This window comes from Colius striatus, chromosome 4 (genome assembly GCF_028858725.1).
Source record: "Colius striatus isolate bColStr4 chromosome 4, bColStr4.1.hap1, whole genome shotgun sequence".
In the NCBI taxonomy this organism is placed as follows: domain Eukaryota; kingdom Metazoa; phylum Chordata; class Aves; order Coliiformes; family Coliidae; genus Colius; species Colius striatus.
In genome coordinates, this window is record NC_084762.1 from 1,395,227 (window position 1) to 1,534,320 (window position 139,094).

At 48.4% G+C, this 139,094-nt stretch overlaps 7 protein-coding genes across 14 annotated transcripts in view; 5 read left to right on the forward strand and 2 right to left on the reverse strand.

Annotated features, from left to right (window-relative positions):
• The first annotated feature begins 39,436 nt into the window (after window positions 1-39,436).
• On the forward strand, window positions 39,437-61,787 carry KCNG2 (potassium voltage-gated channel modifier subfamily G member 2). Its single transcript, XM_061994824.1, has 5 exons — window positions 39,437-40,192; window positions 55,627-56,330; window positions 59,609-59,710; window positions 60,232-60,282; window positions 61,739-61,787. The coding sequence occupies exons 1-5, from the start codon at window positions 39,437-39,439 to the stop codon at window positions 61,785-61,787; spliced, it is 1,662 nt and encodes a 553-aa protein (XP_061850808.1).
• SLC66A2 (solute carrier family 66 member 2) lies at window positions 60,338-91,948 on the reverse strand. 2 transcript variants are annotated; one of them, XM_061995987.1, is made up of 6 exons: window positions 91,855-91,948; window positions 91,305-91,640; window positions 85,247-85,380; window positions 81,434-81,487; window positions 66,460-66,676; window positions 60,338-62,681 (listed from the first exon to the last, which is right to left on the reverse strand). In XM_061995987.1, exons 2-6 carry the CDS (start codon window positions 91,505-91,507, stop codon window positions 62,474-62,476), a joined length of 816 nt encoding a protein of 271 aa, XP_061851971.1. In that variant the 5' UTR covers window positions 91,508-91,640; window positions 91,855-91,948; the 3' UTR covers window positions 60,338-62,473. The 2 variants fall into 2 exon arrangements, with proteins under 2 accessions (XP_061851971.1, XP_061851972.1); XM_061995988.1 differs by lacking the exon at window positions 81,434-81,487.
• A 4,724-nt stretch (window positions 91,949-96,672) lies between these two features.
• Window positions 96,673-100,335, forward strand: HSBP1L1 (heat shock factor binding protein 1 like 1). The gene is made up of 4 exons (XM_061994800.1): window positions 96,673-96,748; window positions 97,470-97,536; window positions 98,350-98,444; window positions 99,480-100,335. The coding sequence occupies exons 1-4, from the start codon at window positions 96,719-96,721 to the stop codon at window positions 99,483-99,485; spliced, it is 198 nt and encodes a 65-aa protein (XP_061850784.1). The 5' UTR covers window positions 96,673-96,718; the 3' UTR covers window positions 99,486-100,335.
• Window positions 97,662-103,026, reverse strand: TXNL4A (thioredoxin like 4A). Its single transcript, XM_061994799.1, has 4 exons — window positions 102,922-103,026; window positions 102,591-102,769; window positions 100,952-101,055; window positions 97,662-100,370 (listed from the first exon to the last, which is right to left on the reverse strand). Exons 2-4 carry the CDS (start codon window positions 102,741-102,743, stop codon window positions 100,199-100,201), a joined length of 429 nt encoding a protein of 142 aa, XP_061850783.1. The 5' UTR covers window positions 102,744-102,769; window positions 102,922-103,026; the 3' UTR covers window positions 97,662-100,198.
• A 28-nt stretch (window positions 103,027-103,054) lies between these two features.
• Window positions 103,055-110,452, forward strand: LOC104560154 (probable 2-ketogluconate reductase). 5 transcript variants are annotated; one of them, XM_061994797.1, is made up of 7 exons: window positions 103,055-103,129; window positions 103,904-104,251; window positions 106,218-106,602; window positions 107,743-107,914; window positions 108,685-108,863; window positions 109,570-109,666; window positions 110,062-110,395. In XM_061994797.1, exons 3-7 carry the CDS (start codon window positions 106,221-106,223, stop codon window positions 110,216-110,218), a joined length of 987 nt encoding a protein of 328 aa, XP_061850781.1. In that variant the 5' UTR covers window positions 103,055-103,129; window positions 103,904-104,251; window positions 106,218-106,220; the 3' UTR covers window positions 110,219-110,395. The 5 variants fall into 5 exon arrangements, 4 of the variants coding, with proteins under 4 accessions (XP_061850781.1, XP_061850782.1, XP_061850779.1 ...); XR_009818598.1 differs by lacking the exons at window positions 103,055-103,129; window positions 103,904-104,251 and adding exons at window positions 105,085-105,282; window positions 110,417-110,452 and having other exon boundaries at window positions 110,062-110,299; XM_061994798.1 differs by lacking the exon at window positions 103,904-104,251 and having other exon boundaries at window positions 103,059-103,129.
• On the forward strand, window positions 110,443-127,475 carry LOC104549991 (probable 2-ketogluconate reductase). The gene is made up of 14 exons (XM_061994802.1): window positions 110,443-110,510; window positions 111,976-112,360; window positions 113,210-113,381; window positions 113,904-114,082; window positions 114,201-114,297; window positions 115,024-115,191; window positions 116,891-117,168; window positions 117,291-117,376; window positions 120,066-120,124; window positions 120,616-120,973; window positions 121,831-122,009; window positions 122,518-122,614; window positions 125,137-125,238; window positions 127,279-127,475. Exons 1-6 carry the CDS (start codon window positions 110,508-110,510, stop codon window positions 115,178-115,180), a joined length of 993 nt encoding a protein of 330 aa, XP_061850786.1. The 5' UTR covers window positions 110,443-110,507; the 3' UTR covers window positions 115,181-115,191; window positions 116,891-117,168; window positions 117,291-117,376; window positions 120,066-120,124; window positions 120,616-120,973; window positions 121,831-122,009; window positions 122,518-122,614; window positions 125,137-125,238; window positions 127,279-127,475.
• Window positions 127,476-129,657: 2,182 nt separating this feature from the next.
• ADNP2 (ADNP homeobox 2) overlaps window positions 129,658-139,094 on the forward strand; it is a 15,034-nt gene continuing 5,597 nt past the window's right edge. The window contains exons 1-4 of one of the 3 annotated variants that reach the window (XM_061995787.1): window positions 129,658-129,718; window positions 133,536-133,696; window positions 135,223-135,342; window positions 136,979-137,068. In XM_061995787.1, coding sequence (XP_061851771.1) covers window positions 135,235-135,342; window positions 136,979-137,068 — 198 coding nt within the window. In that variant the 5' untranslated portion in view covers window positions 129,658-129,718; window positions 133,536-133,696; window positions 135,223-135,234. Of the gene's footprint in view, window positions 129,719-131,944; window positions 133,697-135,222; window positions 135,343-136,978; window positions 137,069-139,021; window positions 139,072-139,094 lie in introns of those variants that run through there. The other 2 variants (XM_061995788.1, XM_061995789.1) reach the window with 2 other exon arrangements.

Here is a 139,094-nt window from a genome sequence, read left to right on the forward strand (position 1 = left end):
ATAGCAGAGGCAAAGAGCAGCAACCAGTTGCAAAGCATCTGTATCTAGCTGGCATGGAAAAGGACAGGGGAAAATGTTCTCTCAACTGAGGCATTAGCAAGTGATGTATTTCCCAAGTAGGGATCCATCCCTTAGGCACTTACTCTGATTTGGCAATTGTCCTTTGAATGACAATCCCATTACATTGAATACGCTTGTTCTTGCACTTTAGTACTAAAGTTCAAGCAGTCCCTCATGTCAGAAGGAAAAGTAACTAGCACTGGATCTGGCACTGAAGAAGATACAAAAGGCTATGTGAGCTTAAACTGCAACCCAATAGCTGAGATGCTATTCATTGCCTTTGACTTATTGAGTATCCACAGCCAGTCGGGGTTTACCAGATGGAGGTCCTTGCAGTCCTGAGCTTGCCGCACTTTTTCTGTGCCTGTTACAAACCAAACCCAACATTACAGTGTTACCAGAAACACAGAGGCGAGTTTTAAGTGCACACTGGTTTAAGAGGAATGTTTTGTGATCAGTCTCACAGGAAAAAACCCCTTAATAGCCCTTCTCAATCCAACCAAGCAACCCCTACTGACAAAAGCGAGACTAAGCCAGACACCATCATCTCAGCCTCCAGCTGGATGAAGGTATTTGTAACTTCCTGAAGCACTGGCACTTTAGTGGAAGTAGTGCACTAAAACCTCTCTATCTCCATGTTATCTAAGCAAGCAATACAAATGCACTTTTGTATTTCATCTCCATCACTTCTATTTGTCAGAGTCTAAGCAGCAGCCACTCAAAATGCAGTTTTACCAATCATGGTACTTGCTTCAGCATTTATCAGAGATCTATGGATCTATAGATCTACACAGGGACCAGCACAAAACTGTATCCTCTGCCAATAATTCATTAAATATATGTGCAATGGAGAAAAAACCTTCAACGATTCTGATGTGATGCAGCTATGCTTGACACTTACAGGGGGTTATTTTTGTACCCCACAAGCACTGGGGTAGCTAGAACATTATAAAGAGATCCTGATCAATCTGACAGTCTGTCCCATAACCAAAAGGCATCACTTTTCCCTTTTATTATATCTCTATAATGTATAATGTTTCATTATATTTACACACTACCTAAAAACACCACAAACCCCATCATTTGTCCGTGTTCTGTCTCGGTGCAGACATTTAAATGCACTTCATACTGTACTACATCTTTTTGCTTAGAAATGCAAAAGAAAAGATGATCAGTAAGAACTGAAGGCAAGAGTTCAATGAACAACTGAGCCCTCTCTTCTAGGTTAAGAGCAGAGCTGCCAGAACTGACGGGGAGGAATACAGCACTTCAAACACTGCCCACTCCTGCTGAAGCCTGTCAGTTCTGCACAATGACCCTGGGGTTTCTTCCTGCACATGCTGATATAAAAACACAGTAACTCCAGTCTAGTTTGCCTTCAGTTAAAACAACTCTAAAGTAAAGTTTTATAATCCTTAGAAGTGTATTTAAAGTTTGGATTGATGAGCCCTTGTCTTTTTTCACACATGTGCCTTCAGGAATGAAGGCTCCAGAAAAAATAGATCAAATTTCAGAACAATTCTGACAAGGAAGCAAGAACAGTAAATTAATTTGATGGTTTCAACACAGTTCCCTGGGATGTGATCTGCATGGCTGTCACATAACACGGGTTCATTGTTTCAATGCCCACACTTCTCCATGTCACTTCAAAACGAGAGGAAACCGTTAACAACAAACACCTGAAGGCCTGTGTATAACCTGAACTGGAATTCCCTGAGGTAGACAGATCCACTAGGCTGCTCTTGAAGACTGACCTAAGGAGTTAGTTCAGTTTCTAGACCTTGTAAATTCAGAAGACTAAATAAACAGGAAGGTCAGGACATTGCTGAAAGCTGAAAGCTTCCATTTCCCTACTTTTCTCCCCCCCACCCAAGAGAATTCAGGAGAAGGGCTGCCTTTTCTCCTGTCTTTGCACAGAAACACATTTTTTTCCTGGATTTAGGTTATAGAAAAAACCCAAACGTTCTGTGCACAAACACATTTCTCCTCTTTCAGCAGTAAATGCAAGCTGTTCCACAGTCCAGATTTGAAAAGCTGGACAACAAACAAAGCTTTTTTCCACAACAGAATCCAAGATAAACACAACACAAGAATGAGTATTTAAGAACAAAGTCCTTTCCAAACCACCAATTACTTAGAAATGCTGTATTTTAAATTTTCCCATGAAAAAAACCCCAAACCAAACCTCTATCCAACAAAGATTCAATAAAAACCACTTTCGAACCCCAACCACGTTTGTCCCTGCACACCTCCACAGTTCAAGAGGTTTTAACTGGCTACAAAGCAAAAGTCTAAGAAGGGAGCTCAATGCACTTAGATTTCTTATACAAGAAATCTTTTCCAATTAATCATCAGTTACAAACGTAATCAGTGACCCAGAGCACTTTGATGCAGCAGTCACTGGAAGTGAGCCAGTCACAATGCCACACACAGGTTTTATTATCGTCATCATCGTTTGTATAACCTCAGTAGGGACTGTAGAAATACCTGCAGTTAGAAACAGGTATGTATAACACTAACTCACACACAGAGTATGTTTCAGAGGAAGGAAAGCACAGGTTCTGAAGGATAACCAGATCTGGGGGGGGGGGGGGGGGGGGAGGGTGGAAAAAGGATTGAAAAAAGGTAAAAGGCTTGGAAAAAGTTTTCTTTCGAGAATAAGGAAGAGCAACAGCAACATAATAAGAACAAAGAGGTCAGAAGACAGCTGGTCTAAAGATGATGCTGAAATTGGGTTCACAGGAGTTTCAGGGGAAAAAGCAACAAGAGACAGAAGTCCAGTGAAAAGATACTGTATTGTAATACAAGCTGATGAAACAAAGCTGCTTCTGAGGTACTGAAAGATTACACAAACAAGAAAAGATAATCCAGAGGTGTACTTCTTTGCTTACAACACTTAAATATCACAGAATCACTGAGGCTGGAAAAGCCCTTTAAGCTGGAGTCTAACTGTTGCCCCAGCTGTTCTAGGAAGAATCTTCCCTTTCATTTCAATTCTCATCTCAGTTACGTTTAAGCTTGGGGTTTTTTTAAGCTTAATCCAGATTTAATTTTCTTTTTCCTTAAACACACAGTTTAGACTTCACCATGTTTAGAAGTGCCCAAAGGCAAGAACAAAGAAAACTCTGCAGGAACAAACATTAGAACGTTTTGGTCATAACTTTCACAGTTTCTGTTGATGAATCGCCCAAAGCCAATTATCAGAGGTTCAATACATTATCTCTATGTAAACAGCACAAAGACATAAGACCAGTTTTTAAAGAGCAAGTTCTTATAAGTATTAGTACTTTTAGTTTCTTTTGCCTCAATTTAAGAATTTTATCATGCGGGAGGAGGTGGCAGCAAGAGAAGAAAAAAGTTTCTCATTTTCTATGGGCAGATGGGGAGGGGGCAATCATTTTTATCTAGCTTTATGAAGTGCTAAACATATCTGTCTTAACAAAAAAATATCTTGGCTTTATACTCTGAAAAAGATCAGAACCTGAATTTAGACTAGAACGTGGAACACCAGAGAAAAGCAGCTGCTATCTGTATATCTGAAACCCAGAATACTAAATACTCAAATACGAATTAACCTCAGACTTGGAATTTGGATTAAAAACCCCACAACATACAACAAGCCATTATAAAAGATCATGAGCCATAAAAATGGTTATGTTATGGAAATATGGTTAAGTTATCACAAGAACAAAAAGCGTAAGTGAAAATGTGATGCCACGGCTTCACATCACAGAACACATTACGCAGGTGAAGTGCTGCTGAAAGCCTCTGTTTTACTGAGGTGCTGTGATACATGAGGTAGATAAAGAAGGACTGTAAGAACAGAGGGAGTAATTTTTATTGTATTCAGCATATTCTGTCAGTGCTGTCCTCTTTTGTTCAACGCAGAAGACCCGTGCACATACCTAAGATTCCCAGTCTTAGAAAACGGATCGATACACTCGTCCCTTGACAATATCCGATGGGAAAAAAGCTTCTTCTCAGGGTCCAGAAATCCTTTGGAAAGAAGAAATTACAAAGTTAATGTTCCAGATGTTTACTCCCTGTTTGCACTCTATACAACTCAGCTACTGCCGTGTGTGCAACAGTAACAGCTACGGTAAGAGATAGGACACGGGGAAAGGGTAACAGTGGATCAAGGATTTGTAACTAATGCACTGGGATTGATTTTTAAAATCCCACTTCAATTTCTTTCACCATGGCAACAAAATTCAAATGAAACCAAGTGAATTTGTGACAGCCGAATGAACGAGGCTGAAAGTGATACAGGACGTGATAGAGACACACGGCTTCGGCAGCTTACACTTCTCTCTCTACAGGTGGTTCCTTAAAGCTAAATGCTCTCCTTAGCTCATTATGCCTAGGGACTGCAGACAAGTCTCACAAGAGTCGGCCATGTGCTGCCAGACTTAAGCACAATGGGCACGTTAAGGGATGCTTTCAGCCGGAGCTCTTGCATTTGTAGGTTTTAAGTTGTACCTCTAACAGCTACTTTCACAGGTTAACCTATAATGAATATATCCTGGGACTCCTACGAATGTTTAGTCCCAGTTGCAGTAACTTTTCTGACTGCACTCTAAAAAAAGCCCCACAAACCAAAAACAAAGCAGGGGAAGCTGTGCTAGCTGATCTTCAAGCAAGATAAAATGCCATTCTTTAGGAAAACGGTGACGTGGGTGTACAGACACACATGCACATGCTTCTGACCCTAGCCTCCAACGCTAAAGGGCATCTTCATCAGCAGATCACAGCCACGTAGTTGCTTCACAAGAACCTGGCATTTACGTGCTCATCTGAATGTTTCATTTCCCTGGATTTTTGCTGAAGTTAGCATCAACTTCTCATTATCCTTAGGAAGGTGGTCGATCCTCCTCTGGGAACAACTGTTAAAGTTCTCCTTGATTTTAGTTTCAAGGCCGGCCACCTTACAGCCAGAACCAGAGTTCAAAATGACTGTGGACTCTAAGGGACCAGCTTCAGTTTGCTTTCAAGGAGCTCTGAGATTTGCACAGGACAAAGGTTTGACTTGTTTTCGCAGCCCAGCTCCCAGGAGCACATTATGGTGGGTCTTCAAAAACAGAGAGTATAAACTAAGAAAAAATAATTCAGCCATCACTTCTGAAAAGTTGATCCTCTATGCATTTAATATTACTGTGGAATTGGAATAACTTAAAACCCATAAAAGCAAGAAAATTCCGAGTTAAGGACAGAGGTCCAACCTTAACTCACCCGACTATGCTTAAGAATTGCTGCAAACTCGTAGAATCATCCCCTGTAGTGAGACCCTTGCAGTACCTAGGCATAACGAATTGAGAGAATTAGCTACAGAGATTTATTGCTGGACACACAGATACTTTGACAAACTGCATAAGCTATCACACAAGTTGCTGTTCTCCCCTACCAAGCTCTCTACTGCTAGTTATCACAGCATACAGAGACTCTCTACGCTAAGTGGGGCAGGAGTGCACTGATTGAATGGTACAACCACAACAGGGCACTCAGTTGCAGTTGTCCATCTGAAACTGTAAGAGAAGGGAAGCTGAACTAAGAAAGCCCAAGCACACAAACCCTGGCTGCCAGGGACTGAGGATGAGGTAATGGTCTGGAGCTTTTCAATAATGCTTTGAGGAAGACTATTCATCGTAATACCTTCTTCCCCTTGACAATTCACTAAAAACACACTGAAGATACAGCACTTGAAAGGACAAAAGCCCACCTTAAAAAAGTGAGGTTTTTCAAAGCAAAGCTACTTGAACAGATACACTAGAACTACACCAGCAGTCTTTAGATGTTTGAAACTGTTTCATTTCTTTTGGATGCTGCCTAGCCAGTTGAATGAACACCACAGACATAATTCTGATGTATTCACGTTTCAGGGACTAACTCCTCCTGGGGAGTTACCTTAGCAGCACCCTGACTGGTTTTTAAAGGCAAGCTGCTAAAGCTGTTCCCAACCTCTCCTCCCAGCCACCCTCCTTTGGGTGTCAGCACCCACAGTGTTCTCTGCACAGCCTAACTCTCCCTTTCTTTGAAGTCCCTAACTGCCAGAGCTCTGAGCTGACACGGTGTGTCTTCTGCTGCCTGATCCATCCCTGTCCTCAGCCGTTCCCAGCGCTCCATGTGCAGGTATAGGAGGAGGCAAGTGTCGCTGTGAAGAACTCACAAACAGCCCCACTGGCTCTTCAGAAGCCTCCTGAAGCCCCGAAGGGAACTGTGCCTTAGGTGGGTATCTGTTTTCCCCTCACTCTTAATTGCTATGTCGAGAGCAAAGGCACGCTTGCCGAAGCCCACGGTTGTCTTGAATCCAGGCTGCAAGCTGCTGGAACAGAACGGTAGGTCTTGTTTTCTTGTGAAAAGGTGCCCCTCGTACCAGCCACGTGACATAATCATTCACCTGAGTCTTGTCTTTTGTAAGGGGACTGGAGGCCAGAAGATGGTCCTCACAGCAGTGTGTGTAGCTGACAACTGCTGTGTACCACGCTCGCTTCTCGCTGAAGTCAAGAAGAGCAAGTCCCTTCCCAAACATCTGACACTGTTTCAAAAGCTCTACAATAACTTCAGCTGAAAGTGTTACCAATAATATAAAGTCTTTAAAAAGACCCAGCCATATTCATTAAGGCCCCCACTGGCCTCTTGCTTAGTGAGCCCTGCGAGGTGCTTGCTCTGGACGTACAGGAGTCTCAGCATTTCCATTGAACTTACAGTTGTGGTGGCAGTCTGGGGGAAGAAAAGCTTCAGGGCCAGCTCTCAATGCAGTCTCCATAATGTAGTTTTCCTAACAGAGTGCTGTGCGTGTTCTGAACAGAGACTCTCTTACTTGTGCATGGAGCCCCGGGCATCAAGATGAGGAGAGCTCTTCCGCTCCCTTTCTTCTAGCAGACAGAAGCGACCGACCTGTGTGCTGACCCAGGTAGTCCCGCAGCCCCTCTGGCCCAGCTCTGGCATCTCCCAAAGACACAGACTGCTGAAAAGCCTCCTGAGACACACAGACTGTGAGTGCTGGGGCTCGGCACCGCTGTGCTCCCGATGCAGCTGGCGGCATGGCGCGCCGCTTGCGCTCCCCTCCACCCTGTAGCCCGGTGTGCAGGGCAACGCTGGGCAGCACCGGGCTGCCTGTCTGCTCACAGCTGAGCCAGGGGACTGCAGAATGACTGCTCCCTCACCCTTCCTCTGCCCCACTCCTCCTGGTAGTTTACTCTTCCCTGAAAATGGCAGCTTCTCCTTCCACGAGGGTTTAAAAGCTACTCCCCAGCACACCGGGTTTGCTGTGCTCATAAGCTTGCAGCTGACGGGAATGCCAAGGAGTGAAATATGAACCTGAAGCAACTTTCAGAGTGGTTTTGTTAAACTGTTTTAAGTTTCTGCATATTGGCATCCAGAATGAAAGGGGATGTACCTCATTCCCAGAATGAGCTACAGTTGACCGTGGAAACCTGAGTTCTGAACAGGAGAGTCGATGTAGGAGCTGAGCTCAGCTCAGTTTAATGATCCATGTCAAAAAGCTGAAGCTAGTCAATCTGCATTCATTCTTTTCCTGAGCACCACAGTGTAGATAAAGCCCACAGATATCATCTGTGATGTTATTCTTCTCCCATTGTCCCTGGTTTCCAGCCAAATGGCTCGGGAGAGCCCTTCGGACCGCAGAGCCTGTCATGCAGCAAACACAATACTTTTAGGTTTGATGTTGAATGTACACAATCAATTGTATCAAAGAAGCATTAATCTCTGAGGCTGAGCTTTTGCCCAAAGCAGGACAGGATCAAGGTTAACACTGCTGCATTCTTTTCCATTTATTTGGCTGCCTGGTCGTGCTTTGTTCGGTAGCTAAGGCTTAATCTCAAAGCCTCAGGTGCTTGTGTTTGGTTTGAGAGACGAAGCCTAATTTCCAAATTGCTCACAGTTTGTGGTCTGTGTTTCTTCCCATTTATAGAATGTTTTCTGCCTTGGCAATTTGAGTGGGCAAATCCCAACACTAGCAAAATATCTGTTCAGCCTGAGCACGGCTGCTGGGATTTGTTACACCGACACGGGGGAGGACATTTGTTGACTTTGACATCCAAAGCCTTTGTAGACAAGCAATCTGTGCAGATGTGTGACCAGGACAGTACAGCTGCCCAGGGGGGAACAATGCTGCCAGGGTCCCATCTGCACACAGGGACAGTTTACAGGGTAAGTTTGGATCTGCTCTGGAAAAAAGTAGTTGAAATCTAGGTGTCCATACGTGTCGTTCTCATGCGGTTCCTGTTTGATAAATGCTGTTAATATGTATACCTGGGTCTCCTTTCCAAGTCAAAGAGCCAAGCAGCTAACAGTTTCATGCTTGGCAGAGTTCCTCTCCCCTGTACCACCCCCATGACTCTGGAGATAAGCTCAAGAAGAAGAAAATAAAAGCTTTTGTACATAACCAGCTTAATGAGGTTTCTGGTTCAGGATAGATTCGTGTGTGCTACCTTAAAATTGAGTTCAGCTTTAATTGCAAGGTGGCTTGGATGCTGTTTGTTAGGACTGTGCTTTCGCAACTGGATGCAACAGATTGTAGAGACCCGAATCCATTGCTGTGACTTTCAGCAAAGCTGCAGTAGCATAACCTGATAACAGGGGACATACCAGAGCTGTAACTCACAGCAGTATTGTTCCCACACAGAAAGGATCCGGAGTGTTTATAAGGCATCGCCAGAGCACCTCCATCGTGTCTTCTGTGACTGACTTAACTGCTTCTGTTTATTTAACTCTTGTGGTTTTCCAACCCAGGTAATTTTCCCTGAAATAATTTCAAAGGTTGGCTTTAATATAAAAAGTACATCCCGCTTGCAGCAGGTTATATCATTTCCATACATAGTTTGCAGAAAACTCTCAACTCTCCTTCTACTAGAGAAGATGAATACACAGCAAACGTTACGTTGATGTACTATGTACACACAGCCACTGTTGTAACAGGTCGATAATATTCTGCACACTCACAGGATCACTCCCAAATAACTTGAGGGGGAAACTGCTGCCCTCTGTCCACAGCTGTTGCTGACACAGGCACCTTGCATTGCTACTGCAGTGTCATTTCTTAGCCCTGAGAACTGTGTTTGCATCGGCTGCACTCACGCAGACACCAGTTCAGCCTAATTATGTTCCTGTTTGGAAGGAGCTGCTGGTACCTGCAGCAAGCCATGCTTCATTTCCCTTCTTTGTTTTCCCCCCTCCTTTCCCTCCCCACAGCTATAGAAATCATTATCTCCGTGACAGCTACCAAAATGTTGCTGCCTGCCTCTGTCTCTCCCTCAAAAGCACACTCAGCAATACTTTGTGACAGCCGATGAAAACCAGGACAACAGCATTTTTCAACCCAGTCTTCCCAGACATGCTCATGGCCCCATCTCTGAGGTTTCTGTCTGCCCCGAGGCTGGGTCCTTTCTGCCTACAGCCATGTCCTGTTTCTTTGGTGCCCAGTGAAGTAATTTAACGGTGGGGGCTCAGTTTCTAACAGCTCTAACACACATGTGCTAACACATACACAAACCCTGATCCCTCTTACCTCAAAGGAGTCCCAAGAAGCTGAATGTGTTTGAAGGATGCTTTTTGACACTCAGCTGAAACATTTTATTGGCTTGTAAACTCCTTTCTGGATTAGATGATACAGATCCTAAACCAAATCCATCACGGCAGTAACAGCAACGGAGATGATAAAGTAATGCAAGGAAATCAGCAGGAAGAGCGATGCCAAGAGTGAGTCTGAGGTGACAGTCCAGCTCTTTGCAGCTTTCAAGTTCAGCTGTCAAATTCCTGGTTGGGAGTTAGAGGGTAAAAAAAACAGAAGTAACATGAGTATAGGTCAGTGTACTTTAAGAGAGAAGGTTTTGAGGAAATGCAAACTGCACACAGGTGAAGCAGCGTGGGTAAACAAACCAGCCAGGCTCAGAAGAGCAAAGGCATGGAAACCTCATGCTGGTGGGAATGTGTCCCAGGCTTTGTGCGCTGTCAGGCAGCAAACAGCGATACAAAAAGATCTCACTGTATGAGAAAGGCAAGCGGCTTCAAATAGCTCTTTAGTATTGGTAAGAACAGGGTGAGCTGTCATGCTGCTTGTCTGGCTTCCACAGACTCCAGGGGGGTGATGCAAGGAGAGTGGTGGCAGCACGGAGCGGGCAAGGACACGAGCAAGGCTGGGTGGGTGCTCCCGCTTGTCTTTCCTACTGCAAGACATACAGATTATGAAATGAAATCACAAAGCAATGTATTTAATTTGACAATGGCTTCTTCAGTGCTACCTTGAAAATCAAATACTTCACTGAAGCGTTCCCTTGCAACTCGGCAGATGTTGTAGTGAATGTCAGCAGCGATCAGGAGAGGCCTGCGAGCACGAGGCGCAGCTCCCCAGGTCCTGCAGCCAGCACTGGTACAAACACTGGCTGCTCTCTCCCCACCAGCTTTTGTCACCTCTGACCTGACCTGAGGAAAGCCACTCATTAGCTCCTAACCTTTGCTTCACACTGGAGAGGCCGAAAGCATGACAGATGCCAGAACTAGACAGAAGTTTCCCCAAAGGGGTGGGATGGGAGACGGGACGGGGAGAGAAAATAATGGAATGAGCGCTGGAACACACAGTCAGCACACCGAAGGATGTAACGACGGACAGACCGCTGTGCTGCTGCGCTCAGCCCACGGCGCGATGCCGGACCGACGGACGAACCTGACACCCCTGCCGCCCGGGCCGCGCCTTCGCTGTGGGAGTTATGGCTTAGAAATGAGCTTTTTGGGCAGCTCGTGCTAGCTGCTTGCGGGAATGAGGACGGGAGGGGGAGCGGGGGAGGGGGAGGTAAGCGACCAGCCCCCGGGACGGGGTGGAGGGTGGAGCGGGGTGGAAAGGACACCAGCGCCGCTAACTGCCGCGGCGCGCAGCAGCGGCACGCGCCCGGATCGGGCCCCAAGCCTCGAGCCCCCCCTCAGCCTCGCTCTGACCCCCTCAGCCTCGCGCTGCCCCCCTCAGCCTCGCGCTGCCCCCCTCAGCCTCGCTCTGACCCCCTCAGCCTCGCTCTGACCCCCTCAGCCTCGCGCTGTCCCCCTTCAGTCTCGCGCTGCCCCCTCTCAGCCTCGCGCTGCCCCTCCTCAGCCTCGCGCTGCCCCCCTTCAGCCTCTCGCTGCCCCCCTCAGTCTCACGCCCCCCCCCAACCTCGCGCTGCCCCCCCCTCAGCCTCGCGCCCCTTCCCCATCCTCAGTCTCGCGCCCCATCCTCAGCCTCGCGCTGCCCCCTCTTCAGTCTCGCGCTGCACCCCGCTCAGCCTCGAGCTGCTCCCCCCAGTCTCGCGCCCCCTCCTCAGTCTCGCGCTGCCCCCCCTCAGTCTCGCGCCCCCTCCTCAGCCTCGCGCTGCCCCCCGCTTAGCTTCGCGCCCCCTCCTCATCCTAGCGCTGCCCCCCGCTCATCCTCGCTCCCGCCCCTCAGCCTCGCGCTGCCCCCCGCTCAGCCCCGCGCTGCCCCCTCATCCTCGAGCTGCCCTCTCATCCTCGCGCCCCCCTCCTCATCCTCGCGCTGCCCCCCGCTCATCCTCGCGCCCGCCCCTCAGCCCCGCGCTGCGCCCCGCTCAGCCCCGCGCTGCGCCCCGCTCAGCCCCGCGCTGCCTCCTCCCCATCCTCGCGCTGCCCCCTCAGCCCCGCGCTGCGCCCCGCTCAGCCCCGCGCCCGCCCCTGAGCCGCGTGCCCCGGCGGGAGGCGGCGCTGGGCGGCCGGCGCTGGGGGGCTGTGGCCGCGGCGGGGCTGCGCAGAGCCGGGGCGAGTCGGGAGCGCGGCGGCAGCGATGGAGAGGGGAGCAGCCGGCGACGATCCCGGCGGACGGGGAGGCAGCGCCTGAAGTGAGAGGGGGCTGCGGGACCGGACGGGGCGACGCGCTGTGCGAGAGGCTGCGGGCGGTGGGGGGGGTGACGGCAACTTTTCTCGTTCTCGCTCGCAGGCGGCACCTGCCGCCGAGTCGCCGGCTCCCTGCCCCGAGCCGTGCCGCGGAGCCCTCCCCGCAGCTCGCTTGCTGCCGCCGGTCCCGGCCGCGCTGCCGGCGGGCGGCCGTTGGGCTCGGGATGCGCCGTGGCCGCTGCCGAGCAGCCTCTCCCGGGTCCGGCGGGTCCGCCGTTGGAGCGGGGCTCTGGGGCTCTGGAGGAGCTGGCCGGCGGCTGCTGCCTGAACCGACCGAGGAGACTTTCGTGTTTGCTTGCTGGGGGGTTTTAGGGTGGCGTTTCGGGTTTGATGCAGAAAAGCGGTGCACCGAGCTGAACTGGTGGCGATGTTGCCCTGGCACGTAACCCACTGCACGGGAGCCCCAGACCCTGTAGTTTCTGCTTAGGCAGAGCTCCTGCCGCTTTCCCGAGTCTCTTAAGGCTGACACAAAATTAAGTCTTTAGTCCGGTTGCAACATCTGCTAAATGATGTGAGTGATCGTTAATTTCAGTTGGCATCCTGTGCAGAATTTGCTCTGAGCAGTCATGTCATAGTTAATGTTTGCTAAGCGCACGACTGGAAATTTCAGTGCGTGTTCTTGGTACGATCAGACCATGAGTTGTGAAGGAGAACCGAGGGTTTGCCTCTATTAAGAACCACACCGTACGGGTTTAATACACCAGCTTCAGAATCGGCTCTGAAAACAGGGGTTAAGGTTTGTCCTGCAGAGGAAGCCTCTTGTCCATCAGAGCCTTGAGAACTTTGATCCCCTTTCCTGGACTCTTTCTGAAGAGACGAGTTCTCCTTTCTGTGTAGCACTTGTGCTGGAGTTACTTTTGCAAGAAGTTGTGCTTTCCACACCTTTCTCCCTGAGGGAAGGTTGTCTGCAGCCATAAAAGTAGCAAACCTCCACCCGAGGGCATGTTTTTAGTTCAGCCTGCAGCACCCAAGTTATTTCAGAAGGAAGAGTGTCTTTCCAGACCACTTATCCGCCCTTTTGCCTATTTCCATGGTTCTGAAATGACTTGATGACCTTAAGAGAAGGAAGTCAACTTTGCTCACGGGATTTCAAACCTCTTTTGTTTTTTATTAAGGCTTCCCTAATTGAAGGAAACCTATGATTGAATATTTGGCCCTTGCTTTCCCTTGGGTAAAAAAAGCTGATAGATGTTCCCACTTGTTTTGGAAAGGTTTCTAGCCAAGCATGAGAGATCAGATTTGACACTGATAAAGTAAAACGTGAGGCGAGGCAAAGGAGGAGAGTCTTTTTATATATATATACATCACCCCTTCTGTGGGGAAACTGGGTTAAAAGCCAGCCTAACCATCCCGGGCTTTTTCCAGGACACTTTTATTTTGTTGGGTTAATTGGTGTGTCAGTTTCTGTAAACACTCAAGACCTTTTAAAAAATATGTGCAGTATCACCAGCTATTTTCCAGCAGCGTGTGTCTGAGGCACCGCTGTGCTCAGTCAGAAAGGAACAGCGCTTGGCCCTGCGCCCCTGGTCCTGTGCCTAATAATACATCCTGGGAGACTGCATTAACTATCAATAAACGTCTGTCATCTCTTTGGGCTCAATTACAGAGTGGTTTTAAAACAGCACACAGAGAAAAGTTTCATCTCAGCTTTTATGTATGATACAGCCCTGTGCGTGAGCAACTCTCGTGGCACTGTCCCCATTAATAAAGCCCTGCTTTGTTGATGTGGCTTTGGTTTTGGAGCCCTAAAATGGATGAGTTCATTATTTAATTTTCCTTTAGTGGCTTTGTGTTTCTGAAATGGACGAGAGATGTGTTTCTTTGCTGAACAGGATGCTTAGGCAGGAGCTTTCGTGCTTGTCTTTCCCTTTTCTTTGTTATTGTCGTTTTTCACTCTGGGAGAAACCCTTTTAAACGCCTGGCTGTAGTCTCAGGACAATCTAAGAAATTGCTCCCAGGTAATCAGATTGTGCCATGCACTGAACCCAGTCCTGCCTGCACTCAGACATGATCAGTAGTGAAGCTGCTGTTCTGTAGCATGAGACTTGTCTGATAGGAGAGGCTGGAGCCAGAAAAGCTGGTGGGAACTGTAGCTAACAGTTGGCTAACCCATGCTAACATTGCACATGGGTGATGTTGATACAGGTTTAGAGTACCCAGATGGTGAATTATTGCAGAGTATTGTCTGCTGGATGCCCAGGATAGTTTTTAGCTTGTGAGCTTGCATGCAGACTGCTGTTTGATTGCTTGTTTCCAGTCATTTGAGGGGGGGAAAGACTGAAAGACTGGCTGTGATCACTCGGGTTATTTGCAAGGCAGAAAGAGAAGCAGCATTTTAAGAATGAAGAGGTGATAAAAAGAGATGTTTGATTTGAATGGTGTGAAGGGAACAGAAAACCAGAGGTAGTGAAAACTCCCAAGCTTTTTCTAAAGGTCTGAGTGCCTGAGGAGCCTTTCTCCTGTTTCAAAACTAATATAGGCAGTCAAGGACCGGAGAGTTAAATTTGCAGTACAGATGGGTCTTGGAAAGAGGTTCCAAAACTTTCTCAGAGGTATAGAAGTGAGGAACACTGTTTCTTTTAAAAATTTTTGGAGCTCTACTAAAGAATTGAAGAAGTCATGTCAGCTCTGGCCAGCTGCTTCTTTAAAAGTTGAGTGTGCCTTCCATTGCCTCGAGTAGCATATTTGCCTGGTGAAGACATCAGTTCTGCATTATGCAACTTGCACGCTTCCCTGCTCAGATTAATGTCTTCATCAGGTTCATCATGACAGCTTCTATAATCAATGGAACTTAGTGCTTTGTTTGCATTGGGTGTTTTCAAGTACCTGTTCATCAAACATGACAACCTGAAGGTACTTTGCACTGGCTTTCCAGGTGTATTGTTACCCTGCATCTCGGCTGCGTCTACATCTCATGTCAGGAGGCAGCTTGGCCATACGCTCTGCTGCTTCTGTTCCTCTTGTCTCTAGCGTCTTACATGAGGAAGACCTTTCCCATGCTCTCTGAGAATGATTTGTTTTCAATGGGACTAAGATACCAAGGTTCTCTGCAGTGTGATTAAATGGTGAGCAGAGTTGAAAAGTCACATTTTGAAGGCTCTGGTGCTGGTCATATAGGCTGATGCGAGACGAGTGACTTTCCCCTGACTTCACAGCAGAGTGAGCAGATGCTTCCCGTGTTACCCAAGATGAGAGAGGAGCTAGAGTTCCTCCACGTTCTTCACAGTGTCCTTCTGCCCTTAGCAACTCAGAAACTGTGATGTCTTACTAAAAGCTGATGTGCTTTAGGATGAGTGCTTTACATTTTAAAGCTTCCAGTGCTTTCGCTCACCTTAGGTGCCCGAATTCCACTGAAGGGCAAATTCAGGAGCACTTGTTCTTATTAAATATTTAAGATCTCTTTATGTTTTTTTTTCACCCTGGAAAAAGGTGAGAAGTGTACCGTCTCCCAGCTTCCTAACATGAACTGTCATTTCTGATAGTCATTCAGGTGATACCAACAGATTTGCCGTTTCACAACCATCTGGTGATAAAATCCCAGACCTTAGAGCAAATCAGAGATTTGTGGCATCTTTTCCAAATGACAGACATCTAAAAGAAGAGTTTAAATTACCGTGATTGAATCAAATCACTTTAATGTGTTCCTATTCCTGAACTGTAAAGGTCCCAAACAAGCTCTTTCTTGCTGTTTTTCAAGATTCTAAATGATTATGTTGGAAATAAGACCGTGAGCTGTGATGACAGCTATTGGTAAAAATAAACGTAGTGCCACTGTGTTTACAGGATAGCCACACGAATTATGTTTCTCCACGCTCTGTGCTGCTTGGCTAACCATTGCCTTTCATTTTCTGAGCTCTCTCGGTAGCATTCATGATGTTTTTTGAAAACAAGGGATCCAACTGAAGTGTATTAAATTACCGGCACAACTGGCTGGAGGTAAATCAATGTTAGACAAATGGGAAAGAACACGAGCATTGGAAAGGAAAAATGTTGTACTCGAGATTCTAGGAATATTAAAGCAACTGAGATGAAGCAAAAATAAAGCATTAAAATGATATCCTTTCAATGTTGCTTCAAAAGGTGGAGTCTTGCACATGCTGGAGATCATGGAGATCATCTTCTTTTTCTGAGCCTTGTGCTTCTTGAGAAACCAAATCATGTTTAGACTGAGACGGTACCTACAAGAAGCACCTATTAGTATTGTGGGGTGTTTTTTGACAATCAAGTTAACCTTCTCTAAATAGCTCTGTTAGCAGAATAAGTAGGCTGCTGTCAGCTGGGCAGGGAATAGTGGGTAAGGTCGAGCACTGTCTGGGTGCAGGGCTGTCTTCTGCCAGGATGCCCACTGCTCACCCTTCAGTGAATGGGAGCCCTGTGGGAGGAGCCATGTCTGTGTTGGCAATACCTTTCTCCCTCAGAATTCCATCATTCCCCAAGTGGAAATGGCTGCTGACACATAATAGAATCGTAGAACCATTTAGGTAGGAAAAGACCCACAAGATTGTTGAGTCCAACTGTTAACCTGACACTGTCAAGTTCACCACTGTGTTGGCTTTGCTTGGTACACCTGGGATTTGAGCATGGTCCCCTGGGAACCTTGGAGAGGAGAGATAAACATGTTGATTTTCCAAGAAGAGCCATTCTGAGTGTCTGTGTCTCTTGCCATCCTGTGGTTTCTATTTTTTTGTTGACAGAAATGGTCTGAATGTCTGTGATTTTAAACTGTGTAAGGAGAGACTGGGCAGACAAAGGAAAAAGAAGTAAATTAGTGAAATTTAGGATAAACTGCCCTCTAGGGACTTGACACAGCTGTGAGAATAAATTTTTGTGCCAAGGCTTGTACCCCTGAAAAATATACCTGATTTCTTCAAGTCCAGCTCACTTCTGCTTTGGGAATGAGATAGAAACAATTGCTAGAGGAAGCACATTGTCAACACTGTAAATCACCAGGCAAAATAATGGGATAAAGCACAGACTGAGCCTGAGGGGAGATGAGGGGGTTTTAAACTTCTCAGAGAGGATCCAAGGTACTCTGTGCTGAACAGATTGTGATGGACAGCAGGAGAAACAGTTGTTTTTCTTCAGATTATAGCTGCAGTCTCTTTAACTGATAGAGCCAGGAAGACAGAGCCCCCATGGAGACTGTGTGATCACAAGATGAATTCTTTCAGTAAAACTCTGAGCAAAACCCAAGTATCTTTAGTTTAGAGCTTTTCAACTATTATTCCAAAGCTAAAGGCTGTATGGGTTAGGATTCTGCTTTATTCTGACGTGCCAGGATGGGATTTTGACTTGGTTCTTGAGAATGAATTCTCTTCCTCACAAGCTGCCTTTGATAAAGTTATTGAGTTAAGGAGGAAATACTTCAAAAAGCAAGTATTTCACAGGATGGGGAGCACTGCCTCAGAAATGTTAGTTTCTAATACTGACATCAGAAATGAGTGCTTTTGGAGATCACTGTGACACGCTTCTGTTTAATGACGATGATGGTAGACCACCAGAACTGATACTGTCTTTCCTTACTTTGTGCTTCCTTTCCCCCTTTGTTTTGTTTTCGTAGTGAATTTGCACTTAAATTTTGGTGGCAGGCACTTGCTGTGTCCCCAGAGACAGGGTAGTACCACTTTGTTACCATTACTGGACCTTTTGCCATCTCTTCAGGCTGCAGGACGTTGTTCAGCTGAGCTCTTAAATGTGTTTACTTTCACACACATTGACCTAGTTCTGAGCTTGCCCCCATGCTCAGAATGATGACTGGTCTTACCTGCCAGACCTAAGCAATCAGTGGAGCCACAAGAGGCTTTTTTGTGGTTGCCATCAATGTGTATGGGTATGCTCACTTTGAGTGATACTGTTTGTGTGATGTCTTTCCATATCCAAAAGCACACAGTAAAGCCTTGACCCTGTCAAGTTCAATTGTGGAGACAGTTCCTGTGACAGTACTTGTATTAATATGTTCAGCCTTAGTTCCCAGCTAAGCTTTTCCAGCTTGTCATTCAGTTGAACTTGTGTTTGTTGATGAAAGGAAAACTGTGGTACCACATGTCTTGGGGACATCTGCACTCCTCAGCCTACAAGAAGGCAGGAACAATTCCAGGCATGTCAGTTCTAGTTGAGATACAGTGGATTTGCTCTAATTCTATACCTGGAATAATTATCTTCTGTATCCTTGTCTATCATGTTTTTCCAGGTCATTTATTCAGGTTTGCCTTTGAGCTGTAGTTTTCAACATTATCAGGTGTCTTTAAAGTCATCAAAGGTGTTTCAGGAAGGACTTTTCTGAGTATAACTGGAAAAATCTGTGCAAACCTTTGAAAATACATATGGATTAGGGAAGCTGATCAGAGTCACGTATGAAAGAGACAAACAAGGGAAACTTTAAAAGTTGTTTCATGGACAAGTGGAATCACAGAATCACAGAATGATAGGGTTGGAAGAGACCTTTAGAGATCATCTAGTCCAACCCCCCCTGCAGAAGCAGGTCAACCTAGATCAGGGCTTAAAGCTGGCAGAACACTCTATTTTATACCTACTGATTTAGAAACAAAAGGTTGAGTCCTTTGAGGCTTGGAAATGCACGGTGTGCACAACCTTTTCTTTATCCACCGAGAGCAGGAGCAGCATACCCTCCCCGCTTGTGAGAGTCCGGCATTTGGTAATTGCAGACTGTGAATCTCCCCTTCTGTGTGTGTGTTCTTCAGTGTAAATGTCATTAAAACACTTCCTGGGTTAAGCATTAAATGTAGTGTTTCCCTAAAACCCTTATTCTGAAGTTCAGCCTCTCCTGGTGGTTTCACGAGGCTTTGTGCTGTGAAGGCTTCGGGCTGCAGAAGGATCTGAGTTTGTTCTGCAGGCTGCTGTTAGGGGCTCTGCAATGGGAGCAGTTCCTGGCTAGATGGCAAGGAAATGTTCTGGGCTGTGCTGAGGTAAATCAAAGGAGCCTGTTCAGATCTACCTTGGTATATAAATGAGAGCACAGTTCAGTCCTAGGTGTTCTTGTGTTTCTTTGTACTTGTACTGAGGTCTGGAGTTAGAACCCTCAGAGCGATGAATTAATAATGTGTTGCCCTTGGGCTAGGCAAGAGTACAACTTCTGATTTTATTTCTTTTCTAACTTTAAACATTTGTGAAAAGAGCTTACATTCAATGCCAAATCCTGCCAGACTTTACCCTTTATGAGTAATTCCTGTTCACACAGACAGACCTACTGAATCGACATCCTGAATCTGATGGACTGGCGTAAGGGAGAGTGAGGGCATTGAAAATTGTATTTATCAAATCTGATACATTTTGATTACTAATTCACAGTCAGGATGCGTTGTCATGTCAGTAAGTGTGGTGAATCATGTGGAATTGCAGTGGTGTTTCTCTATGAGCTCTGATAGCATCTGTGGTAGGCTGTGACAAATGCCACCAGTTCAAATGCTGTAGGTGTGTATGTGCATGCTTTGTGTTTCATATCAAACATAGCCCCTTATACAACAACCTACTACGATTCTAGATCCCAGAATGACACTTTTTGTAAGACTGTCTAGAATTAATTCACCTTTATCTTCAGTGTGAGAAGGACCAGTTTGTGACCTGAGACTCATATGAACTGGATTAAAACACTTATAACAAAGTGGAGGCACGTTGCGTGAAAAAACAAAGTCAGATGAGGATTTACTATGTCTAACAGCAGCATTCTGATTCTTTTCTGAAGCCTCTGAAGTCAGCATTCCCTTGCCTCCTTCTTGAGTAAGAAGATTTTTCAAGCATAATGTAAAGATCGAAGAGGGTTGGTGGCACGATTCTCTTCCCCTGTTTTTGCTGCTTTAGCATCCTCTGTTCTGACTATTCAGGCTTGAATATCTTTGCAAAAAGGATAGTGTTTATTTGTTCTTCTCTTACCCTTGGAAGTACAGGGAATCAAACAATTATGGCTATGAGCTCAAGGTACTGTTTGTTGTAGAAGGCTAACAAGCAAGTGAGATAAACAGTAGGCTCACTGGTGGCTTGTGCAGTCAGTGAGTGTTGTGGATTAATTCCCATTTAAACTCCAATTGCATCTCCCTGGAAGAAGGAAAGAAGGCTGTTACCACTGTCCTGGCCTTAATGGTGTTAGCAGTAGCTTAGACTGGATGGAATTCATCTTTCTCTCCAGCACCCTTTGTCACCATCACTCCAGAGATCTCTGCAGGGTCCTGGCACCATATGCTGCAGTCATTGCCTTGAACTTTGTCACAAGCACTATATGAGGCCCATAATGACCTACTTAACAGGATTTTGATAGTGCTTTGCTTCTCAATAACCTAGTTATTGCCTGTGTGCCTTCCTGGGTTCAACCAACCTCAATTGCAGGCGGAACTGTTGAGGAGACAGAGTACAGGTCTCAGAGGAATTCACAGAGATAATTTGCAATCCTGACACAAAAGAATATTTTCTTAATTATCCTTTTCCCTGAATCTGGAGAATCCACTGCAGTATGTCAGTTTGTACCACTCTTGGCATTCTTAAAAGTGGACCATTATTAAAAAGTAAGAGGAAGAAGCAATTGTACCACAGAAAGATCCCACGCTACAATTTTTAAGTTATTCTGTGCATCACTGGAGATTTCAGTGCAAAATAATGAAGCACTAGCCACAGCTGCAGTTATGTTAACTAGCATACAAAGGTATAAATGAAATCAGAGCATTTCTTAGCAGAACTTAAATGAAAATGCAGAGTTTGGGTTGGGGAGCCAACTGCTGCTAAGAGCAGGATGTGTCATCACTGTGCACTGGGAGGCTGAACCTTCCAGTGAAGGGTGTTGTGTTACTACTGATGTTTTCAGCCCTGTTTCCATTTGGGAGTGGTAGTAGAGGCTTGGCTTTGGGCCACTGGAATTTCAGCTGGCTGTTAGATGTATTCAGATAGGCATAATAGATGTGCAACGATCCACTTTCACTTATAAGAAGTTAGTGTAACGTTGCACAGACTGGTATTTTGACTTGACATGGTACCAAGTCAAAGCAGAACAGTGTTCAGGCTGGTTATCTGCACATCTGGCATTATTTTCTGTTGTTCTCTGTCACGAGCATGTGTTTTGTCCCCGTTTGTTTTGTGCACTCACTCACAATTCACTGGGAGAGCAGGTGTCCCAAAGAGCCACCTAAAGTGATTTCATAGTCAGCAAGGGCAGGTTGGATGGGACTTTGAGCACCCTGGTCTAGAAGAAGGTGTTGCTGCCCATGGCAGGGGGATTGGAACAAGATGATCTTTCAGGTCCCTTCCAGCCCAAACTGGTCTGTGATTCTGTGATTCATAGGGCTGTCTCTGAATAAAAGCATTGGTCCCTACAAGCTAGGCTCAGCAATGCCTGACTTCAGGTTCCTGAACAAACTCTCACATCCCAGGTTTGGTTTCTGTGCTGCTCATGCTACAGGCAAGTCCCTGAACAGATCTGGTCTGTAACACCCTCCCATCCTGCTCCCCAGTTCCTTAAGGGCTGTGTGACGTGAGCCAAAGCTTTTCTGCAGCTTGTGCAGCTGAGCTTCCATTCTCTGGTAACCAGAGTACTAGCAAGTGTGGGAACAGGCAGGAAAGTAGGCATCTATATATCTTTAGCATAGATTCAGGGTACAGCCAGGTTTTGTACCTGTTTTCAGAAGGCAGAGAGCGTTCCAGACTAGACATCATCATTACAATTTGGGGTTTTCTCTCTGCTGCAGTGTTTCCAAACTGCCACCACGTAGCCAGCGCTGAGCCAAAGCAGTGGGCAGGGACCTCCCTCGGTCCCAATGAGATAGTCTGCAGGGGTAGTTGCCTTCAGTCCTTTGAAAGGACAGAGCTGAGGCTGCTGTTTTCTCTGGAAGGGCAATGAGGCAGGAAAACAGTGTCCTTGAGGTGGAGCCACACGACTGGGCACTAAGTTGCCCTCTGGGGTGAAAACCTTTGATTGTGAGTGCGTGGGGCTGTGCTCTGACTTGCTGCCTGGACATTCCCTTCAACTGCCACGCTCAGGCTGTGCCACACGTGCCCTGGGCTGAGAAGGTACATGATACTGTACCCTGTGTTGGTGGTGGTCTGTAGCTTGTCTCTCAGACAGCGAGAGCCAGGCTGAAGGATAAGGCGTGAATGTGACAATGGAACGGGTATCCCTCTGCCACTTCCCAGCCAGCTGGTGAGTGTTGGGAGTGCCAGGAAACAACCTGTGAGTTTCCAGGGGTTTAAAAACATCATTCTGTCGCTTATTCATCCACGTCACATCTCTGCTAGAGCTGTGAGCTCTCAACAGCACAGCACTAAGCACAGGTGTGGTGTTGGTGACGGTGTAAAAGCCGTTCCATTTATCAGCTTTTATTTCCTACCTGTGTTTTTTACTGTGTGTTCTGAGGTACCGCAACCTGCCTCTGAAACAAACAACATGGTTGCAGTAGAGGTTGTTAAATCCATAGCCCTAAAGGAAAGTAAACATTTTTAACAGGAAACGAGACAGAGCTCGTTAATGAAATGCGTGCTTGTGTCAGACTGAGTCAGCCTTGCAGTTGTGCTCACTGACTGTGGCGTGGCTCTGGCTGCTGCCAGTGCCTGCCTTTCCCTGGAGGGATAGCTCCTCTGCTTCTTGGGGGAAGAGAGGGAGGAAGTGGGAGACCCAACTCCTGACTTCCATCCTTTTATCATTCTTTTCCTGAGTGGAGTGCCAGCCATGGGTGTGAGAGTGAGATTCAAGGCCCTTGGAGCTTTGTGGAGGCAAGATGTGTGCCAAGTGATGCCCTTTGGAAGGGAGGACGAGGCAAGCAGTGGGAGGTGATGTTAGGAGTGCCTTCTATGACCTGGCCTGAGGATGTGGCATGAGGGAAGGCTTAGGTGAGGTTGCAAGAGGAAGGTCTTGGCTGGAGCTTCCATTTCAGAGCTTTTTGAGGGCAATAGGTTTACTGCTCCTGGGAAGGGCTGGAAAGCCAGCAGCTGGGTGCATACATGGCTAGAGAAGGTAGGGACCAGGCTGTAAGGGCTTTGAGTGTATTACACTAGAGAGTTTTACTCCTTATGAGCTTTGGTCTTGTGGAGCATTTTGAAGAGTCTGTCTTTACACACAAGGTACAGCTTGGCCTTAATCACATACAGTGACCCTGTTTTGTTATAACATATTATAGGGATGGATTTAGGCTGGTCTAGCAGAGCTTTAGCTCTTCTCCCACTGCCTCTCTCCCTTGATCCCTTGATGCAGTGGGAGGGAGTCAGAATAGTAGTGTGGCTTCCCCCCACCTGCTAAACCCCATGTGCTACTACTCAGAAGGAATTGGAGGCAAAAGGACAGTGTCGCACATAGAGTGAGAGACCGTCACTTTTGCCTGTTGACCACGTAGTGTCTGTGACTCAGCCTGCCGTGGACCCTTGAAGGAGCTCGTGTCCCTGTTGCATCACCTGGTGCAACACGTGTGGAAAAGATGTGTCTGCTCCTTTCAAGGGTGCCTAGAATGCTGAAAACATATTTCAGCACCTGGGGGTGGGGTGAGAAGACATTAGCCTGCAACCAGATAGCAGCTGTAAAGTATATCCAAATTGAAGGAAGACTGAGCTGATGGACTGAGGTACACAGAGCTGATTTCCTCCAGAGAGGATGCAAGTGAAGGAGGGGTAGACAGCAGCATATGGCAGTTCAGCTCTGAAAAGGCACTGTGGAAAATGGCACCTCCTTATTTAGCAAATCAGCTTCCTCTGTGGCTGCCCTAACCTGATTCTGTAGAAGACCTAATTCTTTCCTTGATAACTGAATGGATTAGGTCTGGAAATAGAGAATCTCATGGTTCCTCTGACTGAAGTTTTTCCCAAAGTGAAAAGACACTATCAGCTTCAAGGCAAATAACATATGTTGGAGGAGAATTTTAGGATGCAGCATACCAAGATTTTAGGCCAAACCCTGAGAAAACATTTGGAAAGCATTTCAGAAGTAACTGAATGCAGAAGAAAGAATCACGAAAAAAGTAATCTACTGACTCTCATGTGCTCCTGGACTGGGTAAAACCAAAGGAAAACCTTTGCTTAACCGTGCAGCTGCCTTGGAAACATCTGCAGGCTGATGCTTCAAATAACCTCCTTGCTCATGCTCTGCAAGATGCGCAGGCTGGGAGTGCAGGCACAGGTAGGAGGAGGCTGGGGATCGATAGGAGGGGAAGACAAGTCGTGTTTGGTCTGGCAAGTTACATATTTTATTGTGAAGGTCGATCTTGTGCTCTGTGAATCACCTTGAAGCCGTGAGGCGTTCAGAGTGTTTGTTTACATCTTGACTTTCCAGAATGTTGTTAGTCTGGTGTAAAACTTCTGGCCTCGCCTTTCTGAATAAAAAAAAGAAGATGTTAAAATAATCTGTCTCCATCTGCCTTAGGGAAAGCAGTCAGATGGTGTGCTTGCACTCAAAGGACTTGAGGTATTGTAAAAAGTGATGAGGAGCAGGAAAACTTGGAAAGGTTTGTTTATTCATTGATCAGCAAAGGGAAGGAATGCACTTCTGGTTTTATGGTTTGTGTAGTATGCCCCAGTTATACTTCTAGGCATTGAATGGCAGGTGAAATAACTACTAGTTATAGACTAGTCAGGGCCAACTACAGAGATGTGCTTGAATTTTATCTCTTGTCAACATTCTAGCCTCTTCTTATGTCATCTTGAACTTCAGCAGATCACGTTGTGAAAGGTTCTAGAGCTGCCAAGGTTAATTGAGATAAATCTGTGGAGGGAGAAGAAGGAAGAGGAAAAGTACTGACGGTTAGTTAGTTTAGTCAACCGCAAGCCTAAGGGTTACACGTGCCATGTAGCAGTAAGGAAGAAGCCTAACAAAAAGTAACTAAAACAGTCTGTCCTAGAAGGTAGACAATTATAGGAGGAAGAGGGGCTTAGGGCAGAGTAGATGCAAGTGTGGCAGATCCTTACTGCAAGTTTCAAGCAACAGAGTTTGCAGAATTAAACAAAAAGAAACTGGAGCATTTAAAATAACATTATTAGAGCATAAAATAATTAACAGGAGAAAGTTTTAAGAGCAAAGTCAATAAAACAGAACGAGACACATTGAGGATGCACCCGTTATACAGATAGGCTTGTTCTGTTTGTGGCAGCTTCTGCACATTCTGCATTTCATAATCGTCTCTGACCAGATTTATTTTCAACTGTAAATGTATGAAAGGATGCCAAAACAATAATTTACAGTATTAAAACTTAGACTACGTTACTTAATATGCATATCCTCTAGATTAAATAGCCAAATCTTTGTTGGGCCTCTGGTTTGTGTGTTTGCAGCCATTCAGATGTGAAAGATGTACATTTGAGCATACACAGCTGCACTTGAAAAGGCACTGGAACAGCTGCAGAGTCGGTTAGCTGACACAATTATGTGGGCATATTTTATACATACAAATAAGGAGGCAGTGAAAATGGAACCTTAAATAACGTTTGGTTTTGTCACTGTTTTGTGATTTTAAAAGCTATTAGTCATTGCTTATTGAAAGTGTCAGGAAAATGTCAGCTGTTGCCCACGTGTTCCCTGTGTGGGAACAGCAGCTCCCCAGCCCTGTTGTGTTCCAGCACACAGTGGTGAGCGAGGACAGGGAGCAGATGACATCAGTGCTCAGGCACAGGGGATGTCAGCTTCTGAACCAAGTACCAAAGAAAAGTTTGCCAGATGAGAAGGTGATTTGAGCATTGTTTCAAAAATCCATTTTCAGGGACTATGGACATGAGATCACAATAGCTTTTAAAGTAGGACTTGGGTAAATAGGTGAGAAATTGCTGTTTCCAAAACCCAGCTTCAGTAATCCGTGTGCAGCCAGCATTTGCATTTGTGTCCTGGAGTTGGTGGCTAGAAGTAATTGGGATGAAGTTCTGTGGTGAGTAACAGTGCAGGTCAATTTTTTAGAGTATCTGACCACATGACAGGTGATTTATATGTGCGGTTTAAATGTAATTATGCATGTCTCTGGGGAAGAGAAGAGGGAACTGGTAATGAGAAGCTGGGACTGAGGCATGGCGAGCTGACACTGTGAGACATTTATCTGGGGGGAAAGCGTCCATATAAAGAGGAAAAGTATTGTCTACTAGAGCAACATAACTTGGAGAGAGAGTAAAGAAACTACTTAAAAGAAGAGGCTTGCTAGATTAAGAAAAGATGCCATAAGTGACTCCTTTGCCTTTTCATTGTGAGGAAAGTAGCAGAAAGCAGGCTGATAGATGCAGGTGTATTATTCATGCTCAAGAGGGACAGAGAACTTCTGGAGAGAGTCCAGTGCAGGGCCACCAAGATGATCAGGGGACTGGAACATCTTTGGCAACAGGACAAGGGGTGATGGGCTGAAGCTGAAACACAAAAAGTTCCACTTAAACATAAGAAGAAGCTCTTTCCCTGTTCAGGTGAGGGAGCCCTGGCACAGGCTGCCCAGAGGGGTTGTGGAGGCTCCTTCCTTGGAGGGCTTCAAGACCCATCTGGACATGTTCCTATGTGACCTGATCTAGGTGAACCTGCTTCTGCAGGGGGGTTGATCTCTAAAGGTCACTTCCAACACCTACCATTCTGTGATTCTGTGATCAGTAAAAGTGGAGCTCAACATTTGGTTGTGAGGAGCGAGCGTTGAGCTCTGGCAGGGGTATAAGAGCGGATATCCGTAAAGGAGATTCTCAGCAACAACTATGACACATGCAGGAAAAGCTGGAATGAGAATGACTGTAACATGTAGAAAGTCCTCCTGGGACAGCTTGGCTGGGGGGAGTGGAACTCTTGCTGCTTCTGTATTTCTCAGGTGGAAATAAATGTGTTTAGGAGTGCAAGGTGGGGTGGAAATGAGGATACATGTTTGTTCTCTCACCCTGTCCCTATCTTGTCCCTACGGTGTTGGACTCAGTGCTCAGGGAGGCTCCTTTGCAGTGGTTTCTAGTTTTCTGCTTTCTCTTCTTCCTCTCATTTGATGGGACCACACAGGATCGAGGAGGTGTGCTGGTGCTGAAAAAGTGCTGATTCTCTGCGTGCAAAATAACCATCAGTCTGAAAATCTTAACAGGTTCACATGCAGAAAGAGTGAGGATGTTCTACGCTGTTCTGTATCCAGAATTAAAATGAGCTTTCTTAATTTAGATGGCAGTAGGCTGTCCATATTGCAAGACTGCATCTACAGTTTGAGCATCTTTATTAGCTGTGTATTTATAACATTTTATGACAGGGTGACAAACACAATATCCAGGCTTTCTAAAATAGCTCCCAATTAATGCTCATATGATGCCTGCCCATACGTTATGAAAAGCAGCTTTCTTCACTGTCACGGGCTGGTGAATTCAATGACCCTGCTTTTCCTTTCACTGCAAAAAAATTTCCAGTTGTCTTCAGTCAGTGGGAATGCAGGGCACACAAAAAACAGGGGCAAGAGGCCAGAAGCACGAGATCCTAGCATATGTGTTACAAAAAGGGGTATCTAGGTGATTTGCATTGCTTTTTTATTCCTTATAGCTGGGCTTTGGCTTTGTGCAAACACAGGGAACAACAGGATTTCTAGTTTGTGTTGGGACTCCTGGAGAATGCAGTTTTGTTTAAAATCCTTCTGTCTCATTTTACCAGTCCAGGATCAGGAAGGCTGTTTACTGGCTTTAGCCAATAATATTTATCCAGCAGCAGCAGGAGTAACACGGGCTGACATTGTTTGACCCTTTCACTGGCTTCTCTTTTGCCCTTTGGCTTTCCTGCATGTGTGTGTGCCTCAGAAGGGACTTGCCAGTACTCTGAAAGGAAAAAACAGCACCCTTCTGTTTCAGGTTTGGCTTAGTGCCAATGTGTGACCAAGGTATCTCCTCTCCAAACATACAGGGTAATGTGCTCTGCTCTTCAGCCTAGATGCACATTCATAGGTGTAAATATGCACGTACATATTTCCAGCTGGTTCCCATCCTGAGTACCTTTGTGCAAGCAGACACCTGATCAAGCTATGGGTGTGAGACATTTCCATGCAGAGGCTGCGTATGTGCCAAACCAGTATCTGCCGTGGTAACAACCTGAGAACTAAGGAGCTGTGCTCCATAATACAAATTGTTGAATGTGTTCAGCCTGGATCAAACAGGAAACACTTAGTAATAAATATAGCTGCCTAATGTGAGTCTTTTGGAAAGCACCTTCCAGAATAGCTCATCCCTTTGGCTATGGAACATTTGAGGTCTAAGTTCAGCACATCACTTCACTGATTTTTCTTTATGACAGCACTTCTGCTGTTTCAGTGGGTATCTTATCTCCAAGGAGAGATCAGTTGATGCACAATGCTGACTTTTGATGTAATCATACCATACTTCAAAAAGTTATGAATATGGAGGATCTTTTATGGCTGCCAAGGCACTAAAAATAAATCCCCAAGGCTCTGTGTGCAGAGGTTTTCAAAGGACCTGAAGGACCCTGTTTACCTAGGGCAGGTTTGGATGCCCAAAGATGGGCATCTAGGAGTCTTTCAGATGTCCTAGCACATCTTGTTTGGTATCTGGGTGTTGCTGTGTCACATCTACCACTCTCAGACACCTCAGGGTGTCTCAGATTGTGCAGACACCAGATGGGAGCGCCTGGTTCCCACTGGCAGCTGGGGAGAGCTGATGGGCAGTTTGACCCTTGGTGCTTCTTGGACCTGCACTGCTGAGGGCTGCTCTTGGACACCCAGGAGCATGGCATGTTTCAGACATGAGGTCTGTCCTTTCCCTGACTGTCCATGGAAATATATGTATGTATGTATACAGACACACACATATATGTATGGAATATTTACAGAGGGAAGACACAGAATTGTGTAGGGAAGTGTTTACACATAAGTGTATGTTTAAGCAGGAGATTAGTGCCAGTTATGCATATTCTTGGGAATGATTTTCTTAGGTGATATAGCTGATGAGGGTCCTGATTCTGAGAGAGACAGAGACTTCTTACAATCTGCTTGGCAGTTGCTAACTTAGATGAAAAGTGGAGGGATTCAGCATATGCTTGGATTAGGCTCTAAAATAATGAAGTATCTATTTGATACAGTATCTGTCTCTATTCAAAGCTTTTTATCCCTCACTCCTCTTCCTTCACAGTGTTTCAGGAAATCACATATTTCTTTAGTGATTTATTAGTTGTTGTAAGCATAAAACCACCAAGTGGTCTTGGTTCATTATCATATTTTATCGGGAAACAGTACAATTTACATTTCTGAGCTGACCACAAGAGGTTTAGCTGAGTGCTTTGTCTCTCTCATTCCCTTTCTCTAAACCCATCTGGTTTTGCTCGCATCTCGTATTTCTTCCACCCTTTTTCCCTTCTGGATCAGGAAGCTATCCTTTAGAGCCACAAAAACATCCCCATGGCGACTACAGAGGTACAGAAATTGAGATTATGAACTAGACTCACTGTATAACATTGGTAGGATCTTTCCTGCTGACCAGTCCTGTCCAGCAAGCCTTCCCAGGGGACCTTCTGCTCCATCCCCTCCAAAGCCTGAGGACTGACCTCTCAAGGAGCTGGATTCCATAGCTCCCTCAATTCCTGTTGACTCAGTTGAAGCCAGGGTTTGTGGAGTACGATGTTATACCTCAGCTCAGGGTATCTGACACCAAATGGGACCGCAGGCTCCTGTTAGGGTACAGAAATCTTCAGCAGCCAAATACATGTTTCATTTAGTTGTATGGAATTGAGTCTGGAGAAGAACAATTCTCATTGGGAAGGGGACTGAGTGGACTGGAGGGCAGCTGCTTGGTCAGAGCCTGAGCTAAAGGGTTCTGTGTCAGAGCGAGCTACTGAGAATGAATTCCATAAAAAGAGGTCATCTGAAGTGTAAAATAAATAATACAAAAAGAGTTATGCAGTACAAATCAGATTACATGCTTTGCTTTCAAGCAGCCTCATTAAGTAGCTGTTAGCCACTTATTTACAATCTTTATTCAGATTTTTTGATGCTGATGTCCATGTTTAGTTTTTACTTGACGAACAAGCAAATGGAGTATGAATTTGTATTTTATGAGATGTTAGTTATTGAAAATCTCCAGGAGAGAGAATGGAAGTTATTTTGTGCATATTTCTTCAATGGCTCTTCTGTGTTAACAGTAGAGGTTGGTTGTTAGCAAGAAAGCAGGAATGAGCTAATGGGGGTTTTTATGGAAGCCATGCCCTAGGATAAGTAAAACGGAGGCAGCTGAACCTGAGGTGTTCTGTTGTATTGCTGATACAAACATCACAGGGCTGTGGAGCACATAAGCCTTGTGCCTTAGAAACAGTGCTGGGGAGAGGAAAGAGACCAGGCTGCAGATCGTTTAGTGGACAACATGTACCAACTATATACTGGAAACTGAGCTGAAGCCTAGCTCTTTGTTAGCACCCAGGAAACTAACTTTCTCACTTAGTCAGACATCAAGGCTTTCTTCCCCGCCTGTGCCAGTAATGCAGTGTTCCAGCAACAGTGACCTGATGAGTTACATCAGCTTATTCCACCGCAGAGCACCTTCCAGGGAGCCTCCTTTGGCAGTCAGGAAGCGTGGTCTGAAAGAAAAAGAGGTGCAAAGTCATTCCTACACTTGGCAGTCTCCAGCTTCTTTGAGAGCCTGTTGGAGCTTCTGGCAGCAGCAGAAAATGAGAGCAGTTTTCTCTTGCTGCAAGTCAAACAGCCACACATGCATATCCTCTTAGCTGCAGAATGACCTGGCTAACTGCTGTGCTGGCCTGTCAGGTAAAGGTGGAATGAAGCAGCAGCATGCATCCTGGACTTGCAGAGTGGAGACAGGAACTTAGAGGCAACTTCTTCAACTCTGCTGGCTCAGACCACTGTCTTGGTCACCTTCCTCTTTTCCACTGACAAGGGGGTTGCCACAGGCCTGTGGCCCTTTGTAGATCTAGTTGTGAGCAAAGTCATCAGGGCAGGCTCTCGGAGTGACAGCGCTGCACAGACACCTGGCTCACCCAGGTGCAGGGTAAATGGGCTGTGTGCTTACACTGCTTTGCTCACCTCTTTGCCTCTTTGTGTGTCTGTGTAGCGCCAGATAATCAGCCTACCTGAAGAGTTGTGTGAACAGTGCGGTGGGAAGTTAGAACCAAGTGGAAAAGCTGCTCTAGTGGCAGCCCTATATAAACCCTAGATGCTGTAGTGCAGCATCAGGATGCACACATCCTGAACAAAGCATTTGGGTTAATTACCTCTTCATTTTCTGGTTTCGACTCACGAGCACCAGACAGTGCAGCTCGTGGAGCCTTCCTCACAGAAGGGGAAGCCTGAGTGTCAGTGGGCTGAAGTAGCTTGACATTCCTGATCATCTTCCTGATTGTGGTAAAATGTAAAGCATGACAACACAGGGGGGGGAAACAATATCAGTCTCAGAGTGTGCCACAGGTACTGGGATCTGGCAGAGTGATTTATCATTTGTAGCACTTGCACAATAATGTATTCTTTACAAGTAACACATCCCTTTGCAGCATGAACATAACTGCTCGGAAACAAAACAGTGTCTGGGGTAGTAGTGCTGTGAAGTGAACTCCATAGCTGTGTTTCATCTCTGTGTATTTGCTAGTTTTGCAAGTAGAATGATGGAGAGCAATGTGGCAGAGCTGAAGGAGCTCTGAACACAGGAGTTTTCTCATGGGAGAGCGTGAATTGTTCACTTGCTAGCCCAATTACAAAAACAATTAGTGAATAAATAACCACTCTGAGTATCAGTCAAAGGCCTGGATCGTTTTCATAGTGTTGATGTTGTTCACTTACTGCTTTTATTGCCCAAGAGAGGCTGTTGTGAGAATTGAGCTTCTCACATTTCTGTTGCTGGAGCAGGTCTCTGGAAATGTTCTGTCAGTGTGTTCGTGACTTCTGGTCTGCCAGTATTCTCCAGCAAGATGTCAGGGACATGTTTTCATCTGTTGCACACGTGATTAATTAGCCTGTTCTTATGTTTTTGAAAGGGGAGGTGGTTTTGGGGTTATTGAAGATAGTGCACATAACTGGATCAGTTGTATTTTACATGATTTTAAAGCCATCATCTTCACAGTGGAATCCATTTGTTCTCACTGCATTGTGTAGATAAGTCCATCGGAAGTACCAGTTTATAGAGAGCAAGGTCTTAATGCTGCTAACACTCTTGCCCTGTGAGCTGAAACAATTGCATTAGAGAAAGTGCAAAGTTTTCTAATCCCTTCCTTTCATTATTAAACATTAAAACTGGATTCCGATAACGTTATCAGATGATCCTTTAAGTGAGCAAATGTGTTTATTGAATGTAAGTGTTTCTCTACTGAATACAGTACTGGCAGTTCAGAGCATTAAGCATCTGGAGGGAAGCTGCTAAGTATGGAATTGCAAAAATCAGTAGGGTAGATCAGAAATAACACCGGTGCCAGCGTTAGTGAGGGAACAGAGCTCATGGCAAAAGCTGTTCTTCCCCTCTGCAGTGATATGCAGATCCACTGGGGCACCTGACTCGTAATTCTGTGGTTTGCAAAGACACCAGAACTCCTTTGGCTTTTCACACTTCCAGAGTTTTGGCAACAGAAATGAGACAATCTGTTTCATTTCCTGGGTGAGAGGAGTAAACAATGCTGTTTGAACATACCACACAGTCTGTCACTTTTGCATTTGGTAGTGCCATTCACACTGTACCTTAGGCCAGCTGTGGGGACATAATTGGGTCTGGAGCAGGTGTTTTTAAAACTGGATTTTGATCGTTGGCTCTTCTGAAATACAGCAATCCTAAGGAGAGAGAAAGAACTGTTTCAGATTGGCAGCTAACATTGTCACAAGTAGCAAAGTACCTCGAGTCTCTTAGAATGGTTGATTAAACAGGATACTAAATGGATTCATTATTAAGGCTCCTGAAATGAATGTGTGCAGAAACTTCACCATGTTGTGGCTGCCAGTCAGAGCCAAAGGTACCCAGTTACCAGGGTTCAATCACTGACCAAGCAAGTGCACACAGAACACGTTTTAATTTCAGGCTCTCAAGACTGTACACTTAATGAATGGTTGCAGTTAGCAGGAACTGCATCAAACAAATCTCCACATGTGTTTTAATCTCCCCAGACACTGGTTAAAGTATAGCTCCTGCTCTGAAGTCTCTCACTTTAGCCCATCACTCGCTTTGTGCACAGCCTCTGTGCAGATATCAACCCAGAATGAAACCACAGCTTAGAAACATTTGTTTTTCCTGTCAGCGAATCAGGATCAATACACCTAAGCAAGTGAAGCAGGTTTTATTGGGTGTGGTAATTCTGTAGGGGGAAACTTTCCTGCCCAATTCTTGTGGGATGTCCCTGCACCTTGCAGGCTCTGCTAGCTTTTTATTGCCCTGGACAGTTCCATTCAGTGAAACACACCACGGCAGCACTCTGTGTTTTAGGATGTTTGTGAAACCTGGAAGCTCTCTAGCCTGAACAGAATTCTGTAATTCTGGGGAGAGTGCAAAGGCAAGCAGGGCTTCCTCTGTGTGTCCTTGATTCAGCATAGCTGCTTTTGTTTGCTGCACCACTGAGGCGTGCAGATAGTGTCACAGAAACAACAGTTACATCCTGGTGAGGGCACAAAGATAAGTGGGCACTGAAAACTTGTGGAAGTGAAGGATAGATGTTGTTCCGTGTGATGAAGATACAGGTACGGACCCTATTCCCTCAGGTATAGGTGGACCAAGGCTCTGATGTTCACTATACAGCTCTGGCAAGTGCAGTAACATTAGATAACTCATAGTCTGTCTAATGGAGACAAATAGCTATGGACACGTCAGGATAATTAGTGTTGAGTCAAGTTAATTTGTTCGTTTAACAAATTGAGTTGTTTCAGCTAATTACGTAGCGTGGCATAAATGCAGTGAGGGACGCTCAGAGGAGAAAACTATTCCTTTTTCCCTCCACTAAATTAATGAGACTGTGAAGGGAAATGTACACTCAAAGTGTGCAAACACTGTCCAGCTTCACACGCTGGACATTTTCAGCTCCATTATGGCATGACTCTGCCTGGGCTTCTGGTTGGACTGACAGACACAGTGTCCTCCTCATAGCCCCAGACAGCTCTCTGGAGAAGCCCACCTTAGCTATTCTGCTCCCTTGACACATGGGGAGCCTGCCTTTCTCTTAACAGAGAGGGACATCTCAGCTACGTGTGCAAGGTTGTGTCCATGCCTCCTGCAACTCTGATGAAGAAATGGACAAAATGAAGGACTGTTCCACGTCCTAGTCACTGTTAAACTTCTTGGACTATTGCCTTTTCTAAGCAGGAATGATGGTGGCTTTGGAGGTTAGAGATATTCCAGTGTACTGGTAATAAATACAGAAACATGTACAATTCGGGTCTTGGGGCTACACAGAAAATACTTTGTGTAAAATCAACCTGCCTTCTCTTTATCCTTTGCAGTGCATCCTTTTATAGATTATAGCACTGTTACTCTCTTCTGTTTTTCTCTTTTTTACTTCTTGAATAGTTTGAGAATGAAGCTGGCACTGTGTATAGCAGACAAGTTGGGTTTGCTCATCTTCATGTGGGGGCCAGCCTCTGCTCCCAAGTAACAAGTGGCAGGACAGGAGGAAATGGATCAAGTTGCCCCAGGGGAGGTTTAGATTGGAGATGAGGAACAATTGCTTCCCCAAAGGACTGTGCAGCCCTGGAGCTGTGGGGCTGAGGGACGTGGGTTAGTGATAGCTGTGGCACTGCTGGGAAACAGGTGGACTCCATCAGCTTAAAGGGCTTTCCAGGCTCAATGACTGTATAATCCTGTGCTGATGAGTATGTAGGGAGCCGTATGGGTGTCCAGTGTGGACAAACCCAGAAGCTAATTCCCCCCAGCCAGGTGAAGAGTCTGCCTTCTTGCCAAGCTGTGTTTCCATATCCTCCCTGTCTCATGTTCTTTCTTTTCTGTTGTTTTTTTAAATCTGTGTAGTGATTGCCCCTCCTCTGTTCCATATCTTGTAAGCCTCGGTGCCTTCCTCTCTTCATGTTTCCACAGTGCCTGTGGGAGTCCAGGTTCTACTGAAATGTCCTAAGAGTGACCTGGATCTCCTGAACCTCTTTTTCAGCAGTGTTAGCTGCAGTACTGCCAAATATATGGTCAATTGCATGTGGAAGCTTTACAATGACAATAATTGTGTACATTGTAAATTATAAATCGTGTCGCAGTAAGATGTGGGAGTTGCTTTGGTCCCAGGCAGCAGTGCCAGGTTCCAGCACATCTCTGGCTGGAAATGGCTGAGCTTTGCAGCATGGATTCACTGACTCAACTCCCGTTGGACTTGAGAGAAAACATCTTGTGGTCACCCTAATCTATGTTTCATGTCTGTGGCTTTAATTATGACACAGTAACGTGTTCTCTGTCAAAGTGTCTTTCATTTCACAAGGAAAATCTTAAAACATTAATTGCTAAAAAGCCTGATGGCTTCCTCTTGCTACCACGGTACAAGTGTAAACCCTCAGTGCTTTGTAACTTACAGCAGCAGTTAAAAAGAGACTGTTCACAAAACCAGAGTAGTTAAGGTAGGAAGGGACTTTCCAAGTTCACCTAGTTTAACCTCCACTGCTCAAAGCAGCATCAGCTAGAGCAAGCTACTGAGGACTGTGTCCAAATGGAGGTTGAATATCCTCAAGGCTGGAGACTCCGTGACCTCTCCTGGCATCCTGTTCCAGTGCCTGACCACCTTTATAGCACCCGTTTGTTGTGTGCGACCGCACACAGACCTCTGAATTCTCTGTCTGCTTCCCTGGCTGCAGGCAGCAGTATGCAGGCACTTCACAGGCACCTGGCCATCAGGATTTCCCAGGAAAGCTGTGAGGGCTCTGCCCATGATGCTTCCCTGTAGGTGTACCCTCATTTCTGTGCGTACTCTTGCTGTGGTCACCCTTCAGCCCTGCACTGATCTCAAGTTCTCTTCCGGCCGTGTCACCACACACTTTCTTCCACTTCCTCCTCATTGTCACTGTTTTAAAGCTCTCGTCACCAGGCTGGCCAGCCTAACGCCAGGGATGCTTCCACTCCATGTTTCATTCTTATTCAAAGTAACTTGAGATGAGTGGAGCCACACACCAAACCATATATGACTTAAGTCTAACGGCACCGAGCAAATGGGACAACAAAGAATGTTTGTGTGAAGAACGGCAAGGGGAGCAGGCAAGGTGAAAAGGCAGCAAGGAGGGAAATAGGCTCCAGAAAGGGGGATATGAAGCCATTTATTTAGTCTTTAAAATCTCTGACAAAGTAACTGTGTTTTAAAGATCTTAACTGGCTGCTGTGTGTAGGATTCAGCTGAGGTTGTGTGTGTACAGACACACACATGTGCGTGTGTCGGGGGCCAAATTCCTTCTTAGTGAGCAAAAATCATTGGACTTGACTTAAAAAAAGAAAAGAACCCACAATATGTGTGACCTGCCCTGTGTATGATCACCAAACTGAAACATTGCTGCAGCGTTTCCTTTACAGTGATGAACAACAAATATAGAGTCAAATTCTGTCCTGGCAGCTTATTACAGACTGTGTTTTAATAGGCTTTCACCCATGTGTCAGAGTAAATGGTAGAAATGCCAACTGGATGATAATGTAGTATCATTTCTGGAAGTATTGGCTTTTAAAGTTAATCTTCAGTGGGATGCCTTTCTGTAGGCATGTGCATACATTAGATAACCTCGGCATGCAGAGAGTATTTTAAGACCCACATAATTTTGAAACACCTTTTAATATTCAGTGAAGGCCATGATACATTCCATGCACATAAGATCAGAAACAGACCTTCCAGGCTTATTTTACTTCTCTGGGTAGATGCCAAATTGGGAGCCCATGGTGATGTATTCTGGTTTTCTGTAGGACAGCTAGAGCTTTCCCATGCAGTTCTATTGACATTTGAGCCCTGCTGTAGGGCAACCACCTCACAGAGGTGCCAAGGAGAATAATAGGTACAACTCTTGTCACATGTTTATGTTTTTAGCTGAGATTTCAAAAACTAATGCTATCTGCTCATAATGTGTACTATTATGTATTCTGGGGTCTTGAAACATGAGGTCAGAAAATTCACTTCAGTAACTAAACTGCAGCATCTGATGCTGTTGAGAATCAACCTGTTAAACCTCAGGCAGTACTGTCTGCAACCACTTCTGTTATCATTTGCTAATTGTCCATTGATCATACAAAAACCAGAACAGCTGCTTCCTTAAGTTTTGCATTTAATCCACATGGTTTTATATCCCCAAAATAAAAGGCTAACCCTCTGTCATTCAGAGGTCTTGCAATAAACAGCGTGCTTCCAGATTTTCACTGTGAGTTAGCTGCTTCTTGGAAGAAGGAAGAAGAACACGTGAGATTAGATTCAAAATAATTCTGTGAAATGTGTGTGGCCCCTGTGTGCAGCAACCTGCTACGTGGGGGCGAGGAGAGAGGCAAATCCTGGCCCTGATGTCAACACAATGTAAACTGCTTTTTGTATGTTGGCTTGTGTAACAAGTGAGGCATAAAAACAGAAGTGTAGTGCCCTGGGTAGCAGCAGTGAATACTTTATCTTGCCAACGAAAAGCAACAAGAGACAGAATCCTCGGAGCGTGTGCGGTGCTGACAGCGCGCTCTCGTTGCGGCAGCAATGGTCTTTGCAGTCCCAGCCGCACGCAAGCCTGTGCTGGAACAGCCCCCGCCTCTCAGCACGCGTGCTGCTGCCCTCAGCCAGGGGAAGGAGCTTTTCTCTCGCTATGCCTCACATAAAAGGACATTTAAACTGTCTTTTGCTCAAAGTAAAACTGGAGAGATTTTGTCGGAGTTAGTTCTGAAGTTTTCCCAGTGCCGAATAGCATCCTGAGGTGACTTCAGGGGGTTCTGTAGGCAAACCAGCCTGTCTCTGACTTCTTACAAATATCCAATGTGAACGCCTTTCGATCCGCACAGAAATGCTGGAGCAGGAGCGCCGCTGCTATTGATGTTCAGTGGCTTGAGCGTGGTTGGTGGCAATAGTCAGAGGGTGACTCAGGGCTGTGAGTTGTAAGCATTTGCCACTTTCTGTTGGAGGTTGTTTTAACCAAGTCTAATGAACTAGGAGTTAGTGAGTGAAAAGGAAAGTGCTGCTTTGGGAATGTCTTTGAAGGCGTGTGCTGGCATTGTCATCCCCAGCAGTGACTTTTTCAGTGTTCTTTTCAGGCTGAGGCACTGAGGAATGTTGTTTATAAATCATGGAGTTACTGCCTCATCTTTACCATACCATCCTGCCATCAATAACATCAAGCTGTCCTTCACAACTCACCTTCTTCTCCTGTCCTTTGGCAACTTGTAGGATTTCTACAGCCCTTGCTTTTGTTGCCCATCACTACATCAGCTCTGAGTCCACTCTTTTCTGTGGAGTCCCAACAGTCCTGCCCCAATTTCTTGTTTCCTACTCCATATTTAAGCAACTCAGGCAGTTCTGGGTGACTCACTAATGTGGTTATGTAGTAGCATTTCAAAACATCCTGGTACTGCTTTGGACAGATAACTTTGGAGAACCTGAGCTCTAGGGAAAGTGAGGAAGCAAGTGGCAGGTGGAAAAACGTGTTCAGGAGATCTGTGGACTGTGGTGTGGTAAAGGAGGGATCAGCACAAATTAATGTGCACAATTCCTGCTAAATGTGACGGGCTGGGTTCTGTGTTATCCAGAAGTAACAGCTGCAAGCAGGTTGGTTCCAGGTCTCCTTTGTTGTTAGGTTTGCTCTCCCGTTTCAGAGCTGATGCTGGGCTCCCTGTCTAAACAGTGCAGCACAGCCTCCAGCAGCTTCAGGGTCCCATGCGAGCTCTGGTCGCTGCTCTGAGCCAGGATGCACATCCATCTCCCTGCAGAGATGGCACTAGCTCGGACAGCAGGCACCCCAGCACGAGAACAAAAGCTTCTGTGCCTCTTAGAAGTGGCTGGGTATATATGCCCAATATAGCTTTACTCCAGTTAGGTGGGCTGTCAGTGGACTTTATGCACCTACACCTGCATGGTGCTGGCTGCCCACCGGATTCACAGCTCCCACAAATTCACTGGTGAATCTAAACTGGGAGTTACCTGCAGGTATCCATGTTATCCTCGCACTACAGGCATTTTGTCACAGAAACATTACATAGATGGGTCACAACAATCTTTAAAAACTCACACCAAACCATTTGCACTTCAGTTTATTCCATTGCTAACGTGAAGTGCCGTTTATTCAAAAGAACTGTTTTCCCTTCCAGTACCCAGTGGTGTGCAGGATATAGCTCAAGCCTCTAGAAAAGACATTTCTGGAAATGATAACACAGTCATTTTGTTTCCATTCATTCAATAACTAAACCTTCTAAAAGTATCACAGTGGCTTCTGACCTGGTTGCAGCTTCAGTTCTTTTCTCGAGTGACTATCAAGCAAAGAGAGTCCCAAAGTAACAGAGGAAAAAATAATATCCTGGAGAAAAGCTCCTTGGGTTTGAGAGGATAGGATTGCTTTTCACCCAGCAGTGCCCTGGCTTTACTGTAACTTTACCATTCTGTTTTACAGATCGCCCCTCCAGTCAGGCTCCAGGTGAGTTTGTTGGAGTAGCCTCGACCTCCCTAGGGACTGAGCAAATGTATCACGAGATGGCATTGCTCTCTGGGAATGCAGATCCCGAGTTCAGCTCCTACTCCTTCAATAAACTGGAAAACTTGTGTGAAGTACAAACCAAGAAAGGATTCTTCTACAAAAAGGCCAAACTCCTGCACCCCGGGGAAGACCTGTGCTGCTTAGCCCGCCTGGACGACCGGACCAGGTTTGTGATCATCAACGTAGGTGGTATTAAATACAAAGTCCCATGGACCACCTTGGAGAACTGCCCCTTGACCAGGCTGGGCAAGCTCAAGTCGTGCAGCAATTACGACGAGATCATGAATGTCTGCGATGATTACGATGTCAGCTGCAACGAGTATTTTTTTGACCGTAACCCTAGTGCCTTCAGGACCATCATGACCTTCCTGACAGCCGGGAAGCTGCGGCTGCTCAGGGAGATGTGCGCGCTCTCCTTTCAGGAGGAGCTCGTGTACTGGGGCATAGAAGAGGATCACCTGGAGTGGTGCTGCAAAAAGAGACTGCACCAGAAAGAGGAGGAGGCGGCCGAGGCCAGGCTGTACGAAGCGGAGATGGTATTTAGCGAAACTACGCAATGTGCCTTCCAGGACAATAGCCGACTGAATTTGTGCATGAGGAAGCTCAGGGACATGGTGGAGAACCCTCACTCAGGGATCCCAGGAAAGATCTTTGCTTGCATCTCCATCTCTTTTGTTGCCATCACTGCGGTCAGCCTCTGCATCAGCACCATGCCGGACGTCAGAGAGGAGGAAGATCGGGTGAGTGCAGCTTTTCTCACAGTCAAGCGTGTTTTGCATTGTTTTGTCCTTAGGGAAGCCGACGGGCAAAGTCACTCCAGCACCCATCCACATATTGCATTCAGTGTTTGTGATGTGGAGGCAGGGCTGGCTGGGGAGGAGTGTTATGTCACTTAACACTGAGGGAAGATTGGGCCAAGCCCTGCCTTGCCAGTACAGCTTTGCCAGTTCTCACCAGCAGACAGCTTTACAAAACAGATTTGTTTTCTGGCATCGCTGAACAGATGACAAAGTAGCTGTTGTGGGTGTAAAAATCAGTATTGCTTGAGGCTTAATGTTTTGAAGTTTGATTAAGGGCTAACAGATCAATTTTCCTTAAAGATACTTTATCAAGCCATTTTGAATGAACTCTCAGTACCTCACTGTAAAAACCACACCTGAATTATTCTGGTGCTTTAGGTGAGGTAAAGGGCAGAGAAGCTGAAGCAGCAATTTAACAGCAGAAACCAAGTACATGTCCCAGTTCTCAGACATGCTTATATTCTCAAGTGTAAGCCACGAACGCCTCCTGCCCTTGAAAACCAAGTCTTATGGATATTTTGTTTATTCTGTAGTTCAACAAATTTCCTAAGGGTTTAGTCCCTAATTGGTGCAAACAGTTCAGTTTCCTAGGATTAGCTATATGTAGGCCACTGAGAGCTCATCTGTAAGATCAACAGAAGAGGACATTTACATTTTCATTAAATATGTGTTGGAATGGACTGGGGGTGTTCAGCCTGGAGAACAGGAGACTGAGAGGAGACCTTTTTGCTCTCTGACAGGAGGTTGTGGCCAGGTGAGTGTTTGTGTCTGCTCCCGAGCTACCAGGGACAGGACAATAGGAAGTGGCCTCAAGTTGTCCCAGGGGAGGTTTAGATTGGAGGGTTTTGTGGCTTTTAATGATGTGAAGTTTGAGGACAGCAGTTCTGAGCACCAGTTAAAACTATATTGTCCTAATGATTTTTTTTAAAGATAATTTCCAAAGCATGTGCCTTTTACTGAAATTAACCAACTGTGCTCCAACATGCTGGAATTACTGTTGCAATCTGGGATGTATTTAGTGTGTAAGTGTTCCTGGGTTTGAGTGAGGGCTGAACAATTGCTCTCAGAATTACCAGAGTTTAGGCATCTTTTTCCTAATGATGTGAACATAAATAGCGACTCATAATAACAGGCTAATAATATTTGTTGGGTGAAGCAGGATAATCATGAGGACAGAGCAAGCACATGAGACATGCCTGGATTTCTTGCTGAGCTGAGGCCATTAAAAGGAGCACGTTTTCCTAGTCCAATGCAAAATTGTGCAATACAGATGAATGCAGACTGGCTTGTGCAAAAGCAGAGGGTTTGATTCCCAGAACGAGACTGTAAATAGGACTGAAGGAACAAGAGACTGAATGTATGTTCCTATTGCAGCATAAAGGCAGAATGGTTGATGTGATCCTTGTCTATCTGTGCTGGGGAGGGGTGACTAGAAGCTGGAGGATGATTTTGTGCCTGTATGCAGCATTGGTGAGACTGGCACTGGGAAATACTGCAGTCGAGTCTCAGGGTCATGTTTTACATAAGTCTGTTGAAAAATTGGAGAGGGTGGAAAAAACTGATAAATATGAGACTCCTGGAGAAATGCCATTCAATAAGAAACACAAACATTTCCATTTATTTAGGTTATCAAAATGAAAGGTGAGTGGATTAAGCAAATGTTTTTTAGGCAGGAGAATGGTGTCATCTGAAAGACCTTTAAATTAAGCAGAGAGAGCATGCAGAGCGAAAAGCTGCATCCTGAGGAATTAATATGGGAAAGCTGGTGACACTATTTGATACCACAGTGATTAATTACTGGAGCAGACAAGGAAAAGAATGAGTGGAGTTTGTATTTTGTGATGGTTCTAGTCCAAAGTCCGGTGCTCTTCTGGAAGGCAGCCTTCAGCTAAACATACTCTTCCCCAGTCTAAAGGAACTACTGATTCCAGTTCAAGTTGCAAAGGTGAAATGCTTGCAAAAGAGAGATCAGGGTAAATGATGTGATGTTTTTCTGTGCCCTTATGTTGTAAAAGCATAGAGCTCCTGCAGGTGGGCTTTGTTCAGCCCTTTGCACAGGGAAGGCGTGTGGACAAAGTGGAAATGGTTGATTTGTTTGGGATAAAGGTGGTTCTCTAGCACAGGCACCCAGTGCAGGATGGCTTCTCATGGAGCTTAGGTCATCCCCGGTGTTCCTCACTTGCTCCTGAACCCGTGCAGGTCAACACTGGGTTTGAGTTGCAATTAGTCATGCCAGGAGTCACACACAGTAACTGATTCTGGTCCGGCACGAGGCTGTAAGTACCCATGGAGATCTTTCCAGCCTCAGTAAGGCTGGGCAAGGAGTCCAGCATTTGCCCATTAACATCAACCACGTTGTCTTGATTCACCAGAGAGGTGATAGGCTTAAGTCCCATGGAGCTCAAGCATTTGCAGTACCAGCGTCAAAGAGGAGAGAGAGATCAGAGAGGAGCATTTCCATCTTCACGGTGCTTTCTGATGGGTTGGGAAAAGCTGGTCTAATTAAAGATGCTGTGATAGGAAGTTACACTTCAGTAACCTTCAGCAGCAAAGAGAGAGAAGCTTATAAAGCTGAAGTTAATAATAGCTCATAAAGAAGCCTGAAACTATTTAACCTTCTCAGCCTAGTTTACACACTGTGCTTCAGCTTTTGTATTGGTGGGGAGGGGGAGGAGAGAAATGGTGAATGTGCATTTTAAACAGTCTTGTAACTAAAGATATCATTTCACAAAGGTACTCACGAAAGCAAGTTCAGACAAGGTGAAGAGGGTGATTGGTTTAGGTCTGTTATCTAAATAGGTATCTGAATGGGAAGGAATATGCATATGCAGGGCCTCAGTGTGACAGAAACAGCAAGCATTTGGTTTAATGAATGATATCACCTTGTCTCAAAACTCTTGCAGTTTGGGGTACTTCTGCAGGGAGAAAACTGTCATTTTTGCTTTAGATCATTTGCTTATTTCACTGGAAAGTACAACCAGCTGCTATTGTTGGTGCTTACTATCCTAAGATGGCACTCTGCTTGAGACTCTGGAGTGAAGCTTTTCATTACTGGAGGGAGAGCTCGTTTTTAGCACTTTCTCCCTTTTGTGACTGTTCAGTTGGTTTTCTGCATGTGGTACTGAGGCCTCCTTGACTTTACCTTAGAGCCTAGATTTTACCTTGTTTCTGTGATGCAGAGATGGTTTGGTTTCATGAATGAAAGTCTTAGTAAAATTGCAGTTTGTGTTTTTCCTTTCTTCTAGAAATGACAACAGAGACGACATGAAAGGTGTACTTAAGCAACCCCCTCCCTGCTGGTATTACAGAGACCTATTTATAGTATACAGGCACCAAGAGGGGCTTGTTATAAAAAGAATCTGGGGGAATTGGACTAACTAATTTCCCTGGGGAACATCAGAGAGACTTCGTTATACTGTTCTGTCAGCTCTGCTGTTTAAATGCGAAACCCATGAGCTGTAACAGTATCACCAGTTATGGCATCTAATCTGCTCTGCTTGGGACTCCTCCCCTGCCTTGTTAGTTTTGTGTTTGCTCTGGCTAGGTCAGGCTACAGCTGGCTGGAGGCCAGGGAAGGATGGATGCCTGGATAAAGATTGTCACCTTCCTTTTCTACAGCACTGTACACAAGGAAGTTCCTGCAGACACGAGATCCGTGTTGGCTTTCACACTCACATGCCCTCACAGCACTGCAGAGCTGTACTTCAACTGAAAGTAAGGTGTGTCTGACTTTTTCCTTTCAGAAGCTAAAAGTGGGTTTTCTGCTCCAACGGTTCTTAAATCAAAATGGTAACGGACAGTCCAAAGTGCAAGCTGTGAGAGCATCTTTCACCCACAGCTTTAGTCAGCAGCAATAAGGAAAACTTTACCTCGGTAATGTGCTCAGTCTGCCTCATGTAGTTCATCCTCTCTTCTGCACTTAGATTGTGAATGCTTTGGGACAGAACATCTTCAACACAACAGCTGTGACCATCATCAGAGCAGAAATAACAGTTAAACCCACACTGCTCTACAGCTTCCTGGGCACATCCTTTGTACCTCAGGCAAGCTGGCTTTCTAAGCAAGGAAATCTTTTTCCTTTCATAAGTGAGTCCCACTTCATTTGTGCAAGATGCAATTACTTAGAGTCCAGCAGTGAGGAGAAACTGCAAAGTTCTGCAGTGCCAGTCTGAGTCATCAGTGTGGTTTCCCGGCTCCTGTCTGACGGTCAGAGAAATTTGCTGTGCGTATTGCCTTTCAGGCAGCTCAGGTTTATCAGGAAGCAAAGTAAGAAAAGCCTTCTCCATTGCATCAGGAGGGCTGGGAGGGATGTTGTGGGGTTTTTTCACTGAGTTGGTGTTGGATTAAGGGGTTGGGATGCGGCACCGGGGAACAGAGAGTCCCACAATGAGCCTGCAGACTCTTACCTCTAAATTCACTGTCTCAGCAGAGTTGCACCTGAGCTGTCCATGCCTGGCTCTCACCAGCTTTGGGTCTCACTCCAGCTTTTTTTCCTCAGAGTTGCATTTCCCAGGAAAGAGAGAAATCCTTGTGCTGCCCTGGAAGATTTTGAAGACAGTAGGTTTTAATAAAGACTTACTTTGGGAACCACCTGAGACTCTGCAGAGCTTAAGATTTGGAAGTTAAAAACTGGAGCGTATTTCTCGGCACTGTCAGCTTGGGGACGAGGCCAGAGTCAGAGAAGATAAAAGGCCTGTTGACTTGTTCATAACTTTATGCAGTGCTAATGACCTCTTCCAGTCTACAGGATGTCTTCTCATGAATAAATAGCAGGCTCAGGTCTGCTTTTAAATATTGTATAGAGATGTTGCAATATAACATTAGTGACAAAGCATTAAACAGCTAAGCCATAAAAGCATTGGTAACTCCCTCACATTGTTAACTGGTTTATGTTTGGTGCATTGTGCTGCACCCAGCAAAATGTGCTCCATATTTAGTTTCTCTTATTATTTCTCTGAACTATCTATACCTACCAGTGGGTTGTTCTCCTGACTTCCAGGTAAGTCATCCAGGGAGTCTCTGAAGCAATCTCACAATCATAGTTGCTTGGCTTCCAGTCACGTGGTGAAATGATCCCAGCTACTCAGTATAGCCTGCTCTGGAACATCCTGAGGGTGCAGTGTAGCTTCTTTACTCCATAGATTGCTCCGCTGCCTTCTGCACGAGAGCTTGTGCTCGGTGGGCTTCAGTACCATCCCAGTGTTCTGAAAGACAGAAACCTTTCATGTGTTTATAGTAAAAGTATCATCTGGAAATTTCACCTCAGAGCTCCAGGATATGTTGCTCTCAATTCTGGAGGTTTGGAGTGACAGAAAGCAACAAGATTTATGCTTGGCTAGACCTCATATAGCTGGGCTGAGGTAATGAACTGATTCATGTGTACAGCACTTAGAAAAATTGCACTAAATCATTTAACATAATAAATGGCTGCATCTTCATTGCTTAAAATCTAGTCATTGAGATGAAATATAGACATTTTTGAAGACTGGGACATTTTGCAGTGTCCATGGAGACATTTTCATTCAAGACAAATGAAGTCAGAAGAGTGCTATACAACTTAAAAACAACAACAACAACACAGCTTAAACCATTTCTTGCAATAGGCTTTTAGCAAAGGCTCAGGAAAGCACCAGGAGAGAACTACAAGGTGGTTGGATTTTCTGACAGTGAGCATGATATTACTTCCAAGTAAAACCATGGAAAAGAAGGTACCGAGTACAATCAGCAACATTTAGGATGACAGCATCATTAATTGTGGTCTGTGTAGAACACTGCTCCTTAGCCAAACAGTTTCATTTCTATGAGGCTAGAAAGCTTTCTGAAAACAGCCCCAAACTTTTGCTGTAGGAACTGATACTTGTGTCAGATGGATGAATTAGTGCCACACAACATCCCCCTCAATAAAAATGCACTTGTCAAACATTTACCTCCCTTATTAAGTGTCAAAAAACCTTCTCTTAGAGGTTGAAGTAGCAGAGAACTCCCATTGCCAAACCATCCCCCAGTGCCAGTGCACACACAGAGGCGTGTGAGTGACTCTGGGCTTGGCCAAGGGCTACCCTGCTGTTCTGCTGGCCACGTGGGAGAAAATCTAAACCAATTGCAAATGATACTTACAGGCAGCGCAGAAATGACGTGCTAGGCAGGGCCTGGAGGTACCTGGCACAGTTAGCTGAGCTGCTTTGAACAGGAGGAGATAACTGTGTGTTCATCAGGAGAGAGCATGACCTGTAAGTGTAGAGAGCAGCAAGGGCCCAGGGCACAAGACTCTTGGAAGGAGTTGACTCAGGATGGAGAGACCCTGGTGAGCTCCTGGCTTGACACAATTCCCCCCTGCCAGGGAGCTGTAGAAAGCATCTCATACAGTTTTTGAATACATTCTGTCAGTCCCTCCGAACACGATGTCTCGGCTCAGCTGAAACCATGCACGTGGTGCAGGAGCCCCGTGGTGGGTGAGACCCTCTGCTCTGCAGGGGATTAGCTCAGGAGCCCTCTGGCCTTACCTGTGGGCGAGCACTCGCCAGCCTGTCGCCGATACGCTTGGGCAGGAGCCCCAGCCCCTAGGCAGGACGTGCCAGCTGTACGTCTGGGGCTTCCTTGGCCCTTCCTCGCGTCTAGTCATGAGTCAGATGAAATGAGCGGTGGCAGTCCATAACTGTGATTAAAGGCAAGGGCAGCCAGGAAGCCCTGGAAGCCTGGAAGCTGTCTGGAGAGGAACACCATGGCGTGAGTGTGGCCCGTGAAGGCAGCGTCCTGACCGAGCTGTCGTCCAGCACCGACTGCGTTTGCAGGGGCTGCTCCAGGGGCTGGGACGTGTTCCTGGCAGGGCTCAGTCCCAGCATGAGCTGCTCCTCAGTCACTCATGAGCAGGCTGCCTCGGCTGGAAAGGGCTGTTCCCCGGCATAGGTGCCAGCCAGCCCTCTGGTCAGTCGCTCCCTCTCTGCTCCAGCTTGTTTTCTGAGCCTGGATACAAATAGGAAATGCAGAGAATAGTGTGAAGGTCCCAGCCATCCAGTACATCCTGAGCCATGCTGGAAACTTGGCACACACTGTCCTGGGCAGAGACCATGACAGAACAGAAATTGCAGCACCCTCCCGAAAGGTCCACACACCAACTGTCTGTGGGCACAAGCTGTGGATATCTCCTCCCAGGCCACAGCTAGCCACCTTCATCCACAGTGGAAATACTGGTTCATTTAAGGGAAGTCCTGCGGTTCTATTCTGCACTGCTGTCATGGAGAACACCACTGCTGTTGCCTTGAGCAGAAAGGCAGAACATGAGAGCCTGCATGACTCCACCTTGCAGAAACTCACTCACTTTGCCAGTGCAGGAGAACAGCGTGCAGCATTCCAGGGCAAGGGCATGGTGCAGCAGCCTGCCAGCTGCCCCTCAGCCTCTGCCAGCTGGAGAGAAAACCTGCCCCAGGCAACACAGGCAAATCCTTCACTTGCTTCCACATAAAAGGAGAAAGAGAAGGGGGGCAAAAAATAGGTTTGGAAAGAAGTGTAAGAGGAATACAGTAAGCTTGACTCAGTCCTCCCTTCCTTCACGAGGAAAAACAGCCAGTCTCAACTTTTATAGCAGGTTACAGGGCTGCAGGAACCAGTAAAACTATGTCAGTGACACAGAACCAGCAAGGAGTGGGAGGCAGGAGGAGGAGAAGAGCTTCTAAAACAGGGCTGGAAAGAAGGGAATTAAGAGGGAAAATATACTTTAAAATGCTGCTAAGAATCAGTTGGGTTTTTTAATATGATTAATGAGAGAGGGGGAACAAAACTGAGATTCTTCTTTACCATGAGACAAGCTTGAGGAGGAAAAGAAGGAAAAAGGACACTGGGTTTAGGGAGACCCCAGTTCTACACCCCAGCTATCTGCATGTACACGGGCACTGCTGCCACAGCGGCAGCGTTTCCCAGGGCCTGGGTAGATGTGGAGGTTTCTTTCATGCAAGAACTGAGTCTGTCTTGTTTTCAGAGCACTAAAACAGAAATACAAGCCAGGAAAGCAGTTCTCCAGAAAGCAGATTTACTAATTTGTAAGGTAACTGGGCTTCTTCAGGTAGAAGCTCAGGATTAAGCATTTGCTTGGGTTTACAGGGAATGGGCCTTTAAATAAAGCATTGTAGTTTCCATGACTGAGGAGATGTGATGCCTCTATCAGAGCTGGAAAAGAGAGTGGGCTGAGGAGGAAGATTTCTAGTTCCTGTGAAATCAGGGGAGGAGCGGGGACACCTGTCAGCAAGGAAGCTTCTGGTGCTTCATTACTCTCGGGGTTTTTTCCCTTTCAATGTCAGTGAAAGTGGGCCAAACCCAAGAGAAACGTTCTGGAAATAGAAAATTCCAAGGTAATTTCTGCTAAGAAGCACCAGAACATCAGTGTTTCTAAAGTGAAGCTGTTCTTTGAAGGACACCATTGCTCGGGGAAATCATGATGCTCCTCCCTCTGTAACTGCCTGTAGCCCCGGCCATGACCCGGGTGAAAACTCCCGTGGGCTGAGCAGCCCCCTGTGGTCAGCTCAGCATGGGAGCTGAGGACTCTCACATGTAATACCTTATTCTCATCTCGTGTAGATGGGTGTCTTCATATCATTCCCAAATGGCACTGAGAAGCTGTAAACTTGCCAGAGCAGACCCCAGACACAAACCCAGTGTTCTGACTCAGAATAAACCTGTTCTGGTACACATGGGTGGTAAAACATTATTAGCCTACTTACCTTAGACACACGCACAGACCAAAGCTGTGGGCCAGCAGGTAGGGATGTCAGGCACAGCGCCAGCAGCATCAAGCACATCCATCTCCGTGTGAGCTGAACGCCATCCTCTGACACGAGACCAGTCCCCTGTTGTCATGGGTACCACAACACACCACCGTTTCCAGAAACTGAGAAGCTGCTTCTTAACAGGTGTCTGGCCTTCTCTGCTCTTTTGGAACCTCACGTGTCTGTTCTGGAGTCCAGACTGCAAAAGCTGGTGTAGCCATCTCTCCTCCCGCCAGCAGGAGCTCCTTTCCATTAGCAGGGGGTTCTCTTTGCAAGCTGAGCACAGTGACTGCCTTTCCTCAGTGGTGCTGCTGTGCTTCCCAGCATTCCCAACCCCTGAGTTATCCTGTTGGACTTTGCGCTGAGAGGATTAAGGAATGATCTTGTGTCCTGTTCCATGGGCTGAGCTGCAGATTGTAAACAGACAGGTAGTAGTCAGAGACAGCAGTGCTTTCAGTGAGTCTAGATAGACCTGAAGGAGAACATTTGGCCATACCATTAAACAGAGCTGCTCTTCATCCCCTTGGTGTATTTATAGACAGCAAACATGTCTCATCTGTGCCTGCCTTTGGTGATGGTAAGCAAGTCACATGCATTTAATTGTCTGTTTTTAAGACAGGTTTTCCATTCCTCGGGTTACCCTCCCAACTCATTCCAGTTCAAATCATCCCCACTGAACAGGGGTGACTCTTGAACAAATCAAATCCTCCACTTACATACTGGGACCTACTGATGAGCTCTGAATACAAGTGCTGGTCGTTCTGTGTGTGTGTGTACTTGGTAAGCAAGAAGGAACTGGTGTCAAAGCTTGTTTCAAGGGTGAGGAGTGCAGGTTGTGAGAAGCTGCGTGTACCTTCTGTTGTGAGGCACATTATAAACACAGGGAAACCAAAGAAATGCGGTGTGAAGGGAATAGCAGCCCATGAGGGGGTTGCTAGGCAGTGAGAGTGCAGCAGGCTCTTAAAAAGTATCCCCAAAGCAAATGTTTCCCAGGGCGCAGCGCTCCTCTGCGAGTGCTAGTCTAGCCTCTCTCTCCCGGTGTGTGGTATGACCAGGCAGGCAGATAGCAGCAGCTGCCTGCTGGAGCACGGGCTGTTCCCTCAAGCTGCTCCCTGCTGCACTGCCGGAGTTGGAGGAGTTTGTTAGATACTTTACATCCCCGCCAGCCTCTCCGGGTGACGCACTGTGCTGTTCCTGATAGGCATCTGAAAGCCAGACAACTTGATGGTGTTCTGTTTCATTGGTATTCATGCTCTGGCTTATTCTTTGTATGTGTCTTGCTTCTTGCAGATTATTTAGCTTTTGGTTGCATAGTCAGACAGCATGCCTTTGCCTCTAACAAGTACTGCTGCTCTTGGAGAAATGTGTACTAAAAGTGGATGCAGGTGTGAGAAAAGGTGGCCGAGAAGAAGATATTAATGACAGGGCAGTTTGTGCATCTGTGGTACTGCTTACCTGCTTTCCCTTCCTCCCAGCAACTCCACTGGGGCCAAAAGCACAGGCCGGCGGACTGAAGAACACGTCTGCATGTGGCAGGGACAGTAACTGAAGGACAGCCTTGGAATCACAGCAGCAGCCTGGTGTGGATCGGATCCCCTGTGTCTGTGTCTGTCTCACAGTTCAGATGTGGATGTCAAATCCATGCAGGCGCAGCACAGCTGGTCAGGCATCTACAGCATCTGAAGGGAAGGAGGTGACAGCGAGATAGGTCTCGAGGCTCACTGTCATGGCTTAGAAACCCAAGCCCTACCTACAGGACCTAATTTTGGCCGTGCAGTTTGGGGCTGAGCAGCAGGCAGCTGGTGGATTGGCAAACTCCAGGAGACAGGGCTGTTTCCCTCCGCAGCCTCCTGGGCCACAGGCACCGTCTGTGCAGTCTGCAGGGCTGGCCACAGGCTGTCATGGGCAGACTCCTCAGACTCTTCCCCCCCACGGACTCCCAGACCCTTTTCTGAGTTTTCCATAAACACAGCTATTTGGCTTCATAGTTGCATATCAGAAGAGCCCTTTGAGACAGGAAGGTACATGCAGGTAGGTATAGCTCAGTAAGCTCTTGGCTACATGACTGCCACTGAATAGCACCACATGTAATTTTACAGGCCAATTAGACTCTGGCTGTGGATTTCAGCACACTCTGAAGGCTCCTTCTAGCAGTTGCCACGGTCTTTTGGCATCTCCCTTGTTCCTGTCAGTGTTCCATGTTTATTCGCAGCTTCACTGGCAGAACAAAGATGACAGGCTGAGAGGGTTTGAAAAGGGGTGATCTGGGGCTGTGCTGTCCTAGGATCAAAGGAAATCCAGAGAGAGAAGTCTAAAGTAGGTATAGCTCCTGCCCACCTGCTTGCCCTTTCTCTTCAACAAAGACAAGGGGTACAGGAACAATTGCACAAGAGCTGTCTTGTGTCTATGATACGACTGCGAACCACTAGCGACAGTCCTTCCCGCTGAAGGCAGGGCTCTGGTTACCTTTTCTAGTAGCTGGGCTCAAGATGAAGCACAAACTAAGCTCTAGTTACAGATCAAAGTGTGTACAGCTAGAAGCAGAAGGCTCTTTCATGGCCCCTTGGTGACTTTAAAAACAGGAGCCATTGCTTTGAATTCACAGCCAGCCAGCTTTGGGGACAGACTGTGCAGCAGCTGAATCATCTCTGCTCGGGGGCACAAAAGTGCTCAGGGCAGGCTGGCTGGGAGCTCAGCCTGACCTGGCCTTTAATGGCAGAGGCACTGAATTCCAGCCCCCAAGGCTGCAGGTGGTGAGTGGCAAGGGCAACAGGGCACAATGCTGCCCTTCCGATGGCAGGTCACACGCAAGCATCATCCTCACTGGGAGAGCCTGGTGTGTGCTTCCATCAGGAAATCACTGCTCATCAGGAAATTGCTGTCCAGCACAAAGTGCCAGTGTGAGCAAAATCTCTGGGCTTTGTTGGGGAGGCACATCTGGGGCATCTTGCCACTTTGCTGGAGGTTTTCTCAGGGAGGGACTGAAGGGGGCAGGGACTCAGCACCCACCCTGCCTGCTCAGGGGGCAGAGCTGGGCCTCTCCTCAGCAGGCAAGTGCTCCAAGAAGAGAGGGGACCCATCCTCTGAATCTGCCTGCAGACACTCACTGAAACGGGCAGCCCCTCCTCACACCCAGATGCAAGGGGAGCACCCAGAGCTGCTGGGCTGGGAACAGCCTGGCTCTCGGCAGCAGCCTGACCAGGCTGAGGGCAGCCCCTGGGCAGCAGCCTCGGGGACTCTGTTTGCAGGTCCCTCAATGCTGAGACCTCAGCCACATCAGAATTTCTAAGCTCCACACTGCAGTTCAAAAAGAGTTTGATCTCATGTGCACAGAGAAACACAAGACCCAAAAGGCTCAAGTGGAAGAGAACAAAGCCATCATTTTAGAAATGTCACGGTTTTAAAGTTTATGTAAGTGGTTTCGTACACAAACGAATATGTTTGACAGGGAGGGAAGGCTTCACTGGGAAGGGCAAGTGGGCAGCATTGAAACTTCTTCCTTTTAAGTACTCTGGAGCTGCTGACCATACAAAAATGTCTGTGCAAAGCCACACAAGAACTGGGGTGGTCAGAGGTGACCTGGCTTTTGACATCTTCTAATGCCAGAGGGTGAAGATGGCGTCAAAGCCTGCAGGAACCCAGAGGAGAGGCAGAATTTCTTCTCAGGAGACCAGAGAAGAAAGGCAGGGTCAGAAGTCACACAACTCACAGGGGGGAAGTTTTCTGAGGTTCATTTCTGGAAGTAGCAGTGAAAGGGAACCCTGCAAGCCAAGCCACAACCTTTCTGAAAAATGCCTGCACTCTTTAGCCAGACCAGTCAGGGCAGCGACTGCTCCTGGAGCCGAACTCCAGTGACACCAGCTTTTCTTTCTGTCGTTCTCCTTTTGCCAAAGGTTCCTTTGGCAAACAAAACGTTTCTCCCAAAGACAGATACTGCAGTTGGCTTTTTGACAGCAAGTTTCGATAAATCCCAGCAAAGGAGACTCACTTTAATTTGACTGCATGGAATTACTCACCGAGACCTTTCTCCTCTTCTCTTGAGCCATGAGTTGCAGTTGGTACGTGGCCCCAGAATCCTGTGCAGCTGCAGGTATTTCCCCATTCTCAAGTGATTTCTGCCCAGAAAAAAGAAAGACTGTAGTTACTATTTGAAAGAAACACACGTGCACAGATAAGCATCTTGTATAGAGCAGCTTTTCCCATGGATATATATTATAGCCTGAGGTAACATTTCCATAGTGGCATGGTTATATGCACTCCAAAGAAAAAGCTTACTCTCTTAGCATTGCAATGGGGGTGTCCTTTGCTATCACCACTCCTGCTGGGTTTTGTTCAGACCCCTAAAAGACATAAAAGAAATCAAATTAGGATGAAAACTTCAATAAAAGAGTCTTCCTGTGGCCCAGTTTCATAAAGCTAGATATGAAAATGCAATCATTAAAACGTGTCTAGTAGCTGACAAGATGAAGAAACCTGGTTAGCTGGCCTGAGAGCTATTTTACTTACACAAAGCCAAAAGCAGTAGGTGGTAGATAACGTACAGGTTTGTGGCCATGGGATGGTATAGCTTGGTCTGGCAGATTTGATAGAGATCTGTTTTGGGCAGGACGCTACCCCATCCTGTTAGGACTCGCCTTTGTCTTATTCCAACGGCTGATTCACTCTTGATTGCTTGTTTCCATCTGTGTATATCTTTCTGCATGGTTTTGTTTTGTTTTCTTGAATGGAAAGAACCTCAAAACCCTAAGCAGAGTTACAGCATCTGTTTGGACCTGAAAATATAGTTAAAAGGTTGAGAAAAAGAGCTCTTTTTTTCCTTTACAATGCTGTAATCAAGGGGAAAAAGCTGCAAGGAAAAGCAGCTGCAGCTGAAAGAAGCAAAGCACAAAGAGCATGAAATGCGTTTTTGCTGCTCCTGTTTTTGATTTCATTTGAGGATAATAATAGGTCATACCTAGATGATACCAAAAATGTGGTCCAGGGGTCAGGAAGACATCTAATTAGTGAAAAAAATGCCTGTGGCCAGTTAATTGACACAGAGGTCTGTTTTCTGAAAGCACGCTCGGACCCTCTCATTCTCCGGACAGCCTTCAGAAAGAGCCTGGCTTGTTCAGACTGCTGGAGGTTAATAACAGGACTCTCTTTGCTGAAGATAATTGTGCATTAGCTGAAAGGGAGGATTGTTTCATCCCACGGAAATGAAGGCTGTGTGTCAGAGCGTCCTGCGTGCAGAGCACTCGGCTCTGGCAGCCACAGACAGAGGAGTTGCTGCGCTGAGTCCAGGCACAGGGAGCACAGCTGGGGATGGGGACCTCCAAAAGACATCTCACCTCCCAGCCCCTTAACGAGGAACAAGTTCCTACAGCAAAACTCACACACAGAAGGCCCTGGGAGAGCTTCGTTCCTCATGCTGGGGGAATTAGGTGCCAAATTAGCTATTACATACCTTAATGTCTTTGTAGGTCCGTTCCCAGGCTGAATTCTCCATAGGCATCACTCTCAGCGTTTTGGGGTGGGTTTTTTTGCTGTAATTTAGCAGAGTTGAGCAAAAAGAGGTTTTACACTGGTACCTGATCCCTGTTGCACCCAGTGGGACGCACACACGCCACTCAGGATGGGCTCCCACGTACTTACAGGAGTTTTCATGAACTGTTCAAGCTGGCTCACCAAATAAACATACACTCGCCTTAAATCAATACACACTTGCCTTCTGCTCAGAGCCCTATAATTGTCCACATCCAAATCTATTTAGAGAAGCCGGTTGTTATCGAGCTGGGGTTAGTCCCAGGGATGGAGCAGAGCCTTGCCAGCCTTCCTGCTGTTGCATTAACGAGCAGCCCTTGCCGTTGTTTGCTGCTGCCCTGTGTGCCAAGCTGGCTGCTTCACGGGCAGCCTCACTACAGGAGCAGTGGAGCAGTGGCCCCTCTGTGCCCCGCTCAGAGCCCCAGGAGACCTCTCCCAGTGCCCACAGACTGCTCCTGGGCATCAGTTGGTAGAGGTGAGGTAGCTGAAAACACCTCTCTCCAGAACCTCCTTCTGTTCTTGCAGTACTTGTGCTTTTAGGATTACCTACTTTACCAGTACTCTCCATAAGCTTTTGACCAGAGGGCTGTTCTGTTAACAGTCTGCATTCTGTGGATATTGCTGACACGCAGCGCATCAGGTGAGAGGCTGTAGGTGTTTATGAGCCATTTCCAAGCACTGTATTATTGATCAGGACTTAGGAAGGGATCACTCCTTTATGACAGTCTGTGAATGCTGCACTAATCCGCTCTAAAGGGTGTTAATGACTTGGTTAGAAACAAGGTGTGAGCCGCTGGCCTTTTGGCAGTGGGCTGTGTGGCCGACAGCTGACACCATCACCCCCGATTCCTAGCACACTCCTGAGCGTCCGAGGCCTGTCCTGCAGCCAAACACGTGGCCAGCAGCCCTGTGTTCTGTGATCTGCTCCAGCTGCTCCGAGTAGCGACGACTCTCCTTCAGTGTCTCACAGTTCCCGGCAGGGCGGCACGCCGCTTTCCTGTAAGAACTTGCCCCTCCGCTCCTTTGGGTCGCCCCCTGGCTAAATCTTTCTCTTCCCCCTTCCCCTGTGTTTCCCACCCCTCCTCTCCCCAGGGCGAGTGCTCACAGAAGTGCTACGACATCTTTGTGCTGGAGACGGTGTGCGTGGCGTGGTTTTCCTTTGAGTTCCTGCTGCGCTCCATCCAGGCAGAGAACAAGTGCGCCTTCCTGAAAACCCCGCTCAACATCATCGACATCCTGGCCATCCTGCCTTTCTACGTCTCGCTCCTCGTGGACACGGTCTCCACGACGAACAGCAGCAAGCCCGGCGGGGGAGCAGGGAACAAGTACCTGGAGCGCGTGGGGCTGGTGCTGCGCTTCCTGCGCGCCCTGCGCATCCTGTACGTGATGAGGCTGGCGCGGCACTCGCTGGGGCTGCAGACGCTGGGGCTCACCGTGCGCCGCTGCACGCGGGAGTTCGGGCTCCTCCTGCTCTTCCTCTGCGTGGCCATGGCCCTCTTCTCGCCGCTCGTGTACTTGGCCGAGAGCGAACTGGGAGCCAAGCAGGAGTTCACCAGCGTCCCCAGCAGTTACTGGTGGGCCGTGATCTCCATGACGACCGTTGGCTACGGGGACATGGTGCCCCGCAGCATCCCCGGACAGGTGGTGGCCCTGAGCAGCATCCTGAGCGGCATCCTGCTGATGGCTTTCCCGGTCACGTCCATCTTTCACACCTTCTCCCGTTCCTACAGCGAGCTGAAGGAGCAGCAGCAGCGGGCAGCGAGCAGGCAGATGCGCCAGCTGGAAGAGAGCAGCAGGCTGCAGAGGGAGGACGGGCTCTGGGGGCCCGGGGCCACGGCCCCACCGCCAGCTGCGGGGCAGGAGGCAGCACAGAGCACTTGACTCCGAACGGCTGACGGCAGCACGAGAAGCAGCGGACGAGGGGGGAGTCAGTCCTGCAAGAAGAACCTCCTGAACTGCCTCAGAGGGGCAGGGACACCCAAGGTTGTCTCTAAAGACCAACTTTGATCTTAATGAGCCTCTGAAAAGTGCCCCTAGAAACCTTACCCAGTACAGCTCTGCTCCATCACTTTCCCAGGGCTTCTCTTTCCCCCTGAACAAGTGTTGTGGGCAGCCCCCAAGGAGCAGCTGCTGCAGGTACACGAGGCTGGAGGCAGGGTGATGTGACACCAGCAGCGACTCCCAGCTCAGCGTACTCATCCTCAGCTGTGGCACCGGCCAGACCCTGGCAAGGCAGTGGGCTGCAGTGTGGCAGCCGTGCTCCACATTAGGAGTAGTAGTCTTTTGTTTTCCCTACTGAGAGAGAGGCAGTCCTGTCATCTAAAACTTAGAATTCATGTTCTGGCTCTTCTTCCTAATCCTCAAAACACTGAAGTCAATTAACAGGGCAAATGAATCCCATGGGGGCACCTGCATGCCTTTTGTTGACTGACACCAACCCCATGAGCTCTCCAGCCCCTTCCCTGGAGGAGCTGGTCCCAGTCAGAGGCTGGGGGGACCTTGAGTGCTCCGACAGACGGGATATGATCACAGACAGAGGCAAAAAGAGAACTGCCTCCTATACCTACATCCCCATCTGTATGAAAGCCATGCAGTGTCGCCCGCCACGCTCTGCTCCTGCCGGGAAGGGAACCAAAGCTGATGTACTAAAGACGGCATTTCTCTGGTTTGAGGTTCTTTTTTGCCTCGGTGTATCTTGTAACACCAGCCCTCCATTAGCAAAGTCCTGTATTAAACCATTCCTCATAGGAATGGGGCGAGGGGAAATAAAGGTGACGCTTTATTTTGATAAGCCGTAGCAGCTCTGTTGCTGAATGCTCGCCCCAAGCAACCCTCTGCAACTGCTCCTCTGCCAAGCCAGCAGGGCCAAGGGCTGGTGGATGTGCCTGGGCTGACTCAGGCTTCCTGGCAAAGCAGTGCCAGCACGGGGCTGCCATGACTCAGGACAGGTTTTAACGTTATTATTTCGTTAATCCCAGTGCGGGCGCTGGTTGCATTAAGGCTCATCAAGGTTTGGCAGCGGGGATGCGGCTTTGCAGCCGGCTAAATGGCAAGTGCCCAAGCAACCAGTGCTCGGGCTCAGGTGCTCTAGGGGGCGGTTTGGCTGCTCTGTCTTCAGGGGGGACCTGACACCTTCCCCAGGGGTGAACAAGTTCACCCGAACCAGTACTTCCCTTCGGCCCATGCTGAGCCCCCTGGCTGTGTGCACAGAGGTGCAGAACACACCTCCCCACAGCACTGAGCCCCATGGCTGTGTGCACAGAGGTGCAGAACACACCTCCCCACAGCACTGAGCCCCCTGGCTGTGTGCACAGAGGTGCAGAACACACCTCCCCACAGCACTGAGCCCCCTGGCTGTGTGCACAGAGGTGCAGAACACACCTCCCCACAGCGCTGAGCCCCATGGCTGTGTGCACAGAGGTGCAGAACACACCTCCCCACAGCGCTGAGCCCCACGGCTGTGTGCACAGAGGTGCAGAACACACCTCCCCACAGCGCTGAGCCCCATGGCTGTGTGCACAGAGGTGCAGAACACACCTCCCCACAGCGCTGAGCCCCATGGCTGTGTGCACAGAGGTGCAGAACACACCTCCCCACAGTGCTGAGCCCCACTGCTGTGTGCACAGAGGTGCAGAACACACCTCCCCACAGCGCTGAGCCCCATGGCTGTGTGCACAGAGGTGCAGAACACACCTCCCCACAGCGCTGAGCCCCATGGCTGTGTGCACAGAGGTGCAGAACACACCTCCCCACAGCGCTGAGCCCCATGGCTGTGTGCACAGAGGTGCAGAACACACCTCCCCACAGCGCTGAGCCCCATGGCTGTGTGCACAGAGGTGCAGAACACACCTCCCCACAGTGCTGAGCCCCATGGCTGTGTGCACAGAGGTGCAGAACACACCTCCCCACAGCGCTGAGCCCCATGGCTGTGTGCACAGAGGTGCAGAACACACCTCCCCACAGTGCTGAGCCCCACTGCTGTGTGCACAGAGGTGCAGAACACACCTCCCCACAGCGCTGAGCCCCATGGCTGTGTGCACAGAGGTGCAGAACACACCTCCCCACAGTGCTGAGCCCCACTGCTGTGTGCACAGAGGTGCAGAACACACCTCCCCACAGCGCTGAGCCCCATGGCTGTGTGCACAGAGGTGCAGAACACACCTCCCCACAGTGCTGAGCCCCATGGCTGTGTGCAGACAGCAGCTCACCTCCCAGAAGAGCCATGTTGGAGCACACATCCTTGCAGAACAGAGAGTTCCACCCTGGAGTGACCAGCGGTGAGTGAATGCCACTTCCATCCCAGCAGCAGGACTGGCGCTGCAGCGGTGTGGCGTGTGAGTGCTGGTGCTGCTGTGCTGCAGCAAGCATTGTCTGCCATTGTCCCTCCTGCTTTTCAAAAGGCACAGAATTAATTCCAGCACACGCAGAGTTCTCATAAAGTGACAAAACCCACTCATAAATAACTGTTGGCCAAGGCTGGCTTCTAATAAAGTTTCATCTATACAGATGACAGGTGAGGAAACAAATATAACCCAGGAACCATTTAAGCAAGCTGGTTTTGGAAGCTGTGTGAAGCTGTGATGTGCACACTGCCAGACGTGAAAGACACCCAGAGGAGGGCCAGAGTCTCACCCGGTGTGGCTGGAGCTGTGAGCGATGCCTACTGCTTCCCACTGGCCACACGTTGGTTTTGCTGGGGGTGGTGGTGGCCAGTTTTCCTTTGCCACAGCACACAGATAATTTCAGGCCGTTCACCCCTCCCTGTGGTGGCACAGCCAGGCCTGCTGGCCTAAGCCACGGACCACAGACATGTTTCACAACCAGCACCTGCAGGACAAACCTCTGCTTTACCCCCCAGTGCTGAAGCTGAGCTTTGCCTTTCGGCTTAGGATGGTTTAATTGCATCTGATGCCACACGTGGATCAGGGCGCCTCAGTCTCCCAGCCCAGCGTGTAGGGGCTGTCCCCGTTAGCATCCCACAGCAGGGCCAGGGCAGGCAGTGCCGCTGCTGGGAAGGATGGGGAGGCTGGGCTGTAACAGGGGCTGCCTGGGCCAGTGCCCTCTGTGCTCCCAGCCACTCCCAGACTGCAAGCAAGAGCAGCAGTTATACTCCCTACTGTCATTTTCCTCCTCCTTTACCCCTGCTTCATGGAATGACCAACCTTTGTCCTTCCAGGTCTTGCTTTTCCTCCATTCCTCCCATTCAGAGTCCCTCCTTTTGGCACCTCACTGGAGCAATCTCTCTCTCTCCCACTTCTCTCCCCTGCCCTTCTCAACCTCTCTGCCACAGCACACCCTCTCCCCACACCAGAGCAGCTGAACTGTCTGTGGCAGCAGCCCCCTCTGGATGGTTTCCTTGCCCTGAATCAACAGGGAGGGAGGCCAAGACTCCTTCCAGTCCAGCAGCTGGCTGTGAAAAGACATGCTTGGGTTCCTCACCATCCGTGCAGAGGCTGGGAAGAGCGTGTGTCTCAGCTGTGTCCCGGCTTTGACGTCATCAGGCAGTTTGCAGGACCCAGAGTGGGCTTGAAAGCAAGATAATAATCTGCTTTTAAGGATTGGTAATTGGTTTGTACTGTGAGCACTGTGAGAGTTCAGTGGTCAGGAGGGTATGTTTAGCCCAGGGTGTGTGCAGGGGCCCAGAGCCACTGTCATCCTTCATGGGCTCCGGACAGCCTCTGCCTCGTGCTCACCCAGCTGCCGGGAGGAAAGAGCCCAGGAGCTGCTCCTGCAGACAGACAAGGTGAGGTACAGTGCATGAGCACAGGGCCCCAGCCTGAACAGACCAGAGCAATGCTGCCACTCATAGATAATCAGTAACTTTTATTTAAAAAACCATTGCAACTGATAGAGAAAATAAACTCCATGAGACGTCTCATACATTCAGTGAGATGCACTTCAAGGGACTGATTCCGTGTTCTCTGAGGTGCTCATCCATACACACACTCCCCCACCAAGAACAAAACCCGAGTTCTGTAACGTTCTGTCCCGAGTACCTTGCAGGGTGGAGTTCAAGAGCTCCTGGCTGAGTCCTACCTTGCGTAGTGCCACCTACAGAAGCTGGCTTCAGTCCACAAGCCAACGGCAACACTTGCCTTCTCCTCACTCACACCTGTAGTTCCAGGCCCAAGAGGTGGACAGAAGCATGCAAGCATGCACTCCTGGGTGAAGCTAGAGCGCAGAGAAGCGTGTTTCCTAAGAGCCGTTTGTGTCCTATAGCCCCATCTCAGAGACTGTTAGAGAAAAACACCACATACAAAAATCTGATCCTTGCAAGTCACTAAAAAACCCTGCAGGCCATTAAAACACACAGCAGTAGAAATACAGTCCTCATTAAAGCAGCATACTGGAGGAGCCAGTGGTTCACTAAGTTCCCAACTGAAGAAGGACAAAAGCCCAGATGTTCCCGTAACACAACCAGAGAAAGGAGGAACGGGACAGTCACTGTCAGCCTTGTAAGGTCACTTCAGGCCTGAGAGAGGCCGGTGGGGAGGGCAGCGTGGGGCTGGGGCACAGCCTCCCGTGCCCAGCCCCAGCACTCACTCTGACACCCCTGGAGACGCTCCAGACTCCAAGCAGCCGGTTCCCAGATGAGACGGCGCAGGGGAAGTATCTGATTCACGCACTGAAGTTCTCAAACCTCAGCCTCGCTGCCACGGGCAAGGAAACACAAAGGTCTGGGGCTGATCACGGAGAAGAAGGGCTGGGCAGGGCTCAGTGCCAGCTCCAACGGCTGGTGGCTGCTGGGGGATGCAGCAGCAGCAACAGCATGGGCCCGGCTGCTCCTGGGACACCGCAGCTCCCTCCAGCCACAGGCCCAGAGCCCTGGCCACAGCCCCGTGGCGCCGCAGCCCTGCAGCTGCTGGCCACGTGCAGAAAGGGCACGGTGACCTACGCTGGCAAACAGCCATCAGAGACACATCAACATGTATAAATACACTCTGCGCTCTTCCTGTCCCTCTAAGTACAGGCTGACAGTGCTTCTGAGAGCCCAAGAGATCTTCAGCAACAGAAAAAGGAACACGTGGGCTCCTTCCTGTTGGGTCAATGCAAGAAATACTCCAAAACATGAACTGGTTCTTGTTTGGCATTAAACAAGATGAACACGAATCTCAGCCCCAACCAATCCAGCTGTGGGGTGCCAGTCCTACCCCACGGGATACAGCTTTGTCTCCACCTCAAACCCTTCCACTTCCCCTTCTAGGCCACAGACACAGAGTTGCTTCTGCCTCTGCGGCTCAGTCGCCATCTAGAACCACTCAGCTGACAGCCGTGGCCAGAGGCATCTGCTGCCCTTTGGTCTGAAAGGCTGCACAGAACAGAGCAGGGCAGCGCTGCCCAGAGGAGCCACACAGCTACTGCCAGCACCCGCTGCCTCCCTGGGCTCCTGTGCCCAGCCCGCAGCTGCCTGTGCCCGCTGGCTGGGCTGGGGGCCCCTCACCTCCTCCCAGTCCTGCCTGGCTCCTCAACACCTCAAAGCTTTGCACCCCTGGCCCTGCTTTGCCCCTGGCTGCTCCCCTCACTGCAGAGCCTCGTCTCCGCTCACAGACACCCTTCTGAAAGAACAGAGCGAGCTCCTGCTGCCATACTTGTTCCTATCCCGTGGAGACACCAACTGCCAGCATACAACACAAACTCCCTGCCAATATACAGACTTCGTGGGATATAAATAGGTAAAAGCTTCAGACAAAATACCCTATTGTTTCTGTGCTGTAACACTTGTAAATAGCATTTAAAACACAACCCGTCCAGCCCTTGTGATTAAACATACAAACGTCTGTGAAGCCCTAAGGCTCGTAGGCACAGATGCCAAGCCAAGCGTCCTGCCCCCGCCCAGGAAGGGTCTGGGACAGGGCGAGCACGGGACGTCGGAGCAAACCGCCCCCTGCTCCCGTCTGCCCACACCTGGGGGCCACGTCCGAGGGCCCTGCCGCGGGCGTCACAGGGCCTTGGCGCTGCCGGGGTGCGCGGCGTGCGGCGCGGCCCTCTGCGGGTACTGGCTGTACAGGTGCACCTGCAGCAGGATGGCCACGTCCACAAACACCTGCAGCAGCCCGCAGATGGAGAACTGGAAAGGGGCCTGGTTCAGGATGAAGTAAACAGTCTTGAAGGTGTCCCCGCTGGTCCACATCAGCACCATCTTGACACTGCGGGACAGAAACGGAGGGAAGGGCGGTTAGTGGGAAGGAGCGGTGCCCAGAGCCAGAGCACGCCAGGGCCTTCAGCGAGGGCTCACTGGGGCTGCCCTCCAGGAGGGGGCGGCGTGCCCGGCCCCTGCAAGGAGCACCAGGCTCTCAGCCCCACAAAGGGAGGATTCTTCCCCCAGCCACGGCGCCAGGAAGGGCCCCAACACCGTAAACACCCATCTGGGATGTGAGCTGCACAAACCAGAGCAACGTGGGACATGGGCAACGAAGGCAGCTCAGCCCCACGGCCCCTTCCCGCGTCGCCAGGGCTGCGTTCACACGGGTGCCGTCCCACACACACGCTTGGGCTCAGACACACACTGCTGGCAGGTACACGGAACCACTCTGACTGCGGGAAATGCCAACCCCAGAAAGACGAGATTGTCCAGCAGCCGAGATGGGGAAATGGCGAGCCTGGGGCTGCTACTGCAACGCTCAACATCACGGGGATTGTGTGAAGGACACAGATCAAGAGCAAGGCTCAGTTCTCTCTCAGCAGCCAGAGCAAGGCTCAGTTCCCTTTCACACTCCTTGCTTTCATCCCACAGTGCTGCTGAGCCATCCCCTGTCCTGCGGGCCAGCTGCTGCTCCCCCACATCAGGAGAGACTCTGGGGAACAGGATCAAGTTCTTCAAATAGACCTAAATTTTTGCAGTGCCCTCAACAAAATGAGAACAACCAGATCCTGCAGGCTGTTCTGAGCTTCAGGCACTGTACTAGGAGAGCTTTGTAAGCAGCTGGGAAAGCAGAAGGGACAAAAGCTCTGCAGCTCCCAGAGCACCGTGTGATTTGCCATCCTTGGGAGCAATAACAGCACTGCCCCTACTCCATCCAGCACAGCAGCAGCGCAGGGCTTTGCTCACTGGACAGGACAGGGAGAGGCAGGACTGGCCCATCCCTTGTGCTAACAGCCCCATCTTCATATGCTAAGCAAAGCAGCAGCATTCACACTGCTCAGGGAACAACTGGCTTCCTTCAGGTTCCTGGTACATCCTGTGGGACTTCTGAGTTGACAGCAACAGAGGCCAAACACAGATGAGCTGTGAGGCCTCCCTCCTCCTTGCTAAGCCAGTCTGCCTTAAGGCTGATGCAGGCAGTGGTCCGCAGCACCCAGCCTCCACACACACAGGGACACCCAGCACTCGCCTCCTCTTTGCACTGGGGAGTCTCTCACAGCCGTGTTATGACTCTGCATGTTTGTAGCTTAACACACAGACCTCAAAATACCCTGTGAGCTGGAAGCCACAGGGGGGAACCAGGCATGAGACAGACACTTCGCCCAGAAATCCTGCAGTGGTGTGACCAGAGCCTGCAGCACAAATAGCAACAGGAGCTGCGTGTTGCCCCGTGTAATTACACCCCACTACAGACACCAGCTCAGTGCTGGTTGTGCTCAGACAAGTAACAAACTCCAAAGTCACAACTTGCTTCCAACAACAGAAAAATGAGTGTCACTTATTGGCCTTTATCTGCTTTGAAGGTTGCTTCTCCTTTTGGTTCCCTTTCTACCCCAGGAAACTGGAACTAAAAAGAGGAGCATTAGCCTGGACATTGACCACAACTTGCCCCACGTCACGGCCAAGTGCTGGACCAAGGCACAGGTGATGCCAGGTTCAAACATCTGGCTTTTTAGGATTGCCAGAGTTTCAGAGATTTCTTCATATATCAACGCGTGGCTGCCAGAGGGTTAAAAACCAGGGACAGTCCTCTCAGGGACTGGGGATATAAAAGCACTGAAGAGGTGACAAGGTAGTATTTCCTCCAGGAACAAGGCCCACATCAAAACAGCCTGTCAGTGTGTATTTTGAACGTTGCTTTGGGTTTGGGAAGCGAGGCAGAGGGTACAGAAGGTACCTCTCCTGCAACCTTTGAAGCTGTTACCTCCCACAAGCCATTTGCACGGGAGTGTCTGGAAGAGAAAGCAGATTCGGCTCTAACATCCTGACTTTGGAAAACTTTCCATTTGAACAGGCTACTTAGAGAAGGCAGGAAGCACCCCTGAGGCTGCCACGGGAGGCTGGCCGGCCCTCAGGAGGGAAGCATAGCAGGAAACACAAAGCTGAACGCTACAGTTCTCACTGCACAAAACACACACAGCAAGGAGCACAGCACTCGCTACAGTTCTCACTGCACAAAACACACACACAGCAAGGAGCACAGCACTTGCTCCTCACCAAAGCCAACTGGCTTCAGGAGGAAGGAGCTCTCCTGGTGCTAACCACATCCCTCAGCCTGCCAAAAGCCATTGCAAGGGAAAAAAAAGAGAGGAGAAGGAAACATTGGGATGAGATATCCAAAGTGCCTTGCTGAAATAGCTTTTGCTGACACCAAGTTTTGTTTCTTTCTACATGCCACTCACAAAGGCTACGAAGCACTTCCCCCATCTCAGCTGTCGGGCAGATCAGCCAACACCTCAGTCACTGCACTTCCCACTCGTGCTTGGCAGCTCCTCCGGGCCTGGGGGCACTGCAGGTACATTTGGCACGGAAAACCTCCCGTCTTTCTGACCACTGTCGAGTCCCTTCCCACCCCACCTTCCACCAACCTCTTTTTCCTGCTGTTCTAGCTCATCTCTTAACCACTTCAATTGCTCGCCACCATGCTCCCTACACAGATCACCGCAGCCAGCATTACCCTGATGGACACTTGCATCTTTGCACCTCAACCTACGTTTCTCCAAACCCCATTTTCCTTCCAGCCTGTATTTCTAATCCCCCTCGGTCCCACTGGCCTGAGGGACACAGCTCAGCAGCCACAAAGCAGGTACCTTATCCCCCTCACACAACTGGCTGCAGTGAACTGGCAAAGCCATTACAGGGGCTGCAAGTTCAAGAACTGAGGCACTTTTGTTCCCAGCTTTGTTCGGTAACAGAAGGAAAAAGACAGGTTTAGAAAACTTTTGTCTCTCAGGTGCCTTGGTTACAAGTTCTGTTCTGACCTTTTGTGACGTGGCAACACCTGACCTTAATCACACCAAATACCTGGTGTGACACCTCCTTGCCAGCAGAAAACAGAGTGTCCCAAACTTAATGGAACGGTTTTGTGGCAGAAGTACAATGAGTTTTCTTTGGTATTTCAAATTTTCAGGGCACAGAGAAAAGCAGCGAGTGAAGAGAGCCCTGATTAGACACACCAGCAGGGCTTTACTCCTGCTACTGTAGAGAAGCCTTGAACTGTCTGAAAAAGATGAATGCTTTTGGTTTGAAGTCATTGGCTTTGAATTTGCTTCTTGAACTGATGGGGGTTTTTTCTCCTTTTGCTAAATAGTATATATAGGCAATTGGAAAGCTGAAACTCAGGTCCCCAGAGAGGAGTCAAGGAAAAGCAAAACACTATGTGGCAGCAGCTATTGGAATATGGCAGCAGGGCATTATGATTCACAGATCCAAACCTATGGGAACAGCCAACCCAGAGCAGAAGGAAGGTTTAGTAGGTAAGGTGCCTTCTGGATATCACAGGTACAGAATTCCCCAAGGCAACGTGTGCACAAAAACCACCCCGATATTTTGGAGGTAAATCCTGACTCACTCTGTGCCAAAGGGGCTCCCAACCAGAAAATGTCTCCAGCATCAAGGGAAAGTCCTGAATGTTCCCTCAATGACATTTTAAGCTAAGAAAGGCCTCAGAGTATCTAGTACAAGCACCTCCAAGCCAGACAAGTAAAGGGAACAATGTCAAGGACAGAATTGCTTTGGATTGGGGGTGATTTGGGATGGTTTTGACCCTCCCAGGCACATACCTCATTCCTTCTGTCGACCTGTTGCGGTGGTTGCGGTAGAGCTGGGGGATGCCCAGCATGGCCTCAGTGAACACTGCCAGGAAGCCCAGTGTCTCCACAAAGAGAGAGGAGTCAAGCCAGAGGTAAGTGATGTAACCCGTCACGCCGGTGAAGGTCAGCACACACTGCACGTAGTCTGTAAACTTGCTCCAGTGCCAAAAGTAGTTCAAGTCAAAATCTGCAACAGAAGAGGAAAGGAGGAAGCATGAAATACCCGTTCCCAACGGGAGGCAAACTTCATCAGGGTGGAATGGAGAACCAGGAAGCATGAGGGTTGGTCTTTGGAGGCAGGCAGAAGGTAGGAAACAAGGGAAAAGCTCTGGCAGGGGGGTTGCTCTGGTTAATCTCAGGTCCCTTCCAACCCTTAAGCGTCTGTGAAAAGAGTACAAAAATGAAACCAAGCCAATAAAACCCCATCAAGCTCCAAGCCAGCAGGGAAAAGAAAACCCAGCAGTCTTATTTCAAAACCATTTCTGGGGGTGTTCAATACAGAAACAATAAAACAGAGACTTGCAAACTACCAAGATATTTACAAAGATGACTTTTAAGGAGGAAGCATTGCCCTTGAGGTACCAGACGTGAGGAACTCTGGGTATGACTCCAGCAGAGCTGACAAAAAATGTTTCAGCAAAAAAAGAAATCCCCTGCCCATCACGTCGAGGTCTGGAAGTCAACTGAGACTCATTTTGCCAAGTGGCTTCTTCTCGAGGGGGTCCAAACACATTAGCTCTGTAACAGGAGCTGTATACTTCCAAAGGAAGAAGCCTTGGTTGTGTACTGTGACAGGTATGTGCAAAAAAGGCTTTCAGATGCTTGAAAACAAAAGGGAGCTGTCCCTTAGGAAAAGACGGCAAAAAAGAGAGTAGTTTTAAAAGCAAAAACAAAGTGAGAGCTGGCCTGGCCCCTGCATCCAGCAGCAGCTGCAGGGGGAGGAGGTGCCCTGGGCTGCCTCAGCCTGGTGCAGAGTGGAACAGGTACAAATGTCATTGCAAACATCACGTAAAGTCAAAGGAAATTCCAAAGAATAAAGGTGATGAGATGTTTGCACACTCCCTCCTCCAGCAAACATCATCCCTTTTAAAAAGACAAACCAAGAAATCCCACTGCACCACCATTTTTATTACCAAACCTCTTCCAGCCTGTCCCAGCTAAAGGTGGGTGCACATCTCTAGCCCCTGCAAGGGGAAGGCAGTGCTGGCACAGCTCAGTGCACTCACCAGCTCCCCATCCTGCCCAGGCACAAACTGAAGGCACAACTCTGTTACCATGCCCAGTGGGTGCAGTTTAAAGAGTAACTCCCAGCCCTGGGCCAACGTGAGCTGGCCTGACTGCAGTCAAAGGTGCTGCCTCTCATTGCCCAGGCCCAAGCACCTTCATCCACCCAGAGAGCTGCATTTTAAACATGTTAATCCACTGACAGATGAGAGATTTCTGCTGGAAAACCTTACTGATGCTGGGGGAAGGAGCAGCTCAGTAGGTTCTTTGTGCACGGACTAGAGAGTAGTCTACGCAGCTTGAGGGTGAAGACAGATGAGATTAAAAGAGCTCCTCTGGGAGGCAAACAGTGTGTCAGGCACGAGAAATGTGAAGCAGGCAGAGCCAGCATTGCAAATAACCGTGGTTAGCACCAGTCAGGCCAAAATGCAGGCAGTAAATTCAAGATTGCGGTGTGGGCCGGATGCCACTGACACAAAGAAGAGTGCACAGGATCAGCTTTCACTTGAGGATGACACAGAAGACCAAACAGTTACAGTATTTTTAGTCAAGAAGCACTTTATACCTAGTCAGCTACCACACTACTTGCTTTTGGGAAAGTGAAGCAAGGACTTTGACATCCTAAAAATTATTTACTGTAGCTCTCCATGTCTCTTGCTAGTTGCATCTTATTTTGTGCCTTGACCTTTCTAATTCTGTACCTGCAATCCTTGCACTACATTCACTCAATCTTGTCTTTAGTCACTGGACACAGTTTCCCCTTCTCTTTGGTTCTTTCCTGCATTTGAGATCCGTGAAGAGCTGGCACTTTACAGTCTTTGTGACGTGTGAGAGTTTGCCTGTGAGCCTTTTGCATGGTTTCACCAAGGAAATAAGCTCTTTCTTCTTATGAAGGCTGATGATTTGGTTTGACTGTGCTCCCTCCCAATGCCTTCAGTTGACAGCCACTCACCCAAGCTGCCTCCCATCACCAAACTCTTGACCTCCTGTAAGAAAACCTCTGCTCACTAACTCATTCTAAGAGCACACTGGGCAGTCTCCACATCCTAAACACTGGGCAGTTAATCCTCCTCTCCCCCAGGCTACAGCTAAGGCTTGTGCTTTGGGAGACTGCAGTGCCTCCCAAAGAACCTGCCATTTCCATCATCCAGCTCTGGACCACAGTGCTGCCACCTGACCTGACCGCTCCTGTCCCAACCCACCACCAAAGGGTCCAGCCTGGACAGCCAGCTGTCCAACACCTCCCTCAGCAACACTGGAATCCAAAGCCTGGGGGCTTAGATGCTGGGAAGGAGGCTGGTAGTGGTGATTCAGCCAAGCTGGAATGGTTACAGAACCCAGTCATGGCTGGGAATTACATCAGGTTAGCACAGAATCTCAGAAGGGCAGGGGCAGGAAGGGCCCTGCAGAGCTCATCCAGTCCAACCCCCTGCTAAAGCAGGTTCCCCTCCATCAGGTTGCAAAGGAAATTATTATCCATGGGTGTGTTTACTGCAAAATACACCCACAGTGGAGGATGCAGGAGCTGGAATCTACAGCTGGCTGCCCTGCCGGAGGGTTTCACGCCGGCTGCAGCACAGCAGCCTCTCCCTCGTGTGCTCTCTAGCTTGTCTCAAGAAGCTTGTGGTCTCTGCTGGAACAGGGCTCCAGCTCTGAGCAGCAGGCAAGCACGATGCCCCCTTCATGCCACTCTTTGGGCAGCTGGAACACACAGACTTGCATCCCCAGGCCAACAAGAGGACATCCAGCAGAGCTCTCAGCCCCGAGGGAGCGCTCAGTGCTACACACAGGCACCCAGCTCAGCAGCACCTCCAAATGAAGAGACGGTGCCACATCCCGTGAGGAGGGGCTGAGGGCCCTGCCACAGCAGGCAGGCCCAGGCAGGGCATTCTGAAGAGGAGACTTTCACACTCGCACTCCTCCCACTGCGGCACTTACACAGGCGTTATCTGTCTGCCTGGCAATCCTGGTCTCAGATCCCCCATCTCCCAACAGCAGCAGGGTCAGAGAGGAGCACACTGGCTGGAACTCCCCCCTGCCTCCTGCTGGGCAGCCCCCAGTGGGTTGCTCTGACACTCCTGCGTACCCCGCGGAGGCCCCAGGAGATAAGTGAGGTGACAAGAGCAGGAAGGCTCTGCATGGCTGTCACCAGGCGACCCATAACTTCTCTCACCAACCCCCTATCCAGCTAGACACGTTTTGCTTTCCTTGCAGGAAAAAGGAAGCAGCATGAGAGGCAGACAGTGAGAACTGATACACTGAGATTTTTAAGGAAGTGCTAGAAAGCCCCAAAACGCTGTCTGAAGCCAGCATCTCTTTTACACTCCCTGGGATTGAAAAGGGACTTGTTATGTTGCACTTGTGCTACAAAAGAGAAGACATGAGAGCTCAGCACCAAAAACTTGTGGCTCTGATCCAAACAGCTCTCCTTTTGAAATAAACCCCACTCCTATGGGATGTGGAATCCACCATCTTGCATAGAATGATGATATTAGCAGCTTTATAGAAACTATCTCCATTCCTTCAGGCTGTCACCCAGCAATTTCTGCATCTCTCCTTCAAGCACCTGCACAGCCCTGGCACCACAGGACCTGAGCATCTCTCCAGGGGCCTTTACCTTACAACATCCTTGTCTACAGCCTGTTGCTATCTGGCCTTGACACCAGGTAGTACCCAAACACTGCCACTTCTTCCTCTCCAGCTTGTCTAAGATAGGAGCAAAATATTTCAAAGGGTCTTGAACCTTCTGAAAATGTCACCCCAGCCTCTACTAAACAAATCACTGTCATTTAGTGATACCCCTTTCTGACATCCTGGCCCATAAGCTGCCTTTCCTTGGCCACACCTACACTGACAGCAGAGTCTCACTGTTTGACTCTCCTTATAGCCCCAGCACAAAGTCCTTCAGTTAACAAAAAGTAACCAGTAGCATTTCACATGAGAGGGGAAGAAATGTCAAATCTCAGTTGCAGAGGTAACGGCTGAGAGCCTGAACCACATAAACCCTGAAGAGTCAGACAAAGAAGGTTTGTTTTTAAAAGCTCATGGGAGGCTTTGATACTTGCTGGAGGACTGCAGAACACCTGAGGTTAGAAGCTCGAGTCTGATGAAACCTCCTCTACACCAACATTACCTCTGTCTCCCTCAGACATCTCATCTAGTTTGAAGGGGAGCATTTGCCTTGTTTTTCCCTGTCATCAGGGTCATCACCCACTCTTCTTCCTCCTTCTCAAACACTTACATATTAACAGGATGAAATCTTCCCAGCAGTCTTGTCTCCTCAGGGTTTCCTCACTCCTTTTCCATGCTGTCCCCCAAACACAATAATACCTCCAAGCAGCAGCAGCTGCTCTGCTCTCCCACTTTAGGTGCTATGAGGTCCCCTGTACCTCCTCACCAAAGGGGATTAGTACTTGCAAGGTTCAGAAACGTGTTACTTACAACTACTCTAAAAAACGAATACATGAAAAGACACACAAATGCCCTGGTACAAATTGGAAACCTCAGACAACCCACACTCTATTTCATAACACCCTGCCTGCCCCATTCATTTGCTGCTTTCTTAACTTTACAGCCTTAGCTTTAAGGGAAAACGTGGAGCACCACTTAGCACAGCCATCTTGACCAGAGATAACGAGCAATAACAGCTTTACTGACTATTCCGTGACCCTTAAAGAACGGCCATTAATAACTTAGGCTTTGGCTGAAAGTTCTGCCCCTGCTGCTACAACTGTGTGTTGCAAGTAACAACTGTGTGGACAAGTGAAAATGAAACCCTGTACAGAATCATTCCATCGCTGGGCATGTCCAGTGCAGCTGACAGCCCTGGCCGTGTGTCTGCCCTGTCATTTGCTCTGCACACAGCTCCCGCTGATGGGAGCCTCACAGTAAAGGGGAAAAACCCCCACTCTAGAGAAAATTGCTGCTGCTATATAAACCCACCAGTTGAGGCTGACTTTTATACTCATCCTTGACATTTCCTGTTGCCTTACAGAAGGATGCTGAGCTGTTCACATCATTTGCACCGCACCCTTACCAGGCCTATCCAAACCTCCCTTGGTGCCTGTGTTTATAGGCACACCTAAGTAAGCCTGTGCACACATACTTGCCTCCCCTCACAGTACATCTGCTCATGTTACAAGTATTACAAAGCCAAATTATAAAAGCAGGCAGGGAACAACAATGGCTTTTTGTTCTAAAAGAGAGGAAGCTTTAGCCAGTGTGGTACCTGCTGGGCACAGACTGCTGGTGAGTGCCAGCTGAGCTGGGCAGCACAGCCCTGCACAACCAGGGCAACCAAACTCCTAGAGCAGGCTGGCATGGTTAGGACAAGAAAAAAACAAGACAGACAGACAGATACCTCCCCATACTGCTACTAGGGCAAGGCCCAGATCTATCCCAATCAATGTCATTACATGACTGCATTTCCTCTGCAAAAACATCCTTGGTACCATCCCTATAAAACCATCTCCTATATCACTGCTACTTTTGCCTGCTTAGTACACAGCAAGTGTCTCCTCTTTCTTTTCCAATGTACTGACCATTCTTGGTCACTGTCTCCAAGAGATTGTCAAAAGAACTATTAGCTGACTTACATAATGAACAGCCCCATAACTAGGCAGAGCAGGGGCTAGGAAAGCACTGGAATGAAGTAGCTGTGGCCCAAAGGAATGAGTATTTGAAAGGTGGAGCAAAAGCAGCACAAAGAGTTTTAGAAGCCACATGAGACAGAGAGCACAGGCTGCAGGAGGAAGCCCTCCTCTCATGGAGGGGCACAGGAGGGAAATGGGAAGCCCAGGCAGGGCCATGGCAGAGGTTCAGTGACACTGGGCGGCCAGGCTTTCCCTACAAACACTCCCGATGCTGCTCACATCAGATATCCAAAAGCCCAAAGCAAGTCAAACTGAAGAGATAAATGCCCTGAGCCTTCACCTGCAGGCACAGCTCTGGAACAAGGCCTTGGCTCCCACCTGCGCCGGTGATGGAGGCGGGAGACTGGAGCCAAGCTCCCTCTTCTTTCGGCTACATACACCTGCCTGGGCTAACTGCAGAGGGAGGCTTCTCCTGACAGCAAGCTAAGCAGGGATGATGAGACTGTCACAGCAAGGAGAATGTGTAGGACCCAGTTACTATTTTTACAATCATTTCAACAATGTTTTACGCTCCCCTCAGCATGGTTTACCTGAGCTATCACCCACAGCCCTACCAGGCAGCACACAAAGGCCTCTAGACACCAGACTTCAGTGCTTAACTGACTCCCTTTTAGAGCAGGCAGTCTTGGCTCCAAATCCTTGTAGCTGGGAGTTATAAACTCTCTACAAAAACAGTTTAATTTATTTTGAATAGCACTGAAACTTATCCTTTGAAGTTTAAGTCTCAGAAGGTAGCAAGACTACCATAATATTAGAAACAATAAGCACTTATCATACTGCTTCTCATTCAAAGACTGCAATTAAAGAGATGAATAAAAGCTCTTCTAAACGCTACAAACTCGAGGTGTGCAGCCCCAATGCAAGCTGCCTCAGACACCACCTGCCAGGGATTACAGTCCTGGTTTACATGTGTAACACAGCAAGCTACTCCCAGAAGTAATTGTCCCGTCCCTTCACTCCCCTTCTGAACTGCAGCTCTCTGGGGAAAATGCTGAATAGCCAGTGACTTGCCTAAAGACAAACAATGTCTCCCTTTTTCAGCCTTCCCTGAGCTTGAGGTACCTGAGACACTGTCTCCTCTGGTGTGAAGGCAGCACAAAAAGAAAGGAGGATCTGAAAAGAGATCACGTTGAGTCAAGTCAAGTGCACGTAGATGTGTGTGTAAGAATGGGTACGACACAAAGCTAACCACTCCTGCAAATATCAACTCCTCTGCTCATTTTGGATGTAAGGGGCGGGGGGAATTTGATCATTGTTTCCTAGGTAATCCATCATCAGCCAGGACAAATTCTAGCCCCCAACCTGGCCCTACTAATTTAGCATCCAAACAGTGCCTACGTGCCTGCAGTGCTCTCACAACTTCTAAACCCAAACTCAGCCTATTTACAACAACTCTGCCTGGATCTAGAGTATGGTACACGGTGACCAAATGGGAGGGACTTCCACACAAATGACCTCATTGCATTGCAGGAAGAATTTATAGAGGGAGAGCCGTTCAGGGTTTCACTTGAGTGCTTGCAGAGCTCTCTGCTGGTTGCAGCAGGTGTAAGCAGAGGAGCTACTCGAGACAAAGCTACCCTGAAAGAGAAATTTCCCCCTTCAGCTGCCCAGCTGTTTCATTTGAGCCCAGACAAATCCCTGCCCTGACATGAGCACTGGCTGTTATGCAAGATGCACTTCTGAATCCCATAGTTTCCAAACACCCCCTGTCTGCAGTTTAATGCTGCAGAGTCAATGTCTTCAAGAGCTGGAAAGAAAGGTAATGGCAGCAGACTTAAGTAAGTTGCTCTGTCATGAGGAGTTTGGTGGTGACACAAGTGTGCACTCACAAGTTGTTCTCATTTCCTAGCAGATGTTTAAGTCCCTCTCATCTTCCTCAAGCTACAGCAGAATGACCGTTTAGCTCCCTGACGTTTCTCACTGAAGCCACAAAATGTGGGCTTCTCTTTTTTTACGATTTTACACATAAAAAAAAAGAACAAGCCTGCACTTTGAGACAGATCTGTTCACTTACTCCCTTCAAAACAATCCCACAAAAAACATTCTGTCAGTACAACTGAGGGGGCAAGGAAGAGTGGGGGGAATAAAGGGATCCGAAACATCTTAGGCTGGCATTGCTGCCAAACCTCCTGGCACCCAGCCACTGCTGGAGGCAAAAGACTCGGGCTCTTGTGTCCCATCATAAACCTAATTAGTTTTTAAAAGCCCAACAAAAATCTCCCCACCAAAAGAGGCAGAAGGCAGTGCCCTGGCACCGTTCACCACAGGCTACAGTCCTGCTCTTTTCCTGGCTGAGTGGTAGAGAGATCTGCCCTCCATTGCCACATCTCCTACACAGCCTGTACTCGGGAGCAGGTGAACCAGAAGCCACGAGCTGCTCAACAATAGTCCTGTCCACAAATTCCTCAGTACATTCCTGTGTTGTTCTGGGAAGAAACGGCACATTTCTTTAGAGACTGTGTGGCTCTGATGTCTGCTGTACGCTGGAATTTATCCGGGAACTCGTGGGCAAGACTCTCCCTAGAAGTTTTGGTATTACGTTTGTTCTGTTCCCCCAGTGCACAGTTACTTGTTCTAATACAACCTACTCCCAACACAGGTGAGGAAGAGCCTGAGGGAGTCAATAGTGTCTCTGAAGACACAGGGAAAAGTTTAAGGCAAAAGCCATTTCCTGGAATAACTACTCAAGACTTTCACATGCTGAAAGGTGAAAGGACAAGAAAGGGCACCAGTGCAAACCCTCGGTGTAAGCAAGGAGTCATTCCAAGTGGACAAAAAAATGGGGGTGAGAGGAAACAGAATGTCAAGACCAGGACCTACTTCTTTTCAAAAGCTACACAAACTGGAGATAAGTAAGGAGGGGGAAATTACCTAGCAACAACTGTACAGTTTGTGATGTTTACAAAGCCATCTACTAAAAAGTCACTGTAGGCAAGGAGGGGATGGCAGCATTTTTATTATCATGAATATAAAGACAGTGTTCAAACTGTAAAGATGAACTACAGACACATGCACATGCAAAAACCACAGCGAGCTTGCAACAGCTACCCAGGGATTAAAGCCCAAAGCAGCCTACGCAGTTTGGAGACGGCAGGATCGGGCCTGATCCTGATAGGGAAAAAGTCTCGAAGCTCATATGCCTTCAGCAAAGAAACAGGGACATTCCAAACACTTAAAATATTGCATATCCTGAGTTCTCATCAGGCTTCTGAGCTGCAATGAGCAACAGTAAAAAAGAGACAGCCTTAAGCAGCTATTAAAAATAAGAACTGTTTCCCAGAATCTGCCTTCCCTTCACTAGTTTCTCTGTCTCCTTGGAACCATCCAGGATGAACAAGACTCATTTAATGTACAATGCAAGTAAAAATAAATGTGCCAGAACTGAACTCTGGGGTTTGGCTTTTTTCCCCTACCCACGGGAGGGCACACAGGCTCCTGATGCAGTAAATGTAATGCATGCTGATGACAGTGCAGAGCAAAGACAAAGTAGGGCAGATGATAAAAGCAGATGAGAGGGGACATTCCTAACTTGGGGAGCAGTGGTGGTATAGCTCCCTGCCCAAGGAAGGGAATGTGCTGGTTACCAGCAGTCTGAGTCTGGAGAGAGACTGCAGACACCCTGCCCGTCCCTGTGAAGTCACGAATCACTGAGAAACTGCCCCTTCTCTGCTCTGGATTCAAGAGGACACGGGAAGCACCTCCTGATGCCCCATAGTTCCATCCTTTCCTGCCCAGCCTCGCTCAGCAGTGCACCATCTCCTCATCTGGACAGAGGCTGCACAGAATTCTTTTGCTAGCAAGATAAAATAACACTTTGAAGTTAAAAGATTCACTAAAGGAGTAAAGCAATTTCCAATTTTCAAAGGTGACTGCACACCCTGCCACTGAGACTTACGTGTGCTCATCTATTAATACCATTTCCATCACTGAGCAGCTACGGCATAGCTTCCACAAGACAAAAACTGACTCTAAAGAATCACTGGTAGATGCCCTGGAAACAGAACTTAGAAAGCTTTGTCTGCAACCTTATCAAATCAGGCCCTTTTCAAGCAGAGAACTGGACCAAATAACCTCAGAGGTCCCTTCCAAGCCAAATGATTCTTTGCCCTTGTTTAAAGAACAAATCTCACCATTCAGATCTAGATGTGACCAAGTACACATCAGCACGTGATGGGCTCAAGAAGTAGACAAGTGCAACAGCTTCTCACCTACCCAGCTGAAGCAGCAGCTTTGCTGCACACACGTTCCCTGACCTGCAGGATGAGCAGACAATCAGCTGTATTTGACTGTTTAGATGTTTCATCACCGATGCTATGGAAGCATCTAATTATTCTGGCTCCCACCACAAAGATCTTCTTTCAAAATCTGTTTATTCGGCGTTTCTACAGATGCCACCGCAGCCCCGACAGCAAGATCTGCCCCTCTCCCAGGCTCCAACCCTGTCGCTCGGCAGCAAGGTTTGGAAGCCCACGAGCACCCTCACGTGGCTACAGGTTCTGGGAGCTTCCCTTCCTCCGGTTCAACTACACCCAGCACAAGCAAACCCCTCATCTATTGACAGGGCTATTTCCCCCTCCACGCCGCCAAGCTGAAGCAGTTGAATTCCCACCGACGGCGGGAGCTAAACGTTAACATATGTGATGCAAAAGATTACAAAGCCAATACGGTGGCAAAACCAAGAACATGGTGTATTTCTGATTATTGTAGAAGCATCCTTCACTAGCTGAGATGGAGAAGTGAGCAGAAGGAACAAAAGGGCTGTATTTTCAAATTGCACGTGGTGCTCTCACAGTAAACCCCCAGCAGAACATTTTATTGACAGTCCCACAGCAGTTGGCTTGGAAGAGCCTTAGTGACCTGTTCACAGCTAAGCTATTAACGTTTAAAAGCAAGGGACATTTCATTTCATCAAGCAGTACTTTGGACCTTCCAGATCAGGAATGGGTAGAATTTTAAACCATGATGATGAGCCAGTTTGACTACAACTTACTGTGTGCACTACAGTAACATACAAGTACAATGTTATTGCCCACATTGTGCACAAGATAAGAACAATCCCTTCAGGCTCTGGAGGTTTCAGTTTAAGAACAAAAGGAGTTGCAGAGCTCCAGCTTCTCAAGCCTTTTGAAAAAACTATTTTTACAATGACCCTTCCAACACAGTCCTCAAAGCCCAGGATGCTACTTGCACATCACTGAATGGCAAACATTTCCTTCAGTGTATCAAATGGCCTGCTGGAAAACGTGTGGCTGACGTGAAACAACCACTACACACCAACTCCTACGCGCAAACTCTAAGGAGAGAACATTACCAGTAACAGAACATTTCCACGGTCAAAGACACCATCTCTGATCTCTGAGTGCAAGCCTCAAGGAAGAGATTTTTTCCTGTCAAGTGACAAGCCTAGCAACTGAAATTCACCAATGGTTATAAAAAATTATAGACATTCTAGAACTGCTGGCTTCACTGCACGCTAAAAACATTTCCTGATATGCAACGCACCCACCCAGCATTCCATGGTTGGTGTTTATTGTCCCACAGGGGACAATGACCTGACAGGTGGCAACTCTGACTCTCACTTAGCCATCCAACTCATAAACAAGTTAAACTTGGAGAGAAGTAGCTTCCAAGCCGAAGGGATTCCTGCGTGCACACAAGCTTAGAGCTGAAAACGGATCTTCCCTCCAGTAGTTTGAAGACATTACTTCTCTGACTACCAGTCTTAGTCTCATGTTAAGGTAAAATAGGACAAAAGAAGAGATGGAAGTGTGAGGTATCTACCTGGCTGTCACAATGACAGTGGAAAACAAGCAGCAGATGACAGCACCTGTGGAATTCACATTACTACTTTTTCTTTGCTATTATGCAGATGCTGTCTCTGTGAAGTTAACCACACACACACGATACTTTTGTCTCCTTGAAAAAGAAAAAAGGTAGTTTAAACCATTTTTGCAATATTTTTGTGTTATTTGATTTGGTGAATTTAAAGTGTTGTCCTTTTTTACTACATTTTAAAACAACGTTGCTTGGATAACCTTGTTTGGGATAAAAACAAAGTTCAGAGTTCGGTAACACTGCGAGTTTTAAAACCAGCTTCAGAGAAGCAAAGGAAACCCTTGTGATCTACCTGAAGTGTCCTTCAAAAATGCCTGGAAAAAGAAAATAAATCCATCCATTCACTGTGAGACTTGTCTGCCACACCAATGAGACCACTCCAAATGACTTCAAAAGATACAGCAGTGCCTTGTGTAGTGTTTTGTCACTTCCACCCCAACCATCTTCAACACCCACTGGGCTCAAAATACATACATAGAGAACTTGTGTTTTAGTGGAACAGATTAAGACATTTCTCTGCATTTATTCCAAAAACATGTCAACATGAAAAACAACCCAAAACCCCTCCAAAAACCAAACATCCCTGCAGCTTTGCTCAGCCTCAGCAATAGCCAGCAGGTGTTAGCAGGCACTAGGGAGAACTATTTACTTAGAGCAGGAGACAAAGGGAATCAAGCATTATTCCTTCAGAACTGGAGCTACTTAAACTTTTTTATTCCTTCTCTTCTCTAGAAAAAGAAGGGAACAGTGTTCTTTCTGTATGAAATCAGGAAACCCTGTACTCTGAGGCCCACCATGCTGTAAATTGTATCTATTTGACTTAAGTCAGTGAAACTGCATGAGCCTTCCCCCAAACCCTCATCTCCCCTAAGCACTGACTGTTGGAAAGTCAGTTATCAGCCATGTGCCAGATAAAGGCTTTTTCAGATAATGTTGAAAAACAGCGTCATTAAGTGTGTTGCTGGATTACTGACAATAAAACATCCATAAAAGCAATCTCAGGGAGCACAGCACAAGTTCGGTTCCTGTTCAAAGAGAGGCATCAAACAAATGCATCAGTGTTTTATCCAGCAAATTCACCTTGAGAGATCAGGACACGTTCAGATGAATGGCACACCACTTTTACAACAGAACAGCCTCAATTGATGGATACCCCATGTTCAGTTACACAGTGTTCACCATGTCACCAGAAAAAGGAAGCAGCGTTGTGCTCTCTAAAAACATACTGAAGAACATGTTTTTACACCACTGAAACAAACAGGGAGACGAAAAGGCCATTTTTTTTTTGTTCTTGAACAAAAGTTTAATCAAAACTCATTAAAAGACATTGTGAGAATGCCCAAAGCATGAAAGCACAGCAGGTAATCCCCTAACCTCCAAGGAGAGTTTCCCCTGAGCTGCAGCAGCACACAGCACTGTAGGACACAGCTTAGGGACGCCTTCTGTACACTGGAGCAATGGTGTGATGTAAAGCACCCTGCACCCCACTCTTTAAACTATCAGGATGTACTTCTGGACGTACACGACACACAGACACCTCGAAACATCTGTGATTTGTCAGCACCAGTAAGAATCAGCACAGCACAACAGACTCGCCCACTCCCGTCCTCAAGCCCGTGAGCAGTGGCATGGGACTGTCCTGTCCTCACTGGTAACTCCATTCATCCCATTTTGATAAGAAACTCCAAAATAAACTTCAAGTAGCACTTTTTAACCAAATGTTTCAGACCTAGATTGGATTCAGAGGTATGGTGCTGTTTTCCACACACCTCCAACTTTAAACTACCAAACTACAAAGCAAATGACTTTTTAACCAGAAAAAAACACAAGGACAAGGAGAGAAAAACCTGAAACAAAGGTCACATTAAGTTACTTATTTCTGTTACATTTTAACCACTTGATGCACTTTTAAATAGTCCACTTAATTGCAAGTGGGAGCACAGACAGCTGTCTCTAAGCTCTGACACTGTCAACAAAGCATCACTGAACAGCAAAAGGCAACAGGAAAATAGGCACAAGGAAGCCAGGACCACTTAAAGTTGATGTTCCGTGGGTTAGTGCTGCAAGCCAGTGAGGATGGCTACAAACCAGAATGGAAGGCAAGCAGGCAACCAAAACTGCTTGATAACAAGTCCAGAAAAAGAAATGTTTTGAGAGCATAAAAGGAAAAGGTGCTTTGCAAAATACAGCTATCAGACCAAAAAAAGGTCAATTTCCCAAAGTGCTCCTGAATCTGAAAGGGGAGATCCAGCAGATGAATCGCTACAAGAGCCTATTTAACCCTGACAGGAACAGTCTTATGGCTTCAAGAAAGCACTCACATTAATCTTGCTCTTTAATAGTGTGCAATATTCTTCTTAACCTTGTACTTTTTCAGCTGTCCCCTTATCAAAAGGAGAATTGCAACAACAGCATTAACTAGTATCAATGTGAGACTCTGAATAGGTTCAATTGAAATCCATCTAAAGGCTGACTCAGGGGAACTTCTGTGTCTCTAGCTGGCATAACTTCCTTAATGCCATATGTTAACTAGCTGAAAACAAAACCACCATGGCTTGGCTAACAAGGTCTACTGGGAGCTGCAAATACTACAAAGCTGGTTTGCACCAAATATTTCCTCTTCCTTTGGCAAAATTAAAGCCCATAGATCCCAATTCTGAACCTGCAGTTTGGAAACTCGCACCTTTGGTGTTACTAATTCCCCAAGTTACAACTTTGCAGCTGCTCTAATGAAAGAGGAACGAGCCAGAACATTTCACAAGGATGGAAGCATTTTGCTTGAACATGGGGTGTTGTGGGAAATTTCTCACCTAGCACTCTCAACTATGCTGACAGGTATGCTCTGTTTTTCAGTCTCCTCCAGAGTCAGAGATGCAAGAGGAGGAACGTGAGTCTGAAGAGATGGATCTCTCTATCATGTAATATTTTTCCCATCTAGCTTGGGGAAGGAAAAAGGCAGATATCACCGGGACACACAATTTGGTGAACTCAACTGTCTTCAAAGACCCAGTCTCTGAAACAGAGCTGAAAGCATCTTTTCCTCTATGAAAGTTAGAAGTGTGGAGGGGAAAACCATGCACTGGGTTTTAGTATGTCAAGAGAAGGGAACGCAAACATCCTCTGTGGAAGCGACCATGCAATCGTTTCCAAGAATGGTTACAGAAAGGAGCCCAGCACGAAACACGGGAGCTGAGAGGACAGCTTCATGCAGAATGGGTTTGTGCAGTACATACCCAGATAGGATCTCTTGGGAGGTGCTTTGATTTCTTCATCCTTACTATCTGCAGCTACATAAAAAACAGTTGAGGGAAATAAAAGAGAGAAGGAAAGACAAAGAGACTTGTATGATTAAATGCAACAGTGGGTCTTTTAGTTACAGTTTAGTCAGTTAGTATATCTTGCTCACAAAAAAAACCAACAGTCAAAACAAAACATGCCAGAAATTTTAGTCTCCATGCTTTCTATAAGCTCCCACCCGTGGTGCTGTAAGACAGAGGAGAGCAGGAGGAAGCCCCAAGACAGTCTCAATGCACAATCCAAAGGCAAAGTACCTAGGGGGAGAAAGTGAGGACTGAAAACCAGTGAAAGAGATAGCTTAACCCTTACTTTATACATGAACAGAGAAACCAAGTTGTTGGCAACACAGGGTGTGTAGATATGTATGATCAGATAATACAGTTGCCTTGTTTCCTGTGGAAAATGTTGTTCTAAATTAGTTTCAGAAAGCCTGATCTTAAGCCAATTGGATCAAGGACAGAGTAGACTCCACCTGCAACCACTTTGCATGCTACATTTTTTCCACTCTAGTCTTGTTCTGCCAGTTAAAAACCACCTATTCTACAAGAGTGCTTTCCACTGCCAAAACTAGAGCTCTTCAAGGGATACAAGAACAAGTTAGAAAGCAGGTTAAGACAATCAGCAGCTGGAAGGATGATAAATCTGGATGAATGACCAGAAGAAATCATTTTCATGTAAAAACACAAGAGCCCACATTCTGCTCAAGGAGCCTGGGCTGTACTGTACAAAGAACAGACAGCTACATGCCCACTTCTAACAAACCCTGGCCACTGGGTTTCAGGATAGCTCATACACTCAGGGTGCTCAAAAGAGAGCTATTGTTACCACAACAGTAGTACCAGGAGATCTGCATTAAAGTAGTCCAGATGCAATTAAAGATGTTAAATTACTGTGCAGGCCTGCTGATTTCATCTCAATACTCCTTCACATAGCTTTCTAAGTATTCATACCCAGGAGACAGAACTGCCCTATCCTTGGGAGGGTTTAAACTAAAGTTGGGGTTTTTTGTTGTTTTGCTTGGTTTGTTTTGGGGGTTTTTTCTTCCCCAATTCAGAACAGTTCAAAATGGGCTATACAGTTTAAAAAAATAACAAGACAGATGGATATATAAACAGGACTCACTCTGTCTTCAATCAGTGCATGTAATTGAAGGATAAAGTTTATGTACGCAGCACAAAAAGTGAGAGAAGGTGGCAGCAGCAGCACAAGATGAGCTTCATCACACTCAACTCACTACAACTAAAAGGGAGGGGGGAAATTCCATAACTGAGAGGCAAAAATAAGACTTTCCACATTATACTATTAAGTTCTCTACACAGACCCTACAGGAAATAATCAAACAGTACTGCAAAGAGTCCGGGGACACTGTATTTTTCATGCTAAGATAGTTGCCCTACACATGAAAGTACAAGCATTCTGACTGAATGGCCTTATGCCTCTGCTCTGAATTGCTATTGATACATATTTTACCCAGTAACACCACAAAACAGGCTGGAGAACACAGAATGAGCTTGGGAGGATTAGGAGAGATTGCTCCTTAATGCTTCGAGAAATTTTAAGTAGATTCTGTCTAAACTAGTTATTAGCTAAAGAGACATAGCTGTGAGAATAACAAAAGCAAAAGAAAAAACAAACAAGGCAACTCCCATGTAATTCAAAGCACACTGGTAAACACATACTGATGTGAGTGACGGGAAACACCACATTTAATAGTAATACCAGAGAGAGCAACCTCCTTTCCACTGAAACATTCTACACTGTTCTACTCACTTCCTAAATGTTTGGACTACTTTGCAGAAACATCCAGAGGAAGGATAGAAATGAAAGAATGAAAATGTTTAAACTGAAGGCCAGCCAGAAATTCATCAACTCCTGTCTGCACCTTCCCCTCAGCATTCTGCAAGGTTAGATCAAACACACTGGCTTCAGACCTCGCTCCTCACTGCCCCAGTGAGCTATGAGGAAAGAAAGTAGGCACACAGATTTATCAGCTTGCCTAGATCACCATAAAACTTAACAGATAAGATTAGATGTAGGATTAGAAAAATGGATCACAGTCCTACTCACGCTGTGCTTGAAATACAAGCCCATCCTTCTGCCTCGCTCAAAAGGAGCTTTGTGTGCACTGATGTGTTCACTCGGGGCCACTGTGTTACAGCTGGCCTTAATGAAAACCAAGCACGGGTAACAAAAAGGTTTCAGCTGTTCTCAGAGTTTGTAGGTGGATGCAAGCCTTTTGATTAAAACAACTGAGGTCCTCAGGTAGGTAAAAATCAATCCCTCGTGTTAATTAAACATCTGACAGCTGAGCATCAGGAAAAAGAAACAAATGGCACAATGAAAGCTTGGGAAGTTTCCATTACCTGGTAGGGGAAAGACCCATCATCCCTTAGGAGCCTCCATGCCCTTCAGGGAGAGTTGTTTACAGAGGGCTATATACTGAACAGAACAGCCTCCCTTTTTGTCCAAAGGTTACTAGAGGAGCCTGCAGGAGTGTGTGTGCAAACGTGCACGAGGGTCACTTCCCCTCAGAAAGGGCAAACAAAGAGAGCTTTCTGCCACTTCACAAAATGCCAGCACAGGGAGCCGAGGCTGGGGGGAAGGCATACATGCCCCTCCCAAATGCTTCATGGGTTTAAACTGCTGCTAGATCTGGCTGAAAGTAGTTTTCAAGTAATTTCTCCTGCCAGACCAACAATCCTCGTGTTAGGTTTGGGAGCTGGAAAGCAGCTCCTCTTCCAGATGAATTCACTTACCTGAATAGTTTCAGGCTGCACTCTGCAGGGAGCAGGAATGGAAGCAGCTCCCTGAGCTATCAGATAACTGACCCTATCACACAGCCAGTAGCTGCGGCATTCTAATGACGGCTGTGAGTATCTGGAACATCACCAGACCCTCAATTATTAGGGAGTGAGAGAAGAGAACAGATGGAGAGAATAAATTATACATCCATATTGGCAAAACAAGTAGCAAAAAGCTGACTGCATTAATCCTGTTCTTGTTGGTAACAAGCTGTAACATAGAATGTCGTAAGTCGAAGTCAACAAGAGGAAACACCAAAACTAACCCTCTCACATTCTTTAGCTTGGGGAAAAGAGAGCAGCAGGCACATTCCACAAAGCTTGAACATTTAATTAAATAAAGAATAATACTGTGTTCCCAACTGAAATTATCAATGTCTAGAAGTTAATAAATAACCAAAACAAAAATTCCCACGAATCCCAACTAACCCCACACTAAAGCCTGTGGAAATGGTATACAAAAAGACACAGGATTGCAACTATGACATGACAGCACCTCCTATTTCCACAGCCAATACCTCAGTAAGTAGAAAATAAGTAATGTACAAAAGCAAGTGTTTGTTTTCTGCAATTGCAATCTCAGATAACAGCATCTGACATACCCAAGATCTCAACAGAAAGTACAGCTCAAGAAAGCAACTCCTTATTCTGGCCAAGACCTTCAAAAAACCACAATCCAGGCTAGCACAATGGCCTGACAGCCAGCTCTATATTCAGTGTGGTGTAAAATACAAAGAAGTCATTTCTAAACTGAAGCAAGACCCATCTGAAATAAAATCACTGCTTTACACTTCTATAGCTGGACAAAAAAAACAAGTTCAGAAAGTACAACACTGAATTACCAAGAAAGGAGACTGGACTGCAGGTCAGACAGAACTTTGGTCCCAAACACAGCCCACCACGCTTTTGAAGAGATTTATCTAGCAAAAGGCAGTTCCCGTCACCAACCTGCAAAGGAGCGGCGCTTGACGTTCAGCTCGTTGGACACACGTACTTCAGTGCACAGCTTCAGCATCAGTAACATGGTGATGATCATGATAATGCTTTGCCACAAGAGAGGGGATTCAAAACGCCTTCCAAACCTAGAAGAAACAAAACCAGAACCCATGTGAAAGCTGACAAGTGTACTCTGTTAGTGTCACGCTTCGGCCCCAGCCAAGCACCTGGAAATCTGAACAGTGACAGGTACGAAGGCTGAGGAAGAGAAGGGCTCCAGTCAAATCTAGGTGCACATGCAGTAGCTCAGAGTCACAACCCTCTTGCAGGACTACCCAAAAACCTTGTTACAACATCCCTGTGGACTGATTCTAGAAATTCTGAGGCCAGAAACTTTGCAGCAAACCTGTTATCTTTGAAAGGAGCAGCAGATTCATTGCACGGTTAAGGCAGAAGAGGGAGACCAGAGTAATGCTGTATCAATACCAGTTGTGCATCCTCTCCACATACACAGCCTGAGGACTTCTGAGCAAAACTTACCTTTCCCGGTTTCTCACTTTTGAGGCTGAGTCATAAAAACAACAGCACTTGGCCCTGTCACATCTGCAGAAACCAAACAGCTGCCCTGGAGACCAACGGGCAGAGCAAACAGGAGATAGCCTACATCAGGCTACCTGGGCAAAACAACTGGAGGCATTACCAGAGTCAAGGACCACTGCTGCGCTCACAAAGCCTTAAAAGTCAAGCCAGAACACTTGAGTTTTCTCAGGATTCTGGAAACAACCAGCACTCCAAGCTGCTTACCCTACTTCACGCTGGTATGTGGGCCTTCCAAAGCAACGCTAATCCAGTCTAAGACTCCTGGAGCCACTCTGAGCTAAGAGCAAGATGCAAGCCCCGCAGGGAGAGCTGCTGTCCCATGCTCAGTTCCTTCTCTGCCTCACAGGCATTATTCCTGCCTTTGCCTAAGCCGGAGCTGGCAGAGGAGGAACATTAAAGCAGATCAGGACAGAAAGATGAAGAGCCTTAAGATGCTCAAAAGAGCTGGTGGAAAAGAACAGCTTTGAAGTGCCAGGGAGGGGGCAGTCATTGTTACTCTGCATTTTCACCCCACAACGATGATGTTATGTGACATTTGCAGTATTGAGGGGACTCAGACTTTGTATGTAACACTACAAAGAGAGAGTTTTTCCCTGTTTACTTAATACCATAAAAACAAAGAAACTCCTCCTTCCAGTACTGGTCAAATATGCACATATTTACATTTTATTAGCATTTCAACAGTCTTAAAAAAGCAATTAATTCATGTTCAGAGTGAGGAAGACAAGAGATGTGAATGTTCAAGCAGTCATTGAGAAAACGACTTCATCCCATCAGTACAACTCACTCCTGTTGCAATAATCCTGCTGTTCCAGTCCAGCCTCCTCCAAACAGCCTGTTGTGCAAAAGAAGCCCCAACTAGGCTGAACACCAAAGGCTTGCCGTCTCTTTTCCCAAGACATCTCTCAAAAGAAACTGCCTGCTGTTGGTGCCAGCAGACGATCACCACCCCAATCACGCTCCTTCCTCCTGCACCCCTGGGTGCTGTTTCAGCTCCCACCTGCAGCTGCTGCCCCAGGCCCCACCGCTCTGGGTCAGATTTTGCAGCTCTTTGGGGAGTTACAGATGTAGACGACATGGGAAGCAGGGGTGATCCTGCCCAGGCTGCCAGGGCAGGTGGTCCCAGGGAGCAGCAGGGCAGCCATCTCCATAACATCACGGGATTTAATCAGCGGAAAGAACGAGAAACAAATCCATTTGATGACAGAATCTCCTGATAGGAGTTCCTCCTTGACACGCAAACTTCCAGGCCTTTATGGAGCACCCAAAACAAGCCTTTCACTCGGGCACACTAAGCCCTCTTTACTTTTTGTGCAAAAGAGCAGTGTGCTCTCTGGCACTCTGTGAAAGGAGGAGGAGTTGCATAACATTGCTGCTCTCAATATCTGAGCAAGATCCCACCAGCAGGCCATATGTAACGCAATCTTCCCAAGCTGTACTCACTCTGTCAGATTGGTTTATGGCATCATCCCACCTTCCCCACATGGTAAAAGCTGCCATGATTCATTTTAGTAACAGAAGTCTTAAAAGCCAAAGTTTCTCCTTCCCACAGCAAGTCCTACAGACAGACACCGCTGGTGCACAATCCAAAGCCAAAGCAACACCGGACAGCAGGGTCCTGGTCCCCAGGCAGCACTGTAGGTGTTACAGCAAAATAAATCCATCTGGAGGAATCTGCTCCAGACAACAGCAAGTCCAACATTTTCCTGCAAACCATCTCCAGCCACATACTTGTCTCAGTCAACCTTTGCTCAAAAGTAACACGCTCCATAGTTTTCCTCTGAATCTTGGGCAACAGTTTGGCGAGAACAGCTCCAGCATGGGACAGGCTTACTTTCTGCTGCTTGGATTTCTGTGGTGTTGCTGCAGGAGGTCTAGTCCACTAAACTGAGTTGTGCCTCAAAAACCTTTGGAAAGAATATTGTCTTCCTGGAAAATACACAAAGCGTATCACACTACTACATAACACATGTTGTCCACTGCAAAACTGAACAAAAAAAGTCCAAAGACCTCTGGGAATGGCAGAGAGCATCAGTACTTTTGGCTGAACTTACTCAGGATACACATAAAAATGCCTACTGCTGACTCCTGAGAAAGCTGCAGTTCCCTTTCCTCTAGCTATTTATTCTGATTTTAGCGTTACAAGAAACCATATTTTATCTCATCAGAAGATCAGAAGCTTCATCATAAGAAAAAGGAGGAAGAGAGGCAGGGGGGAGAGAGGGAGAGCTCACAAGTAAGTTTTTCTGCATCCTCCACCCCCAAGTGATTACACAACTCTCGCCCACCTCCTTGTTCCTGTTCTTGAAGATGACAATGCAGAGCCAGTCAGCCGGCAGGCTGCAGGCCACAGGAACCACAGGGACAGTCCCCTTTGGTCACAGCTGAGTTCAAACGCCACAGTGAGCTCTGCAGCTGGCCCACAATTCAGGACAGCCTGGGACAGCTTAACCAGATGATTAACCACCTCAAAGCTCAAGCATCAGACAGGTATTTTAACAACAAAAAATGGCAATGAAGCATTTCATTAAAGATGCAGAGGGGAAAAATGGTTATTAGACTTTTTGGAACATCCTACACGTCTTCATAGGTACCAGAATCACCAAGGCATTGACTTTTGCATGTGTCTCTACCCACAGCACTGACCTTCTCCAGGCTGAAAGCAAGAAACAATGACCTGGAGGAGGCAGCCAGGAGCAGCAGTGCTGTCAGTGGCAGCAGGGCTAGATCACAGGAGCAGCCAATATCCCCCATAAACTGCGGTCAGCAGCTAGGCTGGCACCCCAAGATAAATGCTGCTTTGAAGCCTTACATGAAACTGTAACAATAGATTATTACTACATATAAAGCTGACTTGCTACCAAGACAAGGCACAGCACAAAACTTCCTTTCCACGCTGGTAAACAGAGACCCCACTGTGTGCTGCTATGAGCACAGACTGCCTGCTTTACAAAATATGGGGCTTTTTGCCCCAGAATCCTCTCTAGGAGGGCCAGACACCTCACATACAGTCAACACATTGAACCACAAGTCTGCACAGTCAAACCTCTACTTTCTTTTCCCTAAACAAAAGCCACGTGTGCATAAACAGAGCACAGTGGAACCATGATCACAGCTTCCCATACGCCCTTCCCATGGCCAGAGCTTTCCTCTCCCACTGCTTTTCCACAAGGTCCTGGCATTGAGCTCGCTGTTAGACAGAGCAAGACCAAACACACAGCACTGAAAGCAGAGATGGCTCTTTAAAGATGGCATTCTGAGACACTGCGAAACAGAAGAGCGTGAAAAATGACTTCATGGATAATGGGTTACTGTCATCACTAGCAAACAGAAGTGCTTTGAGCACACCCTGAAACTAAGGGATTGGGTGGGAGGAAGAGAAGGGGGAGAGGCATTGTACAGAAACCTCTTGACTTTAAAAGATGGCTCATCATCAGAGATAATCTAATTGGAGGAAGGGAAATTGTGAAAACAGCCCACTGGCAACAAGACTGTTATCCCTGGTCTCAGCAGTACTTTGTTCATTGTCTACTGTCACGGTGCAATACGTCAGCTGCAACTCTATTGACATACAAAACATGCCAAGAAGATTAGGAAGTAAATTATTTGGAGGAGAGATGAAAGGTCAAACTTCACCCACCGCAAAACCAGGCATTTAAAAACAAACAAACAAAAAATTGCTCTGTGACAACTAAGTACAGTTCTAGAAACATGTGGAACCTGCCAGTTCACAAACTGGACATGAGGGAACTGCCACCCACAGCTGAGGTAAGCAAAGCGTAGCTAGAGCCACGTGGGAAAGGTGGGACTGGGTCTGTTCTGAGTGACAGAGGTGCAGAAAGACCAGCGCTACTCAGAGTGACGACACAGAGGAAACAACATAAAAGGCAGGAACTGTCTGTTCCTGTGGCCTGTGCCTCTGATATGTGTAATATTCCACTCGTGAGCCTCACTTTCAAGAATATACGAAATCCAGGGAAAACCTGTGAGCAACAACAGAAATCTCTTTGAAGTGTACAAGAACAACCAACACAAACCATGAGCCACCCTGAGGAATAATTCAGGCCTGAAAAGCAGCACTTACAGAACCTGAAAGTTCGTAAGGTCTACCACTTTAAGTACCTATTTTTGAATCAGAGTGGAGGGGATGTCAGGACTTACACACTCAGCAACCAAGGGTAATGAAGAGAAACTAAAACCAATGGGAAGCAGCAGCTACACATCAGCATCTTTTTCGCGGTTCAAATGAAAGATCTTTCGGTCCTTCTGTAGCCCAAGTGTTATTTAAGAGATGCACTCGCCTGGGCTACCCAGGCTCTGCCAGCATCTCCGTGTGCAGGCACAAATCATTCCTGTATTTCAACTGTCTGCAACGAAACAAAAAACCACACCATTTCTATTTCTCAAACTGTCAACAAAGGCTTTGATTTCTCCCCGCCGCCAGTTCCCCTGCTTCCCTTCTGCTCTCTCCTACAGCTGCTCCACACGCATCTCCCCAGGAAAACATGCAACAAGTGTCTTTGATTTAGTGATGACTCCCCAGTTTGGCCTTCAGCTGTGGTCTCAGGAGAGGGTCCCCTGTTTTCTCCATGCCAGCACAGCATTTACATGTTGTGTTTTGCTCCAGAAGAATCCAGGAAGATCCTCATCAGAGGAGCTTTAAAAAGAAACCAGAAACTAACAGAAGGATGTAACCTGCTTCCTATCAGTTCTTCATGGACAAGTATTCTGTAGCCTTAGAATAACTGTTCTTAGTTGCAGCAGTTTCCCAGACAGTTTCAGCTTTGGGTTTTCAGTATTGTAGCATGTCAATTAGAAGAAGTAATGAGAAATAGAAGTTAATGAAATCCATTTATGGAAATCATGCCCTAACAACACTTTATTTGTGTAGCGACAAAAGACCTAAATATGGCAGAAAACTTGCTTTTAAATACTTAAAGTGACATTGAAAATGAACAGAATTTGCTTTGAGAGCTAGCCCACCTTTTGCTTGCTTAACAAATATTTTTACCTGCAGTTGTACATGGAGCTCTGGAAACAAACCCTCTCTGAAGCCACTTGGCTTCTCAGGAAAATACAGGAACATATGGCAAGTGTCCCCGTGACGTTAACACCGACTAGAAGCGAGAATAAGCGTGCAGGGCTGAGAGAGGAGCTAGAGCGAGGGAAACGTCAAATACAATCAGCAAGAAAAGCAATCTGACTTTGGATAAACCTCTTCTCTTTACCAGCAAGTTAAAAAGTTGCATCTTGTACCAGCAGAGCACTGATGATCAGAGCTGGGAAGAGCAACAGACAGCACGGTTCATCTCATCAGTGCAGATTCACTCACTCACAGACCTTTAGGAGGGTTAAAGCATGTAAAACACACTCCCTGCTCAAACATTCCCAACCAAAGCATTACATCTACCAAGCGAGCAAGAACCTTTACAGCCGGGTAGAGCCACACGCACACGCAAAACCAACTTACCAAAAAAGTATCCTCAGGATGTTGGCGACCAGCAGCACCAGACAGACGTAGGAGGAGAAGCCCTCCGCGTTCTGCGTCCGCCGGATGTCTCGGTACTGGGGGATGTAGGGCACCACGCCGCCGAACACCATGGCCCCCGCCGCCCCCCACGACACCAGCTGCTGCATCGGCACCAGCAGCCACTCCAAGCCGGCCTCCTCCATGCCGGGGGGCGGCGGGGAGGCTGCCCGGCGGGCCGGCACGCCGAGGGGACCGCCCGCAGCCGGCTTCAGCCACGGCCGGGCTCCTGGACGGGATGCGGCACAGTGACTGCGCTGCCTGTCGCACGGCCAGCACCTGGCGGAAGGGACGGGACGTCAGAGCCGCCCTGCCCCAGGTGAGCCGCCCCCGCTCCGCCGCCCCACACCCGGCGCGGCGCTCCCGCCCTCAGCGCGGGCTTCCCGCACAGGGCTGCGGCGGCAGCCGCCCCCGGAGACCTCCCGCCAGCGGCCGCTCCCGGGAGGACGCGGGCACAGCGACTTCTCCGAGAGCACCTGTCCCTCCTTCGCACCTGCTGTCCGCGCTGCGGCCGCCGCCATCCCCCTCCGGCGCCTCCGGGGTGTGTGACTGACACTGACTGACTGACGGCCGACAGGCAGCGGCGGGCCCGGCCCGGCCCGTGACGCCGCGGCGACCGGCGGCGCCTCGGCCAATCAGAGACGGGAACCGCCCCGTCGAGCCAGCGCGCGGGACGCGCCGCCGGGTCCTAGCGCCCGGCGTCCGGCAGAGCCCCGCAACGCCCCGAACGGGGCGTTGCGGGGCTCTGCCGGTCGCTGGGCGCTGCCCGAGGGTCGTTTGTTTTCAGGGATTCTGAAACCTTTTTTACTTTCTTTTAGGTAAGGTTAGGACTCACCTTTCCTACAGGGAAGCAGTAGCTCAGCTGCTCGAATGAAGCTCTGCTTCATTCCACAGATCGGAAAGCTTATCAAAGTTAAAAACACACAGTGGAAGTCTTTACTTCTGATACTTGGATGAGAAGCCTGAAGGTCTTGATTTCAGAGCATCCGAGGCATTCAGAGGGAGTGTACCGATCAAGTTATGTATCAAATGCATCATTGACAGCATCATTTATTCTTTGAATGCCTCGTGTTGCACACATCACTCGTGTGTTGTTGTAGCCATGCAGTTACACCAACTTCCTTCCAAACTCATCTCGGCAGCCCTTGCCACATCACTGCTCCTGAAGCACGGAGGTCTAAACAAGCCTCAGGCTGCAAACAGGAGTAACCCAGATTTCTTCATGTCAATACAAGTGTTTTGAGAAAAGGTTGAGAAATTACACCGAGAAAACAGGTGTTTTGAAGTAATAATACATAGGAGAAACTACCCAGTACTCAACTGGGAATGAGGCGACTGCCTTGCCTTAGGTGGTTTACCCTTGCTTGAAATGGTAAAGTGCTGAATCACAGCATGTTGCTGTGGGAATTTACTCCAGTTTTGGTCACTGAGCAACGTCCTATTTGTTTAGGAGTTAATCCAGTGCTGCAAACTAAACCTACTAGTGATGCAGGACACTGGGCATGGAGAGGAATGATGTGTTGGCTGGAACTCCTCGGGATGAGCAGCTGTACAAAAGTTTGTGTCAGCCCCAGGAAAGAACTCTTCAGAGCATCCTAAGCAGGGGATAACTGTCCCTGTGCCCCAGGGGATCACTGCAGGAGAGTTGAACCAGCCTCAGAGCCAGTGCCAGCCATGCCAGGGGTGGGCCACCGGGCCAGAAAAACAGACCCTGCTTCCTTTTCCACTCTGACAAACACCTCCAGCTCCCTCCTGCAGCCTTTCCAGAGAACTGTTCCATGAGTGCTCCTCTACCCTCAGTCTAAAGACAGAATGAATGAGGCTGGAGCAGAAAGCAGCACAGGAAAATAACACCTCTTAACAGGTGCCTGGAAAACATAGCTCAAGGCTTCTGGGTGGCCACAGAATAACTCAGGCCACAGCAGCAAGACGGGTGATTTCACACAGCCACTAATTACAATTCTTCACAGAGCCAAAGGTTGCCACCACACCAGCCTCTGTGGTTGAAATTTTCTGCTGCTCCTGCATTTATCCCCAATGTAGAACACTTACAGGGAAAACTGTACTCTCTTTTCTGGTACAGCTCTTTCACATGTGATACACGATGCCCACGGCACACACAAGGACCATCTGATAAAGAATACCCTTTACCCTGTCCGTTTTCCTTCTGAGTAAACTTGCAGAAAGGAGCTGACTGGACAAGTTTCACAGGAAGGGGATTTGCGAGCAGCAGTCCTCAAAAGCAACACTTTGACTGAAGGCAGAGCAGCAACATCAGGGATCCGGTTTCCTGACCGCTGGAGTTACCCTTGTCAAAGATACAGAGCTTGAAACTCGAGCCATGCACAAACACCCAAGCTTTTAATATTCACCCCAGGTGACTTGCATTCCAGAGAAGCACCACGGTTGTCCCAAATGCCTTTTCCCCATGCCTGAAGCGTTTGCATTTCATTCACCACCTCTTTTCCACACTTTGAAATAACAGCAACTTGTGACTTGTACCGCTGTTACCAGATGAAAGAGAAGCGATGCCTTCACCAGCAAGTTCTGCAGGGGAGCCAGCTTGCAGGGAGCTGCACTGTGCTGAGTCAAGAGAAACAGGCAGATGTTCACAGTTTGTTTGCAAGAAGCCTCGGCACCCTCCCGGCTGTCGGCATATAAAGGCTGATGACCTAGCAAAGCCAGAGGCTTCTTCTGCACGCTGTGTCCCTTGAACAAGGAACGCCAAGTGACACAAGAGAAGCTTCCTGAGAGAAGTGGGAACACAAGCACAGCGTGACTCAAAGACCTGACCCTACAATTTGGCAGCAGAAATACCATGACTGTGCTGCAAGAACTAGCTTGTACCTTTTCTCTTCAGAGAAAGCTTTCACAATTCACCGTGCCTCTGCCAGGAAGAGGAGATGGGAAAAGCAAACCCTTCCAAATGTGCAGGGGTTTTTGCATCCTGACCTCCTGTCAGACAAGCTGCCTTGGTGTCCCAGAAACATTTGCTTTCTTGTTTCCTTCCAAGACTGAATGTCCAGCTTTATCTTACCACATATGTAACGTTGAGGACTTTTTTGAGATGCCCCTCTCTCTGTCCCGATCTCCCTTCCAAAGCATCCCTGAGCCAGACATGCTTGGAATACATGACCAGATATATAAAATCTCAATTGCCAGCAAAGAGGAGAGGAACAGGGCTTTATGTAACACCCCAGCAACAAGAGTAATGCATTTCTGCACACCAGCTCCTTTATCCCTCTACACCACAGGCTTTTACAGCATGGCATCCTATGGAAGTTGTATTGTACCTGGAGATTGGGACTATACATGTTTAAACAGACTTTTCTTTCCTATCCTGCTACGCTGATTTCTTCCAGCGTTGGAGAGACTGGAATTTCCCTAGGAAAGAGCAGAAGGAACACACTTTGGATTCCATGTCAGCACCAAAGCACAAAGTGAAGTTCACAGCCCAGGCCTGCCAGCCTGAAATAGGATGGAAGCAGATGGCTCCCCAGCCTCCAGGTCACCCTGTATTTTATTTTTACTTCATGTGCTTCATACCAAGAGGACATACTTCAACACAAAGTGACTAGAGTCAACGCTTTTTAATGAAAGAAAGTAGCGTTGAGCAGATTTTGGCATGGAAAATCCATTTATATTGTTATTTTTTCTCTTTTGTTCCCCTCTCTAACCCCCTCAAGACCTCTTCTTTACTCATTGCCAATATGAACTTCTTGTTAGCCTCCTAGTAAACAAAGAATTCTTTACTCATTGCAGTAAATACTCTTATGAGCACCACTAGCACTGCATGTTTACTGCTTCTCAGCTAAACCTCTGCTTTTGAAATCAATGACAACAAAAAAAAGCTTTTTGCTCAGCACCCCATGGATGCCCATGAATGCACATCTAACGTGGATGACTGCTTTTAAAACGTGGTTCATCCTACATGCCCACATTTCAGCCCCTGGAAGTGTATGTAACAACTCAACTCAGAAAAACTGAGCCCTCTGAGGAGAGACAGAACAGAGGACATCAGAACAAAGCCAAGGGAACCTGTTCTATTTTGAACTAATTTGTTGTTAGGCAAAGGATTTTTTGTCTTGCTGTTTGTCTTGTCTGTTCTTAGGTTTGCTGAGATTTGGAACTTTTCCACAACCGTTTTTGGCTTTACAGACACTTCTATTTTTAGTCCATAAACCCAGCTGTGGTCTACTGGACAGTTCAAGATTTGAACTAGGGTGGCCATTCAAATCAGCTGTGGAGGCCACAAAGTAGAAGAACCAGACCTTTGGAGAAGGAAACGCATGATGAAATATTTCCTTCAGTCTCTCACTCTTTTCTTTCCTCCACTGTGGTGGTGGCTGGATACCATGGGGGTTTTGCTCTGGCTCCACTTGCAGGATTTTTATTTCTATTAGAAAGGTAAAGAGGAGAATCTGCAAGAGTGGGGAGATAAGGGTGTACAGAGGAGAAACAATGATTATATGAAGCAGGCAGCAAAGTGAAGGTTCACTTTGATGCCAGAATCTCACCACAGTCACATGCCTTCCCAGACGAGGGGAAGGAAGGTCAAGAAGGAAAACAATTAAGTTTATTAAGAAAGATTCTAAGTTATAGAAGATAATCTTTCCAGCATTTGAGGTCACAACTCAGGAGACAAACTTTTTGTGGTTGAAGGCAGTGGTATATGTTTGGCATACCTATAAAAGTAAGAGATTAAGGGAAGCTATTGCCCAACAGTGGCATTCTCCTAACCACAGCGGCACAGTACACTGGAAACATCACCATTTACATGCCGGTGTGCACAAGCAAACACCTCTGCAAGAGCTCTGGATGCACGGGGCAGGCCCACATGGGAGCATGGCTGCCAGAGGCACCCCCACACCTTGCTATGGGCTTTGGGTTCAGCTCTGTGGGCTTCCAAGTGCGAGGCACTCCAACAAGCACCGTACTTCTACTACTCCGTATTACAAAATTAATTACGTGGGGGAAAGGAAACAAACTTTATATACAAAAAAGAAACAAACCCCAAACTTGGGCGTTGGCGGCAGATGAGTATTTTCTCCTTCACTTAATTTGTCACTCCTGCCCGATGAAATCGTAAGGCCTCTGAAGCTCAAACCTCAGCATGCTCACTGCCCTGCAGAAGTACAACCTCTTCGGGAAAAAGAAAGGCACACTCCTCGCAGATGGCATTTCTTGATTGACCCGCTCCCTCCCCGGCGCCGCGGAGCCTCCCCCGCCCGCCCCAGCGCCTCGCCTACCTGCCGGCCCGGGCCTGCGGGCAGCTCCGGGCGGGCGGAGCGCTCCCCTGCCCGCCCCGCCGCGGCCGGGGAAGGCGGGCCGTGGGCCGCGCCTCGGAGCCGGGCACCATGGCGGCCGCCGAAGACCTCTGGCAGCTGGTGAGCGCGGGGCTGGCTCCGGCGGCGGGAGCGGGGGCCGGGCTGAGGGGCTCCGGTGGCGGGAACGGTGCTGAGGGGCTCCGGCCGCGCGGGCGGGACCGATGCTGAGGGGGCTGAGGGGCTCCCATGTCGGGAACGGCGCTGAGGGGCTCCGGCCGCGCGGGCGGGACCGATGCTGAGGGGGCTGAGGGGCTCCGCCTCGGCAGGACCGCGCTGAGGGGCTCCCATGTCGGGAATGGCGCTGAGGAGGCTGAGGGGCTCCGCCGCGGCGGGCGGCACTGCAACTGAGGGCTTCGGTGCGGGGACCGCGGCTGAGGGGCCTGAGGGGCTCCAGTGGCGGGAACGGCACCGAGGGGCTCCGGCGGGGCGGGCAGGACCGACGCTGAGGGGCTCCCGTGTCGGAAACGTCGCTGAGGGGGCTGAGGGGCTCCAATGGGGCGGGCGGCACCGCGCTAGTGGCGGGACCGATGCTGAGTGGCTCCGCCGCGGCGGGCGGGGCCTAATGCTGAGGGGGCTGAGGGGCTCCGCCGGGGCGGCCGGGCCCGAGGCTGAGGGGGCTGTGTGGCTCCGCCGGGGCGGCCGGGACCGCGCCAATGGCGGAGACGGAGCTGAGGGGCCCCGCCGGGGCGGGCGCTCGGCGGCGGAGAAGCGCGGGAAGACGCGGGCCCGAGGGCCAGCCCCGAGGCTCCAGCTTTCTGCTCTGTCTGGTTTTACCCCCCAGGCGGACAATCTGCTGCATGAGCTGCAGGAGAATTTTCAGGCTCTGACCGAAAAGATAACGCTGAGAAATATCCTCTGGGCGAGCCGGGGGACTCGCTGCGCGGGGGCGGTTTCGTGTTCCTTCGGCCGCGGTTTCGGTGCTCTAGGGAGGGGCTTGGCTTTCTTCCCTAAACATCACATTAAGACATAATGATTGACATGGCTAAACGCTGATGGAAAGACTGCAGAGCTGCCCTCTCCACGCCCGTTTATTTTTCCAGGAAATCCTCAAAGCTTTACAAAAAGTAGTGCCAAGGAGCAGGCTCTGTGCAGCACGTCTTGCTTCCAAGTAAAATAAGCAGCAAATTAGGCGTAGAGATGCTGAAGGTACATTAAAAAAAAAAGCAATCATCTCCAAAAACGCCACTTAAATCAGCATATCCCCACGTGGCATTGGTTTAAAAACAACTTCCCTCCAAAACAGAAGACCTGAAGGGGCTCTGACCTTTCTCATTAGCTGTACTTAGAGAAACTACCTCTGAAAGTGTGCATTTATTAAGTTTTCCATTTTTTTCCTCTGTAACTCAACCGTTCAGGAGGCGGCTGCTTTAGCGTAAGACAGTGTTTCAGCAGCACTCCTATCCTGATTGCATGCATTGACTGGTATCACCTGAAACACAAATTGTTTCTTTACAAAGAAAATCCTCCACTCACAGGCACAAGGGCAAGTCACTTCGGATTATTTACAACCTGAATGCTTGTCTGTTGCAAAAGAAATTGGGATTGTCTCATAATAATACAACACTGTGCATGCTTTGTTTTGCTTTTCTCATAGAAAAAAATCCCAAGCCTGTAATATTCCAGCATTCATATTTATCAGTAAGTTATCTTTAACTTCTTACTGGAAGAAATGGGTGAGCGCATCGATGACCTTGAGAAGCATGTCGCTGACTTGATGACAGAGGCTGGGATAGACAACACTGATGAAGAGCTCAGAGTAAAGGAACTTCAGTTTTACTGTACTTTATATCTTTCCACTTAGTTCAGAACACAGGCAGAACCTGGCATGAAAAGATTACTTACAAATTTATCATACCTGCATTGACTTAGACTTTTAAGTATACTGAGATGGATTTAGAGTTACCTGGGGTTTCCCTTTGCCAAGAGCCAGAGAACACTCCCGCTTTTTCCAACCAAAACCATCTGTTCCAGCTGAGTATCACATACAAGTGGGAGCACAAACCAACCCCAAGGACCTCAACTGAGGCTGTACATTTCTGATCAAACGTGGATTAAGGCAGTGCTGCACACCATTCCCGTCCCAGTATGCTGAGCTGGGGGAGGATTCACATTGGTATCAATCACAGAATCACTGAGGTTGGAAAAGCCCTTTAAACTCACAGAGTCCAACCATTTCCCCAGCACCTGGGCAGCCTGGGCCAGCTTTTTTGGGGAAAAAATTGTTTCCAATCTCCAATCTAAACCTCCTCTAGTGCAACCTGAGGCAGTTCTCCCCCTCCCCAAGCTGCACTGCCCAGCTCTGGCCACGCTCCAGACCCTCGGTGTCCCTCTGGCAGTGAGGAGCCTGACACTGAACACAGCACTTGAGCTGCAGCCTCACCAGGGCGCTGCTCCTGCTGCCACAGCAGTGCTGATCCAAGCCAGGATGCTGTTGGCCTCCAAGGCTGCAGTGTTCAGCATTCAGGAGACAGCATTGCTTCTGTGTTTTGGGGAGGAGCAAGCAGTGTCTTTCTCCTGCCGTTTCATGCTTTCCCCATTCAAACGCACACATCAATGACTCTTGTCCTTTAGAGACTGCTTGCCCAGGCAAGACAGGCATGTCTGTAAATAGACTGATGTCATTTAGGCATCTGTTCTGCTGCCTTTTCCATAAACTATGAAATAATCTCCAGAAATACAGAGGCAATCCATGAGGAGGCACTTAAGTGTACAGAGGCCTTCCTGTTTTTATGCTGAGTCACAGTGATGAATAATTAAACTCCTAACCTACTTACCAACTGTTTGTTTGCAGCACTGAACTGAGGATGTGGGCAAGACAGACAAAAGGAGAAGAGCACCACATGGAAGCTGGGAGTGCACAGTGTCACTAGTCATGGAAAGTGTCAGTGAAACAAATGTGCTGGCATCACATCACTTTAGAATCTGTTTCTTTTTCAAGCTATTGCTAGAAAGCTGGGTTTTTTCATCCAAGTGCAACACTGTTTCCTTTTAGTTTCAGGGAAGGCAAAACCTCTCTTTCGCCTAGAAAATGCCCTCAGGAACTTACCCAGTCAGAAACTTTTCCCAATATATGAAAATGTATTTAATTTCTTTAAATAACATTAACATTTTCACTGTGTTTCTGTTTCCTTCTTCACTTAAACGTTCTCAGCATAGCCAGATCCTCTTGTGACAAAACTTTCCTATTTGCACAAAACCAAACCAGCTGAAATGTTTTTTTCCTGCCAACAGGCTTTTTGTGTACAAAACCACAAAATAACAAAGGACCAAGTCTTTAAAAAAATAAACATTTATAAAAGAACCCAAAATGCAGCTCCAGTATTACTGCAGCCAGACAGCTCCAGGCTTCGTGTCTTCTACTTTTCCAATCCTTTTAAAGAATTCAAAATGTGCTCAAAGTTGAAGGATTTGTAGGTGTGTTTTTTTTGTTTAATATATATGTGTACAGGCATACACACGAATAAACTGAAGTGGATGCAGGGTTAAAAAACAGGCAGCCCCAAAGCAGCGTCAGTATCTGTATTTAGTGGAATAATCCTTCGGCGATACCACCAAACCTCGGCCTTTGCGGGCGCCTCTGTAAACAGTTTCTATAATGTCAATCATCTCTTGCTTATCTTCCATTGCCCAGTTGATCTTGTTGTTATTACCCGTACCTAAATCAATCATGATGTGTTTGTTCCTTTAATGGGAGAGAAAAGAAAACCCCAACACCAGATGAGTTAATACGGCATTATAATTCAGAAAGGAACTTTCCATCCCTCGTGAGAATGCTTTGTAGGACTGAAAAGCAGCCCCTATCACATCAGAGGCTTGCAAAACAAGCCTCAAAGAAAAGACTATCCCCTCCTGTCACTCAAGGTGATGTTTCCCCTCCTATTTCTAAAGGTAGGATAGACTGCAAACATGCCCCCAGTGCTGCTACTTGGTGCACTTATGCTTCACGTATTCCTCATGGGTCGTATTTCTCTCTCACTACTGCCTGACACCAGAGGCAATTGCCATTTTCTCCCATGGACATTGATGCCTGAGCTCTAGCAGCCTCACTGCTCTGGGTGCATCTCTAAAGTGAGTCTGCCACACTCCTGCAGCGTTCTGCATGGGGAGTTTCAGATGTAAAACTAAAGCCAATGGATAATAAATCCAGTTCCCTATCACCGATTTGTACCCTGTTACCCAAACACTGTTCCTAGGCTAACTGGAGAACAAGCCATTTTCCTGTTTTCTCTATAGCAAAGAGATTTCTTTGTTTCCATCATGTACCTGAAGAAAAACATGACAGTACAGGGATCGTACAACTCATACATCTTGTTGAAGTCTGGTACTTCAGTGATATCCACAAGATAAATGACAGCAAAGTTTTTTACCTAAACAGAAGAAAAGAGGAAATGTAAAAGCAATCTGTGCAACCCAGCCTTTGGTTATTTGGATCATTGATTAGAAGCCCTAAGCTTTCATTACTGCAACAACTCTCTTCCACAACAGGGAGTCTCACCCTCACAGGAAACAATCTTGCCATTATTTTTAACCATAGTGACCAAAGAACATGGAAAATGTTCTTCAGTACAGCTGAGATGTTTATTTCACATCCAGTATCAGCTGCAAACACACCATGCTACATCAACACTCCGAGGAACAAACACCCTTCCTGTGCAGCTGAGACCTCACAGCCACGTGCCCAGCCCTGAACAAGCAGAGGCACAGCTTTGTGCCACCAAGCCCACACATTTGGTCTCTGTCATCAGCTGCTTATAGGCTTGAGAAAATTCACCATCCAACATGCCCTGATGCCATCCTCCAAGCATTTTTCCCCTCTCATTTGATAAGAGGGCTCATTAAATGAAGATCAAATTGGTAATTTAGTAATAAAAACTGATAGCTTATTCCTACTTCTTTGCCCAAGTTGAGGGGTTTTTTTTTGGAGTAGCTTAAAAATTTAATTGATAATGAAAAAAAAACCCTTGGCCAAAGAAGCTACTCTCTGGGCAGTTGTGGGAACAGGCTTTCCTTCTGCAGCATTAGAGTTCAATGCACAAGAATCCCTCCCTTTAATGTCACAGTGACTGTCTTCACTCCTGAAAGAAAACCGTGTTGTGCCTTTGTTTCCTTGGGGTGCCATGTTTGATCTGCAGTGGAACTGGGGAAAGTTCTATTTTCTAAACCTCATTTCTACTATCCATGAATGAGCTAACACACAGGCATTACAACACAAGTCAGGAGGCATCTAAACTATGCAAACCTGTAGCCAGGAGGTGTACTACCCAGTGCCTGTGCATTATGCAAGACCTTGCCCCCCATCCCTTCTGACATCCAAATACAGTTTTGGTCTTTCCCATCTGACTACACAAGGTGACCGGTCTGGCGTTACAGGTGTGGTTTGAGACGTATGACAAACTTGTTAATCCTGCTACCAAGTGTTGGAAATGCTATGAGGAACATCATTTCTGCTTGGGGTAAAAAGGTTTTATTTTAGTCTGTAAAACAGGATTAGACAGTGCCAGGAAAAAACATTCAATCTGGTGTACCCTGTGCTGAAACATCCTAGGAGGCACTTCAGCTGAGAAAGCTTGGAGAGGTTGGGCTACAAAAAACCCACAGATGTTCTCAGTAAACAAACCGTGATGGACTTCTGCTTCAACACAGTCTCTAAATCGTAAAGAATCATCACACTTCAGAGATGCAAATAAGTTTAGCTCCACGCTTTAGCAGGAGGTTGGGCTGGAGGAACTCTGCAGGGCCCTTCCAACCCCCACGCTTCTAGGATTCTACGAAACCCCTTTCCCGCTGCCTCCTAAAGCTGGAGTACATCCCCAGACACCCAGTCAGAACCTGCCTCAGGCTTTGTGGAAGCCACGTGAAGCGCCGGGCGCAGTGACCGCCTCTCGCCACAGCCTCAGCTTACCTTCTCAGCAATGCTGTACAACACCTCGTCCATCTTCATGCAGGTCGGGTCCCAGTCGTGCCCGAAACGGATCACCACGACTCGGTCCTCTTCCGAGAGGATGGCCTGGTCCACCTGCCAGCCATTGTGCAGGTGCGGGAGCATGTACGACATCCTGGCGGGGCAGCTGGGCGGCGGGCCTGCGGGACACAGCAGCGGCGGCAGCTGACGGGCCGGCCCCGGCGCGAGCCCCCGCCGCCCCCACGGCCCAGGGCCCGGCCCTCAGCGGCCGCGGCGAGGCGCGACGGCGGCCCCCGGAGCCCAGCCCCGTCCCACCCGGTCCCCGCCGTACCCCGCGGGGCCTCCTTCGCTCGGAGAAACGGGGCACCTCAGCCAGCCCCCGGCCTGACCGGAAACGGAAGTGACGGGCTTTCCCGCGCGAATGGAAGGCGCGGGCCGCTGGGACCGTACCAAGTGTAAAGGCGCGGGGGGCAGGGGGTGGAAGCCCTTAGTGCCGTCCGAAGCTGAGGCGGGGAAGGTGTGTGCCCCGCCAGCCGCAGGTATGTCCCAGCCGCCCTCAGGCCCGCAGTCACTACCCCCTCAGGCCCGCAGCTGCCCCCTCAGGCCCGCAGTCACTACCCCCTCAGGCCCGCAGCTGCCCCCTCAGGCCCGCAACCGCCACCCCCTCAGGCCCACAGCTGCCCCCTCAGGCCCACAGCTGCCCCCTCAGGCCCGCAGCTGCCCCCTCAGGCCCGCAACCGCCACCCCCTCAGGCCCGCAGCTGCCCCCTCAGGCCCGCAGTCACTACCCCCTCAGGCCCACAGCTGCCCCCTCAGGCCCGCAGTCACTACCCCCTCAGGCCCGCAGCTGCCCCCTCAGGCCCACAGCTGCCCCCTCAGGCCCACAGCTGCCACCTCAGGCCCTCAGCCTCGCATGGGCTTTCTCGGAATCTGGGACAGTAGGAGCTGTAAGGGCCCGGCAGAACTGCTCCAGCCCCAGCCCCTGCTAAAGCAGGTTCCCCTCGCTCAGGGAATGTGTCCAAGTGGGTTTTGAAATCTCCCGAGAAGGAGCCTCCACATCCTCCCTGGGCAGCCTGGGCCAGGGCTCCCTCACCTTCAGCACCAAAGGGGTTTCTCCTTCTGTGCCAGGGGCACTTGCAGTGTTCCAGCCCGTTAGCCTCAGTCCTGCCACTAGCACCACAGGAAAAAGTAACACCCCGGCCTCCTGACACCCACCGTTTAGTTACTGATAAGTGTTGCTGAGGTTCCTCCTCAGGCTTCTCTTCTCCAGGCTGAACAGCCCCAGGGCCTGCAGCCTTTCCTCCTCACACACAGGTTCCATCCCCTGGTCGTGTTGGTAGCCCTGCCCTGGACTCTCTCCAGCAGTTCCCTGTCCCTCTTGAGCTGGGGAGCCCAGAACTGGACACAGGACTCCAAATGAGGCCTCAGCAGGGCAGAGCAAGAGGGGAGCCTCACCAAGCCTCCACGGTACTGAGCTGCAGGGGTTAAGCCTGGTGACTGTGGAGCTGGCCTGGGGCCAGGAGCAGGAGGGGCACTGGGACACACTGGGCTGTGAAGGACAGCCAAAAGACGGAGAGAAACCAACGCAGCTTAATTCCTTGGTTGTGGCTGTGGTCATTTGTTTTCTTCTATAGGGAAGTCGCAGCGAGGAATTTATTCCAGGTAACACACTCTATTAACTTTAACTTAAAACACAGGTAGGGAAAAATACATAGATTTATTTTGGCGAAGTTCAAAGCGATACAGCAGCACCAGTCAGCAAATCTGATGGAGACAAGTGGGCAAATAAAGAGGACTACACTGAAGTATTAGTTCAGTGCTCACTGAAGCTGGTTTTACTTCTTTTATGGAGCTCAGCTCACTTGCAGATTTGCTGTCTGGGGCTGTTCAGCCTGGAGAAGAGAAGGCTGTGAGGGGACGTTATCAATACTGACAAATACCTAAAGGGTGGATGTGGAGAGGATGGGGCCAGACGTTTTCTGTGGTGGCCAGTGACAGGACAAGGGGTAATGGGGACAAACTGGAACACACAAAGTTCCACTGGCACAGGAGGAGAAACTTTTGGTGCTGAGATGAGGGAGCCCTGGCCCAGGCTGCCCAGGAGGGGTGTGGAGGCTCCTTCTCAGGAGGTTTCCAAACTCCCCTGGACACATTCCTGTGCCCCGTGAGCGCAGGCAACCTGCCTTAGCAGGGGTTGGGGCTGGAGCAGCTCTGGAGAGCCTTTCCCACCCCCATGACTCCGGGATCCTTTGGCACTTTTAAAGCTTTCTCTGCAATGCAAGGACCAGAACTTAGTGCACATATATTATATAGTGTGTTAGATGTGATTATACATGCGTGCTTACAGGGAAGCAGAAAATCTTATGTACATAGAACACGTGGGGAGAGACAGCTCTGAAAAAAAGAGTGAATGATACTGCAGATAGTACTAGTCCCACCCCAAATTGTCATCTCCTTAACAGGTGTTATGTTGGCTGGACAAGACACCTGATAACTGAATAATTATGTTCAGGAGCAAGGCATTCAGTCTGTTCAAATCCATTTCCTTGATGTCTGGCCAGTCGAATTTGGCTTCTAAATGTATTCATCCAGCTCTTGCTTCTCATGGACATCGCTGTCACAGGAGAAGTGTGGATTACAGACAGAGGTACATGGCATGTCCAGGACAAGCAATGAGTGCTCCTCAGACCAAGGTTGGTATCTGAAGAGCCCACTTCCCTCTTCAAGGTTCCTTGGCATAATTTTAGGTTAGTGCTATCAATGTAGTGTGTTAAGGTTGTACCTGGTACTACCCCAGCCTCAGCTCTTGATCCAAAGCTGCTCACGTGTACATCAGACATGGCAGAAGTTGTGGTGGACTTCGCCTGTCCACACTGATGAGAAGATTAAGGGCCTGTGAGCAGCCTGTCTGTTTTGCACCAGTGGGTTGGGTTCAAGCTAAACCACCTCTCCCTGCGCTGCGCTGCACTGCAGCTTCCTCATAGATCAGCTTTCTGCTGGTGGGGTTTTGGAAGTGCCTCCTAAGGTGAATGCTGCCCTTGTGAGTGATATACTGCAGTGGAAGAGGAAGTGGTGATGGAAGCAAGTGGTGTAACACAGTGCTGCTGCCTTACTGGCATCTGCCAGTCCCTTGGTGTATCTGGCACTCAGTTTTCCCTCACCTAGCAGCATTAGGTTGAGGTGCCACCCAGTCTAAGTTGCTGCAGGTTGTGATCAATCAGAAGCTGGACAACACCATCACAATGTGACATCAAATCTTGTCTTTTATTCTGCGCCTCGTTCCTTCTGGAGTCCAGTTAATGCTCCGAAGGTCATGTTGTGTGATCCTCTGGGAAGTGTACAGCTGGGGAAATCTGCACAACTTTCACAACCACAGGGGGCTGGCAGGGTTTACAGTCCTTCAGCTGGGAAGCAATAGATGAGAGAGATTTCAGACCTTTATGGTGTGACTGTGTTGTTCGTGTCATTGCTTTGTTTGCTGCTCCTCAGAACCAGTTGGTGTTATCAGAAATGCTGTTTGTGGTGAACTGTAGGCCATGGAGACTCCACACACAGCAGCCAGGCTGGAACCAAAGCAGAAGTGCAGGTCAAGACCCGCAGGGCTATATCTTCTGTTCCCCTGTTGCAGGTCATGGCAGAAGGAGAGCTGCCGGGCGTGTTGGTGGTGGATGTGGGAGGAGCTCACGGTTTGCTGGAAGACGTTGCAGTGCTTTTGAAGGAACACTTTCACCTTATCACCATGAAGGAATTTCTTCAAAACAAAAGAGAAATGAGCAAAAAAATCCAGTCTGTTTTCGTGTTTGAGCGCAAGCCAACTATTGACAGGGAGCTCCTAGAAAGCCTGCCTCATCTAAAGGTGGTTGCAAACTCTGGAGTTGGAGTCGACCACTTAGACTTGAACATGATCTCTGGCTTCGGTGTAAAAGTGACCAACACCCCCCACGCCGTGGCAGACTCAACAGCAGACATGGGAATGGCCCTGATGCTGGCCTCTGCCAGAAGATTAGTGGAAGGTATGTCTTAAAGTTTCCTGCATCTTTGGCTTATCTCACTTTTACTATGATACAGATGATCTGTCTGAGTCATTATTTGGGATGCTTTTAGAGGGAAAATGTTTTCTGAGGACCTTGTTTTGAGAGGCCTCTGCTTTTCCTGTATCCTGCTGCTTTTTGAGGCAATGCAGCAGAATACGGACACTTTGAAGTCACTTGTGGTATTCTGTTTGGAATAGAGGGCAGTGTACCCAGGGGGCCAAGAAAGCCAAGGGCAGCCTGGCTTGTATCGGCACTGGGGTGGCAGCAGGAGCAGGGCAAGGATTGTCCCCCTGTGCTTGGCCCTGCTGAGGCCGCAACTTGAGGGCTGTGTTCAGTGTTGGGCCCCTCACTCACTGCCAGAGGGACACTGAGGGGCTGCAGCATGGCCAGAGCTGGGCAGCGGAGCTGGGGAAGGGGCTGGAGCACGAGGGTGCTTGGGAGGGGCTGAGGGAATGGGGCTGTTCAGCCTGGAGAAGATGGAGGTGAAGAGAGACAAGCACTCTGCAACTCCCTGACAGGAGGTTTCGGCTGGGAGTGGGTCTGTCTCTGCTCCTGAGCTACAAGTGATGGGACAAGAGGAAATGGCCTCAAGTTGCCCCAGAGGGGTTTTAGGTTGGAGATGGGGAACAATTTCTTTCCCAAAGGCCTGTCCAGCCCTGTCCCAGGCTGCCCAGGGCCGTGGTGGAGTGCCCATCCCCGGAGGAATCCCAAACCTATGGAACTGAGGGATGTGGGTTAGTGGTGGCTGTGGCAGTGCTGGGGGAACAATTTGATTCAAAGAGCTTAAAGGGCTGTTCCAACCTCAACAACTCTGTGATTCTGTGAATAATGTCTGTGGCTTAACTGTCCTCTGGCTGTTCACTGAGTGGGTTGTTTATAGCTGTGGAAACTGAAAACAAAAAGCATCCCAATCAAATGTTATTCACCATTTCTCCTTGGAAGAAGTGTTAGGAGCTACAGGAAGGCAAAAGCATTGATGACCATCTACCCAATCTCTAGAGCAGTAATTAGTACAACTCTGGTTTTTTCCTGCTTCTGTGAAGAGCTTGTCTAAACCAATGGGTTTAGCATCATGTTGTGGTCAGTGTGTGCCCACTAAGCACATGTTCACGCACCCAGGCTGCCAGATTGCAGTTTCCCCAGACACGAGGCAGTTTGCCACAGACTGGCTGGGCGTGGAGGTAACCAGAGCGACGCTCGGGATCATCGGCATGGGCAGCATCGGCTACAAAGTGGCCCAGAGAGCTGCAGCCTTCCACATGAGGATCCTGTACCACAACAGGAACCGGAGGTAAAAGTGGCTGCTTTGGGCATGTCAGTGAGCAGGGGCTAGAGAGGGAAGCACAGCTCTGCCCCGTGTCCCTGCCCTGCCCAGGCACTGCTGGTGGAAGCGGCATGAGGAGCACCCACTGCTGCCGTGTCCTCGCCTTGGCTCCCTGCTGCTCCTCTCACCTCTGTGCTCTGCCCTGCTTAGCTACCAGCAGCTTACAACAGTGACGTGGCACCTTCCCGAAGATGCAGTCCAGGCAAACCAGGCCTCGTGCCCTTGTCCTGCCCCCTGTCCTGCCAGACTCTTCTTCAAGCTTCTGGCAGCCTCCCTGGCCCACCCAGCCTGTCACCCCTCCTCTCAGCCCAACCAGGTCACCTACCTCACCAGCACCAATGCTAAGGCTCTTAACTTCACTTGTCTTTATAGCCCCCTTTCTTCCAGGCTTCTCTCCCCCTTCATTCCTTTTGCATCCTTAGTGCTAGCTCACATGGCAGGCAGGGAAAGACTGGAGGGGTTGGCATAGACACAGGAGAGAAGGGTGTGCTCTGACTACCTGATATCACCTGCATGCTTTGCACTCTCACATCAGTCACTCCTTCATCTGACCTCTTGCTCCTTCTAGCCCACATCCTTCCCACCTCCCTTTGCCATCTGTGCCTATTGATGTCTTTACCTTGGCCTCTAGCCTGTTCCTCTGTGTGCTGTCCCAGCCCTCCTCTTTGGCTGACTGATTGTTAAAGCCACTTAGAAATAGTTGTATCACTTAGAGGACATGTGCATTTTTCCTTCAGAAGAAAGGAGGAGGAAGAGGCAGTTGGTGCCCAGTACTGTGGGAAGATGGAAGACTTGCTGCAGCAATCTGACTTTGTGATGCTGTCTGTGAACCTGACTCCTGAGACTCGCAAACTGATTGGGAAGAGGGAGCTGGGGCTGATGAAACCCACGGCTACTCTTGTAAACATCAGCCGAGGTAGGCCCATCTGAAAGCACTGCAGGGGACTGTGTTTGGCTGATGGTGGTGGTGTTCCCCCCTCCAACCTCAGTCTGCAGTACCTCTGTGTTATTTGAGTCATGAAGTAGCTGGCAGTCTACAAATGAGTGACTTACCAGAGATCAGATGCTATGTGCCCACGGGTGCTATGGAATTTAGGGATGCTCAGCAGATGTTCTGTTCTCTTGAGCCTTATCCTAAAGACAGTGGAAATAACTCTCAGTTTTATCCCCACCGATGATGAATGGAGGATAAGGAAAAACGTAAGTCCCATTTGGAAAGGATATGTAGGAAAGAAACCCCACGTGGGACTGCAAATCTATTGGCACTGAACAAGTACATGAGGGAGGCTGTAGTTTCAGTAAACAAAGCAGAGACTGAAGAGTGGAAAGCTTGAAGAGGTGAAATGATTTGGCCAAAATTACACAGGAAGGCATTGTCAAAATGAGGGAAAGCCTGAAAGCAGTCACATCCCAGGAGAAGCCTTCTGCAGTGGGCTGTAGTCATTAAAGATTAAATAAAATCTTGGCTCTGTTTGGTTAATGGTTATTAGAAAGACAGCCTGCTTTCCAGCAAGGTGAAGATCCTGTCATTTTTCTCACTGGACCCTCGAGCCCTTTCGCCAGTGGGAGGTAAAGCGGCGTTGGTTAACTCCTGACAAGAGCAACGTTTCATTCCAACACAGGCGCAGTTGTCGATCAAGATGCATTGGTGGAAGCTCTGCAGAACAAGGCTATCAGGGCTGCTGCTCTGGATGTCACAGACCCTGAGCCTCTGCCAAGGTAGAGAAGCCTGTTTTCCATTCCATTCCATTCGTGGGATGCATTTTAAACAGTGTGCACAAGTGTGCTTGTAATCTCCTGGGAAGCCTCTCTCACTGGTTGAAGGCAGAACCTCAACCCATCTCCCAGTCATAAACAACTGACAAACCATACACCTTTCCCACATCTCTCAGTTTGGAGCCAGCCTGACTGTAGGCAAGGCACTGAGGCCAAGGGAGAGGAAGGAGAAGTGGGTAAGCAAGCTCCCCACAGCTTGCTGCTGCTTCTGGGCACATGGCCCTTTCATCTCGACGAGCCCTCGCCATCTCCTGAGGTTCAGTTCTGAACAGCTGGCATGGGATAGCTGCAGCATAAATTCCACGTGTAACACATTCTGTTCTTCCTGTTTCTTACAGAGACCATCCCTTGTTAAATGTCAGTAACGTCATCATAACCCCTCACATCGGAACTGCCACAGCCCAAGCGATCTGTCTGATGGCGGAAGAAGCCATAGCAAACATTCTGGCTGTTCTCCATGGCCAACCCATTCCCAGCGAAGTCTTTCCCAAATGACTTGTGCCAGATGCTGGCCTCAAACCTCACATCTCTGGGAAGACACTGTTTCTCACAGCACCACTTGTAGACTGAGGAAAGGTAACCTGCCCCTGCGCTTCTCTCGCTGTGATGCTGCACAGCAGTCGTCTCAGATCTGTGCTGTTCTTACAGTCCTGACAAATAAAGTGGAACTAACAAAACAAATTTGTTTTGAAGATTTTAAACTGAGCAGTTGTGCACTTTGATATCTCCTGTCCCTTATTTCAATGAATACCTGTCTTCTGTTCCCAGTACTTGCTGCTTCATCATGGTAAGTAGACCAAGCGGTTTGGGTAACACTCTCAAACACACTAAAGGTGAATTGAGTGCTGATTCGCTGCAGAAATTTGACTGTATCCTGAAACACTTTTCAGCCAATATTGCAGTGTTGTTTTTGTATCAGAACACTGAAGCCCTTTGAAGTGATTGTAGGCCCAAGGTTTTCTAATGTAAGAACTCTGCTTCATCTACATGTTAAATCAAAGTAAAGTCCATCATTGGAAAAGTAGTTTTGATTTTCCTAGGACATCCTTCAAAACCCAAAGTAAACCCCAAGAGGTTTAGTTCCTCTGTGCAGACAGAGGATGCTTTTGTCTTGGCTGGCCATGAAACAATGGTAGATCCACCACTGAAATCTGAGGGCTGAGGGCACAGCCTGGCACAAAACCAGTGCTTGGTGCCAAGGAGGCCCAGGGCCAAGCTGCTTCTTCCCTTCTCTTTCCTAAGAGCAAGCAACAGAGTCAGAGAATTCTGTAAAATATTTCTCACCTCCACAAAATTGGGAAGCCTGTCCACTACTCTGCAGTATGGTCAGGCTCCTGAAAGGGATGGTAAGGTGAAGTTTTGCACAGGGATTGTAGACAGGCCAAGGGTTAGACATCCTGGTGCACAGAGTGAGATACTACTAAGGAGATCACAGTAAGGATTACAATAGCAAGATGACAGCAAGTATCCACTTTTGGGAGTTTAAGGTCAGCCCTTAAACAGCTCCCCACACAGCTCTTCCCAAGATTCCTGTGGAAAATCAGGGAGCTGTAAATAGTCTGTGCAAAAAGCAGACTATTCACAGGCCCTCTGAGAACCAGAAACTCAGTGATTCCTGCAGAAAAAAACCCCAAAGCTCATGTTTTTATTGGAGAGCACAAGTCCTGCTTGGAGAAGCAGGAGAAACTTGGAGAATGCTTGCCTAAGCATCTATGCTTGTGTTACCTTATGACAGCCTCTGGAGAAGGCACTGCTGTTGCAGAGCCACTGGTGTCACCTCAGGACAGGAGGCTGCACAGATCTCTGCCATCCAGCATTTACAAATTAACCTGGTAGCTCAAAGTTCCTGATGCAGCTATGCAATTTATTTTCACACACTAGACTGGGTGCAACACTTTCCTGAACTTCCTCAGACGTGTCCATTTGTGATTTCAGGGTAGGGATCTGAAATGAAGTGAGTAATGAGAAATCATTGTGTGTTACGAGCCTGGTGGCAGTGGTGTGAAACCTTCCAGGCCATGAGGGACAGAGCTTGTTCAGACTTAATTCTGTGCATTCCTGTGTGTATAACTGGTGGTGTATTTAAAGGAGCTGCTTCCTTGTCTGGTTTATTTCCCTTCCTATCTAGAAATGTGGTTTATAAGGTGCCTTAGATGTGGTGAAGCAGGACGTGAAAGTGGTTATTCTTTGAAACGTCTGGAAATAATAATATGTCTTTCTTCTGACACTTTATGTCTTTATTCTCTCTGCAGATGATGGGAGGAGGAGAGCTACCTGGGCTTCTGGTGCATGAAATTGGTGGTGTCTGTGGGATACTGCACAGCCACGTGGCGTTCCTGAAGAAACACTTCTGCCTCATCACCATGAAGGAGTTTCTTGAAAACCGAAAGCAAATGAGTAAGAAGGTCCAAGCGATCTATTTGTGGTGGCACAGGCCAGCCATTGACCGAGAGCTCCTCCAGAGCCTGCCAAACCTGAAAGTGATTGCCAACTCAGGAGCAGGCATGGATCATCTGGACCTGGAACTCATCGCTAGCTTTGGAGTGAAGATGGCTAATGCTCCACGTGCCGTTTCCAGCAGCACAGCAGATACTGGGATGGCTTTGCTGCTGGCATCTGCTAGAAGACTAGTGGAAGGTAAGATCTCTTTTCATAGAATCCTTCTGGTTGCAAAAGATCTCTGAGATATCATCAAGTCTAACCACTCACCTCACACTGCCACTTTTGTGTCCCGAAGGTCATATGAGATTTACCTACCATTGACTTGACTTTTCCTAGAGTAATCTGTAGTGCACACAGCTCCACATAAGCTGTGAAAATCTAAAGATGTTGGGTTGGCAAATTGCATAACTGGGATCTTCACCTATTTTGTCGCTCATAAATAAAATGATTACATTATTATGTATAACATACATAACCTGTATTCCAAGCAGGTATAAATAAAACAAGGTGAGTTTAGTATTCAGAGGTGTCCAGCCTGGGTTGAAGACACTCCAGCAGAATCTAATCACAATGGATTAAAATGTGACTTTTTGCTCTATGGACTTAGAAGCTGGAATTTACCCTTTTATAATAAATATGGCTGTAGAGTTAGTTTAACAGCCTCAGGTGAGTGACACAGCACAGTATGCTTCCTACACATGAAAACTACCAGTGTCACACCTCCTTCAGCAGGGCATTCTCAGTGACTGTGCCTTTTGGCTGAGGTCAGACACTTGTTGATGTGATGGCCTTGCAGTGCTACTGACCAAAGATGGGGGATGCTATGGTGAGAATAATAATATGGTGAGGGAGGTCACATGCATGTGGCAGGGAAAGATGGAATATTAGGAAGTCACTGGGGACATTACAAAATCCATTGCTGTTCAAACTGGGTGTTTGTAACCGTGCAAAGTGTGCTATAGCAGCACAACAAGCCCAGACCCTTCTGCCTTGTTCCTCTGTTTGGTCCCACTCATTTCCTACACAGGAGTGTTCTTCTTGCAGGCTACCAAATTGCAGTTTCTTCCACTGTGGAGTACTCTAAAGCTGATCTTCTGGGAGTTGAAGTTACTGGAGCCACTCTGGGGATCATTGGCATGGGCAGCATTGGGTATAAGATTGCTCTGAGAGCCAAAGCGTTCAAAATGAACATTTTATACCACAACAGGACACGGAGGTAAGGACGAGTCTTGACTCTAGTTATAGCAGAAACTCCTTTTTAGTCAGTGTGTCCTTGTCAAGGAATTATGTCAGGAATAAATACAGCAAGAAATGAGGGAATGGGGCCAAGATTAGAACAAAAGAAGAATAAAGAAGGGTTGCCTTCAGAGCTGGCACTGATGAGTTCTGGGGAGTGCCACTGCTCTGGTTTGGGCCATTACTGCATCCAGTGAGGTGCATTTTCCCCACGGGGATCCTGCAGCAGGGACTGTGTGCTCCCCCTGCTCAGTGCTTCGCCTTACCCACTTGCAGACTTTAAAAGAAAGCCCTGGGCCATGCCCTGCGTGGCTGTGGGTCAGGCATGCAACCCATCCCCTGTGCAGCCTCAACAGCAGGCTGAGGCCATATTCGCCTTTGTTTGCCAGCTCTTTGCTAGGTGACTGTGATAATCAGACCCTTCAGCTGGTATACCAACGAGCAGCACTGAGGGAAGCCTTTCCACGGCTGCTGCCCTGCCGCCCCGTGTTTCCCCCGCCAGGAAGGCTGAGGAGGAGCACGCTGTGGGTGCCGCTTACTGCCAGGAGATGGAGGACTTGCTGCAGCGGGCAGACTTTGTGCTGGTGGCGGTGAGCCCGACGCCTCAGACACGCAGGCTGCTCGGGGAAAGAGAGCTGGGGCTGATGAAACCCACAGCTACCCTCATCAACATCAGCCGAGGTAGGGCCCAGAGCGCTGAGAGGAGAGGGGTGGCTGGCGGTGTGCCCAGGCAGCCCCGCGCTGCTCTGCGCCCACCCTCTGCCCCTGTGCACTCACAGGCACCCTCACCCCAACCCAGGCGCGGTGCTGGACCAGGAGGCGCTGCTGAGGGCCCTGCAGACCGGGGCCATCCGGGCCGCAGCGCTGGATGTCACCATCCCCGAGCCCCTGCCCAGGTGCCCACCACCCCTGTTCCTGCCATCAATGCCAGCGGGATGCAGCCCAGATGCCGTGTCTGGGAACAGGCCAAAGGGAAGCCTGGGCGCCAGGAAAGGCAGGAGGGGGCTTGTGTGCCCATCACACCCCCTGCACAGAATCACCATATGAAGCCACAGCATTCAAGTGCTTCCCAGCGGCTTTATCTGAAGGCACAACTGGCTGTGAATGGGGGGAAGCTGCTTGAGCCATCTCTTCAGAGATCTGCTGCATTGCCCCGAGGGTTCCCTTCCCCCAGCCTTGTTTCCCACTACAGATCTCTTGGGCCCAAGGGCTTCTGTAAAAGCCACCTCTACCAGAAGGGTGCCCCAAAGAGCTAACTGCTGCATTTGGGTTGGGGGAAGAATTTGGTCTTGTGTCTGTGTGCCAGGAAATTGCTGTCCCTCACACCATTGTGTAGGGTTAATGTGTCAGCAGGGCTTAATCCTTCCTCTGACATAGTTCAAATTGCTGCCTAATGGCAAAAGTCTGATGCTGGATAAGAGAGCAGGGTATAAACTCTGGACATCCCCGTTAATGTCTGAAATTACCTGAAGACAGATGATCAGATCCTGTGGATGTTAAATGGGACTTCTAGTAGATTAACTTTATATTTAAATACAGCACAAAAGCCAAAGTAGGGCTCCTCTTCACTGGTGCAAACAAGGATAGGTTACCTAACAATCTGTTTTCTCCCTTTCTTCCAGGGATCACGGCTTGTTGAAGTTAAAGAACGTCATTGTAACACCTCACCTCGGCTGTAAAACGGAACAGGCTGCCTACATGATAACAGAGGAAGCAGTTGAAAACATCCTGGCAGCACTGAATGGTCTCCCCATGCCCAGTGAAGTGCTCCCTAGCTGATGTGCAAAAAGGTATTGCAGCTCTCTTTTTATTCTTCTCTTTCTCCCCATCAGCTCTAAAGGTTTTTATTATGTTTTCTGCATTAAGAGAAACTTGTTCCAAGTGGGCACCCAAAGCTCTGTCTTGGCCTCACCTGTCATTAAAAGCCAGCTTTTACATTTCAATGCCCTTGCAAATGGAAGGAATACATTACTTTGCACTTCCAACCGCAGGTAGCTGCATGCAGGCCTCAAGTGGCACTAGCAAAACCAAATTCTCATTGCCAGTGCCCATCCCATTAGGCTCCCTAGTCCCATTCACTTTGTTCCCATTCTATTAGCTATTGAAACCAACAAACTAAGTCTCCTGGCTAGAATGTTGCTGCCTTTCCATTTGAAAGTCTCCATTTAAACTGCCTGCTGAGAGACAAAAGTGCCAGTGTTCAGAAGCCTACTTGGGGCCACTTCTTTAAAGCAGGCTGGATTTTAGAAGACAAAGTACTAGCTGAAAGGAAAATTCATCTTGGAGATGAGCATGCTACTGTGTAACACCAAATGGATGTGCAGTCTGCCTCCAGGCTTCCAGCTTTGTGCAAACATTTGGAAGAACACTTGGAGCCCTCTAAGCCTCCAGCACCCTTCTGTGAACTAGTGGGGATGCAAAAGTCTCTGAAAACACACACAGCAATAAAATCCAAATCCACGCCTTTGCCTTGGATCGCTGCTTCTGGACATTCACAGGAATATCTGTATTGGAAGGAAGATAACACAGGGAGCTTCACTGCTGTAAACAGGAAAAAAAGGCTTTGACAAAATGGTTTTGCTAATGAAATTATTGTTATAGAACAAACCAAAAAGTCCCGTGGCTTTCCTCCACAAGAAATAGCACCTGTGTTACAATTAATCATTCCAATCTCACTGGAAAAAGATCTCTGTAGATAGAAGAATGCTCATCCACCTGACCCAAGCTTTGTTTGCTGTCTTCTCAGTTGTTTTTGTGTCCTCTCTGCTACCTTAATACAGGTCCCAAAGACAAATAAACCAATTCACAACTCAAAGTGGCAGTGCTATGCCTTTAACTATGTTGTGTGACTTTCTGAATGGTGTGATTATTTCATCTGTCAGTCAAATTCATAGCAAAGCTGCCATTAAGTGCCACTGGGATTTTGACTGTGGCAAATGCTCCTGCATCTTTACAGAGCCATTTCCACTTCTTTTTTCTTGCAGAAGGTGGGTGTTGGGGCTTGCCAAAAGACACTACCTTTCACCTGTTTAACAGGCTGTGATGACCCTTGTAGCTCAGGGAAACGAGATGTTGCAGTTTTCCAGGAGCAGCATGTAGGCTGCCAAGAGCTGTGAGACTGTTCCAGGCAGCTCCTAGTTGTGTGATGTGCAGGCACACTCAATATGCCTCTCATTGTCACCTCTGTGACCTTGGCAAAAAGAAGTTATGTTGGTTCTTTCAAAATAAAGGCCTAAGCAACAAATGACAGAGCTGAAAACAAAGCTGCAAGAAGGTAAAATAGCAGAGACGAAAAAAAAAACCCTTTTATTAGGTCGATATCCCGCAAAGCTAACTGGCAAAGGCCACACGAGGTTTTGCACCTGCACACTTTTCTCCAGACACAGCTCAGCAGGCACCAAACCAGAACCAGCGCTTCATTTCGCTTCTGCCTGCAACCACAGAACATGCTTGGCACTTGCTTGCAGTTTTTTACTTCTCTTTTTGCAGATATTTCAGGAATCTGAGCTGACCAGTCCCTGCTGTAGCGGTTAAGTGCTCCCTGGCAGTGGGGTGCTTTAGGCAGGAAGACGCAGTGCTAGCCAAGAGGATCCCTGTCAGTCACTGGAGTGATGTGTTGACTGGCACACAACACCTAAGGACTTGGTATTCCATAGACCGGAAGTCCTTAATGCAAGGACAGCTTCCCAAAATACCTGCAGGAAGCAACTGCTTCTCAAATTACACTGCAAAAAACCAGCCCTTTGATTCCTGCCTTTCATTAACCTGTAAGTATTGATTGAATAGTGTGAAGTTAACTGACCTGCAGTTAAGGAAACCTTCCTGTGCTCACTTGATGCTGTTTTCCCACCTCTGCTTTCCTGCTGTGCTTGCAAAAAAATACACCCAGTCTCAGGACCACTGAAAATGGATCACAAAATGCCATGGCCACGGAAGCAAAGAGATGATCCATCACAGTTCACTCCATCGGCTCAGGTTTGTTTGAAACATTTACACAGGCAAACAGCAGAGGCTGTGGAATCAAGTGCTGCTACTGGGAAAGCTGGCCCTGCCTACGGCAAGCAGACAGGGCAGTGATAGCACCTCGTGGTTTAGAGTCAGTGAAACAAGCTGCAGGATCAGAGTGTTGTTTGGGTTGGAAAAGATCTTTAGGATCAGTGAGTCAACAACTATTACAACAACATCAATGTTGTAATAACGATACAAACTCATCAGTTGTTACCCTGCTGGTGGTTGTTGGGTGTCATTTGCTTGTGTGTGTTTCAAGTTCAGGCAGTTAAACTTTAAAGTACAAATTCATTAAGTATCAAGATGGAGTTAGAGATTCTTAGTTAAGTCTGCTTGAACAAACCCTAAAGCAACAAATCCTAAAATGCTTACACATTCCGTTTCATGGAGGCTGCTTCCAAGTTTGATGAGAAGACATAATGGGTGATCTTTTAACTGACTGCTCACCTAAGGACCCCTGGGATCAAAGTACCATCATAAAACCTTTCTCAAAGACACAAATCCTTCTCAGTACAAGGAAGGAGCTCTACCATGTTTTAGCAAGGGTAAAAAACCCACCAAGCTTTGGAAGAACAACACAGTCCATGAAGTCAACAACTGTGAGTGAGCCAAATGATGGAGCAGTTTGCCAGGGGAGCCAAAAAAACCAAAGGAGCATTACCCTTTTTAAGCAAAAATCCAAGGCATGAAGGAAATGGGTGTGTTGTGTGGTTAGATGTGCAGAGAATCTGATGGCTTCAGAGTTTTTATGTGCAACTTGAACGTCTTATTCTGCAGTTAGTGGCCCAGAGCTGGTAGGTCTCTACAGGAGCGTTATCCGTGTGGCGACATACATGCAGCAGGGGTCAGGAAGCCATTTCTGTTTTGAGTGACTGAAGGACTGTTTGAATTGCCTGGATATAGAAAGTCACAGGGTGTGGACAGCAACCAACCAACAGTTGCTGCAAGCTGATGAAGCACATGATCATGCCCCAAGTAGATTTAGTTTGCAGAGTGCCTCAGAGACCTCCATGCAGTGTGTTAAACTGAACTGCATTGTTTTGTGGTGTGCTGTTAGCTTTCTGTTCCAGAAAGGGATCTATGATACAAACATTGTGACAAAATTCCCTGAAACTAATGAAGTCTGTGGGTATGGTTGGACTCATTGACCTCAAAGGTCTTTTGCCAACCAGATTCTGCAAGTATTGAATGGTCTATGAGCATCACTCCCATTGTTAAACCAAGGTGTCCAAGTCATGCTGCAGGGCAAGCTGCTGCCTGCAGTGGTAATAAGGTGCTTGCAGAGTATTCGCTCCTTGGGGTTAGACTTTTGAGGTTGCTGCATTAGCCTAAAAGGCTTTTGTGCAGTGATGTGTGATACATTCCCCAGGTGTGATGTACAGACTATCTTAGGCAGGAAAACAGGTAAGGACATACATTTCCCATGTCTATGTTATGTGCTTTGAAGCAATAGTATATGTGACCAGGATTCGGGGGCAGGGCATCTGGTCTGACAAAGCTGTTGTTTCAGGCAAGGTCACCCCAAGTGATGCCTCCCTGGAGGGGTTCCAAAGCTGCGGGGCTGAGAGCTGTGGGTTAGTGGTGGCCGTGGCAGCGCTGGGGGAACAGGAGGAGCCTAAAGGGCTTTTCCAACATCAACGACTCTGTTACTGTGTGATTTCGGTTGGAAAAGCCCTTCCTGCGTGCCGTGAGATCCGCCTCTGGTGTCTGCCGGTCAGAGACCACAGTAACTCCCGTGCAAACGTGCACCGAGCAGCAGAGCCCCGGTGCTACCGGGGGGCCCCTGCGGCTGTCCCGCGGGGCTGCGGGGCTCACCGCCGCTCCCCGGCACCCCCTCCCGCGGCCCGGCGGGCGGCCAGCGCGGTCTGCGCCGGCTCCACGGGCCGGGGCCGGCTCCGCTCCGCCCCCGCTCCCGCTCCCGGGCCGGGGCAGCGGCGGCAGCGGGGCGGGCGCGGGTAGGTGCCGGGCGGCAGCGGGGCGGGCGCGGGTAGGTGCCGGGCGGCAGCGGGGCGGGCGCGGGTAGGTGCCGGGCGGCGGCAGCGGGGCGGGCGCGGGTAGGTGCCGGGCGGCGGCAGCGGGGCGGGCGCGGGTAGGTGCCGGGCGGCGGCAGCGGGGCGGGCGCGGGTAGGTGCCGGGCGGCGGCAGCGGGGCGGGCGCGGGTAGGTGCCGGGCGGCGGCAGCGGGGCGGGCGCGGGTAGGTGCCGGGCGGCGGCAGCGGGGCGGGCGCGGGTAGGTGCCGGGCGGCGGCAGCGGGGCGGGCGCGGGTAGGTGCCGGGCGGCGGCAGCGGGGCGGGCGCGGGTAGGTGCCGGGCGGCGGCAGCGGGGCGGGCGCGGGTAGGTGCCGGGCGGCGGCAGCGGGGCGGGCGCGGGTAGGTGCCGGGCGGCGGCAGCGGGGCGGGCGCGGGTAGGTGCCGGGCGGCGGCAGCGCTCCGCAGCCCGCCGGCCCCGGCCCGGCGCTCGCTCCCGCCGCGGCTGTCCGGGCTGTCCGTGCCCCCCGCGGGCTCTCAGCCGCTCCTTCGGGGCCGGCGCTCCGCGCCCCCTGTGCGGCACTCAGGCACGGATGAGCCGCGGATGCTGCCCGTGACGAGGGCGCTGGGGGCAGCCTGCGGGACTTTGGCTTTCCCCTGAGCTAACGACGGACTTTGATTCCTTCCAGAGTCGAGGGAGTGAAGAGTCGTCAGGAGACTGAAGGAGACCGAGGGGAAAGAAGACGAGGTAAACTTATGTCTCTCGAGTGCGTAGTTGAGGAATTACAGCTCAGTTATATTAAGCAAGGTTCTCCATGACCTCATTAATAACTTCAATAATGTTGGTTAATTGATTGATATGGTTACAGTTGGTGGCCATCAGAGGCACAGCTGTGTTTAGGGTCGGGCCTCTCGCTGCCAGAGGGACACTGAAGGGCTGGAGCGTGGACAGAGCCGGGCACAGAGCTGGGGAAGGGGCTGGAGCACAAGGGCGCTGGGGAGGGGCTGAGGGAGCTGAAACAATGTTTGCTTGACTTACTAAGAAGACTCTATAAAAACTGAACATCATGGAGAGAGCACCAGAAAAGTTCTGCATGGGAGATTGGGTGTCTTTAGCCATCTCTGTCACAAGTGGGATGGCAGCACGTAGCGGAGACAATCCTGTGGGGTTTTTTAAGAGCAAAAGCTATAGTGGGTCACTGAAGGACACGTCCTTCTGGTTTGTCTTTGCCTGTGTAGGGCGTGGAGGGTCAGGACCTGCCCTACGTGCTCATTGACTGTGTAGGAGGGAAGCACGGAGTGTATGAAGACCAAGAAACATTCCATCTCATCACCATGAAAGAATATCTCCAAAACAAGGGATTCCTCGGTGAAAAGATCACAGATCACATGTGGTATCACAAACCAGTTGTTAACGAAGAGCTGCTCCAGAGCTTGCCTAACTTGAAGACAGTTGCCAGCTCTGGGGTGGGAATAGATCACCTGGACCTGAAGCTCCTGGCCAGCCATGGTGTGAAGGTGTCCAACACTCCCTTTGCCGTCTCCACAGACACGGGCATGGCTTTGATGCTGGCGTCTTCCAGGAGACTGGTGGAAGGTAATCACTGAGCTGGCTTTAGTCTTGTCACAGAACAAGGTACCTGTGTGCTCATGCAAAGGTAAACTCAGGAGTAGGAATGCAGGAAAATACAGGAATGGGGAAAAAGTCAAGACATCTGTCCCATTGACATGAAGTTGCAGGCAGTGCATGCCACTTCCAACAGGCACGTCAGCAAGGCACGTACTTGCCTCCTTTACACAGCCCGACATTCAGCCCTCTTCTCCCTCAGCCCACAGCCACTTGTTCACCCTAGTTGTTCACCAAGGTCTTGCTTTTCAGGGTTTCATAGCAAGAGATGAGGAGCAGGTGTTTTCAAGGGGGCTTGGAAGCAGGCTTTGGCAAGCTGACATGTATGGCAGACAAGTTGTCCAGCAGGTCCTGCAGCGTGGGGTTTCAGTGAGGCAGCACCTTTGCACAGAGCAAGCAGGCCTTCTGAAGGTGTCACCCCTGCCTCCTCTTGGGGAGTTTCCCCAGCTATTTTCAGACAAATTACTTTTCACAGGGAAGGGAATTCATGTCAAACACCAGCCTTGCTTTGAGGTTAGGGAAGAGACTCTTGATACAACCAGAAGCTGTGACACAGATGCATTCATTTAGTTAGCTGTTCAGTGCACTTAGGTGACACTCACTTGTTACTGTACCTCCCCGCAGGTACAGCACTGCAGCTTTGTGTACAGCACACTTGTGTTGTGGGAAACAGCCCCACAGTTTTCTTTAGCAAGTTTCAGTCAGATAACTGGCTGACTGCTTTGCACCACAGGGCAAAGGAAGCAAGGCCCCTTTTCTCTCGTGGTGATTTGAACTTCCTCTTGGTGCTTGCTATTGAAGTTTAATTTTGGCTTTTTCCCTCTCAGAAACAAGGAAGAAGAAAGTGCTGTTGGAGCTGTTTACTGTAAGAAGCTAGATGACTTGCTCCAGCCAGCAGATTTTGTGTTGCTGTCTGTGACCCTAACTCCACAGACCCACAAACTGATTGGGAAGAGGCAGCTGGAGCTGATGAAACCCACGGCTACTCTCATTAATATCAGCAGAGGTAGAGTGCAGAATAAACAAGACTGCTTTGTGGTTTGCTGGGGTAAAATGTCCTGGGAAAACCCAACTCTAATACGGAGTTTGTCATGCTGAAATTGTCAGTAAATTCTCTGATTAGTAGATTAGATGTCTGTGATCATATCTCACCTAAACATTTCGTCACTGCTGTAATTGTGAGCAAGTAGGGCTCTCAAATGTTAGTGAGCTTGGCATGTTGGAGCCTCACCTGTATTTGTATCACCTCCTACCCAAGCTTTGCCCCTGTTCAGAGCAGCGTTGTTGCTGAGGCACATGTGGGCAGCCTGCTCTGAAGCCTGGCCCTGTGCTTTGTTTTATGGGGGGAGGTGCTGCTTTCCCAAGTCCCTGACTGTCCCACTCCCATGTGCCAACCCAGGCTTCCTCCTGCCCCTTCCCCATGCTCTCTGCTGGCCCTGCTGCCTTGTGACCCCTGTGCCCCAAGGGATGGTGAACAGCAAGGGATATGAAAATCAGAGTAACTTTCCTCTCAGGTCTGGTTGTGGATCAGGATGCTCTGGTGGAAGCCCTTCAAAACAAAGTTATTAAGGCAGCTGCTCTGGATGTGACGTATCCCGAGCCTGTGCCAAGGTAGGACATTGTGTTTAAGCAAAATATAAATGAGTGTGTGTCTGTGTTTCAAACCAAGTACAAGTTAGTGAGCGTGTGAGAAGTGCCACAAGGTGTAGAAAGCATCCCCTGGACAAAAGAGCAGGGGCAGCAGCTTTCTAGGTTGAAAAAGAAAATACCCAAGAATGCTCCTGATGATGACATGACACCACAGAAGTACTGACTGGAGCGATACGAGGCTGAGTGCTGGGATGAGAACACCCAGCCAGCCTTGTGCTATGAGCTGGAGGATCAACTGCAGGAAGAGGTCAACCATTTGGATGAGGATGATGGCAGTAAGTCAGCTGATACTGATAAACCTAAATGAGGTGAAAAAGCTGCTCCCTTTAAAATGGAAGCTGCCAGGAGCAAATAAAAGACTGCCATAGATGAGTTTTGGGCAGTCTGTGTACTGCTGCTCCTTTCAAACTAACAGCTTTGCTGTATGTGGGAAGGTTTGCTAGCAGGAGGGGTGAGAGAAACTTCCAAGTGCTCTTTGTGACATTCTGTTCAGCGGCTTTCAAGCTGCTGCAGTTGTAGAGCTTTCAACCAGAGGGCAGTTTTGTCAGAACAGAATGTACCTAGTGCAGCACTGAATTCAAACTCGTTGCAGTTCTGCTGCTGCTTTCCAGTCAGATGACAGTTTCTGTGTTGGAACTACATGTCTTTTATTTTTTTGAGTGATCTGGATAGAAATCATCACATAGTGCTGGTGTCTGTTATTCTAAGGTCAGTGAATATAAATAATAAAGACATTGAATGGCATTCAAAGAGCAGCCTTCAGCACACAAAGCCCAGGACAGGGTATTCTTCAGAGGACCCGGTCTATGGAGGGAACTCTTTCCACAGGAAGGTAAAAGACATTGACACAACAGCCAATCAATACAAGAAGGCATTTTTATTTCAATCTTCAGAAGGGTGCAGTTGTGCAAGGGGCTCTGCAGCCAGAAGGGGATGGAGAGCTGCTCATCCATGGGGTGAAACTGGGCAAAGCCTTGACTGTGGCTAAAAAAAAGTCTTCAAGCCTCAAAGGGAGAGAAAAAGCAGCAGGGCAGAGTGCCCCAGGAACTGCTTAAGGGTTGGAAATGGATGGAGGGTCACATCAAATGTGAGAAGAAAGCTTTCTGTCTGAAAGCAAGGCAAAAATAAGAGCCTGAGTCTATGAAATCAGAAGGGTAGTAGAAAGGAATTCTTCCCGAAGGAAGGAATCGTCATTCCATTTGTTTCAATGGAGTTTTCATTCCTTTCCTTACTGGGGAAGAAAAGCCAGACAGTGTAGGGGAGGTTGCACTGCGGGGTGCTGCTACTTGCACACAGAGCTGAAGGGCAGCGAGTACAAGCTCCAGAATAGATATGTGCAAAGACTCTTGGCTGAAGGCTATTTCCTCGTTCCCTCCAAGTGTGCTCTGGAGACTGATCCCCTGTAAGAGCACGGAGGGGACAAGGGCCGTGGCCATCCGAAGGGATGTCCATCGAAATCAACTTGAAGGTGGTGAAGAATGCCCCAGATTTCAGCGTGCCTTGTGCAGGCTTTCTGGGAGTTCTTCTGGAACCCCACCAGACAGGCACACTTTGAAATAGATGCTGTAGTTTGTTCCCAGTGACTGAAGGTATTGATCCATATTTATGTGGAAGGTATTCCATATGGTTAAAGTAAGATGACAGTGATCAAGGAATATTCCAAAGCAAGAGAGAAAGCAGGGATACACTCAGATCTCATCTCCTGGTTAAGAGGTACATTTCTCCCAGCTGCTGACTGATGCCATGTGGTCTCTGCCAGATGAGTCTGCAGTATGTGAAACATCAACTGGTTCATGTTTTAGTTTATCTTACCTCCCACCAAACATGCAGCATACCAGGCTGAGCCATAGCAGGTCCTGCAATGTTGCCTTTCTTTAAAGAGCAGCCCACCTGCTGTGGCTGTGTAAATAAACACATCCTCCAATGACTTTTATGGTTAGAATTTGCTAAACATTATTTCTCAACCAAAAACTTCCTAGGTAAGATGCACAACATCTAGAAAGAAGCTCTAAGGTACTGGCTTACAGCTTTCTCATCATGCTGGCTTGATGGAAACACTGTCTTTAGTGGAACACAGCAGAAAGGCTGAGCAGGTTAAGAAGAATCTGCATGTATCAGTATTTACCACACAAATGACACGTGACAGCAAGCACTGACAGGATTTGCTGATGAAACTTAAACAAGGAGAAAATAGAGGTGAGAAAAAACATAGTTCGTTCTTTAAATACATCTCCACTTTAATACAGTTGAAAATGTTGAAGTTCTAGCAGATTCCACCAGCCTTATCCTTTGTGAACCAAACCTGGAGTCCCACAGTTGCTCATCTCCCTTTGATGCTGGTAGACACACACCCATGCCCTTCCAACAACCCAGGGAAAACTGGACCTAACTCAAATGACTGGCAACACCTCATGTGTTGCAAAGAGTTGGCAAAAGCAGCGCTGACTGGCTTTTTCCTAACAGTTTCTTCTTTGCATTTCCAGACTGGAGCAATTGGGTTTCCCAAAGGAGCTCTCAAAGCAGCAACCTCTGCACCTCCTGAGGAGCTGGTTTCCTGCATCACTGGAGGCAGGTTGATGGACCAGGTACATTTCCTCTTTCTAGACATCCATTTCTCAAATGTGCCTGAAGTGCCTGTCATGTCAATTAAAATGAAAGCTCACTGATCACATGTGAAATATCAGATGAATTCTAAAACCAATTTGATTCACTGTGAGTGTGAATCAGTGCCTGAGACACTCATTAGTGGATGGACTCGGAGAGATGCCTCGTTCTTTTCTGGTTACCTTTACTTCTCATTTTGCCTGAACTATTCATTCTTCTCTACAACACGACCTGGATTTCTAAGAACCATCTTTCTTTTAGCCAAATAAGTCACACAGTTTAACAGTAATTTTAAGTCCATTTTTGTAGCTAAAAATGTCTTGACACACATTGTTTTGTTTAGTAAAGAAAGTGACCTTACTTCAGCTGCATTGAACAAGTAAATGGTGATCATTTTTCCTCTGGAAACCTTTGCTTTCTGCTCATATGAAAAAATATTCATCTAGAATATGAGAAGTGATTTCATTAAGTACCCAAAGGAACACAACTGTTTTAGGGATAAATACCAAGCAAAGTTAATTTGGCCTATAGGTTGTATTCTGGCATGTGACAGGATCTGTTGGTTTTGTTGATGTTACATGATGGAGACTGAGGCTGGAGGTTGGCACGTGCTTCTGTTGCCCTTATGAACATGTCTAATGTTAGCTCAGAAATTAAGAGTCACTGTGCACTTTCCCAACGAGACCTTGGGCTTTAAAGACTTCTCAGGAAGCCTCCTGCTGCCAGTGTCTCACAGCAGAGTGTGAAAACAGCAAGTCGTGATGAAACACTTTTCTGATAGTAAAGTGTGGTAAAAGTTTTGTGATGGTAAATCCCTGGAAAGAGCAGCTCCATCAGTTTGTTACTTTACAATAGCACTTTTGCTGCTCTCATCCACTCAGTTTTCAAGCCCTGACTCAGCAATGTGCCTTAGGCTGCACAACCAACCAGGCTTTTTGAATGGGGTTCATTTTTGCATAACTTCTGCTTGCCTGGCATTGCACTTTGCCTTTGTGCTTTGTTTCTCGGCTGCTTCTTCATCTAGAAGAGAAGTAAAGGAGGATGGAGCCAGGCTGTTCTCAGTGACAGACAATGATAGGACAAGGGGCAATGGGTACAAGCTGGAACAGAAGAGGTTCCAAAGAAACACAAGGAAAGACTTGTTCCCTGCTGAGGTGAGGGAGCACTGGCAGGGGCTGCCCAGATGGGCTGTGGAGTCTCCTTCTCTAGGGACATTCCAACCCAGCTGGACGAGTTCCTGTGTGCCCTACTCTAGGTGGTGCTGCTCTGGCAGGGGGGTTGCACTGGAGGAGCTCTGCAGGTCCCTTCCAGCCCTTGAGATTCTGTGCTATTGTGGTTCTGTGAATGTCCTCTCGATAACAACTTGCTTGAAAACCTGTTGCATTCATCAAGATGCTTTGTAGCCTTCAGTGGCATTTGGGACTGATCTAGGGGAAGGGGCTGTGCCAGGCTGCATCACCAAGCCCTCAGCACAGTAGATCTCCTGCTATTGTCATTGGACTAAAGTGAAGAGTTCTTTAGCTCTTAATAGCCCAGGTGCTCACGAGTCGCCCTGGGCAGCCAAAGCCCTCTCGTGCTGTTGTCACTCCCTGCAGACCTAAGCTGTCTCACAGTGTAAGAAAAAACTATCACTGAATATGTTATTGTCCAGTGTTACTTAAAGGGTGTAACAAGCTCATCCAACATTTCCCTCCCACGTGGCAGCAGAGCTGCGTGTCATTCCCACACGTCACCAAGTGTCTCTGTGTCTCTTGGCTGGAGAAGTACTTGTCCTGAAATACATTTCCAATGCAAACGATGGATCCCATTGGATTTAGCTGACCAGAGCTGTTCCTTTTATCTCAGAAACTGATGGGTTTCTGTTCCTTGTTATCACTTGTTTTGTATTTTGAAATGATTGTTGACTTCAGGGAATCATTAATCCATGCAATGCCTCTCCCTTTTACCTGTCTACATCTTCATGCCTCCAAGCCCTCTTCAATTGACGTTCCATGTTCCCATCCCGTTTGTCTTTCCCAAAGGGATGAAGTCTAGCCGTGGGTTACCCTCTGGAGAGGCCTAAGTGTCTGCAGGCAGGCAAAGGACCAACTTCCAGTGTGTGCAGATGAACACTGGTCCTGCAACGTGGCAGTGTCACCTCCCTTCCCAAGTGACCAAGGGCTGACTCCCCGTCGTTCAAACAAGACCTGAGTTAGCTGAGCCCCCTGCACGGTTTGACAGCTGGAGATCAACCGACCACACGTGTACAACTACAGTTATTCTGCAGGTACGTGTCATTCACAGGCTTTATGAAGCAGCTGCCGTGACAGAAAACTCTGGCTGGTTTCAAAAGCTGCTGGGCAGCTGGGTGCAGGTGGCCCTGTTTGAGCAGGGCTGTTGGACCAGAGGCCCCTCCCCACCTCAACCATCTGTGGAAGTCAGGAGATAGGTATTCCATGGTTTTGCTGTCACGTTCAGCCACAAAAGACCCTTTCACAAGTGCTTTAATCTTAGTCTTTGACCTCATCTTTCTAACACATCCCTGGTTTGAAACACTCCACAGTTCTTTGGTGGTGTGTGTTGCAGCAGTTTGACGTTGGTTACGCAGAAGCCATTGAATATTTCCATTTGGGCAGATCCATATTGAATTGTTTTCCTTTATGAATGATGAGATGGCAGCTAAGAACTGTGAATGCTCCCTGTTAACGAGGTGGGACACAGCCCTCCTTGCACTGCATTGTAGTGACCGTGTTTTGTATCATGGCCGTGTCCTCACTATGAATCACTTCCCTTCCATAGATGGCTGCCCCTTTTTCTGCCAACGTTTGTGGGTCTTGACTTACCCACACCCTTGCTGTATGGACAGTGGTGCAGTAAGGACGTGGCTAAGGAATTCAGAGCTCAGACATCTTTGGTAACAGAAAGTTATCACCCCAAAAACCTCACAACTGGTTATGTCATAGTGTGCTGCTCTGAGTGTCCGCTGCAAAGGGAAATCGTTTTTGTGGCCACTGCTGTACAAATAAAGCAGAACCGTTTTATACCCATGTGAGCTGCACAAACTTCTGACAAGATGCCAGTGAGCCCACTGCTGTGGCCTACACAGGCTTTGATGGGAGTTGGCCAACAAGTTGACCCGCACATGAGCTCATAGAATCATTGCAGCTGGAGGAGACCTTTAAGAGCGTCGAATCCGGCTTTAAGGTCGCAGAGACCAGCCACGTGTAGACAAGCAGTGAAGTGGCCTGGCTACCAAGGCCAATGCAGCATTGCCCTTGGCTGCTCCGGGATGAGCGCTGCACAGCTTCTCACGTGCTGTCTCACAGCTGCTGCTCTGCAGAGGAGGAAGCTGATGGGAAACACGGTCACTCTCTGCAGCTCCCTGACAGGAGGTTGTTGCGAGGCTGGGGGCAGCCTCTGCTCCCAGGTAATGGATGATGGGACAGGAGGAAACGGGCTCACGTGCCCAGCCCTGGAGGGATCGCGCAGCTGTGGCGGTGAGGTGCTGAGGGTCGCGGGGCAGGGGTGGGTTGGGCAGGCAGAGAGCAGGGCTGGGAGCCCATGGGCTTACCAGACAGCTCAGGGGTTCGCAGGGGGTGACCTGGCGCCCAGGGCTGCGTGGCAGGCCCGTGGCTGATGTGCGGGGCAGGGCTGGGACAGCTCCCCGGGAGCCCGGCCGCAGCGACCTCGCCGCCCGCCATGGAGGTGTGAGCCACGATGTGCTGACACGTGCGGCGCCTCCTCCAATGGGAGGCCCGGCCGCCAGGCCTCGCCTCGCCCCATTGGCTGGCCCCGGTGGGCGGAGCCTCAGCGCCTCAGGAGATTGGCTGCTGGGTACCACGTGGTGATACCCGGCACGTGTCACGGGCTCACCCCACCCCTCGGTGACGTCACCCCCCGGTTCTCGCGAGACCCCCGGTGCTGCCCCTCGGGGGGCCCCTGGCGGGAGGGGCAGCGGAGGCGGGCGCATCTGAGGCCCCGCCCCCAGCTCCTCCGGGTAGCCAATGAGAGCGTGGACCCTAACCTCTTCCCATTGGCTGTCCGCATGGCATGCAAATGAGCCGCGACGTCACTTCCTGGGATAAATCGAGCGCCATTTTCTCTTTCTGGTGTTGGCTGAGGAGCGGGCGGCTCGGCTCGGCTCGGCTCGGCTCGGCTCGGCTCGGCTCGGCTCGGCTCGGCTCGGCTCGGCTCGGCTCGGCTCGGCTCGGCTCGGCTCGGCACGGCACAGCCCGGCACGGCACAGCGCGGCCCGGCACACGGCGCTGCCGCCGCCCTCGCGGCGCCCGGCGGCGGCGGCAGCAGCGGAGGAGGAGCCGCGCGCGGGGCGGGGCCGCGCTTCGCGGGGCCGGAGGGGCGCGGCGGCGGCCGCGGCGGCGGCCCAGGGCCCGGCGCTGTGAGCGGAGGGAGGCGGAGGCTGCGGCGCGGGGCCGCGGCCCGGCAGGCGGCGGCAGCGGCGGGCGCCCCCTGCAGCCCGGCCCGGTAGGTACAGCGGCGGGAGCCGGCGGCGGGGCCGCCCGCGGGGCACGGGGAGGCCGGGGCGGCGGGGCTCGGCGGGCTGGGTTCGGCTTCCACGCTGGGAGGGTGAGGGAGCCTGGCCCAGGCTGCAGAGGGAGGGTGTGGAGGCTCCTTCTCGGGAGGGTTCCAGCCCCGCCCGGACACGTTCCTGTGCCCCCTGAGCCAGGGGAAACTGCTTTAGCAGCGGCTGGGGCCGCAGCAGCTCTGCGGGGCCCTTCCAGCCCCACCGCTCTGTGAACATCGGCCGGCCTCGGCGGGATGCTGCGAGCGCCGGCCCCGCCTCGGCCGGGGGCTTCGCACGGGGACGGGCGGGTGCCGTTGTTTAACCCCCCTGCCCGGGAGCGCCTGCAGACGGGTATGCTGAAGCCCTCGCGGTAGCTGCGCCGCCCCGGGGGGTCTCGGCTCCCCTGCGGGGTGTCGCTGCCCGGGGGGTTGCGGCTGCCGCCCCTGCATCCGCTCAGCCCCGGCGCGGACACCGCGGTGCCTTGCGGGCAGCCCCCGGGGCCGGCGAGGGAGCAGCTCCCCAGGCCCCTGCACGCCAGCGACGGAGCGGCTTCCAGAGTCTGCCCGTGAACGGAAGCAGTAATTAGCAGTAATTAAACACTTGAACGGTCGAGGACTCGCTTCTTTACTACTGTTTACTAAACAGCTGTTTAGGGGGACTTTGTTTTCCAATTTCTCTGAATGCTTCAGCGCTAGAGTAGCTGAGGAGCCGGCTTAAGGGGTCATCTCAGCGTCTGGAGATGGAAAGTCTTAATTGCTTCTAGACAATGCGAGTGTTTGAGGCAGTTCGTGGAAAACTGCAGTGGGCAGGGGTTGTGGTTTATGCCTAGCCAGCAGCCAAGCAGCTGCTCACTCAGTCCCCCCACAATGGGAGGGGAAAGATGGAGCATTTGTGGGTTAAGGCAAAACTAGTTTAATAATAAAAAGTGAACTAACAAAAAGAGAAATCGAGTGCAAGAGAAGGTGAGTGATGCCCAATGCAATGGCTTCCCACAGGCTGATCCATGCCTGAGCAGCTCCCCCCAGTTGCCATACTGGGCATGCCAATCTATGGTATGCAGTAGCCCTGTGGCTAGTTGGGGTCTGCTCTCCTGGCCATGTTCCCTCCCAGCTCCTTGTGCACCTCCTGGCTGGCAGAGCACAGGAAGTGGGGGCTGTGGTACCAAATTGCTCTCACACTAAATCCAGAACACAGCCCTGCACCAGCTACTGGGGGGAAAATGAACTGTGTTCCTGCTGAATCCAGGACAGCAACAGGATGCCTGCAAAATCAGAGCTGCAGTGTGAGTGGAGTGCAGAGTTACCTGACATACTCCTGTGGTGCTTCAGCAAAGCATTTGGGAACAAAAAAATAAAGCTTATGAATAATGTAAACAAACAGACCCCCACCATGTAAATCGTCAGAGCCACTGGAATGGGCCTGCCAGAAAGGGGTGGGAAGTTCTCTCTGTCCTGATTTGTAAATGGAACACAAGGTAGCTCTTTTGCTGCAAAGGTTTGTAGTCCTGTGCCTTCCAAACCATGAGTGACTCCCTTTCAGCTGATAAATACTGAAGCTCTGACAGGTAAACGTTTTGGGGAGGATTTCATTGTTTTCCTCAACAGGTTGCTGTCATCAATACACATGTTCAAAGCCCTAAAAGCTGTAAAGACTTGTGATAAAACACTGGCACGGACTCACCCTTGGGAACCCCAATCCAAGCTGTATCCTGGACATCTCAGTGCCCTTTGTAGTAAACTTTCAGGTGAATTTGGAACAAAAGATGAGGTGTCTTCAGAGCAGTACCCGGACAAACTGCCTGTAAGAAATATGCTGTATGATAAGCTGTAACAAAACCTGCAGTCCTGATAGAAGATCCTCGTGAAATGAGTGAAACAAAAGCAAGGAGTGCTCTCAAGGCTTCAGACACAAGGAAGAGCACGCACACACACACACAGAGTTTCATCATGCCCCATGTGTTACTGGTGGGAAGGCCTTGATTTGGGTTGTTGGTAGTGCTGGAGATCCAGTGATGACCACAAAGGGTCACATCTCAGCCTTTCTCACAGTGGATGTTCTCCTGGGGTTTCTCTCTAGCTGCCTGTTTTCGTGAACACCCCCTGCTCCAGCTGAGTGTTGGATTTTGCTGTGTGCATCTGCATGCATGTGGAAGGCACGTTTCCTTGTGTCTTCCTTGCTCCAGCTCCCTACCAGCTTGCTCTTTAATTCGAGGGCCTGTGCCCTGGTTCCTTAGGAACAAAGGCAAAGTGAACTGGTGCTGATTTGGTGTAAGGAAAAGCCCTTGTGCTGGGAGTACTGTCCATCACTGGAAGAGGCTGCCAGCCCCCAGCTGCAGGAGATTTTCTAGACCCAGCTGTGCACAGCACACAGGGCCCTGGTTGTAGCTCCCTGTTGAGCCTGCTCTGACCAAGAGGCTTCTCAGGTCCCTTCTGAGGTGAATGACATTGTTCTAAGAAGCAGATGAAAAGGAAGGCAGATAAGGACTTTCCATTTTGTGGGGACTTCTCAGTTCCAAGAGGTGACAGTGTTAGTCTTTGGTGAGCAAGGTGCTATGGAGACTTGGGCTGTTGTTTAGGCTAGTGCTAAAATACTACAGCACTGCTGCAAGGGAAGAGTGACCTTTGTGACCTTTGTTGACAAGCTGAATGTAACTGGATGTTAAGATATGAATGTGGAAATGAAACTTTAGGGTTGCATCAAACCCCAGTTTGCTGTATTGTTACGGAGGTGTTGCCTAAACTAACAGTAAATGCAGGAACAGTTTGGTGCATCAAATGCCTGAGCAAGGGCTGAATGGCCTGAGGGACTTTAGTGTTGCTGTTGCCTTGGTTCTGTTTGTGCAGAGCTGCTCACTGCCTGTGAAAACTCCATGCATTATCAGTTCTTTGGGAACTGCAGCTCACAGTGGCTGGAGAGAAATTTGCCTTTTAGGGAGTCACCGTGGTAAAAGGATCAAGACTCTCAGTCTAAAGCAGCTCAGGTTTAATGTCGCTGTGGTGCCTGGGTGTTGAATTTGCTGCTTGAGGAGGGGATACGTCCCAGCAGGAGGTTGCCTGAAGTACCGCAAGCTGAGGCTTGGAGAATGTCCCAAATGCAAGAGAAATAGTGCAGTAGTGACAGAGTGTGGGTAATACACTGTAGCAATTGGGGAATGAAACTGAGAGCATGAAGGGAACAAGCTTAGCAGGTTGAAATTTTGTGTCCTTTGTGCTGGGGCATTGCTGGTGTGACCAGAACAGGGACTTGGGGGAGTAACTTGGTGCCTTGCTCACAGACACCCTGTGTACATTTGTTTAAGTGCTGGCTGGATCACCTTGCACCTGCTACAGAAATGCCCATCTTTTTGGACTGAAGACCAGCTAAGGAATTGGTACTGGTTAGGTTTTGTTTGTCTTTCTCCTTTGTGAACCACTTCTGTTTCAGAAAGGTCGCTGGGCGTGGATCTTACACACTGTACCACCTCTGTAAATGAATGGCTCTGTTTGGTGAGGTAGACATGCCCGAAGAAGTGTCTGCTTCACCTCCTGCAGTAGCATCAGTGTGTCAGTGAAAGGACTGAGACGAAGTGCGTTGGAGCCCACCCTGTTGAACCCCCTCAGCTGCCTGACCCGAGCGCGGTGCCCTCCCGTCTTAGGGGGACTGATCAGAGAGCTCTAACCAGACACTGCACAAACTGCTGGTTGTGACTTCACTTTAAAAGAGGATTTTGCATCTTAATTTGTACTCCTTGGATTTTGATGGAATGCCAGTCACTTTGATTTGTTCCATTCTGTGTAGGTTCCTGTTCCTCACCCACTCCCATGGTACCAGAATGTCTTCCAGACTCCTTACCGGTAAAAAACAGTAGACAAGAAGACTAGCATCTGTCAAATGGGGCTCCCTCTCCACTTCTCTCTACACACCTTTCCTTTGGGGAGAGAAGAAGAGGAGAATAGCATGTGAGTTGTTTGCGTTCCAGTTCAAAACCCCTTCAGTTGTATGCTGTGTCCATGAATTGTGCTTTGGGCTTTTTGTCTCCTTGAGTGGTGATTTGGGGAGTAGAAAAAGTGTTTTGGGGGTGGCTTTTTTGCTTTTGATGAGGCTCTGCCTGGAGCTTCTGTCTTAAGGGGGGGGGGGGGTCCTGAATTTACAGGACAGCCTTACCTTTCAAGGCAAGGATTGCATGGTGACAGCGGTGTTGCTCTGTTTTTGAGAAGTGCAGCTTTGAAGACATTGAGGGCTGATGAGGCTCAACTACTGTTCTGAGGATGTTGTTATTTTTCTTGTTAGAACTTGCCCTGGGTGGATGAATTGTGAGGCAGTAAGGACTGAGATATTTTAAACTCTTGTTGGTCCTCTGGCACCTATTTAGGAACACAGAAATAACCAGTGAAGCTCCCGGTGACCTCTTCTAGTGCAGGGTAGTTCTGTTGCATTTTGTGCCTACTGAAGTCTCTTAAATCTCAGCCTAAAGTGCATTTTGCTGTAATCTAGAGAGGGAGTGATAAAGACAAATACTTCTAAAGCTAAGCCCCTGGGGATTCCTTGTGATGTCCTGGGAGCTGAAGATAAGCAACTGACAGTCCATAGCCCAGCTGCATGGGGAGTGGTAAAAGCCTACTGCTGGGGAAGTCCTAGACCCTTCCTGGCCCCATGTTCTAGGCAGAGAGGCAAGCAAGCTGCACAGCAACGCTTCAAATAATGGCCCACAGCAGAAAAATCTGTCCTGTAAACCTGCCTGCTCTGTGTGTTGGACTCCAGCTATCACAGCTTGCTGGAGGGAGCAGGGCAGGGTATACATCCAGATTCTGGAGCAGGGGAAGGTGATAGAGTTATGGACACCTCTTCTTCAGAGGAGACCTTCGGAGGCATATGGATATTAAAGGCCCCTGTCCCACTGCAGCATGTCTAGCAATCGGGGCCATGCATTAATTACGTTTCCTTCCTGTTGCATTAATGTTGTAGTAGCCTGTTTTATGCTGAGGTCTGTGTCAGCTTCCAGCAGCAGAAGCTTCTGCAGGAGATTTTACTAGCAGTTGACAACAAACCAGGTTATCAAAGGGGCTTCTCATCTTGACTGTTCAAGGTGAGAGGAGGTGAGTTCCTCCTTCCTAAATGAGACGGTGGTAGTTTTTGGGATAGAACGTGGTGAGATTCTGGTGCTCTTGTTCAGTTACAAAAACACCTCCAGAACCCAGTGTAGTGCAGAATAGGCAGAGAGACCTGAACAAAAAACTTGGAACTTTCCTTAGAAAGGAGAGAAAAAATGTGAAGGGTTTTTTTCCACGCCACAAAAGTGTGATTCAGTTTCCTTTAAGAGGAAGCAAGTGAGCTTCTGGGAAATATTAACGAGAGCAGTTCTTTGGCTCGGGGCTTCGGGGTTTTTCTTGTTTATGGATCCATTTTTCAGGCTTCTGTTTCCAAGCTGTTAAATGCAAGTGCCTGTGTTCGGGTGTTCCATCATTCTTTTGTGTTTCTTTTGCAGGAAAAGTGCAAAATGTTTCAAATTCCTGTTCAGAATCTTGATAATATCAGGAAGGCTCGAAAAAAGGTGAAGGGCATTCTGGTGGATCTTGGGCTTGACAGCTGCAGGGAGTTGCTGAAGGTAAAACTTTTGACATGCTGTGAACCAGTATGACATGTAAACACTTGGAAACACGTCTCACTTTTTAGTGCCTCTGACACTCCTCTGTCATAGATCTTCACGGTGGGGCCTTTGCTTGAAGGATTGCTCATGACTGGCTACTGCTGTGCCAGGAGTGGAGTTTAATGTTTTGGTACATAATGGTATTTCTCAACAAGATGGGCTGTAGATTCAGTTGCATGTTCTCTGCTGGTGCTGCTTCAGCCAAAGGAAGCAGTGGAGCTTTAATAAAGAAATAGGAATAAAGAAAAGTGAAAGGGGTTTGTTTGTTTTTGCCATAATCTCTTCAGGATTCTCTCTGGGGAGACATGAAGGTTGGAAGAGCTAGAAGCTTATTGCAAGCTTGGCTGCACTTTTCTGTATTCTTGAATAATGTGAATCAGATGAACCCTGGCTTGATCTTCTGGCTCACTGTAACCTGTTGTACGTACGGGGATGCTCACGTTTGCAGGGTCGGGACAGGAGCCTAGTGCAGGCAGAGCCTGCATGAAGTGGGATTGTGCATTTGCCTGAGTGCCAGGGGCTTTGTTTCTCTTTGTCACTTGCTGCATCCTGTGTATATCCATGTGGTTGGTGGTGGGTTTTGACTACAAATTGGTGAATTTCACTTTTCTTGAAGATTAGATACTTAAATGGTCTTTATTACCGGCTTCTTGCAGTGCAGAGGTGTAAACGCCTCACCCTCTAAGCATTTGCAGAGTTTTGAGTGCAGAGGGGTTTGTGAGAGGGAGGGAACAGTGTTGGGTTTGTGTGGGTTAAGCCTGGATTTGTAGCCTGTTTCATCCCAGACACTAGTGTGCTGTTGAAACTAGCCTAGGGCCTTCAGAAATAACTGGCAAACAGGAATCCCGGTGCTTTTGTTCGTGAAGTTTGTGTTTGGATACGTGTGGGGCTCGGAAAACTGCAGAGGAGCTCCAACAAGAGGAACTTTTTTTGGAGTAGTAGCTGGCTTTGGCCTGAGGAACAGCAACTGCTCTGCTGGGATTGATTAGAAGAACACTGTGAGGACTGTTGCTGCCCTGACACGGTTGTTCCATACGTGATAATCTTGTGGCTTTTATAGCTTGAGGAACAAAACTGCTGCTCTTTGAAATAAGCTTCTGGAATGGCTTCGCTTTTCCAGGTTAAAATCGTAGAGGTGCTGTGAAGATTTCATACTAAACCCCAGTGTGCAAAGCAAACCACAGCTGTAAGTTAAGAAATGGAGGGAAAGAGTGAAATAGGGCAGCTATAGGAGGAGGAAGGGAGAGGGGGAAAAGATCTTTTGATGTGCAATGTGAACTTGGCTACAAGCAATGGAATGACAGGACAAATATTTTCATTCCTATATTTTCAGTAACTGTGAAGGGTTCAGAGTTTCAGCTGCACTGAAAGGCAGCCATATGAGCAAGTATTTGAGGCAAAATAAATCAAGTAGTAATTTCTTTGAACTGAGTTTTGAGACTCGTGTCCAAACACTGTATGGACTTCCCACTCATCCCCTTCGTCCGTTTTTCCCCCCTTCCTTTCTTTTGCCTTGCTCTGTGCTGGGACTATTTCTGTAATCAGAACAGGCTGCAAAAAGCAGTTTATTTCTCGTTTTCTTCTTTTCTTTTAGAATCTTAAAAGTTTTGACCCAGGTGAAAACCTCTTTTGTAACACTTCATGGAGTGATGTCTCTCCTTGGGAGTCTGTGGGCAAAAGGAAGGTATGTATATGTGTGCTAGAAACTCTGGGTGTGCATGCATGTGGAGTCACTGAGTTGTTTGAAAGTCCTGGAAAACTTAAAATAGGCCCTTTTTCATGGTTTAAAAGAATGGCTTTACCATCTGGTTTTTTTAAGTACTATAAGTCAGGAATAATCCTCCATTCCCTCTGTGTTGGTCCCTGTACTGCAGCTGGCTATAAGGACTATACATGTTGTTTGCTGTCTTTAAGGATGCAACCTTGAAGATGAGCGTTCAAGGAGACACTGTAGTGTTCTACCTTTTTAGCCTTGCCTGTTGTGTACTCTGAGCATGGTCCTGCATACCATGCTTCTTGTTCCATAGGAAGGGTGACGGTGTCATCACAGAGATGCGAGCGGACGAAGCTGAAGTTACCGTTAGCTTGGGATGAGGTTGCTGTGGAAAACGTAGTGCAGTTAGATTGGTGTATGTGGCTCAGCTTTTGGTTCTGTATAGCTGGGATCTTGTGTGAGGCTAGAATCTGCAGGAAAGGCAGGACTGGGATGAGCAAGCCAAAGGGTTTCTATAGCTTTATATTCTAGCAAGTTTCTAAGGTCCTGTGCAGAGCACAGAGTGTGTCCAGAAGAACAAATAGTCTTGTCTCAGGGCTCCAGATTGCTTCCATGGAGAAGGCCTGGTAACAGCGTGTTCAGCAGCAGTGAGTCTGCTCTTTTTATCCTGAATCAAGTGCTAGTGCTTTAGAAGAGTGTGATGGTGGTTTGCCAGGATGTTTTTATTTGCCTTTACCATCTTCGAAACAAACTGAGGCTGCCAAGTGGAATAGTTGGGTGTTTTTTAACAAAGCCCTCAATGTACAAGCTGACCAAACAAAGCCACTCAGTCTTTGCCAAATTGCCAGGTAGTAGAGAGCAGCCCCTCCTGCCCTTCAGGACTTTTTACTTCTGCTTTCCTGAACTTGGGCTCATGCATTTCAGCCTGGAGGCTCATCTGTGTCTGTTTGCCCAAGTCCTTAGAGAGAGGATGAATCAGCCCCTTCAGCCCTCCCTCAGGGTAGGCTGACATTTACCTTTGGGCAAGACACGGGTGGAATGGACATGAAGGAATGGAATGGTGAAAGGAATAAATGCCATTAGTGGATAGGATGGACTCTGCTGCTCTGCCTCACTCTGTCCCGTCTTCTGGTTTTGTTATTTCTCCTTTATGCACATGAGAAGCTGCTCCTTTTCTCAGGCCTCCTGACTCCAGTCAGCATGTCAGCTCAGCTCCAGCCTTGCTTATTTTGTCGGGGTTTTTTTTGGCTCTTCTTCCACATTCTGACTAAAAGAAACTCAGTGTTGGGAGATAATCTGTGTTAGGTGAGCGAGAGGGTGTCTCCTCCCCAGACATGAAAGAGGGAAGGGGGAGATGAAGGCAGAGCAAGTGAAGCTTTCTGTCTAAAACTTTGGATGGAGGGCTGGGGTTCTTTTTCTTCACAGTCCTTTAGGACAAGTGATTAGCTGTTACACTGAAAATGGAAAAGACACTAGAGAGGGAATCTTCCTTCATCCCTCTTGTGTGGGGAGAGACCTGATCCCTTGCCAGAAGGGAGGAGCAGGGGTCCTGACTGCACGAGTCAGCATGATCAGTAGTACTTGTCTGTCCAAAACCCAAGGCTGATGAACTCGAGCCTGGAGTTTGTAATGTGTTGCAGTGGCACAGGTTTGCCAAGCTACATCTTTTGGATACTGAACTTGTCCCTGTCTGTTTTCTGTAAACAGCCACAGTTCCTTGATGTTCATCATTGGCATCCTCGGGCTGGGAGAAGTCAGTCTTGCAGGATGCTCTGTTCCAAAGCTGTTGCCATAAGGGGGAACAAAATAAGTTGTTTAAACTCCATTGGAAACTCAGTAGGCTGGAGTTAGATGTCTGCTTAGAGAGGAGCTGGTGGTTTCATTGGCTGTTGGAGGCTATTGTGTCTTTCTGCTTGTCTCTAGGTTGTGAGGAGTGTGAGACTACACAACGGGAAGTGTTACAGCCTTCTGGGGTATGTTGTTTGGAGTGGGACTA

What these genes read in the sequence shown, in the direction of transcription:
- KCNG2 (XM_061994824.1), top strand. Translation starts at nt 39,437, where the DNA reads ATGTATCACGAGATGGCATTGCTCTCTGGGAATGCAGATCCCGAGTTC. An exon ending in TCAGAGAGGAGGAAGATCGG is followed by an intron (nt 40,193 to 55,626) that starts GTGAGTGCAGCT and finishes TCCTCTCCCCAG; the next exon opens with GGCGAGTGCTCACAGAAGTG. An exon ending in ACCAACCTTTGTCCTTCCAG is followed by an intron (nt 59,711 to 60,231) that starts GTCTTGCTTTTC and finishes GTGCTCACCCAG; the next exon opens with CTGCCGGGAGGAAAGAGCCC.
- TXNL4A (XM_061994799.1), bottom strand. Translation starts at nt 102,743, where the DNA reads ATGTCGTACATGCTCCCGCACCTGCACAATGGCTGGCAGGTGGACCAG. An exon ending in TGTACAGCATTGCTGAGAAG is followed by an intron (nt 101,056 to 102,590) that starts GTAAGCTGAGGC and finishes TCTTCTGTTTAG; the next exon opens with GTAAAAAACTTTGCTGTCAT. An exon ending in ACTGTCATGTTTTTCTTCAG is followed by an intron (nt 100,371 to 100,951) that starts GTACATGATGGA and finishes CTCCCATTAAAG; the next exon opens with GAACAAACACATCATGATTG.
- SLC66A2 (XM_061995987.1), bottom strand. Translation starts at nt 91,507, where the DNA reads ATGGAGGAGGCCGGCTTGGAGTGGCTGCTGGTGCCGATGCAGCAGCTG. An exon ending in CAAGCGCCGCTCCTTTGCAG is followed by an intron (nt 81,488 to 85,246) that starts GTTGGTGACGGG and finishes TTTTTTATGTAG; the next exon opens with CTGCAGATAGTAAGGATGAA. An exon ending in AGGTCGACAGAAGGAATGAG is followed by an intron (nt 62,682 to 66,459) that starts GTATGTGCCTGG and finishes TCTGTCCCGCAG; the next exon opens with TGTCAAGATGGTGCTGATGT.
- HSBP1L1 (XM_061994800.1), top strand. Translation starts at nt 96,719, where the DNA reads ATGGCGGCCGCCGAAGACCTCTGGCAGCTG. An exon ending in CCGAAGACCTCTGGCAGCTG is followed by an intron (nt 96,749 to 97,469) that starts GTGAGCGCGGGG and finishes TTTACCCCCCAG; the next exon opens with GCGGACAATCTGCTGCATGA. An exon ending in CGAAAAGATAACGCTGAGAA is followed by an intron (nt 97,537 to 98,349) that starts ATATCCTCTGGG and finishes TTAACTTCTTAC; the next exon opens with TGGAAGAAATGGGTGAGCGC.
- LOC104549991 (XM_061994802.1), top strand. An exon ending in TGCTAGAAGACTAGTGGAAG is followed by an intron (nt 112,361 to 113,209) that starts GTAAGATCTCTT and finishes TTCTTCTTGCAG; the next exon opens with GCTACCAAATTGCAGTTTCT. An exon ending in ATCCCCGAGCCCCTGCCCAG is followed by an intron (nt 114,298 to 115,023) that starts GTGCCCACCACC and finishes CCTTTCTTCCAG; the next exon opens with GGATCACGGCTTGTTGAAGT.
- LOC104560154 (XM_061994795.1), top strand. Translation starts at nt 105,094, where the DNA reads ATGTTCAGGAGCAAGGCATTCAGTCTGTTCAAATCCATTTCCTTGATG. An exon ending in TGAGTGCTCCTCAGACCAAG is followed by an intron (nt 105,283 to 106,217) that starts GTTGGTATCTGA and finishes CCCCTGTTGCAG; the next exon opens with GTCATGGCAGAAGGAGAGCT. An exon ending in TCTTGTAAACATCAGCCGAG is followed by an intron (nt 108,864 to 109,569) that starts GTAGGCCCATCT and finishes ATTCCAACACAG; the next exon opens with GCGCAGTTGTCGATCAAGAT.